We start from the raw sequence: 144,179 nt of genomic DNA, 5'->3' as shown, positions 1-144,179 counted from the left end.
CCTGTACGCCAGTAATTTGTGCATATTTGTGATTGAATGTAGGTCCAGTAAGGGAAGCCATATGGTTTGCCGTTCATGTCTGATGCATTTGCAAAGTAACAGATGCAAAATTGAGCACACCTGGAATTCAGAGGCAGAAGCCCTGACAGAGCAATCTGTTATGTAACACTATATATGCTGGAAGATTTGTGGGGACAAACTCCCTACAGAAACAACCTGCCTGCATATAACCCATGTCTTAATACATAACCTACACTGGGCTGTTGGGCATTTATTTTTCGTAGCTGGCTACATTTATACTCTCATTAGTTTTCTATGACAAATGAATAAATATGGCAGCCCATAGTTTATTTGAGGGAATAAAAGGAATGGGAGGTATAATTTGCAAATGCAGGCATTGCCTTCAGTATATTATTTTGCAATAATGTGGTAATGTTTCTATGGAAATAGAGCACACTTGCATGCGGATGGTAGTATGTCTGAGTTTTGCTGAGTTTTATGTAAATAAACGTGACAGTTCCTTCTGCATTATGCTTTTGCTTTATTGATCCTGAGACTCCCTGTGGCAGAGGCAGGGAGTGTTGCTGGATGTCATGTGGACTGTCTACATGGGTCACTTAAGTCAAACCTGGGTGTATAAAGCTGGACTCTGGGCACAGCTGGGCCTAGGCACAGTATAACTCCAGTATATTTGACAGTTCAAAGTCTTCTCCCGTCTTTATCATGTGATAAAACACTTACCCTGACTGACCGAGAGAGTGCTGGTTTTGCCTCAAAGGAACATAGACATTTTATGATCTAAGGACCTTTGATTTAAGCAGTGTGATGAACATTTCAGCTGCCACCTGAGAATGCACCAACCCATTGTGGGAGATACTGAAATTTATTTATTTATTTTTTTTGTATGTGCGAAACAATAGAACAGAGGAAAAGCAATGATAATTACCAAGGCCAAGAGATTTGTTCCAGTAGCCAGCAATTGTGTTAGTTTAAAGAAGGGCTTCCAGAGATAAAGAAGAGACTACTAGTGTTGGTAGGTAGTACATTAACCTAAGAATTATAATAAAGGAAGTATCATTATTCACACATAGTATGCTTTAATGGCAGTTATAAAACTCAACAGTGGACCTTTTTATTAACGCAGAGATAAAATTTTAGAAACTTCTCCAAAGTGGAGAGATACCAAGGAGGAAATGGGACTCAGGAAGATAAGTTTATTCAGATAAGAATATACATACCTTGGTGAGTGAGAGCAAGGTTAGCCCATGGAAGGAACTACATCACATTAACCCAAGTATGAAGGCAGTCTGAAGCAAAAACAAACAAACAAACAAACAAACAAACAAACAAAACAAAAAAATGCCCTCCCCATATACAGTTCAAGCTCTTGATTCATCTTCCACCCAATTCTGCCTTGGTAATATGAGTAAACTTCGTAACAACAGCATTTATTAGTAATGAAATGATCATGTTTTCAGGGGAGAGTAAATATGTAATGACCTTCGTTTTGAGAAAAAAATCCTGAAGGGAATCCAAAAGAGTTTTCCCCTATACATAATGTGACTAAAGTAACTGCTGGTGCTTTTCCAAGGCAACATGTAAAATGACACTTGTGAAGGGTAGATTATGAAGAGCTGCTGACTCGTGCCTCTTCTTTCTCACTGATTATGACATCCTACATGTTTCTTTCCTTCATCTCTTCAACACCATTACTGCTTCAAGGAGAAGCCAAGAAGCCTTTTCATGGTCTCGTACTATTGGGGAACCTTGAAATATACAGAGAAATGTTGGTATCTACCATTTGAGTTTTCCTCTTGTATAATTGCTATCACAGCTATACAATTCTAAAAGTTCTGTATGACTTTAAACCATATTCTTTCATCTCATAATATTACGCATTTGTGATACAGTTACTGAAACATGAATTTTGTCCTATTTCATAATTAAATCATTAACATTACTGTGTCCCGAGTAACTAAAAAAAATCTTGATCATTTTAAAAACACATTTATTAATTTACTACATTTGTCAAACATTCACATAGCCCCATCTCTGTGCTGAGCACCATTCTTAACCAATATTAAAGTCTCAAAGGTACAATAAGATGTTTTATGGTGGGCTAAGATGAGGTAAGTTTCAATTATTCATATTATTGAAGAATTTGTAATTTATATAGGTATGGAGTAGAGTTTCAACTGAGTAGAGAAATCATACCTGAAACTGAAATTACTCAGCATCCCTTACATGTGATGTTAGCCACGGTTCTCAAAGTTCATGGATGAATTTTCAGAAGTTTCACTTATGAGACTACCTACTTAATGATAGTGACATAAAGATATACAATATTTATATATTTAGCATATATAATTGTATTTATATATTTAATATATTATAAACACACACATATATATGTATATATATATAAAATTAAAATAGAATCATCTCACTGCCTCCTTTTTTCCCTCCAATCTCTCTTACATGCCTCCCCAGTCTCAAATTGATAGCTCTTTCTTTTGATTATTATTCTTAGGTGTGTGTGTGCGTGTGTGTGTGTGTGTGTGTGTGTGTGTGTGTGTGTGTGTACACCAACATATAAATATAACCTTTTGTTTCTTTTTTGTTGTGTTTATATGATTTTAGCTTTGACCACTTTGCATAAGATAACCAATGAGAGGACTCATCCTGAGGCGATGGTAACTCTCTTTTCCCCCCAAGGTCAGTAATTGCCTGTAATTCTTTGTCTAGAAGTAGGAGATAACAAAATCTCCCTTCTTTTCATCTATCGTTCTGTTCTTCTTTATCATTCACTTCTATAAGAGAGTGTTTCACAGCATACTTCCTCAGATTCTAGCTCCTACAATCTTTTGCCCCCCCCCGATGTTCATGAGTCATAGAACTGTTAATATGGATGCATTCATAATGCTTGGCTCCCCATGATCCATTGACCCCTGCCTTGTGGTTTTCAGTGATGGCTTCCGTTTGCTGTTAGGAGAGACTTCTTACCTGTGGGTAAAAGGACAGGATACAGGATGAAGTAAAGAATTATGTTGGTCTAGCAAAGTGGTAGTAGGAGAAGATTCTTTTCTAATGACAATGACTGCAACTATTGTCAGTACAAGGCATGATTTTTTTCTACGTTTGAGTGGGCCTTAAGTCCAATTAGATAGCTGTTGTCAAGTGAATAGCATTTAATGAACAAATTTGTTTTAATAAAGGAAAGACCCCAAACAGCATCTATATTGAGAAGTGGTAGGGGTGGTGCCACACATTGGCTAGTGTTTATCATTTCTTCTTCATTTTAGGTTTGGGTTTTATGAACAAACGTGTGAGAAACTAAAATATTTACTGTGCAAAATGGGTGCAGAAAAAAAATCATTAACGTTTGTATACAAGAATTAGAATTACATTTTGTTCTAAAGATGTATGTAAACATCAATAATAAGAACCAGAGTTGGGCATGGTGCAGCCCACCTGCAGTCCCAGTACGTGGAAGGTAGAGGCAGCTGGTCTCTGTGACTCTGTGAGTACAGCCATGGATACATGCCGAGACCCTATCTCAAGAACAAATAAAATCCGGTGAAAAACTCATGAACAATTATTCACGTACAATGAGAATAGACACTTAGAAAGTGTGAGCTGCTAAGCATACCTCTCTTGATATCAGTTATCTAGTCAAGGACTTAGCTGGGACTCAGCATAGACTTTGTCTAATCTACCACTAAGTTCAGATCTTCTCTAAAATGTCACAGATCTAAATAGAAATTGTGAACAAAACATTCTATCATGAATTCACATGACAATATAGAATGGTCGAATTAAAAATGACCTCTCATGGTCATTTATCAGATCATCTATTTAATGACAGTGATATATATATATATATATATGTATATATATATGTGTGTGTGTATTATATGTGTACGTATAATATTTATATATTTAACATATAATTATATTTATTTATTTAATATGTTAGCATTGTAGAAATAATTAAAATAGAATTACTTTACTTCACTTCTCTCATTTCCTCTTTCCAACCTTACCCCAGCCTACAGTCTCAAAAGGATAGTTTTTTTTCTTTGATTATTCTTGGTGTGTGTGTGTGTGTGTGTGTGTGTACCAATGTATAAATATAACATTCTGAGTTTGTTTTTGTTGTGTTTATATGGTTTTAGTTCTCATCACTTTGCATTAGATAACCAATGAGGGGATTCATCCACACGAGAGGCAATTTTCATGGTTGCTTTCTTCTGTCCTTCTATACTGTTGTGTGATTCATGATAGAAATTTTTGATAGTGAAAAATGCTATGAAGAAATTAAAATATGATGACCACTTAAGGTTTAGGGGTCACTAGAGTTTCTTTAAAAAAGTGACATTGAAGAATTGCTAGATGACAAAAAACGCTGACCTGTCAAATATTTGGTAGCAGAGCATGCCTGGAGAGAAAATAGAAAGTAAAGGAAATATAAGACAAGAATGACTTTCAGAGAATCAAACAGTAAAGGGTGATTTTTATCTAGCCTGAAATAGTATAGAATTTAGATTAAAATATATGTTATGAATCACAGTGTAAATTTTGAATGCTATTACCTTTCAGGAGGAGGAAAATTCTTGAGTTGGACTAATTTCCCCACCTTTTCTAGTAGGACATCAATATGGACTTCTGACATTAACACATATTGCTCAACAGTATACTGATACTGCCTTATGTTAATGTCACTGTTGCTCTGATGAAGCACAATGACAAAGGCAACATGGAAAGGGTTTCTTTGGCTTACTATTCCACATTACTATTCATCACCAAAAGAAGTTAGGACAGACACTCAAGCAGAGCAGGAACGTGGAGTTAGTAACTGGTGCATAGGCTATGGAAGGGTACCGCTTTCTGGCTTTCTCTACATGGCTTCCAAAGCTTGCATTTTTTTCCATATAAAACCCAGAACCACCATCTCAGGGACAGCTTCCCCTACTAATTATCAATTAAGAAAATGTTCTACAAGGTGCCTACATCCCAATCTATGGAGGAAATTACTTATTCATGATTTTATCCTTTCAGGTGACTATAGCTTATGTCAAGTTGTCAGCCAGCACATATACTTAATTAATTAATATTTAAATTATTTATGCCATATAGAGTAAACAAATTTTTGCATGGAATCAACAATGCTTTTTATTTGCCTATTATTTTTACTTCTACTGAAAGTTCAGGGATTCAAAGGAAACTTAATGTATGTGTGCTTAAAACCATGGTGATGTCTCTAGCATTATAAAATTATTTTCTTTTTTCCTTCCCCCATATTTTCTATATGTGAAAACTGAATAATATGTCTAGAATTGTGCTCATCACATGATAGTGCTAGCTATTTTCTTATTTGTCTTATTATTAATTTTGAACAATAAACTACCTGTCATTTGCTAGTTATAGCATTTTGTTTGTTTTACTGTACTTTTTACTTCTTTTTTTTTCTCCATCTTTATTAACTTGGGTATTTCTTATTTACATTTCGATTGGTATTCCCCTTCCGGTTTTCGGGCCAACATCCCCCTAAGCCCTCCCCCTCCCCTTCTATATGAGTGTTCCCCTCCCCAACCTCCCCCCATTACCACCCTCCAACCAACAATCACGTTCACTGGGGGTTCAGTCTTGGCAGGACCAAGGGCTTCCCCTTCCACTGGTGCCCTTACTAGGCTATTCATTGCTACCTATGAGGTCAGAGTCCAGGGTCAGTCCATGTATAGTCTTTGGGTAGTGCTTAGTCCCTGGAAGCTCTGGTTGGTTGGCATTGGTAATTTTTACTTCTTGTAAAATCTTGTAAAGTTCTCTTGTCATAGAAATTGATATTTTGCATGTCTCTCTTTTTCATTTTATTTTTATTATTAGGAATTATGTAAGATATCAAAATCTTTCACCTATACCTTTTAGATTTTGAATTTTTTCAAAGATAGAGTTTCTTCAAGGTAAAGGACACTCTCAACAGGTCAAAATGGCAACCTACAGAATGGGAAAAGATCTTTAATAACCCTACATCTGAGAGAGGGCTAATATCTAATATATACAAAGAACTCAAGAAGTCAGACTCCAGAGAACATGGTTGTCAGGAGGCAGAATGCAAATTGATCCATTCTTATCTCCTTGCACAAAGCTCAAGTCCAAGTGGACCAAGGATCCCCATATAAAACCAGATACACTGAATCTACTAGACGAAAATGTGGAAAGATCCTCAAATACATCAACAAACACAAAAATTTCCTGAACAGAATACCAATGGCTCAGGCTCTTAAGATCAACTACTGACAAATGGGATATCATAAAATTGAAAAGCAAAGTACACTGTCTATAAGAAAAAAATGGCAGTCTACAGATTGGGAAAAGTTCTTTATGAATCTTACGTCTGATAGAGGATTGATATCCAATATATACAAAGAACTCAAGAAGTTAGACTCCAAAAAACCCTATCAAAATTGGGGTACAGAGTTAAACAGAGAATTCTCAACTGAGGAATCTCAAATGGCCAAGAGGCATCTAAAGAAATGATCAACATAATTATCATCAGGGAAATGCAAATCAAAAACATCCCTGAGATTTCACCTTATACCAGTCAGAATGGCTAACATCAAAAACTCAGGTGACAGCAGATCATGACACAGATGTGGAGAAAGAAGAACACTCCTCTTTTTGGTGGGATTACAAGCTGGTTTAACCATTCTGGAAATCAGTCTGGCAGTGCCTCAGAGAATTGGACATAGTAATACCTGAGGATCCAGCTATACCACACCTGGGTATATGCCCAAAAGATACTCCAATTTGTAACAATGATACATGCTACATTATGTTCATAGCAGCCTTATTTATAATAGTCAGAAGCTGGAAAGAACCCATCTTTCCCTCAGCAGAGGAATGGGTATGTGTTTGTGGGTGTTCTGTTGTTTTTGTTGTTATTGAAGACCAGCCTTAGTCCATGGTTATCTGATAGAATGCATGGGATTATTTCAATCTTCTTGTATCTGTTGAGGCCTGCTTTATGATCAATTATATGGTCAGTTTTGGAGAAGGTGCCATGAGGTGCTGAGAAGAAGGTTTATTCTTTTGTTTTAGGATGAAATGTTCTATAGCTATTTGTTGAATCCATTTGGTTCATAACTTCTGTTAGTTTAACTGTGTCTCTGTTTAGTTTCTGTTTCCCTGATCTATCCATTGATGAGAGTGGGGTGTTGAAGTCTTCTACTACTATTATGTGAGGTGCAATGTGTGCTTTGAGCTTTAGTAAAGTTTCTTTTATGAATGTGGGTGCCGTTGCATTTGGAGCTTAGATGTTAGAATTGAAAGTTCATCTTGGTAGACTTTTCCTTTGATGAGTATGAAGTGTCCTTCCTTATTTTTTTTATAACTTTTGAGTGAAAGTTGATTTTATTCAATATTAGAATGTCTACTCTAGCTTGTTTCTTGGGACTATTTGCTTGGAAATTTTTTCCCAGCCTTTTACTCTGAGATAGTGTCTGTCTTTGTCATTGAGTTGTGTTTCCTATATGCAGCAAAATGCTGGGTTTTGTTTATGTGTCTAGTCTGTTTCTTTTTATGGGGGGAATGGAGTCCATTGATGTTAAGAGATATTAGGAAAAAGTGATTGTTGCTTCCTTTTGTTTTTTGTTTTTTTGTTAACGGTGGAATTATGTTTGTGTGGCTATCTTCTTTTGGGTTTGTTGAAAGAAGATTACTTTTTTTTTTGCTTTTCCTTGGGTGTAGTTTCCCTCCTTGTGTTGGAATTTTCCAACTATTTTTTTTTGTAGGGCAGGCTTTGTGGAAAGATATTGTGTGAATTTCATTTTGTTATGGAATATCTTGGTTTCTCCATCTCTGTTAGTTGAGTTTTGTTGGATACAGTAACCTGGGATGGCATTTGTGTTCTCTTACAGTATGTATGACATCTGTCCAGGATCTTTTGGCTTTCATAATCTCTGGTGAGAAATCTGGTATAAATCTGATAGGTCTGCCTTTATGTTACTTGACTTTTTTCTCTTACTGATTTTAATATTCTTTGTTTTTGTACAATGGTGTTTTGATTATTATGTGACAAAAGTTTTTTTTTTCCTGGTGCAGTCAATTTGGAGTTCTGTAGGCTTCTTGTATGGTAATGGGCATCTCTTTCTTTAGGTTAGAGAAGGTTTCTTCTATAATTTTGTTAAAGATATTTACTGGCCCATTAAATTGGAAAACTTCAATCTCTTTATACTTATTATCTTTAGGTTTGATCTTCTCATTGTGTCCTGGATTTCCTAGATGTTTTGAGTTATGAGTTTTTTGCATCTTGCATTTTCTTTGAACGATGCGTCAATGTTTTCTATGGTATCTTCTTGATCTGAGATTCTTCTATTTCTTTTATTCTGTTTGGGATGCTTGCATCTATGACTCCTGATGTCTTTCCTAGGATTTCTATCTCCAGGGTTGTCTCCCTTTGTGATTTCTTTAGTGTATCTATTTCCATTTTTAGGTCTTGAATGATTTTGTTCAACTTTTTTCACCTGTTTCATTGTGTTTTCTTGTAATTCTTTAAGGGGTTTTTGTGTTTCCTTTAAAGGGCCTCTATCTGTCTACCTATGTTGTCCTGTATTTTTTTAAGAGAGTTATTTATGTCATTCTTAAATCCTCTATCATCATCATGAGTTGTAATTTTAAATCCAAATCTTTCTTTTCTAGTCTGATGGGATATCCAGGACATGCTATATTGGGAGAACTGGCTTCTGATGATGCCAAGTAGCCTTGGTTTCTGTTGTTTATATTCTTGTGTTTACCTCTAGTGCTACCTGCCCCTGCTGTCTCTGACTGGATCCTGTCCCTCTTGTGATCCTGGTTCTATTAGAACTCCTCAGAGTCCAGCTGTTCTGTGATCCTGTGATTCTAATATCCTGTGATCCTGAGATCCTGGGTGTGTCAGAGCTCCTTTAGACTCAAGCTGCCTCTGAGATCCTGAAACCCTGGTGTGACCAACCTCCTGAGATCCTGCTGTGTTAGAGCTGTTGGGTTCAAGCATTCTCAGGGTGTTGCATGAGTGAGTGGGGAGCCAGAGTCCTGAGTTTGCTCTGGGCACAGGTGCAAGCTGGAAGGAACCTGTGCCTTTGGCTGGACAGAGTTTTGCATCCCCTGATTTCTGTGGGGGTCCCAGTTATCCTGGGTGTTGGGAATGATGTTGTAACCTCAAGTGTTTCAAAGCTCCAGTGCTCTTGGTTGTGTCTGATCTCCTGGAAATAGAGCTTCCTCTGTGATCCTGTGCTCCTATGTGTTTCAGAGCACCTGGGAGTTTGGCTCCTCTGAGTGTTGTAGGCGTCAGTGTGCAGCCAGTACCCAAGTTTTGCTCAGGATACAGGTTCAGACCAGAAGGAACTCATGGCCCCTGGCTGGGTGTAGTTTCCTGCATCCCTAGATCCTGGGGGACTCAGTTACTCTGGGTGTTGGGGCAGATGTTGTGGCTTCCTCACTTGTGATCCTGGATGTGTTAGAGCACCTTGGAGTTGAGCTTTCTCTGGTGTTGTGGGACTGGGTTCAGAGCTAGCACCCAAGGTCTGTTCAGGGCACAGGTTCAGACAGGAAGCTCAAGTGTTCTTTCTTTATTTTTTCCCTCCCCCCTTTTTATTGGATATTTTAAATTTACATTTCAATTGTCATCCCCTTTCCCTGTTTCCTGTTCGTAAACCCCTATCCCATTCCCCCTCCCCGTGCTTCTATAAGGCTGTTCCCACAACCACCCATCCATCCCTTTCTGCCTCCCAGTCCTGACATTCCCCTATACTGGAGCATTGAGCCTTGGCAGGACCAAGGGCTTCTTCTCTCATTGATGTCCAACAAGGCCATCCTTGTCTACATATATATCTGGAGTCCTGGGTTTGTCCATGTGTACTCTTTGGATGCTGGTTTAGTCCCTGGGAGCTCTGGTTGGTTGGTATTGTTCTTATGGGTTGCAAACCTCTTCAGCTCCTTCACTCCTTTCTCTAACTCCTCCATTGGAGACCCCATTCTCAATTCAATGGTTGGCTGCAAGCATCTTCCTCTGTATTTGTCATGTCATTTGTCTAGCAGAGCCTCTCAGGAGACGGCTATATCAGGCTCCCATCAGCATCCACTTCTTGGCATCTGCAATATTGTCTGGGTTTGGTGGCTATATATTGGCTGGATCCCCAGGTGGGGTACTCTCTTGATGGCCTTTCCCTCAGTCTCCACTCCAAATTTTGTCTCCATATTTCTTCCTGTGAATAGTTTTGTTCCTCCTTCTAAGAAGGACTGAAGCATCCTTACTTTAGTCATCCTTCTTGAGCTTCATGTGGTCTGTGGATTGTATCTCAGGTAATTTGAGCTTTTGGGCTAATATCCACTTGTCAGTGAGTAAATAACATGTGTGTTCTTTTGTGACTGGGTTACCTCACTCAGGATGATATTTTCTAGTTCCATCCATTTCCCTATGAATTTCATGAAGTCATCATTTTTAATAGCTGAGTAATACTCCATTGTGTAAATGTATCACCTTTTCTGTATCTATTCCTCTCTTGAAGGATATCTGTTTTTTTTCCCCAGTTTCTGGCTATTATAAATAAGGCTGCTCTGAACATAGTGGAGCATGTGTCCATGTTACATGTTGGAACATCATTTGGATATATGCCCAGGAGTGGTATAGCTGGGTCCTCAGGTAGTACTGTGTACAATTTTCTGAGGAACCTCCAGACTGATTTCCAGAGCGGTTGTACTAGCTTGTAATCTCACTGACAAAGGAGGAGTATTCCTCTTTCTCCACATCCTCTCCAGCATCTTTTGTCACCTGAGTTTCTTAAAATCAGGATTGGAAATATGAATGCCATAGTAGTTTGGATTATTGTTTTCATTTTTTTACATTCTCAACCTGAATATCAAAAATGTAGTTATTTTATGTATAACTTTGTAGTGTCTGAGATAATATACGTATGTGAAATCTACCTTCTTGCTAGGTTGACTTTAGACTTCCCCACATGAATTGCATGAGCCAACAAAAGGTGAAAGGAAGCATAAGCTGTAAATGTGTTACTACTTGTCATTCCCAGATAGATTTTTGTCTCAAATGATGATTTTCTTATTCCCTGATTACATAAACACAATAAGGTTGAAAGCCAAGGAAGTTTTTCATTCATTTCCCTAACTTGGTCCAGTTATGATTTTGCCAGTTACAACTTTTGATCATTGAATTTTTTTCTTTTTTATGTCAACATGTTTTTTTTTTATTTTTAAAACGTGCAAATTATTGTCTTTAAAGACTGAAGAGTTGGCACTGTACTTAGTAGGTAAATACTTGTGGGGAGCAGGTGTAGCGGCAGTCCCAAGATGGCGCCCGGGACTGCAGCTAAGTCTCATGACTAGCACTGGACTTCCTGACACACCTGAAACTAGCCACATTCATTGTGAGAGCTGCATGTGACATGGACCTATGAACTGAGATTACACAGTCTGGACTGAGGAGGTGGTTGAGGGAGGATATAAGGGAGTGTGCTCAGGACTGGGGGAGGGAGAGAAGTAAAGAAAAGAAAGATTCCTCTTCGCATGTTGTAAGGTTCCTGAATAAACTGCTTTGAGAAGAATGTCGTGGTGTCGCTCCGTTCTGTGGGACAGAGACAGAAGCGACAAATACTCCTGATGAAGATCCAAACTAGACTCCCCATGACCAAAAATAAAAAGTTGGGTGTGCTTACATACATCTTTAATATCACTGTTGGAAGTTATAGGAAGAGAGAAATTGCTGGTGCTGCTGACTGCCAACCTGAGTTCCAAATTCAGTGAGAGACTATCTTAGGGAAGCAAGACAGGAAGTGGTAGAGTAGCACAACTGAAGTCTTCCTCTGCTATGTACATAGTCACCAATATATTCACGCTTAATTCCATACCCATGCACAAAACACACATCTTTGTCATAGGATACACTCTTTTCTATAGCACTAAAATCATGTCCAACAATTTGTAAAAATGTAGATACAAAGACCTATGTAGTAATAACATTTAATATTCACATTGGATTTATTGTATATTTAGCATAATTGTAAAATATATTTTAGACTTCATAATAACTTATTATATTAGATTCATTTTAAAAATTAATGTGTGAATTTTATTGCATAAATAATATTTTTAGGTTGAATGGATGTAAACTTTTGAAATATATTTTATTAAATAACATTGGTCCTATGAGCATAATAAATATCTAGGATGTATTTATAGGGATATATCATAGGATAGCTAGTCACAGAAAGAGTTGTGAAAATACTTATGCATTTGAATTTTTAATTAGACAAAATAATGCCACCTGATATTTCATATCTTATGGAGGACAAGGCTGGGCAGGTGGATAGGATGTCAATGTCATACCTATGTATAATTTTTATCATATTCATATCATAGTACAAGAGGCAAGGTTTCTTCAGGAACTCTGAAGTGTGAGAAAGAGATGGGACTAAGCTTGAGTTCTTCGGGTTCATGTAGGATGAGAGTGAGAGTGAGAGCTGGCCTATGGGAGGGGTGTGATGGATGCCACAGAAAAGGTTTCAGACTTATTGGAAATGAAGTGGGGAGTAAAATGAGCTAAGAATGTACACTATTAGGTTCCGATGTAAAAAATATGACAATACATGGAGAAGAGATTACAGGGGTAAGAGACAGTGAGGATGATGAAGAGAGTTGTTGCAAAATTTAGGTGGGAGGTAACTGGTGATCTTGGTTAGAATGACAGTTATGAAAATAAAAGTAGAACAGAGTTTTAATCAATTATAAAAAACAATAATATTCTTCTTGTAGAAAAAGGAGCCTTCATATTAAATAAAATATGCCAGATTCAGAAAGACAAACACCAAATTTCTTTTACATATAGATTATCTATTGACTATTTAACTATCCTCTGTCTATCATCTATTTATCATATATCTATTACATAAAATTAGAAAAGAGACTCTGAGAAGCTTTGAATGAAGTGTGAAGGGAGGGGAAAAGTAAATGAAATGAAGGAATGGGTGCGGGTGAGCCTGCTGCAGGATGTGTGGGTGCGGGTGAGCCTGCTGCAGGATGTGTGGGTGCGGGTGAGCCTGCTGCAATACATGATGGCAGCATTGGGTGGCCTAACTGGAGCAGCCTTTGAGAGCTTGCCCTGTGTTTGTGAATAAGGGGGAGCCAGCACACTGAGCATTTGGGCTACCACCCAGGCTCAGATCCAGGACTTTGAGTTGGCCCACCCCCAACTCTATATCATTTGTGAACTGCTGGAGTGTGTGAAAGGGACAGACCTGCGGATTCAAAGTGGCAGGATCTCCATTACACAGGGCAACAACAGGATAAGCAGGAGGAGTCCCAGTGAGGATCCAATATTGGTGGTGTGAGAGAAGCCAGAGACCGCAAACCAGACCAACTGCTCATTGAAGTGAACATTTACACGTGAAGATGTGTGGACAGAGGGGTATATTTTAGCCCACGCTGTGACACACTACAGCTTCCACAATGTGATGTTTCCTCTGCTTGTTTGTTGTTATTCTTGCTTTGTTTTTGTGTGTTTTTACATTTTGTGGGGGGAGGTTGCAAGGGCAGAGGGAGAGTACAAGGGGACATGGAGATGAGTGGAACTAGGTGCATACACAAAGAATAATTTAAAAAGTTAATAAAAAAAGGTTATAGGGTGAATGAAATGCAAATTATCGCCCCTTTGTTGTAGGTGGAGGTAGATAGAAATTCACTCTGTCACACATCCCTTCTCTTTCTCTCTCTCTCTCTCTCTCTCTCTCTCTCTCTCTCTCTCTCTCTTTCTCTCGCTCTCTCTCACACACACACACACCCAGACACAGACACACACACACATATATACATACACATGCGCATACACACATACGTACATATGCATACACACACACAGACACACAGACACAGACACACACACGCACACACAGAGAATGATGCAAAGTGGAACTGTTTGTGGGCAGGAGGGAATGGTCCAAAGAAAGGAGATGGAAGGAGGATTGGTGAGGGGGGAGCGGGCAAATACAAGTGAGAACAATGATACACATGAAAGAAAAATGCCATAAGCCTTTCTCTACGCCAAATGAAAAAAAATAAAGAAAGATTAAAAAGATATCTTATCCGAGGCAACAACAAAACTAAGATGTGGTTTGTAAGGGGCATTTAAAGACCACTTCCATGTTTCTGCAAAACGTAGTATCGGTGGTCAAATGATATTGCTGGCAAGTTTTGTACATGCTAAGATGCTGTCTGAAAACATGCCTTGATATAAGGTCAGGAATAACATTGAGGCTTCTTGTCGTGAAAAGCAAAACACAGACACAGCACAGTATCTGGTGAGACCCAGAGAAAATAGTCACAGACAACTAAAGTCTAGATGGGTCATGTTCACAGGTTATTCTTAGGCTGTCGACCTGGTCCCACTACCATGCTGTAAAACAGCACTAAGTGACGGAGTCAGGGTGTGAAGCAGCCTCCAAGGAGACAGAGTGATGAAGTGTAAAGAGGCTTCCAAATCGAGCCCCTGACAGAAACAATTACTGGCTGCAGGCTCTTTTGTGAGTTTCTTGAATTATCTAGTGTCATTTATAAAACGGGATGAAAATATTTACCCTGTGTGTTTGCTTTGGATCTTAATTCTACCAATGTTTACAAAATACCTTGCACATAGTAGATGACAAAAATGAAGGTCTCCTGGCCTCCTGCTGTGCAAATTAATTCATATCAATGAGAGCTCACATTTGCCTAAACGACTAATGAATATTCCTATGCTGATTTTACTCCCTGTCCATTGTCATCTCAAGGCCTAGAGTTTGAAACCATGGACTTAATAACTATGTTATGTTCTAGAAAATATATTATATTTTAAGACAAACTACATTTTATATCATTCTACACAATATAATGTTTTTTACTTTTTATATTTCCCAAGTAATTTTATGGGAGGATTATTTGCTTTCTTTAATAAAGAGCTTTGAAGGATAGAGCAAGGTGTCTTAGTTCCTATTTAGAAAGCCTGAGTTCATGTGTTTGTATTATGTATCTCTCCTCATGCTGCTTCCTCAGACACCAGGGCTTTCTGAAGTTCACCCAGGCCTGAAACAAGCCCTGATTTCCAAAGGAATGAGTTGCTTACAAAAGAACTATATTGTTCTCTGAAGCTTTTTTGTTGGGGAATTATTTGGGAGAATTTATATCCTTTAAAATTTGCTCAATCTGAGTCACTCACTCATGGAATTTGACATACTGCATTTTAGAGACAGTACCGCACAGGGTAAGGATCTGGTATCCTGAGACCATTTAACCCATGACTCTTATGCTAACTTGCGTCACTGGTATTTCAGTATGATTTTTGTATGCTTTTTGGGATATTTATTTATTTCTTTGTTTGTTTTTGACTCTGTGACACAGCCCCTTCCAGAAGCAATAGTAACTTTAATCAGTAATAGGCTAGTCACACATCATATGCCACTCCAATCTCCATTTAGAATGTTATTTGTCATCCCAAGTTCTATTCGATAAAAAAACATCTCTTAATTTCTCTGTCTCAATCTACCCCATGAGCTCTCTCCCAAGGAATGAGTCCCAGACACCCTTGACTCCTCTTGCCCTGTAGTCTGGTAGTCCAGGCTTGACTTTGCTGTGCCCTTTCCTGCTGCTTCCCAACAAGGTCTTGCCTCAACTATTTTAGTACCCTCCAAGCAGTCCTGCTGCCTTTCCTCTGATGCTGTTCTCTTGTTACCGTCCCACAGAGGACATGGTCGATCCACTGACTATGTTGGGTCTACACATCAGCTTCTCTACTTTGTTTGATCTCAATGCTCCCCTATCAGACTCCCTTTTCTCTCCTATCTACTTGGCTGTGACTACAGTGGCCTTTCTTTAGTGCTGTGAAACAGCTTTCAAAACCTCAAGGCGTTTGATAATTCTTATTCTTTGGGAGCAGAATTTTCTACCTCCAGATAAGAAAATTGCTATTTCCACATCTTCTTTATGTCTATGTTGAAATATGACTGCAGCAGAGAGGCTTCTTGGGACCACTCATTATTAAATAGCAAACTATGTTTTTACTCTTTGCCCACTCTTCTGCGCTATTGCTTTTTCTTAGCTTTGTTCCTGCTTGACAAATACATTTTTCATTTCTATCTTGTCATACAATGCTGTTAGATATATTAGATCACTAAAAATAAAGACTTTTGGTCAGTTGTGCTTACGATTACAATAATGCTTGTCTTGAATTGGAAATTCAAAATCATATTTGTTGAATGAATAAAATGGCGATAATATTTGTAGTATAGCCTGTCATTTTATAAATTGGGTAAAAGTGCTTTCGTTTATGAATTTCAATTATTTTTCTTTGATTGCTTTTATGCCTCTGACCTTTGGATATTTTATAATTAACTATGACATTGATAATAAATAGGCTCAATTTGGGCCATAACTTCTACAACAAGCCTTTAACTATGCCAAATGGCTAATGTTACAGACAAGAAATTTCTTGTAAAATATAAGAAAAAATCTCCTTTAAATTTATTTTAATTGCATATAATTTTCACGCAATGCTCAATTTTATTGCATTTATTTTATTTACTTTAAAACTGAATACCTGCTCTACATGGGGGTCTGAACTGGATAAAAAGTAAACCTGGTCTAATGCTGTTAAGACACTGTATCCAACATGTAACAGAATGGATGAGTAGGAATCCTTCTTCCGAATTAATTCCCATTGACCATCTTCTGTACAGCAAAGATGAAAGGCTGCATTTTAACTTGTTGTTAGGCCACACTAAGACTATCTTATTGAATTTAGAAACACGTGCATTTGAAATTGAAACTCCACCGACTGCAAGGAGAACTTGCTGTGGATACATTTTGCCTCCTTCCCTGTGGTGTGCTGCAGCTGATCTCAGCCGAACCACTTGTGATGCTTGTTACTGCTGCAGCGTCAATGAATTTAGAGTGCTAATCAATTAGCAGTAAATAGGTTTCTTTGTCAATTTGGAAGCATCCCAGGAAAGGTAAAAAGAGAGTGAGGTACAGTGATAAATAATTTATACTTGGAAAGAATCCCTAATTCTGTCTACCCACTTGTAGGTTCAAAGTTTTTCATTGTTAAAAGGGAAACATAAGACCATTAACCAGAAAAATCACAGGGTATAAATTAAATACGTTAAAGAAAGAGATAATGTAGATTTAACGGTGTGTTAACTTCTCTCCTTCTCCCTGGACTTCAAAACACACACTAAAATTCCTAAACTACAATTGTCTCTAATTCTCCTGAGCAGTCCTAGCATTTTTCTTTTCTGTTGTCTTGCCTTTTGGCTTGCCTAAATTATTCCTGTGTATATCCTTGATTCTGTGTTTATTCTTCTTTAGTAGGTGTATATGCGCATTTCAGGATCTCACCGTGTCTAAACTTTTCCATTATTACCACATTAATATCTTGGAGAGAGTGATTTGGATAATCAGAGCTCTGAGTGAAGATGCTTTGTAGACTCTTGCCAAAAATGGCTACCATTTACATCTAGTTTATCGAGTTCTGTCAAAGTGTAGATAATAGAGGCCTGTCTTCCCAGTCTAGTATTTGAGACAAGGGAACTCTGGTAGTGCTTCTATATCTGCTTTCCCATCAAAAGCATCTAGAGGTAGTGGACTCATCTGGTCTTGCCATTGTTAGTATGCAACGACAAAGTCAGTTAATTACCAACTAAAGTCTAGCTTCTTGATCTTCTCAACTTGTTAAACTTCACTTCCTAATTTAGGGCTTTATCATACCCACAGCTTCTTTTTTGAGTTTTTTTTTTTATTTATTTATTTTTTATTAACTTGAGTATTTCTTACATACATTTCGAGTGTTATTCCCTTTCCCGGTTTCCGGGCAAACATCCCCCTCCCCCCTCCCCTTCCTTATGCGTGTTCCCCTCCCAACCCTCCCCCCATTGCCGCCCTCCCCCCACCAGTCTAGTTCACTGGGGGTTCAGTCTTAGCAGGACCCAGGGCTTCCCCTTCCACTGGTGCTCTTACTAGGATATTCATTGCTACCTATGGGGTCAGAGTCCAGGGTCAGTCCATGTATAGTCTTTAGGTAGTGGCTTAGTCCCTGGAAGCTCTGGTTGCTTGGCATTGTTGTACTTTTGGGGTCTCGAGCCCCTTCAAGCTCTTCCAGTTCTTTCTCTGATTCCTTCAACAGGGGACCTATTCTCAGTTCAGTGGTTTGCTGCTGGCATTCGCCTCTGTATTTGCTGTATTCTGGCTGTGTCTCTCAGGAGCGATCTACATCCGGCTCCTGTCGGTCTGCACTTCTTTGCTTCATCCATCTTGTCTAATTGGGTGGCTGTATATGTATGGGCCACATGTGGGGCAGGCTCTGAATGGGTGTTCCTTCAGTCTCTGTTTTAATCTTTGCCTCTCCCTTCCCTGCCAAGGGTATTCTTTTTCCTCATTTAAAGAAGGAGTGAAGCATTCACATTTTGATCATCCGTCTTGAGTTTCGTTTGTTCTAGGGATCTAGGGTAATTCAAGCATTTGGGCTAATAGCCACTTATCAATGAGTGCATACCATGTATGTCTTTCTGATACCCACAGCTTCTTATCTGAGCTCTGGGTCCCTCTTACATTTTCCCATCCCTCTAACCTGTCAAATAATAAGTTTGGTTTTTAATTTTTTCTTTACGTTTTTGTATGTTTACATTCCTTTTTTAGAACACCCTGTTGTCTAAAGAAAATTGCTTCCAACTTGCTTATACTCACTCTGTAAATGTATGTCCTTCTGCCTTGAATTAGATGCTTAGGTATGGGTTTTGGCCCATATTGAAGAATAATAGCCTCTCTCACATACATACCCTCGTGGATCCACTGGACTTGCATCTTTCAATATCAGATCATTCTTTAGTTTTTGTTAGCTGAAAGTGTTATGGATTTAAGTGTTGATTTTGGTCTCAGTAGAAGTGCAATGAAAAGAAATAACCACCGACTTTAAACACAAAGATAAACATCTGCAAGGCTTAAGGTATTTTATATGAGATCAGTTAAGACAATTGTGTCTTTTCACTCCAACTTTATTGTATTTCTTCTCATGAGTGGCTGTACTGAAGAGAAATGAGAATTCTTCTTTGATATGATTGAAAGAATGGGAGTGAAATACTTTCAGTTTGGGCTTATTTGAGTGAATACATGTACTTAGCAGTTACTTCTATCAGTAATCTATGACTAGTGGCCCAAACTTGGAAGGACATGGCCCTTTAAGAGAACCAGCTGTTAGAGCTTTAGTGCATCATTCTGAATCTACAGTCTATCTTGACATCTCTAGCCAATGGTGGATCATGGGTCATGGATGGAACTTGGATTCTTACCCACCGCAGGACTCTTGTGATGTGACTCTTTGCTCTGAGATGAAACTTCTTAGAAGTTGTTTGAATGCTTTTAAATGAAATCCTCCTTCCCTTTCTCCTTTTCCTCCCAGGAGTCAGGTCTTTAGCATGGACTGAAACATCTCTACCCATCACCTCACCATTCTGTGTGTTTCTGCTAATATAACTCTTGCACATCAAATTCTGCCCTGGTTTCACTTCTCACATTATGTGACATGATGTTTAAGGGTGTTACAGGCTAGTCTGTGTCTGATGTAGATTTAAACTGAGTCTAATGTTAGTCATTTCTATACCAATTTCATATGCCTAGTGGTCTAGCAACTAACTGTTGGTCCTTTTCACTCACATTTCATATCATGGTGATTTATTCTTCATGTTTGCCTGGACTTGATCATACCCCACTTCCCTCATTCCAGAGGCCTTTCGTAATACTCTTCTCTACCACTGTTATTCCTATGTAGATTTCTTATAATATTTTTCTAAGGCAAAATAAGAAGTCTGACAATGATAATAATAGATCATAGCTCAAAAATATGTCCCAGTGATGACGGCAACCTTGAAAAACTGGTGAATAAGTATTATTAATTTAAAAAGATTTTAAGATTAATCACATGTCCAGAAATGTTAACTGTCTTGAAATGCTTCAGGTCACTGATGAAGTAAATTTAATGGAATCTCAAATTTAAAGGCAAAATAAAATTTGCATAGTATTGTAATACAGGTTTGTGAAGGAATAAAAAATTCTAAATATATTAAAAAATCATTAGGCAGCTATAGTGGAGGTTTTTTTATTATTATTTTCATGTGATATGCTGGGCTTTGGTCTGCTTAAGCTCAAAATTCCAGTGTGGCTCTGTGTGGGCATGGGGCTTGTTCCTCTTAAGTAACTAAGTATAAAGGAGATTGGAGTATAAATGAGCCTCCCAGACAAAAGGTTTGAGGAATCGGAGTCCTTCTAAAAAGAGAAGCAGGGAACTCTTTCTGTTTCTCTATCATTTAAATGTGTAGGAAGTTGATAGAGTCTGTAAGATAGTGGTGGAGTTCCCACGAGAGGCTAGAAAGTTGACCTGAGACATTCTCTAGAACTATGAGAGACAATGGCTGCTGTTTCAGCTGCTCCGTTCACTGTGTTACGGCCTCCAGAGCTGACTAAGGTAGTATCATTGTTACTACCAGAAGAGTTAGTCCCACTTGGTGTTATTTTGCTCCACCTGGTAATGTTTGGAGAGAGTTCTCGTTGTCACACTGTGGGAAATGCTGCCGAGGTCTCACAGGTAAGAGTCACTGATAAAATTCTTATATTTTATTTCATAGCCTCCTCCTTTCTTCACTATCCCCCCAATGGTTGAGATTATCTAAGACTATGAGGTTGTAGAACACAAGGAACCCAGAAAAATGACCTTATGTAACCTTATGAAGGGATATAAAACTATGCTGTTAAAGAAAGTGGTTGAAGAGGCAAATTAAGCAGACATATTTTAATAGGCATACAGTTTTGAATTTTTGGTGATATTTTAATTCTTTTAATAATCTATCATTTTTTTCTTAAGTAAAGACTGACTTTATAGGCAATTTTATATTCTTGCTTTTGAAAGACATCTCTCAAAATTATATAAGCTTCATTCCATAGTTGCGAATTTATTATAATTGTTTAGAAATACAATGAAGGCATACATACTGCTAGTAAATTTGGACGTCATTATGATTTATGGGGCTCAAGATCATAGATTTATTTTCTGGGATAGAGTTATATAACTTAAACATGTCTAATAAAGTTTAGTTAAGCTTAACATTTCTATAAGTGGACCACAACCCATTATTATTATACATGTAGGCAGGAGATTTAGCCTTCTCACCAAACCCTCTTGCCCTATTGGGAAGCTGTTAAATAATAGAGCATTCACAGTATGGCATGGGTCCAGGGGTTTTGCTTTAGCAGTTCATATAGGTGTCATCCATAACTTAGCTGCATTTTAACCTTACCATGATAAATTAATTAGCATGTTATGCAAATTTTATCTTGAAATTCCTCAAGTATTGGCCATCACATCATCGTCTGATTTAAAGCCTTTGCTATCTTTCTACCTGGACCATCTGTTACTGCTTCAGAGTTTATATAGTTTCCAGCATTATCTATATGGATGCTTGAATCAGCTGTTTCACTATGTCAGTGAATGTTGATGTCATTCCATAGTTTTCTCGCTTACATTGGCTAAAATGTATTCTCTAGAAGGAATCTCTGGTAGAGATTGTAAGTGTAATTCCGATACAACTCACTCCCCCTTAGACATCTACAGATAGCTAATCATGCTAAGATTGTAGGTCGAAAATGACATTGTCCCAGGTATAAGCTAAGGGGTAGCTCTGAGGTCTGTTGAGTGTCTATGCACAGCCCATCTGTTAATCCACCCAGTCACCCGGTTTCAACATTTCTTTACCAAACCCTACATCTCAACCTTCATTGTCTTTCTGGGAACAAGAACCACCGTTACCAATGGGCTGAATAAATCTGTAATTTTTCCTCAAATCGCTTCTGACCATATCGTGTGACACTGAGTCAGTATTTAGAATGAGTGTGTAAGAGTTTGTGTTGACATGGGGACTGTTTTATGTATTCTTCTTTTTTATGTATCTAAAGGGATTTCAGTACTATGTTGGGAGTGTTAACCCCTTTACTTTCCATGCAGAGTTAGTTAGGTGTATATTTAAGTGTCTCAACAGAATTCATTGAACCTGATGTTTGAACTTACATCAATAGGTTATTGTCACACTATTTAGCCATACATTATACTCATTGACTTAATGAGATTTTAGATGGAAGGGACCATATCTTATTGACGTATTGACTAACACAAAACCTGGCATTAAGTGGCTTCCCAAGAAGTAGCTAATAAATAAATGACTTGGCAGATGAATAAATAAAAATAATGCCCATTTCCTCCCCTGATTCTCTTGGCTCCCTTTTTATCATTCTAAATCCAACCTCAAGTGATCCATTTGTTTTTATCTTACATTGCATTAGTACATATTTCATAAAATTAGTCAAATGGCTTTGTGGGCATGAAAGCTCTGAATGCAGGACACATGTGTGATGATGTCTCTTTCTTATGGATCTCTGAAGGACCTTCCACACCTTCTGCATCCACTGTCTCATTTTTACAGATGAATCAGTGAGGCCCAGAGCAAAGGAGCAGCAGCAGAAGGGATTGTCCCATAGTTCCCACTCCCATCTGTGTTTCTGGACACATTTCCATACTCCTGTCACAAGATTAATATCTGGTTTTAGTGTTAGAGCTAGGCACAGCAATTGCATTTTAATGCTCTGTAGTTTCTCTCTTGAAATCAGACTCTGAGCTGAAGTTTTGCTTATATAGGAGTATGAAAGAGACCAACAAATGGGTGTTTTGATGAGTGCACAAACAATAACAACTACCAACCAACTAACCAGAACCACCACCACCACCACTACCACCACTACCACGAGTGTCACTACTGCCGCCCCAAACAAGCAGGATAAAAAAATGGGAGGGGGAGAGAGTTGGAAAAATGCTATCACTAGTGGCAGCATAAGTGGCTATTTCCAAAGTAAAGCTTTTTGTGAACAAAGACATATGGTGATTTAATTTAAGGTTCAAGGAACCTTTACTTACTCCCTTAGGAAAACACATGTTACATTCTGAGCGTACTCAATTTAAAGAGAGAGAACAGACACAAGTACCTGTAGGCATGATTTGATATTATGATTTGTCAATTTCCTGTAGGTCCAAGAATCTGAGTGACTCAGTGACCTTGGCAGGCTCCTTGTGAATTTCTCCACAGAGGTTTAGCTAAAACAAACTGAAAACCTTTGGAAGTGCATTCATAGTCTCAAAGGACGGACAGCTTTCCCCTAAGGTGCCTGCCTTGCTTAAGAGTTAACAGAAACAACCTTGGGATGGACAGTGGACGCAGAAGGAAGAGGGACTGGACAGGGGAGAGGTGACTTCAGTAAGGTCCCACTGGACACCTTAGCAGTTGCCAGAGTCAGAATGGTCCTGAAATGGACAGGGCTTGCTGCTGATTCTTGAAACGCTGTCCACATTAGAAAAGGTGAGATGTGGTAAGATTATTTGAGATGGTCCCAGAACATCCAGGCAGTGGTGGTGTCACTACCACAAGTCTTCACTGGTATCTGTTTTCATATGGCTATGAGTGAGGGACTGGTTAGATTCAAAAGCCTCAGCAGCTAGAATGATAGTGACTCTGCCGCCAGCTTTTGAGTCTCAATACCAGTTCAACCCAACACATTGATGTTGAGGAGCAAAGGTAGACTGGAGACCTCCTAATTTTTTCTGTGATCTTCCAGAGAGTTCCAGGCTATGGCAGGTCCTGTTACTCATACTTTTTGTGAAATGAGGGGAAAGATGAGAGCAAGGCTTTGCTATTGTGTAGAAAGTTTTAGCAAGCTCTTTTAGCATTTATGGATATTTTTCAATTATTTCCTTGATTTGTCAACATGTGTAGTAACATAATACACGATATTACTACATTATAAAATGAAATCTTATGACTGGTGAGAATTTATGAAATATAATACAATAGTTTCATAGATTCTTTTACAATTTTTAAATCTAGTTATGTCTTTCTCATATATATATATACATACATATATATGTATATAATACTTCTAAATTTTTCTTTTATCTTTAAAAATGTCTTGGGTATTACTGTTCTTTAAAAATTGTTTAGTACAGTTGTTATAATTTTGAAAAGTAATTTATTAACTTTTGTTCTTTCTATCGTATGCACTTTTAGGTCAGTTTTGTTAATTACATTTTCTTATGGGGAAAACAAGTTTTATAGACACTTTGAAAGTCTTAACATAGACTCTTATGTAGTAGTTCAATCACCTCTGTACATTGGTATTTCTTTCTAAATTGTAAATGCTTGTGCTAGGATTTTAGTTCAAATTATTCTTTAATAGAGAGTAGTCTTTTTAATTTATTACCTTACTTGGAGGGATTAATTCCACTTTAAAATTTTTAAGCTTAAATCATTAACATCTGCTCTAAAACAAAGAATTAGCTTCTTTCTTCTAATTTTCCTAAGTTACTTTTCTGTAGTTCAATTCCTAACTTATAGAATGAAATATTTAAGGTTTTCCTTTCCTCTTAATGCCTACCTCCACATCTTATGATTAAAAAGAAAAGGATTTTAATAGCTAATCAACACTATTTTTTGAAACAGTTTTGGTCATTTTGTCATATCTTTGAAAAACTTTCTATAATTATTATTTTTAAATAGCAAACTATTTTGCGATGAGATGAATGAGTCTTTCAAAAACTTAAAATACTGATTTAACATTTTGATATCATAATTTTAGCATTTGTTTCGAAGCAATCGTGAAACTGTACCCTGAAACTTCTGTAGTGTTTTACATTTGTACTTTTAAAAAATTCCATGAACTGTAAGAAAAGTATATGTTCACTTTATATATGTAACTCAGCATAAATCTTTCAAATTTATCTTTTTTAAATAGTTATACATTGAAAGAACCTACAGTAATGTGATGTGCTTCTCTCGGAACCCCACATTAGGCACAGACCACACCCGAACACCAATTTCCAAACACAAAGCAATTCTTTATTAAGTAAGGCAAAGAGACAAGGTAGCTGAATCTGAATCAGCCAGAAACAGCAGCAAATATCTTTGCAAGGGATAATTTCAACAGTGGGTAAAAGAGAGGTCTGTGTTGGGATGGGCTATGTTCCCATTAATTAGGATAGCTAAATGGAGATTTTTGATTGGTGGACCTTGATATTTTGATAGTTCTAACCTTGATGATCTGCTCCAGGAATGAGTCAGACATAAGCAAGTGGTTAATCGAGGGACTAGAACTTGGTGGGTAGTTTCAGGAATGTAATCTAATGGTTTAGGAAGGGAGAGGGAAAGGAGAAGGACAGGACCTGTGTGAGTCACGTTTGGCATGCTTGGGCCTGCTAGAGCCCTTCAGATATCTTTATATCTAATTTACTTATCCAAGCCATGAGTTTGGACAAATACTAATCTCCTTTTGTCTTCCTAGACCTCTTGCTGTATCTTTGTTTCATATGCTTGAAAATATATTAAGTGGTATAGATATTTATGATTTCAGTACCATTATTATGGGCTGTTTCTTGAAATAAAAATAAAATTACACATACTTTATTTCTTTTTGACTGCTGTGTTTTCGCTAATAGCATGCCTTAACTGTCACTTCTAGTTTGAGTGTGACTAGTACCTACTTGTCCAAACATTTACTTTTGGTTCTCGTCATCTTGTTTTAGAGAGACCTATTGCCGTGAGATATTTCCTGTACCCAAATCTTTAACCTCTCTTCTGGCAGGAGTGTTTATTATTATAACTTTTATTTTCATCCCACTTTCTCATTTTATTGGGAGATCTTTATATTTCACTGTTTGCACATTTTGCTTATTTGAAAATTTCGAACGCTTTTTAAATGTATTTGTTGTTGCTATTTGAGCCGGTCTTTCTCTATGCTGTTCTTGCTGTCCTGGAACTCTCTGTGATATTGGGCTGGTCTCCTCACAGAGATTCACCTGTCTCTACCTCACAAATGCAGAATGAAAAGGCATGTATCACTATGTCCAGCTTTCAACTGTCTTTTTATAATAAGGTATGTATTCATTTTATTTTTAATACTTAGTAACATGAAAGGGAAATAATACTAAAAGAACACTTTAAAAGATGCCTTTAAATTGCCTTTTTATCTTTTTTAAAGCATATCTCATTCTTGCCACTTTAGTGCTCCTTTGACATCATGGCTTTTCTCAGATGACAGTTTGAACTGAAAGGTTGAGATTAAATTATATTTTAACATTAAGTGCTTCCTTTAAAACATTTTTGTACTTACTTTTTGTTTTACAAATTGATTCAGTTGGGATCAATTTCTACCATCCTTTCCTTCCTTTCTCCCTCCCTCCATACTCCCCTTTTTCTTGTCTTTTTTCCTTCCTTCCTTCCTTCCTTCCTTCCTTCCTTCCTTCCTTCCTTCCTTCCTTCCTTCCTGCCTGCCTGCCTGCCTGCCTGCCTGCCTGCCTGCCTGCCTGCCTGCCTGCCTGCCTTCCTGCCTTCCTGCCTTCCTGCCTGCCTGCCTGCCTGCCTGCCTTCCTGCCTTCCTGCCTTCCTGCCTTCCTGCCTTCCTGCCTTCCTGCCTTCCTGCCTTCTGCCTTCCTGCCTTCCTGCCTTCCTGCCTTCCTGCCTTCCTGCCTTCCTGCCTTCCTTCTTTCCTCATTTAATTTGATCATTTTTTGGTTCTTTTAAAATTAGATCTCTCAAACAGTGAACATTTCCACGGACAACACTGGGGGATAACTTTCTGACTTTTTTTTTTGTTGTTGTTCTTACTAAAACTAATTTTCTTTTACCCTATTTATTGAATTATAATTTGGCTAACAAAAGCTTTCCTTGCAACTTTTCCACTTCAAAAGCTTGAAAATTTTTTGTATTATATTCATAATGTTTTCTAGTGGTGTTTAATACTATAGAATAGACTATAAATACTTTTCTCTGAAACTGAGGATCCTGGAGGTCCTGGCTCAGTCCCAGTTGATGTACCAATTGTTCCATTTCTTTTCTCATTCTTTTTATTGAAATTCAAGTCTTCACCAAAATGTGACGAGAAAAGCAAGGCCAAGAAACTTTTTTGGGAAGTTTCCTTGATTTGTTTTTGGATAACTCCAGAAAAAACATGGAATGTTTTTAATCTACTGGGAAAACCCAGGAAAGCTTTGTCTTTTACGAATTCATTGTTCTTCTATCCTGATCATTTTTACTGCATATAATTTCTTTGATTCTGTACTGCCATTAAATCATTTCTCATTTTCTGATATGTGATTGTGACTTTACTTTCTTTCACTTAAATCACCTTAATTACCAACAATACCCCGCTTTTGCCCTTTGTATTCTTGAGTTGTTTTTCAGGCTTCTTGTATAACGATTGTTCATAAAGTCATGTTTTTTAAAAAAAATCTGAGATTTCTTATACCTTCATAATGATATATTAAGTGAATGATTTAATAATCTTAGAACTTTATATCATTTGATTTTTCTTTCTTCTTTATCTGCTGTGGTCAGTTCCCTTTACACTTAATGGATGAGCATTATAGTATTTGCAGAGTCCATGCTACTTGAATTTCATGTGGAATAAAAATCTATTTCAAACAATGAAGAACTTCTTATATCATTTTACATAATATATACTTATTAACATTTTTAATTTTGTTATTAAATATAATACATTATTTTTATTACATAATTTTATTCCCTTTAAAACCCAATATTGATCCTTCCTCTCCTAGATGTTTGAATATTTCTGAGAGGGTAAAACATATTTCTTAAAATATGTTTTTTATTTTTCTCTTAGTACTTAGTTTTTCTTTTAAATTGTGATTTTCATATGTACCTTATCTTTCTTTCTCTTATGTATTTACTCATTTATATTATGTTTTTTTAATTTTTGAATAAGAAGAATGTGTCCCAGTAAGATATTTACCTGTAAACAGAATTGGTATTTTTTTCTAGATTATTCCCGCTTTAGTGTGTTACAAATTTATAGAATCCTCAGATTTTAAACTGGAAGCAAGTGTTAACAGTGGTCAGAGCCGCTGAAATTCACTGTTTTTTGACATCTTTATGTAATGGCTTTCGAAGACCCATTTCCTGATCCAGTGGCATTGTTGTGATCTGGGGAATAAATTTCTAAGTAATTGAAGCAGTCTTTAGTTCTAGCCAGGCCAAAAGCAGCTAATAAACCATCTACAATGTTCTTACCGCTCTTAGATCTCTCAAGCCTGTTCCTTCTCTACAATTGCATGGATGTCCCCTGAGGTTGCACATCGCATTTTGATGAATGGAACCATCCTAGACACATTCATCCTTTCATTTCCTGGTGTATTTACTCTGCAGAAGGTAAAGAGAGGTAATATATTCATATGGGCATTGGTCATAGGAGAATAAACAGGATGCTGGCAGCACACTAGAGCAGAAGGCAAATCACAAACACATACAGGAAATCTCGGTCAGCAATGTCTCCAAGAGGTAGGGATAGAAGTTAAACATTGGCCTGAGCACAGAAGCAAGAACGTGACAACATTAATTCTGTGGCTTCAAAATCACAGAATGCTTTGAAAAAAATCTAAGGAAGGGAGTTTAAGGGACTATAGCCATCAGATTCCTCAGGTATCTTTAAAGTAGTCTAATAGTTTGCTGACAGATGTAACCACACCTTTGCCTCCAATGAGGTCTTCCTCATAAGATGCTTATTTAAATGCAATTGCTGTCTTTGTCTTTGCTCTATGGTTGGGAAGAGAACTCAGGACCAAGGCAACTCTTTTGAAAGAAACATTTAATTGGGGGCTGGCCCTTTCAGAGTCTTAGTCCATTATCATCATCACAGCAGGAAGCATGGTGCCAGTTGGGGTATTTCTGGAGAATTAGCTGAGAGCTATGTCCTGATCTACAGAGGGAGAGAGGGAGAGAGGGAGAGAGAGAAAAGGGAAGAGGGGGAAGGGGAGAGGGGGAGAGAGATGAATTAGAGTCTGGCATGGGCTTATGAAAATCTAAACCCCTCCTCCAAACAGTGTTACTCCCTGCTGACTATGCATTCAAATATTTAAGCCCATGGAGTCCATTCTTACCCAAATTACCCCAGTTATTCACTGAGTAGTGGAGATCACACAGCGGCCTGGTCTAAGTTTCACAAACTTCTTCATTGTAAAATACAACATGTACGCATAAAAATAGTATATAAAATACTCAGAAGAGAATAAATCAATATTCAAGAACTTTCTCTAAATTAACTGAACAATATCTTTGCCTGTATTCTTCAGCCCTCTCCCATAATGTACTTGTGTATCTCATTCTTTCCTGTGTGATCTCTATCCTACAGAAAACACAAATGTGGCCAAAGCAACACTGAGTAGAAACTGTGGATGTGGGACTGAAAATGTGGCCCAGTGGTAGACTCGCCTTTGTGTCCAAGGCCCTGGGTTTGATTGCCAGAACTGGAAAAAAAAAATAAAGGAAAATGGCAGCAGGAGGGATAGAAACTATGGACTTGAACTCTAACACTGGTATTTCATTAGTTATTATTAAACCACTCTCCTAACTTCTCCGAATACAGATTTTCCCAGCAAAATATGTTTTTCTGATTAAATGTTAACAAATAGCAAGAGAAAGCCTTATATGTTTTTGCCTTAAATGCTAAAGCCTTTCTATTCACGCATATTTTGTATTTCCTATGGCAGTCAAACACTTCATAGATTTGATCATAACTTAAAGAACAGCACATTGCATTATAAAACACTTGTCAACTGAGTAAGCACATTTAGAGCTTGCTAGATTTCTTTTAAGTAGCTGGAAATTCTTTTCCCTTTCTTGCCAGTTCTGTCCATTTTTTTTCTTCGTTCTAAGCCTGTGGCCTTAACAAGCACATATCCACAGATACATCCAAAGATTACAATCCTCCCTGGGTACAGGAGAGTAACATAATTCATCCCAGGACATTTAGGAAGTTAAAGAGAATTGCTGTGAATAATTTAACCCTAACAAGAAAAATCTGGGACTGTCCTACCTAAAGTAGAATGATAGTTTTTCCAAAGACTGGAGAATCATATAATGAGCAGGAGGGAAGAAAGAGGGGGAAGTGTCACTCTTTTTCAGAGTGGGCAGGCATTTATTTTACTTTTTTAAATCAAGCATAAACCAGCTAATCATGTTCAGAAGCACCTGGCCCTAAGCGGACTTTTACCCTTACATTTAGAAATAATTATTTTATCCTGCTATGAAAATGAGAACTTAAAAGTTTGAAATTTTGCTCAGCGTTATTATTTTTCAGAGAAAATGCACGCCTGGGCACACATGCTGCTCCTGGACTCCCCACTTTATGCTGTGTCTACCAAGTGAAACAAGGTTACCCCTGACAGCAGCTCTTGAAACAATCCCACCCTGTTTGATTCTTTAATTCTCTGGCACTTGTTGGGCTTAAAATCACTTGTGGCACTTTGGAGGGAGACCCCACCCAAAGCCAGAGCCCAGGGTTGAATGGTTCTCTTCCAGTTTCAGTCAAATGCTTCCTCTCCGTTCCTTCTATCTTCCCTTCTGGCCACACAGACCTTTATCTGGCAGTAGAAAGGAAAACAGGTCTTATGAAAGTGTTGGCAAAGGATTCAGTTCCCCACATCAGAGCTCTGCTTCTCCTGGGACCTCATTATTTCTTTGTGGTACTTGCCCAGCAAATTAGGTCTGTCCTCTTGGTCCTCCCCTCTGTTTTTTTTCCCCCAGTCCTTTACTCCAGAACTGGACTCCTGCAGATGGTTAGAACGTACAGTTTTTCCAGCCCTGGGCATTCTAATTGCATTTCTAATGTTTAAAACAACATGTTAAAAAGCCACATTTTCACAAAATGTGTTTTTATAAAATAGAAGAAAACCCCAGCCATCTCTGAAAACAAGGGAGCCTAGGGCTTCTTACGCCTGGAGAATTCCTTAAGACTGGAAGACCACCAGGTCACACGGGTTTGGGGAAATTTGATTTTCTGTTGAGTTCAAAACAAACAAGGCAGGAGGACAGGAAAAACTGTCCTGACAAATGTCACTAGCAGCCTGAAAGCACAGAACACATTTAAAAACCCGGTCTGCTCAGGTGAAAACTTGACAGGTGGCACCCTGAAGGTGGCTTGGACCAGTTCAGCTTGCCCTGCCCTGTGGCCTCTGATGTTCATAAATTTTCCTCCGGCAGAGGGGTCAGGTGGTGTCTGGACATAGCATGGCCGCCCCTCTCCCCGCTTTCTACAGCCTTCGCACCACCTTGGAGGCAGGCAGGAGGCTCATTCTCAGTGGAGGCTTTTTTTTCCCCTTTCCTTGTTCCTGCTTGTCACTGCTGGTGCAGAACCACCTCTGTTCATCATTCTCTTTTAATCTGGCTCAGCGATGAAAAAGACCTATAGGGGCCTGCCTGGCAGGTGAAGCGTCCAGATGCTAAATCTCCAGCATTAATTTTGCTGGCACTGGCTTCTGGGAGTAAGCTCCTTTCCCCTGCCTTGGCTGGCAGACTGGCTTAACACCTTATTGTCCAAAAGGTTTATTTGATACGACGTTACACTAGCAGTCTTGTTCTCATGGCAGGAAGAGCCACACGGATGATGGTTTTGATAGGAAGAAAATCTACATTTAAACATTGGAGTCGTGAAGTTTGATCAGAGTCTATGTACCTTGAGTGACAAAGAACAGTGCCTGGGGTGATCAGCGACTTGCAATGATTAGTGTCCATGTTCATCAAAGAGAATAAAGGCAGGACCTAGGGGAAAAATATCCCTACCAATGGGAATGATATAAGGATGGAAATATAACTCTAGATAGCAATAATTAGATGAGTTTCCCTCTGTTCTCAATACATGTACATGTGCACACACCCACACTACAGACACACATGCACACACCACACACACACACACACGCACACACACACACACACATAGAGACATACACACACACAGAAATATACACATACACATACATGCACATAGAGACATACACACACACTACACATAGAGACATACACACACACATACACAACACACAGATACATATACATACACACACACAGAGAGACAGAGAGAGACAGAGAGAGAAACAGAGAGACAGAGACAGGGAGAGAGACAGAGACAGAGAACCTCTTTTCACCCTCATGTCGCTGAAATTTGCCTTTTCTTTTTCTTTCTTTCTTTCCTTTTTTTTTTTTTTTTTTGGTAAAACTTGTCCTCAAACGTCAAGAACAAAATTTATAGTCACACTCTGCCTTCATGAAATCTTGCCTCCACTGTGACTTTCTTTCTTTTTTTTTTTTTTTTTGGATGTTGTTGTTGTGGGAAAGTTTACGACTGAGTGTCTGCAAGCAACAGTACTTTTGAAAGGGGCCCTAAATATTAAACTCATTTCAAGTGTGACTTGAGACTCAGGCAGACTGCAGGAGCAGTGACAATTTATTACTCTTCCGAAGCCTTAGAGCAGAGTAAATATAGATTTGCCACTGATAATATGAGAACAACAGATCAATTTGATTTTAAGTAAATCCTTCCCCCCAAAAGCTAGAATTTGATTAATCCATTGAAGCTCACTTCTGGAATCACTTGAAACTAATCGAAACACACATGAGTTCTTCTTCTCTCATTAAGTGCTCCTAGCTCAAGAAGAGACCGTTCTAAACTATCTGTTGGTGCAGAATGTGATATTTTTGTTAAGTAAGTATGTACCCTAAGCTTAGACATTCTGTATTTAGTTTCAAAAAAGTTGGGAGGACTAAGTTAATTTACACAGAAAACAGCAGCAGCATCCAAGTCTCATGAGAGAATTCTGAGGTTCTATATTCAATGTGTGCTGAGATGACAGTTTACAACAGTTCTCAGGAACCCAGAAACCCTCAACCAATTTAATTTGCATGTGTCCTAAGGACAACAAAACCATACAAATTCCAGAGGGATGCCATAATACTTTAGTGTCACCTCACCCTTACTGGCACTTCGAGTTTGCTGGCTGCTTTCTGCGCTGTCTCAGAGCAACATTTTGAAACATTCATGCATTCCAAAAATATTTATAAGTAGTGAAGATCAATTTAGTTTTACAGGAAGGGAAACCTAGAAAAACAGATGATGGGGCATATCCCGCAGTGCCAAGAAATTAACCATCAGGATGTTCTAGAAGTGAAAACTTCATAGAGTCACCCAATACGTGGTACATCTGAGAATTCTAGATCATGGAACTTGGTAAAAATGTATCGGTACTGAACTTTTATGTCTCACTTTTTGTGGGGCACGGTGACATGCAGGCTTTACTTCGCTGCTTGAAGAATTCAACAATATAAGGATGCCCACCTTCAGGCGATGAACCCATGGAATATGAAGTGACCTTCTTATGTCAACAGTACATTTATATGAATTCTGTGTGAGCCTGAGGGTCAGGGTCATTTCAATTATTGTCCAGTATGGGTTTATTACTTTTTTCTTCTAACTTGAGCCCTTGAGTACAGTTGGTGTAGAAAGTTGGAAGGCTCTTTGCATCTCCTTTTAGGAAGTGACTACTGACTATAATAACTTTTTCAGTTAGGAAACTTAAAAAAAAAGACTTTAATTTTATTCCCAGTCATAGACTCTGACAATTTATTATTTTTCCCAAGACACAGCCGTTATTCCATTTATTTTAAGTAATAATGATGGCAATGATATTAAGTCCATTAAGTCAAAGGGTTGAAAAACGCCCATAGAATGACTGACTTCATATTTAGAGCTGATTTTATTCTAGAGAATTAGATAAGCATTCTTTTATAGGGCTATTCTTGGGAGTTAAGTGGGTATTTTCTGAAAGAGCCATGGAGTTCTGATTCTATTCATCTGAAAAAAAAAGAGAAATGATTTATGCACAACTGCATATAAATGATATGTGCACTACACTCCTGTGTGTCCCAGAAGCTCTACTGCTTTTTAATATTGCTTAATAAAATTGAAGATGAAGGGTTTTTTTTTATTAAAAGGTCGTACTTTGCTTTGCAAAATAGTAATAGTCCCAGGTAGTTTTTGTTCTGCTATGAACTTCATTATAACTGGAAATTTTTTTGGAATCATGTTGCCACATACACTTCTATGTGAGATACAGAGTAACAGATTGAATTTTCTTATAATCCTTTCACCACTCGAATTTTCCAGTGAGGAAAGTAATCACAGGCATGGGGATGTGGCACTATGCCTTGACCATTACTAGAAAGGGAGTGTCACTGAAAATGTTGACTAATGATTTTTCCAAGTGAATTATGAGGCCTATAATCAAACCGTATCAGTCGGCTGCTCTATCAGCTCTAGTTAACTAACAATTTTCACCACTATTAATCCTGGATGGAGGTTCAGTGCTTTGGATGGAAGCTCTGACCCATGTAGAAGAATTGAAATACTGAACATTAGTCCGTTTTGAGGAAGATTCTGGCTAAGGTATCGACAAGGCTGGGCCTTCATAGGCCAACAATTCAGAGAGATGTATAGGCACCGAGTTAATTGACAGTCACCTGGGCACTTGGAAGGCTCAACTATCCAAGGCTTGTTAGAAGTATTTAGGTTACATTATGCTGCCTAAGTGAGTGGACAAAACTGGAAAGCTGTTCTGAAACCATCACCTCTCTGTTCCTCTCCTGCTGGGAGGGTACTGATGATGCATATCAGGACAAGGGCAAATCCCATTACCCAGGCCATAGCTTTATCTTGCAAAGAGACAGCACTCATGGGACAGGCAATACTTCTGTCTTGGTGATGTGACTTACAGCCAAGTTCAGGTATGGATTTCTGACCTGTATTTTAAGCCTTCATTTAAATGTATCTGCCCCATATACTGTCTCTGTGTCCTTGATTGTAATTTCCTCATATTTTATGTATCTCTGCTACTACTTACCACGGTGACATTTTATTATTATTTTAGCATTAAATTTTTCTCTTTGTTTTGATTATGTGTGTGTGTGTGGGGGGGGTGGAGGTAGGTCGGTACCATTTGCATGTGTATGTGGAGACCAGAAGAAACCAACCTAGAGTGCTGCTCCTAAAATGCCATTCACTTTGCTTGAGTCAGTCTTTTCTGGGCTTTATCTGAATAATTAGACTGGGGGAGCTTTCGGGCTAGTCATGGATATCTGCTCATCTCTTCCTCTCCAGCACTGGGATTGCCCAGACACATCATGAGGTCTGCCTTTTCCACCTGGGGGACTGGAGATGACACTCAGGTCCCCATGCTTGCATTGCAAGCACTTTGCCAGCTAACCTATCTCACAGCCCAAATGTTTACTTCTTACTTTTAGATTTAAAGTTCGATCTGATAATATTTATTCTGAAACATTAAAACTTGAACTGCCCTTTATAAAGAACACATTCTAAATATATACTTTTTTAGAAAGTCAATGGGTTTCCATGATAAATAGTATCATTAACTATCCTTCAAAACACATAGATATAACATGAAATAATATTAAAATGATCATGTATCAAATGAGATAGATCATATGCTTATGATTTCCACATTGTAATAAATACATATTCGTGAAATTAAACAGGTATCAATGACCAATTTATGCTAAATGTTCTCAGCTTAAAACTGAATATGAATTCTCCTGGAGGCAATTTCTCCCCAAATTAAAATTTATCAATTTATATTGGATTATATTGTATATTACCTCTTTTGTGTCTTGTTTTGGCAAAACTATTACTTTAGCAAAACAAAATTGCACAGGAGTATTTTATTTTATAGAATAAATTTCCAATAAAAGTAACAATGTTAAAATTTAAAACTGTATTCATGACTACATTAAGATCACAGAGCAGGGGTTGGGGATTTAGGTCAGTGGTAGAGCACTTGCCTAGCAAGCACAAGGCCCTGGGTTCGGTCCTCAGCTCTGGAAAAAAAGAATCACAGAGCAATCTGATCCCACAGGGGGGGAAAATCTCAGTTTGTCTGAGGAACCTGAGGTAAAATTATGCTGTTCCCATTGTTTAATTTTCTATAGTCATAACTTAGATTTATAGTCTGTATAAATGTGCCAGGTTAGTGTAAACTATTCCATGTCAGCATCTTATTAAGGTTTCTTCCTGATCCGTTCAAATGTCTGAATACAGTGACTTAAGAAAGGATTTGTTGTGACTTACAGTTTAAGGGAACAGTCCAACACAGCAGAACAGCTTAAAAGTGGTGGTCACACTGCAACTAGTTAGGAAGCAGAGAGCGAGTCATGCCTTTGCATTAATGAGCTCAGAACCCAACCCATGGAGTTGCCATCTACATTGAGTGAGAGAAGCATTTCCCACCTCAATTAACCTAATCAGATAACCCGCCCAGGCACATTCACAGGGATTTACCTCTTCAGTGATATGAGATGTTGTCAAATTGACAACCAGAACTAACTGGTGCAAAATAGTATCTGATAATTTCAGTAACATATGCAAATGGCCCATGTCTGTGATAGATCCATTTTATGACTGTGACCCATCTCTTTCTCACTTGAGCTGACTTAAGAGCCACAATCTCACCATATTCTGACTTTACAAATCAGAAGACAAGATCATCATTTAATATGTAGAACATAAGGTTTATGGTGCTATTAAAGAAAGAAAAAGCTTTGTGGATCAGGTACACTCTTTAAGCAAAGCAGAGTATCAGTCTTTTATAGGGCTGTTATGAAGAGTGCAGTCGCAGGATTTATGGGTTGCTAAGACAGGGTTATGTTGACACCAGCTACAGAGGGTGGTTGCTAGGGGAATACCATCATTGAGTACTTGATATTCAGAGCATGTTCTTGTAAAAGTCCATTCTCTAGTAGGTGGTGTTAAGAAGCAAGAGCTATTACTGATTGGCTGAAGTTCTTGAGCAGTTCCAGTGATTATTATTGGCATGGCTACAGAACTGTCACTGGTGGATTAAATACATTGAAAAGTTCTGCTTAGCTGTGACTACAGATTCTGAACAACCATTTTCTGAGAGTTTCAACTTTTGTCATTTTATTCTCCCATGGCAATAAGAAAAGATGGTAGGACCATGTGGGTGATTTTATAGCTTGGGAGTGACAGGTGCCATTTTCATTCACGTTTTATTGTTTAAAGAAAATAGTAAGATCGAGCTAGGAGCAATGGAAAAGAAAGGAACAGTCAACCCATATCAATGGACCGCAATGTTTTCAACAATCATAGGTCCTTTTACCTTGGTAGGAGTTATGCTAGACGAGAAGTAACGTTTACTTATCTGAAAAGGAAGGGTGTACTATCTGTTTAAAAATACAGCCAATACTATTATTACTTGAAAAAGTCTATTTCTTCCGATCACTTTGTGAGTACATTCATTTGTGGCACAGAAGACTGATCAATACTGAAGAAATCATGTTCATAAATGTCATACTTTCTTTTTGTAATGTGTGTTTTTCTAGAGCAAATTCTAAGGTACAAAAACATAGTCTGTAGATCTTTAGTTTGCTACTTTATTGAATTATAAAGTGAGGAGCATGACGCAAGAAATATAAGTCAGACTTATGAGACCGATCCATTAGACTACCACTTTAATTAAACCTAGAGAGGAATTCTCATTGTCTTTAGACTGGCATTTCTGGTTACACTTATTCTATCTTCATGTTAGGTCTCCTACAATGAGTGTAGTAATAAATTATATTTTTGTTTTTTAGTTTTCAAAAGTTTTAAAGACTTCTTTTTTAACGTTACTCATGTAATAGCATAAAGCCCTTTGCTTTATTGTTTAAATGAGAGGCAATCAAAACAACATAAATATTCAGAGAATATTAAAAATAGTCATTACACACCGGAGATTAGAAATGGAGATTTGTTTTAGATCTATAGCATTTTGCCCTACAATCTGTTGGGCCACACAAATTGACCTGCTTTTACCTTCCCTCATCTCGTCTGCTTTAGTTTGCTGTTAGTCCCATTATTCCCATCTTTATGGTGTGACTCAAATGACCCTCACGTGGGCAGACGAGGCAACGCTGTTCTCTCTCAGCTGATTGGTGACAGGATTTCTCAGTACGGAGCGGCAGTGTCTATTAATGAGCAAATCATTTCTGTAAAATTAGAGTTGGAGAAATTTCCCTGAGTTTCGTCTCATAATATGTTAAAATTAAAAATAAATATGACCTTCCTAAATGTTATGCTTTGGCTAGGGTTATAAAACTCTCATTTAAAGATGATTTTAGTCCCAACTGTGTACCCAAGTGAACGTGCAGGTACCTGTGTGGAATAGTGATGGTGGAATCGGATATGGGTTTTTCCTATTTTCTTCCTTGAACTGTATTTTGCCTGCACCAGCCTTTGCGATGCTTGTCACAACATGCAGCTTAGAGATAAGGTATATAATTGCAATGTGACAGGTACAGCTTGAACATCAATAAACAATAAGCTGGATGTCTGATACTTAAGTTCCAGAACTATTTCTTTTAACCACATAAATATACTCTGGGGTGGTGTGTGTGTGTGTGTGTGTGTGTGTGTGTGTGTGTACGGATCAATATTTCCATGGCATTGTCTACAACTCTGACATACAAACCAGCTTTTAACAACTGGGTAGCAGAATTCTTTAGCTTTATCTGATTTCAACCACTATGATCTTAATGTCAGCTATATTCTTCAGACATAAAGCAACTTCATCCCTTTTGCACATGCCTGTCTCCTGAATGATTTTGGACTGCTTCTGTCTGGTACACAGATTACTGAATAATCTCCTCCTTGCACCGCATGCTGCTAACACACTCAAGACACCACTATGTAAGGTTAAATTATCCAGTGCCAATAAAATACTCACTCTTCATGTCAGACAATGTGTGGAAGAAGTGTGCTTCACTTCTGCTCGTTGGATGACATGATGTATTGACTCTATAAACATAGTATTCTGCACGGAAAAAAGCATGCTTTTCAGGTAAACAGACTATTTTATTAACTTCGTTTTTCTTTCCTGCATATTTTTTCCTTAAGAAGATATAAGATTTGTTTTGTTTTTGCCTCACCTGGTTCTTTCAGGTTGGTTTCCTTTAGAATGAACAGCTTTAAGATTCTCCAGTAGACCAATGAAAGGAACACTGTTAAACTTGCCTTCTGAAATAGCTCAGGTAGATGGGGCACAGTAAGCTGCCCAGTAGAGGTGGTCTTTCGCTAAAGGTCAAATGAAATTGTACTGGAAGCTGTAAGATTACCTTCAAGTGGCTATTTTAGGTGGTGGTAGTAATGGGCAATCCGTGGGAACTGGCAAGCAAACTGTAACTTTCTGAAGCCAGTGGCCCTTTTCCCTCTCATTTTCCTTCTTTATTCTAAAGAAACAGGAAATGCTAGTTTGTATTTGATTCATGTTTTCTCCTTCATTAGACGAAGCAAAAGGTTGGAGTAGGGTATTTTCAGTTGGAAAGTTTGTGAGTCTGAACGAATATACATTGTGAGGTTCACCAGATTGGTATAAGGCCTGTTTTGAGCTAGAGCCACTTCCAAAACAGCAGAGGCCAAAATGCCACCCAAATTTCCCGTGTTCTTTCTAAAACAGGAGATTGAAAGGCCGTGTGAGCAATGATCTTCCAGTACTAGGAGCAAAATTAATTGTTCAACAAGGAGTCGAAACCTACAAAATTCTGCACAAATATTATTTAAATAATTCTTATCTCCCTCTACCTCCCCTCTCCCCCACATCATATAGTTATTTTTCCATAGTTGCATATTCTGTTTAAGGTTATATGAAACACTTGGGCTTTGGCAACCCCATTTCTTCATGAGAGATCTGATGCCATGTTAAAATGTAGGCTTTGCTCATATTTCTTATGTTAGCTCATGTTTTCCTCTTGTCAGTTTAATTTTCAAGCCATAATGACCTATAAGAACTTAAAATTGTTCCATATTCTAAAATTCAGGGGAGGGGCATGAAAGGTACATAGTAAGATGCTTTAGTGACTCATCCCAATCTGGTTGCTTAGGACAAGGGAAAATATTGTCTGACCATTCTGGAGGACAGATGTTTAAACTGTGCCCCTATCCAAAGGCTCTAGAAAACGATGCCCTCTTGATTCTTACAGGCTTCTAATGATTGGTGGGAATATTTGGTGTATGGAGGCATATAGCTTTACTACTGTGACCTCTGCCTCTACAGCCACAGAATTCTTTCCTGTGAGTTTCTCTGAGTCCCAATTTATTTCCTACATGGGCATAGGTCTCCCTATTAGTACAGATACACCCAGTATGATTTTTTCTTTTATTAACTTGACACCTGTAATGATATAATATCCAAACATTGTCAGATTCTCAGGTGCCACGAACAGTATCATTTGTAAGGAATGTAACACTTCTTACGTCATAAGGCGAGACTACACTGTGATGGAGGCACTGGGCTCGGATCAAAGGAATCACCAACAATTGAAACAGTGAGAGCTAGCTTTCTCCACTGTCCTCGTAAGACCCTATGCCCATTATTATTTTTTCAAGATATATTTTTATTGATTATTTGAGGATTTCATGCAATACCCCTTGATAACACTCATTTCCTATTCCTTCTAGGTTCATCCTACCACCCTTGTGCCCCCCGCCCAAATATGCAAAACTGTCTGTTGCCTATAGACTCATCGGAACATGGTCAAACTCCCAGGGACTAGTCACTTAAACTGCGAAGTGCATTGCTTCACCACGACTATCATCTATCACAATTTTCTTTAATGGCTTCCTTTCTAGACTTTTTTTTTTTATGGGGAAGGAGAGTTGTCACAGAAGTCTTCAATGTCTCTTATTCTCACTTGTGAGTCTGCACTCATGGATAGTACTGCAGAAAATAAAATAAAGTAAAATAAAATAAAATAAAATAAAATGAAAACTTCCTTACACACAACAGTCAGCAGCAGCAGGGATCATGGACTTCCTCTTGGTGTTCAGCAGCGGCAAGGGTGCCCTCTTGTCCACGATTAGGGCTGACATAGGAGGCCATGATGATGGCCAAGGTTCATGCTGCATCCCAGGGTCATGATTAGGTATATGATATATGTTCTCTGCTGCCACGGGAAACTAGGTGGATGCTTATTATTTTAATATAGAAAATTACCATTTCTTTTTTGAAGTACATTTAAAGAAGTCTGTTAGTTTATCTTCCCTAGCATACTGTCAGTGCTGAACTCTTTTATTTTGATTTTTAAAATTATTTTATTTATTTACATTCTAGCCATTGCCTCCCTGTCCTGGTCCTGGTCTCACCTCCCACAGTTCTTCACGCCATTTCTTCTCCCCCTTGCCTCCAAAAGGGTGCACCCACCACTCCAGTCTTTCCTCTTCCCTGCAGCCTTAAGTCTGAACTCTTAAATGTGAAATTATGGAACTATTGACAAGTGATTTGAAGACTCCAGAACTTTAGCTGTGTTCTCTTAGGCTATTGTTTAGTCTGTCTGATAAGGATGCTACCAACTAATCTACCCTATCAAACTAAATAACATAGAACACTATAACAATAGAAGGTAGGGTAGAAATACCTTCTTAATCCGAGAATTAGCAGTTCTATTCCACAGTGTCAAAATATACGATTAAAACTTAGTCACTGCCTAAATGAAGCCTGATAAAAGGGGACTTATTGTGTAACTGGGGGGTGAAGCAAAAGGATTGCCAGTTCAATGGTGGCTTGGACTATGTAATAAGATCCCGACTTACCAAAAATAATCAACTAACTGGACCACCCAGAGCTCCCAGGAATTAAACCACCAACCAAATAGTACACATGGAGGGAGCCAGGACTCCAGATACATATGTAGCAGAGGATGGCATTGTCTGAGGGGAGTGAGGCTTAATGCCCCAGCATAGGGGAATACTAGAGAGGTGAGTTGGGAGTGGATAAATGAATGGAGGGGCACCCTCATAGGGGCAAAGGGGGGGTATGAGGGGGGATTGGATGGGGAGTTAGTGGACGAGTAACCGGGAAGAGGGATATCATTTAAAATGTAAATGAATAAAATAATGAATGAAAAAGATAAAAAAGTCTAGCAATTGCAAAGCAAAAATAGACTAATTGAAAACTATTGTGTATCAGTTTTATACATAGATACAGTGATTTTTATCTGTTTTTTGCCCCATTACCAACCTCCTACCCCCTTCCTTTTTTTTATTTTATTTTATTTTTTTTATTATTAACTTGAGTATTTCTTATATACATTTTGAGTGTTATTCCCTTTCCCAGTTTCCGGGCAAACATCCCCCTCCCCCCTCCCCTTTCTTATCGGTGTTCCCCTCCCCACCCTCCCCTCATTGTCCCCCTCCCCTCAACAGTCTAGTTCACTGGGGGTTCAGTCTTAGCAGGATCCAGGGCTTCCCCTTCCACTGGTGCTCTTACTAGGATATTCATTGCTACCTATGAGGTCAGAGTCCAGGGTCAGTCCATGTATAGTCTTTAGGTAGTGGCTTAGTCCCTGGAAGCTCTGGTTGCTTGGCATTGTTGTACATATGGGGTCTCGAGCCCCTTCAAGCTCTTCCAGTTCTTTCTCTGATTCCTTCAACGGGGGTCCTATTCTCAGTTCAGTGGTTTGCTGCTGGTATTCGCCTCTGTATTTGCTGTATTCTGGCTGTGTCTCTCAGGAGCGATCTACATCCGGCTCCTGTCGGTCTGCACTTCTTTGCTTCATCCATCTTGTCTAATTGGATGGCTGTATATGCATGGGCCACATGTGGGGCAGACTCTGAATGGGTGTTCCTTCAGTCTCTGTTTTAATCTTTGCCTCTCTCTTCCCTGCCAAGGGTATTCTTGTTCCCCTTTTAAAGAAGGAGTGAACCATTCACATTTTGATCATCTGTCTTGAGTTTCATTTGTTCTAGGCATTTAGGGTAATTCAAGCATTTGGGCTAATAGCCACTTATCAGTGAGTGCATACCATGTATGTCTTTCTGTGTTTGGGTTAGCTCACTCAGGATGATATTTTCCAGTTCCAGCCATTTGCCTACGAATTTCATAAAGTCGTTGTTTTTGATAGCTGAATAATATTCCATTGTGTAGATGTACCACATTTTCTGTATCCATTCCTCTGTTGAAGGGCATCTGGGTTCTTTCCAGCTTCTGGCTATTATAAATAAGGCTGCAATGAACATAGTGGAGCACGTGTCTTTTTTATATGTTGGGGCATCTTTTGGGTATATGCCCAAGAGAGGTATAGCTGGATCCTCAGGCAGTTCAATGTCCAATTTTCTGAGGATCCTCCAGACTGATTTCCAGAATGGTTGTACCAGTTTGCAATCCCACCAACAATGGAGGAGTGTTCCTCTTTCTCCACATCCTCGCCAGCATCTGTTGTCCCCTGAGTTTTTGATCTTAGCCATTCTCACGGGTGTGAGGTGAAATCTCAGGGTTGTTTTGATTTGCATTTCCCTTATGACTAAAGATGTTGAACATTTCTTTAGGTGTTTCTCCGCCATTCGGCATTCCTCAGCTGTGAATTCTTTGTTTAGCTCTGAGCCCCATTTTTTAATAGGGTTATTTGTTTCCCTGTGGTCTAACTTCTTGAGTTCTTTGTATATTTTGGATATAAGGCCTCTATCTGTTGTAGGATTGGTAAAGATCTTTTCCCAATCTGTTGGTTGCCATTTTGTCCTAACCACAGTGTCCTTTGCCTTACAGAAGCTTTGCAGTTTTATGAGATCCCATTTGTCAATTCTTGATCTTAGAGCGTAAGCCATTGGTGTTTTGTTCAGGAAATTTTTTCCAGTGCCCATGTGTTCCAGATGCTTCCCTAGTTTTTCTTCTATTAGTTTGAGTGTGTCTGGTTTGATGTGGAGGTCCTTGATCCACTTGGACTTAAGCTTTGTACAGGGTGATAAGCATGGATCGATCTGCATTCTTCTACATGTTGACCTCCAGTTGAACCAGCACCATTTGCTGAAAATGCTATCTTTTTTCCATTGGATGGTTTTGGCTCCTTTGTCAAAAATCAAGTGACCATATGTGTGTGGGTTCATTTCTGGGTCTTCAATTCTATTCCATTGGTCTATCTGTCTGTCTCTGTACCAATACCATGCAGTTTTTATCACTATTGCTCTGTAATACTGCTTGAGTTCCTACCCCCTTCCTATCTCACTGAAATCCCTTGACTCCAAGAGGTCCTCCTACTTTTATGTCATTATGTGTGAGTGTCTCAATGTATTGACACAGATTGCTTGTATAAGCATGAGTAGGAAGTCATTGAATCACACATGGGCTGCTTTTTACCTCTAAAATATCAGGATAAATCACTGAAGAGAGCAACAGCCCCGCCACTAGTAAGCATTATTTGCTAAGACCTTCACTCAGGGAGAATGAAAGCATGAAACTTTGAACTACTTTCTATGAGTTTTGAATCCATGCAGCTATTTCCAATTACTACACCATAGATCCTCATAAACTCTCACACATAATCCTTCCAAGAGATGTAAGCAGGGTACTGTGGAGGAGAATGGGATCAGAGAACAGTCTGAGTGCTGCATCTTCGCCTGGGAATGTTTCTGTTTTGATGTGTTCTACAACCAACAAGGACATTGTAGAGTAACCAGAATCTTTACCTCACCCTTGTGTGTCTACATCCTTGGCAACATGGTGTTCTAGTCTTAACAGGTGGACCTTTTCCATATTTTCTGTATGGATTAGATTCCTGGTTTGCATTGGGCAAGAGAATATGGCAGGGATGAGTCTTGAGTCTAGGTCTGATATACGAAGAAAGTGTTGTGTATTTTCACTCTTCCTCTACCATCCAGCCACCATGATTAGAACAAGTCCAAGTGAGATTTCCTATGGGGAAAAGAAGAATCTTGAGTTGTTTTTGATGTACCTCTACTGGACCAGCCAGTTCCCGTGTTACTCACAGCTTCCTGCTGATCTATGAGTATGTTCAGACATGTTCAGATGAGCATCGACTAGATTGTCTGAAATGCCATGCCAACCATAAACTTGTGGAAGTAAAATATACTTGTTTTTAAAATTGTATTATTAATTTAAAAATTACCTCGATGTGTGTGTGTGTGTGTGTGTGTTTCTGTGCACGCACGCATGCGCTCCTGCACAGGCACTGATGTGTGTATAGATGTATATCACAGTGTATATATGGAGATCAAAAGACAACTTTCAGATATTGGGTCTCTAATACTAGTTCATGGTTGCCTGAGATCGAACTAAGGTCATTAGGTTTTGCAGCAAATGCTTTTTACCCAGTGAGCCATCTTGTAGTCCATGATTACTGGTTTAAATCACTATATTTTGGAGAACTTGGTTGTACAATATTTAAATAGCACAGAAAAAGAACTTCTGGGGTTATAACCAATCTCTAAGTACATTGAATTGAATCCTTAGGAAAATAAAATTTGAAGTAATTATGACCTTTATTGTGTTGGAGAAAAATGTGTTGAAATTGTGGCCTGGGATCATTTAGAAACTAGAAACTGCTCTTTATGTGTGTTTGGACTCCGTCAAGATGGTTTCCATGCCAATATTTAAAACAGTGACATCTGGTTGCTCTCAGCTGCGTATGATAAGAAACCTAAAGAACGAGAGAAGTTAAAGAAAGAACTAGCTGCATGCAGAATTCGGAGGTGTTACAGAAAGCCTTCTTTGTTGGAAAATAAAACTGTTTCTCAGCTTCCGTCCTGTTGCCAAGATCAAGTTCTCAAAGTAATATAAGACTGGAAGACAAATTAGAGTTAGCCTGTGAGAGCCTTTGCTAAGATTTTAAAAAGAACTAAGGCCATGTTTCGTAGACCTTGTCAGCTGGATTAAAGGGCTGTTAGTAAGCTCATATAGGCCGGGTGGCACTGAAGTCTCATTCCAAAGTACCTGTGATTACATCTAGAAAGTGAGACTGAAAAAAAGGTTTTTTTTTTTTTCAGGTGACTTTTCTACCACAAAGTAGATAATGATCAGGTTCCTAGAAAGCCCACACAGTTTTTAATTGACTTCTATTGACTGAAGAGCTTCAATATTGAACTAAAAGGGACGGGCGTCTTTCAAATTGCAAAAGTAACTACGTTCCCTTAATTTTGCTTGAACAGAAATCATGTCGAGAAATCTACACAGCTGCAAACACGGGACCTTTCTTCAGAAATAAGATCTGACAGAAAAAGGACATTTCCGTTCTAAGGAGATAAGTACTTTGCAGAAGCATCCAGAAGGAACGTAGGACAAGTGAGTCACTCCCAGGTAGTAGAATCAGCATTGGATAAAGGAACACTGCTTGAACCCAATATCTTAAGTCTGGCATCAATTTACTAAACAAAAGTCTTAGAATTACTACCAAACACTGGTTATTCTGTGACGCCCAGTCTGAGTTTTTAATAGGAGTGAAATTTTGCAACATTGGCAGTATCTGTCTCGGACCATTATTGTATTTGAAGAATAGAAGCCTTGTCTTTTTAGTCGAAAACATCTGTGCATCACAAGGAGGGAGAGATGACTTGATGTAAGACTTAATGACACAGTGTGGCAGAGACTATAGATCTTGAAAGGTGGTGGCTGTATTTCGTATATGAGATAGACGTAATTAATTGAGACTGCAGGGTCTTTATAGTCATTCAGTTGTAAACGTCATCCTGAGTTCCCAATCTTTCATTTTTCTTGTCCCTCTATACAGTGTGAAGGTGTCATTTGTACTATCAGCCTGCATCACCTATTTCCTTCCTTTGTGAATATCAAATGGCCCTGTGAGGTTTTGTTAATAAAGCCGATGTGATGGAATTCCAGTTCTATGACGATGCTGTGCGAAGCTTCGCATTAGCCTTTTCCTGCTCCTGGGATCTTACCAGGTTCATGTGTGCACGTCCAGTTTAGCCTTTCAGATGAGAGATATCTGGGGGTGGGGATGGAGGAGTCTCCAAACTGCTTCCTAGCTGGTTCAACAAAAGAATGCACAGGCCCAGAGTAGCTGCTTTTTTAATCCGTGTGTTAGTGACCCACCACTTCTGAGAAATTATAATTACTTGTGGTTTAAAGAGTGCTATATCTTATAATTTCTCATGCAGCAATACGAACAAGTAGAATATATTAGTCTGTACTGCTGTGGCAAAATACCTAAGAGCAATATATAAGTAGTAACTGTTCATTTTTCATGTAGTTCCCTAGGCTGCCAAGTTTACAATCAAGCCAATATATATGTTTATGCGTTGTCTGTTGAGGCTTGATCTCTGTCTCCATGATAATGCCTCACTGCTGGGCTCCCCAGAGGAACTGTGTGCAGTTTTCACAACTAAGAAGGATGGGAAAGAAACAACCTTGCCCTTCAAGTTATTTTATGAGCCCTAATCCCACCCACCAGACTTCACCCTTGTCACTTAGTTACCTTTTGTGTACCTCTTTCTTTAAAAATCCTTTCGTACTGACTAACAGTCAACGCACACATTCTGGAGTGTGTTTAGACCACAGCTCTGCTTAAATCTAAAGCTAAACAGGAGAAGGGAGAACTCATCAAAACACATGTGCAGAACTTGAGACTCCGAAAGCACATGTTCCATCACTGGGGCTCTGTTTGTGAATGAGTTTGACCCATGTCCCATTTGTGTCATGGTCACTTGAGAGAAGTTGAGGGAGCTAAAAAATTTACAGTGATAGCTATATTAATATTACTTTTGGGAAGTACACAGTAAATAATTTTTGATGAAAGTTCACAGTAGAAATAGGTGTTGGGGGCAACAGGACAGTGATAGTGGGGAACAGTGACAGACAGTGTCACATTCTAGCCTAGTGGTACTTCTTTTTAACCTAGGAGGTGCTGAAATCTGAAATTATATTAGAATACACCAAGAGCACACCAACATCACTTCTAACTTCAAGACCTCTCATGGGTATGCAGTGGTGGAGGAAGTAAAATATAAAATTGGTCTTTATAGAAATCATGTGACGAGGATTAGAGTAAAGGAAAACTGCTTCAATTCTGAAAGCTAAAATTATTTTTCAAATTGCATATAAATAGCTATAAACACCATTTATTTGCATTTGTGGTTTACAGTTTATGAAAAAGATTTGCAAACATGATTTTATATATAATAAATTATATATGCATGTGCATGTATATAAATATCTATATATGTATAAAAATATATAGATACATATATACATATCTATATGAATATACATATATACTAACATATTTGTATAACACGTTAATATGAATAATTCCTTTCTCTTTTTATATATGCTTATATGTATGAATAAAAATACAAAATGTTAAGTGTCTTCTAAACTGTAGTTCTCAAAATAATAGGTTGTGTCAATTATAGTTTCAAATATCTGTTACCATATGTAATGTTATTTTCAAAGTGAAGAAGTTAAATATTTACAAACTTCCATTTGTTCCAAAACTGAATGATGCTTTTCTTTTTATGTTGTCCTTCTATGCCTAATTACAAAAATGGTTGCAAATCGTTCTTATCACCATGATTAGACATAAAATCACTGTGAAAAATCACGATTCATGTGACTTTGAAAGACTTAGCGAGGGAAAGAAGCCCAGCTTAGAATGTGATGGGCACCAGCATTCTCCTCAGCTTCCGCACACATATGCAATGTGACCAGCCACCTTGTTTTTAGGCATGTGCCCTTGCTGACCTGATGGCCTGTATCCTCTCAAGTTGTAAGCCAAAGCAAATGCCTTGCCAGATGTATGGTCACAGAACCAAAATATGTAATTAATGTAGCAAGCTTTAAAACTAAAATTGTTTGACTTCTGATTTTATGCTACTCTTGCAAGGTACATATCCAAACCTTACAGTCAAATTCAACTAGAAAAATTTTAGTTCTGTAAATAAGAGAGAAATACTAAATATGTCTATATCATATACTTTATTGAATTTAATGTTTCCACATTGCATGCTCTATGTTGATTCTGCAATGGGACAGTATGTGTTTTGCTCTTCATGCTAGTAGAAGAAAAATGATAGCATGTGTATGTATGTGTGTGTATGTGTGTGTGGGGGGGGAGGTGGAGAAGGCCATTTGCTGGTGCTTATTTCTGAGTGGTCCCTCTTTTATCTTACTAAAACCTTGGAGTAAAGGAATGGTGTTCATTCTTGAAATTAAAACTTATTTCACTGATTAGAATGTGAATTTCATTTAAAAATACCCTTATGGAAAAATTGAAAGTAAATATTGAACAAATATCTGGACCCTGATCCAGTGAGGTCTAATTTTACAATTACATTACATGTGTGCGTGTGTGCGTGTGTGCATGTGTGTGTGTGTGTGTGTGTGTGTATGTGTATGTGTGTGCATGTGTGTACATGCATGCGTGAGTGTCTGTGCCTTCTTATAAAAGCTTTTGGTGTTTCTTTCACTATGCCTTTTCTTAATGAGCTAAGGATCCAGCCATATTTTTGCATTGATTTTAGGGGGGTTTGACAAAATATTGATTTCCTCCTACTGTTACCCTTTTATTTGTGTTCCTTTACTGTTCATATTGTCCATTGAATTGATAAAAGTTATGTTTCCATTTACTGTGTTAGCTATGATATTGAGTTTGATAATTTAAATACAAATAACAGATTTTTTTTTATAATTCTCTACCACTATCTACATTCACTTATGTATATTCAACAGAGGCTAAAGAGCTGACCAAGATCTGCTCATCTCTGAGACAATGTCACAGTCGTGCATCCAGCTGCCTAAATATGTCTCATCTCTTTGTCTCAATGTTATACTGTGGTGCTGCATCTTGATTGATCGTAACCCCAAGCTCTTGACTTACAATGCTGTATCTATCAACTCTTATCAGCTTTCCACTCGTGATGCTTTTACTCTTCTGTTTTTGTTGCCTTCCTGAGTATGACATACTAGAACACAGTAGCCCTCTCTCATCCCCCACCCCCGCCTGTGCTTTCTTCCTTTGCAATCTGGTACCCTGTTTCCTGGCAGCCCCTATCTCTATGTCTTGAGCAGATATGGCTGTGAACACTGCTGAACTGAATTATAATCGAGAATTTCCCAACCACTGGGCTATAGTCATCGATCTCAATCCAAGGGCTATACTTGCTTATTAGAGAAAAATTTATTCTACCTTACAGTAGAATACGGAGTTTATGGGGTGTTACACTTTTCCTCCACAAAATAAATTAACACCTATTTTGTGAAAAAGCTGAACCATCCTTCAGTCCTTTCCATGCTGGAATTCCTTTACCCCACTGTGCTCATGTCTTGTAACTCCCGAACATCAATGATCAACTCCAACCCAGCTAGGTTTACTCCTCTCCTCCAGAAAATTTGCCCGTGGCACCTTTCAAGCCTTTTATTAGAATCAGTATTCATTCGTGGTGCATCTTGTTTCCTTTATCTTGCACCCAGGTTCTAGCAGACTTCCAAGATCAGATGCTCCCTGACCTCTGTGTTCCCACCTTGTCAATTTGAACTACTGATCACTGTTCAAAACAGAACACCTTAGTCATCTGCAGATCCACATCGCTAAGGAGAGCCGACATCTAGCAACTCATTATTTATAACCTATCTGTTCTTCGAGAAGGACTTGGAGACACTCGCTATGTGTACAGTTTTCCATTTTGAAATGCACTCTGACACATATTCTCACATTTAATCCTCAGGACAAGCTTGCCAGGACGCAATGGAGATTTCATCTGGTTTGAATGAGAACAGTCAGTCTCAGAGAGATCAGGACCCACAGACTTTACAAAACAGCCTCAGGTCAGGAGACTGATAATGACAAGGTTTAGAGAACAGGTTTCTGACGGCTTTTACTGTGGTCAGACTGTCCGCTACCGTATAGTGAAAGCGCAGGACTATCTTATAAATCGAAAAGACACATTTAAAAGTTTGTTTTCTGATATCACAATTTTAGAACATTTTAAGAACTTCTGCGCACTTATCAAAGCCATACTTATTCTACTTTGAGAGTTCAACCAGCCATTCATAATTAAATAATAGGGCAGATTTTTGCTAATAATACATCTGGGCTGTGCTTAAGTGTTCAGCTGCCACCACCAACAATCTGATAAGGGCATAATGAGGCCTATGTATCTGAAATACAAAGATAACCACAGTACGATTAGCTGGGTGGTGAAGCTCACCTGCGAAATTACATATTAAGACTCTATACTCTGTCAAATATTTAAGTAACAAATCAAGCAAAAGAGTCTTTGTCAGCCTCTTATTTGGAGCCAGATGTACTTTAGACTTTTGTCCCATCTGTATATTTAATCTTAGATATGAAAACATCATATTAATTAGAACTGCCCCACTAATTACAGCAGATTGTTTAGGGCGTGAGTTGGTAAGTGTATCTTTAGTACAGCTGGAAGGATTCTTAGAAATATCATATTCATGGCAGGCTGGACAATTTATTTTTAATTCACCTTGATAAAATCTATTTCATCGAGAAACTATATAGATACTTCAATCTTGAAGAAAAAAGAAAAGAAAACACCATAGTCCCTTTGTTGCAGTAATTTTTCTTTTTGTAATAAAATTTTTTCTTATGAAAGAAAAATGACTTTACCATAATTGGTTTCTAGTAGACTTTATTCTTTTGTGCATACACCTGTCTTCTTATCTGCGTGTCTTTAAGATTTAAAGCTGCAGGATTGGCTCTAGCTCATGGTGGTATTTGTGATGCACTATGGATTGAATTGAAATCCTTTGAACTCATCCAGGCTGTGACATTTATGGCAGATTAATTAAAATGATTCGTAGTTACTTTAGCCTCAGTGGGAGAAGTGAACGGGTTTCTCATGTAAAATTCTCTCCTGGTCCTCTCCACTCCCTGCCTGCTCACTCTAGCATTCTCTGCATCTGTTTCTGTTAAAGGTTATTTAATAAAGATCGTTGAGTTGAATACATAGGTAATTTTGTTTGTGGCCCAAGACAAAGCCTTTACAGTAACACATGTTTGTATTACAACAAATATTTTTCAATCCAGGCCACCTTCACTGCCTGGAAACAGAGCATTAGAAATTCAGCAGGCTTTTTTTTTTTTTTTTTTTTTGCCACGTTTGTTCCAGAAATTAAAAAAAAAAAATTAGAGACTGCTGTATGACATGGCACCAAATTGGTAAGAAACTGATTCTGGAAAAAAAAAAGCGATTTTTTTTGTTGTTGTTGTTTTAAGATTGTTCAAATCCTTAGTAAGTAACGTGGAAGTCTTCAAGTACATACTCTTCCTGAGACTGGGTTATTCCTTCACTAAATGTCTGAATCAAAAATAATGATCAGTACCTGTGCTATTCACTAGGGACATTTTAGCACCACGGCTGTAATCATTTTCAAAGGGTTGTCTGTTTTCCACAAGCTAATCAGCATGTAAAATAGGTCTAGTAAGAATATTATGTTGAAGATGAGCAGGAAGTTAGCTCTTGATTGCTTCTTCAGCTGACATTTTAGTTGTTTTGTTGTTTTAAATTTTTTCTCTCCTATTTCTCCTCTGTTTAAATTTCCCTTCTTTGGTTATTTTGCTATGAACGAGCTCTGGCAAAAAAATGAAATTAGTGCTCCTCCCTGCTGCGATTTGTAGTGAAAGGAAGGTTGAAAATGAAGCAAAAGTCATAAAGCTGAAGAACAGTTCAGAAAACATGCAGTTCAATACCCTTATTTCTATGTCTGTCCGATTTTAGATTTAGCTGTTGGATAAAAATATTATGAAAAAGATCAACTTGGAGAAACACTTAATGGATAATAAATAGGCTTGATAAAATATGGACTTTTATGGTATCTTTACCAAAAATGAAGAATTACACAACATATTTTAGATATATCATATGGGTACAGGTAACATTAGCACATTTATTTATTCCATATAAATAGCTCATATTTTACGATTACCATATTAATGACACAGGACTGCTGATTATGTGGACATACCAATGAATCAAACAGTTCTAAAGTGCTTTTGTGAATACTAGAATTAATGCCTTTTGATCCCAATCAGAAGACTTCCTTTATACCTTGCTACATTTAAGATAATTGAAGAAAATAACAAGAACTAGGAGCATGCACTTAGATTTATACTTGTGTAAATGTTGCCTGGTGCTTATGCTCCCATTTTTAAAATGAGCAGAGATACATCACTGGGGACTGGACCGTGAAGTTTCACTAACCTACACCTAAACCTATCTGAACAAAGCAACAGTAGACAAGCTAAGGTGGACGGAGGAACCTCTGGAGACCTCAGCCCCACACAAAGAACTACAGATTATTAAGTAATACAGAAACAGTCTTCCCCAGTGAAGAGCAAATAAATTGGTTATCCAATATCAAATGGTTAATACTGAGAACATACACACACACACACATCATAAAGACTGAGAAAGTTGTATTTATGTACCCAGGAACATATATATATATTATATATCTTTTTATATTTACATCTATATAATAATGTAAAATATATATATATATGTGTGTGTGTGTGTGTGTGTGTGTGTGTACAATATTAATTTGAGAAAAATGGAGGGACTGGAAGACAGAAAGTGAAATAATATATACATTTTAATTTTAAAAAATTAAAAACTACAGAACATAGACTTTTGTAAGAAGCTACTTTTATATCAGACTTAAAACCACTGATACTCCACATCTTTATCACCTCAGATAAATATTAATTATACACTAAAACTCTTTAAAACCTCCTTGGGTCAGTTGAATTTAGACAATGCTATACAAACCCTATTTTAGCATCCTCTGTCTAAGGGATAGAGTATGGGTTTTATAACCATGAACAGCTGTCACTACCTGTCAGCTACACACTACCTACAGCTGTAAGAAGAGAGTGTGGCCACTGGTTTTCTCTAGGTTGCTGGTATTCAGATGATCATGACATTCATTTGGTACTTCTTCACTGCCTTCCACTTTTAGTCTCAGATGTCTTGGTCCTGGTTTGATATACTCTTTTTCTCTTTTTTTCCAAGGAATAAAATTATTTGAACAAAGAACAATAAACTGAGAAACTCTTCAAAACTGGAAAACAAATATGTTCAGAAGTCTCTGCCCCAGCAGTGTGTGGTCGGACTGAACTTCTACGGGTTAAAAATGGAAGTGCAGAAAGAAATTCATATTGGACCCAGTTGCTTCAGTTGGATTTGGTCAAATGAGTGGTCCTAAATGAAAACAAAACATAAATTAAAAAACTGGGTTAGTCAGCTGAAGTGAACTGAAGTCTTTGGAAATTCAATTGTGTTTTTCTGGAAACTGTCTTATGAGAGAATATTTTTTGCTGAAGCAGACATGTGGGAGAATGTTTTACTGAGAACAGACACATGATATCTTTCTGGAAGCTGCCTGGAAAGGGGGCTTGCGATGTTTTGTTAGAGCAGACACTTGAAAGAACATATGATGTTTGGAAAGGATATAAATATAACCCAACATTACAGTGAACAAGGCTGTGTGGCATTGGTCCACCTTGCCATTCTTTGCTGGTTTTCATTGGGATTTGGTGACTTTGGTCTTTGCTGGTGATGCTTTGGTTTGCTTGCCTTCTTTGTCGATCATCATTTGTGTTGACTTCCTAGACAGAAATAAACCAAAGAACTTCTGATTGTGTTCCAGTGGTTTCTTGTAGCCTCTGCAGGCTCACGCTGATTGGCAGAGCCTTGAGGTTCCTTCTGGATCAATCTGTCATTGCTGATACATGAATGGTGTGTGTGAGTAGATCGAGCTACCACTGATGATTATGTGAACTGAACGGCTGATACCTTAACAACACTGATTGGATTCACCCCCAAAGAACTATTTCTAAAATGGTCCACATCTTCTTTTTCCCTATTAACCTTTTATTTCCACTACCTCTTGTGGGTAGTGGGCCAGAAGGGAGATTAAATCATTTAAGTACACTTATTAAAGTAGGCTTTAAAAAAAATAAAACTACAGTGAGCTGTGATTGGCAAAAGCTCAGGCCAAAATTTATCGAAGCAGGAAAGCAGGTAAGTGAAGAGACAACCCAGGGAGGAGAGGACAATATCGCCAAGCTTTCCACACGATCAGGAATTAATATCCAGAGTAAAGAAATTTTAACTCAATAACAACGACGATGACAACAACAAAAACCCCAAATAGCATGCTTAAAAATAAGCAAAATACCTAAATCGATGTTTCCTAAGGAAATCATAGAAATGATTGACAGGATAATTCTTAAAAGTATGTTGATCAAAAGACTGGAAATTCAAAACACAAGGGAGTACCACTTCATACTGAATGACTATGATCACAAAGGTAGAAGTGAGTTCGTCTTTGTGAGGACGCACAGAAAGTGGAACACGGCACGCGGTCATTATCAATGTAAGCTGATACAGTTATTCCCCCCGAATAGTGTGATGCTCCCTCAAAAATGAAACTAGTATTTAATAATCCGTCACCCATATCCCTAGGTATACATACAAAGAAAATTTAAAAGGCACTTAGAAGTGCTTTTTATACCCTTTGTCTCATAGTTAATATACCTAAGCTATGAAACAATACTCAGCGTCCGTCAGTGAATATATGAATAGAGAAAATGTGATTCCAGCATATGCGGAATACAATAATTCTCTGCCAGAATAAAAGAAATCATGGCATTTGCGACAGTGTACATGACCCTGGAGGACATTAACTGAAAATGTGTAAGACAGAAACACTACAGGGTCTTATACGCAGGTGGAGTTAGAAAAAAAGTTGGACCTCATAATTGAGAATAAAATGGTGATGGCCAGGGTCTGGAGCGGAGTGGTAGGACAGTCAGGATGGACTGGGGAGAGCTAGTTAGGAGGATGTCAGCTAAGAGCTGCAAAACTTCAGTTGCGTGGTAGGAATAAGCTTAGGAGGTGAAGTGGACAGCATGATGACAGTAGTCAATGTTACTGTAGTGTATCTTAAAAATCTCTAAGAAAGTAATCCTACATCTCAATATAAAAATAAGAGTGTTGTCGTGAAAGTTAACTCAGTTGAGTCATTTATAAACATGTATCCAAATAATATTTCCTGTGTGATAAGTACATATGATTTTTATTTATTGATTTAAAAATGAGCCCCTCTCAAGGAATGCCCCTAAGTTTAGTTTTGCTTTGGGATATAGAAACAAAACAATAGTTTTTGTTTGTTTGTTTGTTGTTTTTTGCTTTTGCTTTGTGTTCTCTAGGCTTATCCAATGCCGGCAGGTGAGTGGAGAGTTAGCTAAGGGTCCTAATTGCCTAACATTGTCTTTACTCCCATGACTCTTGCTTGCTGAGTTCAAGGAATAGAAATTCTTTCTATGCAAGTTGTCTCTCAGTTCCACACACCGTCTTGTTCTAAACTACCGTGGTGTCTTCCCCAGCCACATCAGGTGTATTTGTTATCCAATCATTTCACCATTCTCAGAGCAACGAGTCTCCTTTTACTTGGTGACAAAATGGGTAGCATTTCGGTGAAACAAACAAACAAACAAACAAATCCTCAAAATTTCCCATCCCTCTAACTTATTCGCAATGGGGACATGGATAGACAATTACTGCCTCATGATTAAGACTTTCTCAAGATGATAACTCTCCCTTCCTGGCAGGAAAATTTCTTTGTGGAGACTTCTGTTAACTGTGAAATTCTAGGACCACGAATCAAGCTTCATTTGAATATGACTATGAAGAATTTAACACTTAAAAAAAAACCTGTGAGCTATTTCAATAGGTAAGCCTGTATCAGTGATCAAGCCCTTGGGGATTTTAAAATGATCACATCTGGTGCTTTATTTACTAAATACAATCTGTTTAGATCAATAGAAAAATTGATAGCTCTGTATTAAATGAACCTCAGATTATATGTTATAATCATTATTTTAATAATCACACAATCACTGGGATAATTGTATGATAGATAAAGGACATTTGGTGACAGACACTTAAAACTTAGTCATGAATGTATGAATTGCCAAACTCTGCTGTAGGCCTGCCCTCTAAAAGCCCCTTAATAAAATCAATGCCAAATTTTCATTTGTTAAAAAAAACCAGAAGATTCTTGGATTGTACTGCCTCTGAATCAGAGGGGAAGAAGCATTTTCTGAAACCTGTCTTTCAGACAAATATCAAGTGTGACTTTTATAAAGATAAAGCATGAGAGTCACTGATGTTGGCACTGTGAGCTATTTATGAATTTTGAATCAAAGCACAGTAGGACAAAGACAAAGCAGTCCTTTTCTATACCACCTTGGTACCGAGGGTGGACCAGAGAAGAGAGAGCTGGAAGGCTGATGCAAGACACCAGGTAGGGAACCTTGGATAAAATCCAAGTGAACGGATACATTTGTTGGCACCAGGATGCAAAGAAATAGAAAGCTGAGACTAGGAAACAGGATGAATTACGATTTGATCACAGTGTAGAGGGAAGGAGTCTGGTGATTGCAAGCTTCTAGGATGATGGGAACATGCCACCCTTCTCAGGGAACAAACTGCAGAGGAGGACAGTAGCAGCTGCTGCCTGTGAATCCATGCTGATCTGTAGGAGGCTTCCTATCCCACACATGTGAGTCATGCTGTGTTTGCAAGTACGTGTACCCAGAACAAAACCCATGCTAGCTCTGTGGCTGGTGCGGCATCTCCCCACCTGACCCATGAGTAAGAAGTCTTTAGAGAAGTGGGTGAAGCCCAGAGATTTAATGATACCGTACACAACTACAGGGTTAAAGGCTTGTCTAGCTTTTAGGTAATTTTATTCATTTCAATTTAAAACCAAGCATCATATAATAGCAGTCCTTACATTTATATATGTACAACACAGTTCATAGGAGTAATTCCATGTATTCTTGCAAGCAGTGTTCTGTGCTAGACTGCACAAGTCATTTTTCTCATATCGGTGGGGAGAGATTTGCTCATTTGCTGCCTCTCCATGTGAGATACATCGGTATCTACAGTCTTCCTTATCTTGTCTTTAGAGACCAACCTAAATGTCACCCCTTCGAAAGTTTATCCGATCCCCCTTCACAACCTCGTCCTTCCTCCCATTGCCTGACTGTTTTACACATGATGCGTTATTCCTGCCATTTCCCTGTATTTAATGATTTACTCATCTTGGTCTCTATCTCTGACCACGGTGTGGGTCAAAGTAAACCCCGTAGACCAAAGCTGAGGTAATGTTTGCATCTAAGATCAGGAGTGTCAGAGACGATAAAGCATCAATAGACCTGTCAGTCAAGCTCTGACTCAAGATCCAAGACATTCAATGGATGTGAGAGGGTTTCTGTCACATCATACTAAGTCTTAAAGTCAGGATCAGGGAAAAAAAACTGACACTTCAAATTGTGGATGAATGCCCTTAAAGAAAGCCAAGCCAGAGCACAGCTCAAGTCAGTCCTGAGGGATTCACCTTCCTTGAGTTTTTTTTTTTGTTCAGATCTCGAGTCATCACAGAGGTGGCACCTAACATCCTTGTCCTTTCTGTATCCATTGTGGTTTTGAAGCTGCCTAATTGTGTCCTATGAAACGTGCTATTCAACAAGCATGAATACAATTCCGATATTCGTTCCCCGTTTGATCAGTTTGGGAACTGCAGAGAGTCAGCTTTATTAACTCCAGCATCCCACAACAGCCTGCGTTGTCATTATCGATGACATTTTACCTTCTTTTTTTGTCAGATCCTTTTAGAAAGCATTCATGGCTGAATCAGTTTTATCTACAGTTGAATTGAAAATGTGCTGGGTACGCGTTAAACACATTGTGATAGTGCAAATAGGCAACATTTACCTGATTCCCTCCGTCCTTTAATTTTGTCAGTCTGGTGAAAAGAGCTATTGATTGTGTCGGGGAATGACTTGCTCTTTTGTAAAACTAGGCTGCTTGTTGTTCAGGACTCCACCATCCTCTAGGTTTTGATAAATTCATCTCATGGGGCAAGTTTTATTTTTTTTTTCCACTGTTGATTTTTAGCTCTACCTGGCCATTATGTTCAACTTTATTTCTTGAAATGTTTGGTAAAATGTGTACTTGTCTCCATATACGTCAGGATCCTCCCGTCTATCATACAGTGAATCTTACCATAACCGAAGGTACATTATTTTAGCTATACACAGTAAAGGCAGGTCTTGCAAGAGAGCTTTTTAAAATGTAAATCTGGTAGAAAGCGCCATGGGTCGTTTTTACATTTTGGTGCCAAGTTGATCTTAATCATACTGCTTTATGCTGAAATAGCATCAGGAATATCTGAAGGGCCAGAAAGAAAGGCGGCATTGATATGAGAAAGGCTACAAGGGAAAATGAATAAGTGACGTTGGTCTTCTAAGGAAGAAACGGCAATCACATCTGCTTGGCCACCTTCAACACCCACAAACACACCTATAATAATGTTAGAACAAAATTGTAATTTATATACAATTTTAGAAGGGAAATATTTAATTACAAATCAACTTTAGACGAAGGGACAAAGGGAATACATTTTTAAATGCTCTCTGTTTACTAGGAAAATGTATGTATCCTCTGTACTGACAGTAAGTACTGACCTCTTAATGGATGCCAGCTGCAGATGCTCTTGTCGCAGTTTACCTGCAAGGCACAGGTGCTAAAGGTTTGCCTTGTAAAGCCAACAACAGGTAGGGAGGCTGGGACTCAAATACAGGCAGGGCAGTGTGAAATGTTCAGTTTAACAGGTTGTCTTCTCTTTGGGTATTCCTTTTCTGCTATACCCTTTGAAGGAATCAGGGTCTGGACTTTTTTTTTCTTTAGTAACTTGGGTATTTCTTATTTACATTTCGATTGCTATTACCTTTCCCGGTTTCTGGTTTCAGGCCAACATTCCCCTCCCCCCTCCCCCCCTTCTCTATGGGTGTTCCCCTTCCCATCCTACCCCCATTACCGCCCTCCCTCCAAGAATCCTGTTCACTGGGAGTCCAGCCTTGGCAGGACCAAGGGCTTCCCCTTCCACTGGTGCTCTTACTAGGTTATTCATTGTTACCTATGAGGTTGGAGCCCAGGGTCAGTCCATGTATAGTCTTTGGGTAGTGGCTTAGTCCCTGGAAGCTCTGGTTGGTTGGCATTGTTGTTCATAAGGGGTCTCGAGCCTCTTCGAGCTCTTTCAGTCCTTTCTAAGATTCCTTCAACGGGGGTCCCGTTCTCAGTTCATTGGTTTAATGATGGCATTCGCCTATGTATTTGCTGTATTCTTTCTGTGTCTCTCAGGACTTGGTTCCTGTCGGCCTGCACTTCTTTGCTTCATCCATCTTATCTAGTTTGTATATGTATGGGCCACATGTGGGGCAGGCTCTGAATGGGCGTTCCTTCTACCTCTGCTCTAAACTTTGCCTCCCTATTCCCTCCCAAGGGTATTCTTGTTCCCCTTTTAACTAATACTTTCTGTTCTATTTGGTTTCATTTCTTTGTCATTGATTGTTAAACAGAGACTTTCAGACTATAAAATGTAAAGTTGACTTCACCATGGAAGTGATATTTATGAAAGCCACTACAACAAGAAATTAAAATTCACACATGGAGGAAGTATTCTTAATGTAAATAAATTTTAAAAATGATCCTTTTACTGACTTAAAATTAAACTGAAAATTGAACTCAAACGCTTTATGGTACTTTGGGAGGCGATGGAAATGTTAGGAATGTCACCTCAATATAAAACAAATTCTTCTTCAGTGTCTATTTGGGAAACACTGTGAAGATGAAGAAGAAAAAGTAATAACGTTCGTTCTCTATGGCAGAATGTCAGACATTCTACATTTTCATTTAGTCATTCATTCATTTGATAATATTCCCAAGAATCTTCTGAGTGCCCTAAAGTAAGAACAAGAAAACAGTACACTTATCTCCGGGAAGTACATTGATAAGTAAAGAAATGTAAACATTCTATGGCCAGCGTCTCATCTCTTATAAGTTCTATTCTTTTCCTGTTTTTTAAATGTAAATATTTATCATTATTAAGTTTTTAAGTATTTCGTTTTTACTTTGAATTATGTGTAAATTGTTTGTGGATAAATACGTGCACCTGAGTGCAGGCGCTCATGGAGGCCAGAGGGTGTTGGCTTCTCTAAAGTTGAAACTCAATCAGGATGCTGGAAACGAAACTTAGGTCATCTGTAAGAGCAGTGTGTGCTCCTAACCATTGATCCAATGTGCATCCCTCAAGGTGTTCTTCTTTCTTACCAACCCTACAGCTCTCTTATTTGGACATATGTGTCACCTTGTGAAGAGTCTTACAAATCAGTCAGGGTTGAGAAATTTAATGTTTACTTATTGATGAAACTTCCAAACATTGGCTATTGATGGGGATGGTTGAATCAATAAAATGGTAAAGATTATTTCTTTTAAGGCTGTAGTATCACTTTCCCAATGCAAACATCTGGCTTAAAAAATTAGGGTCACCATATAAATATATTGGAATTTATTGCCACAGATGAAAGGATGGGGGATTTAATACCTTCTGAGCGATAAATAGCTGACAAAATAACAACCTTTGCTTTGAAATAATATATCTACCTTCAGTTAGTCACATGTAATAAGAAATTTTATTAAGTTGTAGGAGCTTCTTTAAAATATTTGACAGTATTATTATGTCTGTCTGTACTCTAATAATGCAGTCTAAGGGTGACTTAGAGTACTTAGGAAACGTTCAGAATTATATAATTACTTATTAATTTGATTAATTAAAGTTTGCCTAAAACCTTAGTTAGGAGTAGAAATATAATTTTCTAACACATGAGCTTTTAGAGTTCTGTTGTTGTTTAGTTTTGTGTGCCTTCTCCACAGGAGTCGCCGAAACCCATTGATTTAATTACACTGGCAAAGATAGTAAATTATTTTCATGGCTTTTATCATTCTTCCTTATTTTGTTTCCATGAATAAACTTATTAAGACATTTAATTTGTGAGTACAAAGACTCCCATAAGCCACTCTTTGGAGCCTCCACCTCTTAGTTCCTTTGTGAAAGTGTAAAGTCCTCACAGCTGCTTTGGAGATGTAGAAAGCTCTGATTTGTTTGAAAAAGCTTCAGTGTGCATGGACGATGTTTAAGGAGGCTTTGGCAAAGTAAAAACTAAAAGCTTTAAAGCAGCCATAGAGATTCTGTTAACCGAGGTGTGGATCCAAGATGGCGATGCGCATTGGAAAACCACTCAGTGTGATTCAATGGTCCCTTTATGAAATGTGGCTGACAGCTGAGGTGGTCTTGTTATTACCTACAGGGTCCTTATTGACCAAAGATTAAATTCAGCCATTGCCATCAGGGTCTTCCAAAATGCTTCTGAGATTAATTACTGCAATATCCCAGTTTAAGGGGAAAAAGCTGCAATTGCTCAGCTGTGTGTATTTGATCATTATATTAAAAATTGATTTTGAAGTGATGGGAAAGTCTTTATAAATGTGACAGAGACTTAAAAGTATACAGCCACATTTTGTTTTACATTTAGTGTATTTTCTATTTTTAGGTAGAAATAAGAGTTTAAGTCTTATTTCTTTTTTCTCTGGGAGAATTGTATTATGTGTCAAGGATATTTAATTAAGGACAAGCAAATCAGTGTGAGTTTCCTTGTTCTATTTAGCTGAATATCAAGTTATGATTTTCACTATACCCTGAAAAACATAAAAACCAAAAATCAAGAGACTAAGTCCTTGCCTCCAAAGATCATATGCTCTCATTGAAAGCAAAAAAATGAATGTATATATGAATAATTAAAGAGCAATTGGATGAACTGTAACAATGAGATCTTTGTGATAGAAAATGCAGATAACTACATATTAAAATGATTTACATAGATGCAGCAATCTTATATTATCACAGTGGGAAAAGAAAGTGCTAAAAAGAACATCGGACTTCAAAGAATCAGGATTTAGTGTCTAACACTGCTACAGGACGATTTGACTTACTTTGATTTCCCTGAGATAATACCTACATTTCAGGGTTCCTTTTGCCACTGAGAAAGTAGTCAAATGTCAGGCTTAATAAATTTGGCACTGCCACTTCTTTTCAATATGAGACAAATTCTTCCCAAGTGCATTAGGATGTGGAGGGGTGTTAATATCTACCCTGTAGTTAGGCACTTAGCATAAGTCATATTCTTTTCTTAGAAGTAATATGTTTAATTTCAATTACTCATGAAAATGAGGAGGAGGGCCGTGGAGACTTATGCAGTTTTATAAGCCATTCTTTACCCATCTTGCTGTGTTAGTCACACTTCTGTCACTCCTCCCCCTCCTCCCAAAAATCAACTTAAGAGAAGAAAGGTAAGCTTTTGTGTTTGTGCTCCTAGTTTCAGAATTTTATTCTGTTGGCTTTAGGCTCATTGCCTTCACCTTTAGGAAGACATTAAAATTCTCTCAGGGAGCACATGATAGAGTGGAGATGCTCACTTGTCAATGTTCAGGAAGTGGGGCTATACTTTGAATCATAATCCCAATGATTCTCCATCACAGTCTGCGTGAAATAATGGCCAACATTTAGGCTTTACCTTTGAATCAGTTGGCAGATCAGATTGGGTCACATTCCTTGTTCTGAAACTTAGACAGAGGCTGAGAATCCAGTGCTTAGAAATGTCTATAGTAATTTGATAGGACATTCACCATCTGTTGAATTAATCATAAAATCAGAAGATTGAATGTTTTCATGTCTGTGGGTTTATTTTCTTCTAAAATTTATTTTTATTGATTTTACAGTTTTATTCCTTTGTAATTAGATCTTCATTTCAAGCAATTTGAGAAGTTGCTTTGTAGTAGATAATTACACTATTCGTAAGTTGATATGTAAGGCAATTTTAAACAATCAACTGTGTTTGATTCTGTGTTTTGGACTAGGGTGGACCTAGTATGCCTTTGTCAAGATGCAGTTAGGACTGCGAGGATTACATCGGGCATAGGGCATGTCTGCAACTGCTTATCTACAAGCTTTCAAAAGGCATGGAGAAGATGTTCTAATGTCTACCTCAGTCCTTTTGTATGTATGTGCACATGCCTGGCAGTGCCAATGAAGGGAGTCAGAACTCCCGAAGTTGGTATTACAGGAGGCCGTAAGCTACTGGATATGAATGTTGTGAACCAAATTCAGGTCCTCTGCAGGAACAGCAAAGAGCTCTTAACCACAGAGCCATCTCCTTAGCCCCTGAGAAAAGATTTTTTTTCACAAATGATTTAGTTGAGAGGAAAACTTGTAAACAAATCAGCAAAGGTTTACTCATGCAGAACCTCACATGAGCAAGAAAATAGCAGTTGTCAAACAAAAAACACAGAAGCAAGTGGCAAGCCCCCTTCGTCCATACAGGATCCCCAGACAGGTTAATTCAGACTGGCCCATGCCACTCAGGTAAATAGCAGCCATCAGCATTTCCTTCCCAGGTGACTCATGTGCCCCATTCCTGAATTGTGGTAAATAACTGGAGAGGAGTGAAGTCCCCAGAAGAGACTTCTGGCATTGTGAGTAAACTGAGGTAGAAGGACATCAATGCAATCTACAAATACGATGTGTGCATCCTGCTTGAATTGCCTCAACTTCCTGCTGTTTTCTCTGATTTATTCAGACAAGTATGTATAACTACATGTGTAATAAGTTTCAAAGTATATCTGAGATTAAATATTTGGAGTTCAAGGTGATTTATTTTTGGAATTAGTGTCATCTCTCTGGTTTGAAGGAAGGAAGGAAGGAAGGGAGGAAGGAAGGGAGGAAAACAAGAAGGAAGGAAGGAAGGAAGGAAGGAAGGAAGGAAGGAAGGAAGGAAGGATGTCCACCCTGTGGACTAGTATTAATGGTATTGGAAGGCAATGTCTGGGACAGTGTGTACAGGAAGGACTAACTTATTAGGGAGAACTTCTCCAATATATGTTGCCTCTTCCAAACAACCCCTCCCCCCCAAATGTCTCACTTGGCTACCTGCTTGTCTTTGCGTATGTGTACTTTTATTGCTGCTACATCCAACATGTGCTGACTCCACCTTCATTGGCTTTCTAGTGGCTCTTCAGGGAGCTACAATATACTAATGACTAATGGAATTGATCATGTGCTTATAAACATAATTCTGCTTGGGATGAAATTACTACACATGAGAACAGCCAGGTGTTGGTAGCTTAGACATCCTGCCCTCCTTATAGACTGTGAAGAACAGAGCTGATATGGGGATTAGATTTTTGATCCTAAGATTTTTTTTTTACTTCTTCTATTCTCTATACTCTATACTCTCTAATTCAGTGCCATTAAAATTTTATGCCTAATTGATTTTGTTTGTTCAATATGTAATTTCAAGTGTTTATACATTTCTAAATATGTAAGTAAATAATGAAAAGGGGGCATAAAAACATGTGACATATACATGATAAAATACTTGGTTAAAGCCATTGTTTATTATTTGCAAATGCCAATTTAACAGCATTAGTCCAGGAGTAACTTAATCATGTGAAAAGAGCTGCCGGTAGTCTCTCATCAGTTCAGTCGTTGTGTTAAAGGCCTGGGTGCAATGGGAAGTATGAGGGGGAAGTGGAGACGAGGAGAGGAGGAAAAGCACAGAACTCAAGTTGGTGCATTTATTGTCTCCTATAAATTGGCTCTTTCTTGTGTCTCCTGTCTCTACTAAGTGATGAATCCTGTTTGGGAAAAGGGATTTCTCAGCATCTGGATATTAGCTTCCCTCTGGACCTAATTTTACCTCTGTACCGAATATTGCAGCTGGAAGTACTAGAGGGAATTTCAATTCCTAGTTAAGAGTAGTAATATATGACAACAAGTCCAGAGCTCTCTTCTTCCCTCGTGAAATGGTACTCAGGGGGTTTTGCTGCAGGTGACCAAAACCTTAAAGCAGCTGAACATTGATGGGAATATTGCTGAGACACTATAGGAACCAGAGGTTTATCCCTTTCTGAAGAAAACACAATTTTTTCTTTGGGCTTGTCTTAGTCTATTTAAAAAATATACAGTAAATCTTTTAAACTGGGTGAGTTATAAACAAGAGGAAATTAGTGAGAGGTGGTGACACAGGCTTGGAATCCTAACTAATTTGGAGACGGAGGAAGGAAGATTGCAAATATAAAGTCTGCCTAGACTAAAGATCAAGATTATGGCTTCGTTTGGGAAACTTAGTAAATAATTTTCTTATTCAAAATATCAAGTAATAAGTGAGATGGCCATAGCACTTACCTTGCATGCATAAGGTCCTGTGTTCAATGCAAAAATTAGAGGATTTTTTTTCTCACAGTTCTGAATTCTAGGATGATCAAGGTGCCCACAGACATAATATCTAATGAATGCTTGCTCCTTGGTTTAAGATGACATATTTTTCTGTTTCCCTGCATGGTGGCCAGGTCAAAAAGCTCTTTGAAGTCCCCCTTTAAAGAAACATCAATTCTATTCACTTTTCATCTCTCACAGGCTCAGGATCTTATAAGAAGATCAGGGTTTAGAAACCAGCACATAAATTTGACAGGTATCCAAACACGCAGCCCCTTAAAATGTAGTTCCAAACCAAAAAGGCTAAGTCAAATATGCAGGCTAGACTTGAACTAAACTTGAAAAGACTGTGGGGATACCTCCAGTTATGGTATGGGAAATATAAGGTCATAGAACAGGGAGGAAGGTACAGCTTGTCTTTCTACACTTCTGATACTGAAGTCAGTTACAACGGCCCCAGTTAGGTATTGGGTTGCTAATTGAAACACGCTCACTCCTTTTTCTTTCTTTTAAGTAGTTACTGATGTGGATCCAAGAGACTCTGTGCATGATAGCCAAATACTTTAGAACTAATCTATGTCCCCAGGCCCCTTTTAAGTCTTCAAATCTTGAGCCAGCGTTCAAGTTTCCAAGGCTAAACTTGAACTTGTAATCCTTCCTCAGCTTGGAAAATAGCTGAGGTTAAAATCTTAAGCTACAGGCTTAACTCAACAACTGCTTTCCAATAAGAGTTATAGAAAGACTAAAAGGTACAGTTCTGTGCGAAGTGAACACAATGAGGTCCTGGCCCTTTATCACTGTGGGCTCGTTTTATCACTCAGAGTTCTCACTTGTGGGAAGCAAACAGTGTTGGATGGCTTTTCAACATTTAAATTGTACTGATTTTATTCTATGAAACAGTTAACATTTCCATATTTCTTTGCAACATCACAATTCATTAGTAATACTATTGTTATTTAAATTGAGTCACTTAAATTGCAAATTGCTTATTTAATCGTTATTTGAATAGACATCAACATCTAAAAGGATTGCACACACACCCATAGACATGTAAAACTCTCATGTAAGAAAAAATATAAAGTGTAATTTTGGCTAGTGTACCCCGGGCAGTTTTAACTATTTGAATTTCTTAAGTCTTAAGGAAATATATGATGTCCTGTTTCGCTGTGACTCCTATATTCAGATTGCAACTGTGAAAGCCAGGGTGCAGACTGGAAGTGTAGAAGTGATGCTGTGTGGCTGAATGATGTTAAACAAGGTGAAATCCAGTTGTTTAATAGCATGCTGTCCAAAGGCAGGGGAGAGAAAAAGGACAAAGTGAGATCAGAACATACAAGAAGTTCTTGCAGGCCCTCTTTTGTTCTTGTTTATATTTTTTTATTGGATATTTTCTGTATTTACATTTCATATGTTATCCATTTTCCCGGTTTCTCCCCCAGAACCCCTTATTGCTTCCCCACTCTCCCTGCTTCTATAAGGGTGCTCTGCCTTCGACCCACCCACTCCCTCTTCAACACCCTGGCATTCCTCTATATTGGGGAATTGAGATTTCATGGACCAAGGTCCTTTCCTCTAATTGATGCCAGATAATGCCATCCTCTGCTACATATGCGGCCCCACGTGTTCTTTTGGTTGGTGGCTCCCTGGTAGATCTGAGGGTGTGTGTCTGGTTGGTTGATATTGTTGTTCTTCCTATGGGGTTGAAAACCCCTTCAGCTCCTCCAGTCCTTTCTCTACCTCTTCTAGTGGATTCCCTGTGCTCAGTCCAGTGCTTGGCTGTGAGCATCCACCTCTGTGTTTGTTAGGCTCTGGCAGAGCCTCTCAGGGGACAGCTATAAGAGGATTCTGTCAGCAAGTACTTCTTGGCATCCACAATAGTGTCTGGGTTGGTGTCTGCTTATGGGATAGATCCTTGGGTGGAGCAGTCTCTAAATGGCCTTTCCTTCAGTCTCTGCTCCACACTTTGTCCCTGTATTTCCTTTAGACAGTAGCCCTTCTGGGTTAAGAATTTGGAGATGAGTGGGTGGTCCCATCCCCCAACAGGAGGCCTTGCCTAACCTCTGTGTATAGTCTCTACAGATTCTTCTGCGCCTTTGTTGGGCATTTCCGCTAATCTCACCCCTGTTGGGTCCTAGGAGCCTCTTACTTTCCTGGCATCTGGGATTTTCTGGCGGCTACCCTCAGTTCCCCATCCCCCATTGCAATACATCTCTCTTCAAATTCCTGACCCCATATGCTCCCATACCTGATCCTGCCCCTCTTACACCTTCCCCTTCTCTCTTCCTCTCAAGTCCCTCCTACCCACTACCTCCAGTGAGTATTTTGTTCCCCCTTCTAAGAAGGACTGAAGCATCCACATTTTGGTCTTCCTTCTTCTTGAGCTTCACATGGTCTTTGATATTATGACTTTGGGGCTAATATCCACTTATCAGTGAGTGTATATCATGTGTTTCTTCTGTGATTGGGTTACCTCAGTCAGGATGATATTTTCCAGTTCCATCCATTTGCCTAAGAATTTCATGAAGTCATTGTTTTTAATAGCTGTTTTAATACACTCCATTGTGTAAATGTACCATATTTTCTGTATCCATTCCACTGTTGAAGGACATCTGGGTTCTTGCCAGCTTCTGGCTATTATAAATAAGGCTGCTATGAGCATAGTTGAATATGTCCTTGTTATATGTTGGAACATCTTTTGGATATATATCCATTAGTTGTATAGCTGGATCCTCAGGTAGTACTGTCCAATATTCTGAGGAATCTCTAGACTGATTTCCAGAGTGGTTGTACCAGCTTGCAATTCTATCAACAGAGGAGTATTCCTCTTTCTTGACATCCTGGCCAGCATGTGCCATTCTGAGTGGTGTGAGATGGAATCTCAGGGTCGTTTTGATTTGCATTTCCCTGATGACTAAGGATGTCGAACATTTATTTAGGTGCTTCTCACCCATTCAATATTTCTTTCTTGAGAATTCTTTGTTTAGCTCTGTATCCCATTTCTTAATAGGATTTTTTTTTTTGGTTCTCTGGAGTCTAACTTCTTGAGTTCTCTGTATATATTCAATATTAGCCTTCTAAAGGATGTAGGATTGGTAAAAATCTTTTCCCAATCTGTTGGTTGCTATTTTGTCCTATTGACAGTGTTCTTTTCCTTACAGAAGCTTTGCAATTTCTTGAGGTCCCATTTGTCGATTGCTGATCTTGGAGCATAAACCATTGGTGTTCTGTTCAGGAAAATTTCCCCAGTGCCCATGTGTTCAAGGCTCTTTCCCCACTTTCTCTTCTATTAGTTTCACTGTATCTGGTTTTATGTGGAGGTCCTTGATCCACTTGGACTTGAGCTTTGTACAAAGAGATAAGAATGGGTTGAAGATTCCCTTAAAGTGAAGTCTATTCTTGAGGAAAGCAGTAAACACGTTGTTCATTGCACTTCTACTATTCATACCTAGAGATGAGCTCCTATGAGTTAGCTGAAGGAGGGAGATGGAGAAAGATTGGCTGAAGGATTAACAGATGAGAGAAGACCATCCACTGAGCTTGCAGCATCTTCTGGTGAGCAGCTCTAGAAGGGAAGTAGGGAGGTCAGAGGGAAAACCAGGGCTGCTTTTGCCTGCTCAGCTTCATCCCTTGCTGATAAGTCCACCTACTCTGTTACTACTACTGTTCCTGCCATCCCTCTCCAACATTACTACACTGTATTTTAAACCTTCCTATATGCTCTGCCAAGCCATTGAAGGTAAAACTACTCCAGGTTTTTTACCAGTTTAGGACAGCTGAGGCATCCAGCATCATGGACTGCAGAGCTGGCTACTAGGTCCTTAGCCTCTCTGAGAGTGAAGATGACTATTCTTGTGCTATTTGTCCCTAATAAATCCACTTTGCAGCATCTAGCTACTTTGTCAACTCTATTCCTATAGATATCCCTGACAGAGGAAAGACATGGACAAGTGCCCCTGATCAGAAAGCAAGGTGTCATTTTTCTCCTGTTCTAGGCTTTCCAGAACTTGGCCGCTCATCCATAGATTCTTGGCTTGAGGAAAATTGTCCTAGGAGACACCTATAAGAGTCTCTGCTGTCATCCTATCTATCATTTGTTATTAATTACCAGTGAGGCAAGTAACTTTATGGTAGAATTACTCTTGGGAAAAATTCATTGTCTAACTAAAAGAAACAATTCCATATGAATCAGAATAAAAATAATAATCTTCAACATGGGCCTTTTTTTTTCAGTGCTAAATTCACCTCAGTGGATTTTCAATGTCTAACTTAACAGTGTCTTTTGTTCTCGTTAAAAGAAACACTTTGACAAGCTTTTGTTTCCAGATGCTTTACATTGTTAATTTCAGTCAAAAAAGAGAAAAATTTCTCATAGGTTGTCATTTTCCCCCAAATGTTAACATATCTCTCTCCTTTTTTCTTCCCTTAAATACTGAGTAGATATACTGGTAAGCTTCAGTGAGTAAATTAGAAGAGTAAATTTTGACAAGAGTACTCATGTCTGATTATCTCATGGGTAATCATTGCATTACTTAGATGACCAAGGCAATTCATGCATACTGAGATGGGATATATAGAAACATTTCATAGTAAATCACAATACAATGACATATACTGGTGTAATATTTACTCTACATGAATTGTCCATTTATGAAAAAGGCCTATAGCTGTGTTAAAGGGGTAGAAACCCCTTATGTTTTATACCCTATTCTTATTTTTAATCTTTTTATTACAAGTGAGGAAATGATTTCAAAGAACTTAAGGACTCAGATTGACCCATATTGGGGTTAGTATAGGTTCAAGAAGACTCTAGAACTTTTAACTCTTCAAACTGTTTCCCTTCTATACATATATTCCGTTTTTAATCATTCAAACACACCTCACAATACTGAGCATCTTGAATGTGTTGAAATTCTCTACAGGATTCATTGCTTTGTGACAGCTTGTTAAAATTGAAGTGTGTCACAGTTCACTAAGATGGGGCCTTAAAATAGTAGCCCTCCATCCTATCAATAACTTCAACTACTTGACCATTTCAAGAACGTGAAAAGATGAAGAAAATGAAGAAACCTGACCTGTGGCTGCTGTTACCCAATTTCCCAGGAGGAAAACATGCTGCTAATGTCCTTTCTTCCAGCCAGAAGGAAGGAGCAACCAGAGGCCCACCAAGAACATCACAGGAAATTTCACCCCTTAGACTCAAGCCCGGGAACAGGGAAGGAAGAGAACTTCACTTTTGATACTATAAGCATACATTTCTCAAGAGTGACATGGGGACAGCACAGTGGAGAAAAGCTGACTGACTAAAGGAACCTGAAAGGTCCACTCCAGAGCATCGGGACGCATCAACTATGTGCGTAACCTAGGCATGATGTTATCACAATAATCCAGTGAGAATGATATCGAGAAGTAAAGACAGAGAAGGAGAGAGAAGCAAAATCTTCCTTTCTTTTCAGTACCCTAGTTCCAGCCTCAGCTAAGGTAGGAGGAAGAAAGACAAGGAGGGTGATTCTCTATTCATATGATCTGACACTGAAGTGCAAAGAACAACTGGATATAATCAATGGGGTATTTTAATTACTAATATTTTTTAAAAATTAGATTTCTGTTTTAAAGAAAGCTACCAGGGTTTCATTTCATGTGCGCACCCATAAGGGAGTCATCATCTTTGGTGGATGATCTGCCAGTGTGGAGGCTCTAAGTCACCCACTTTCCTGCCCATTACTCAACACCCATCACCCATTCCCTCGAGTCGCTTCTGCATATATTGCTGCTCCTGCTGCAGCTTCAGGACCCTCAGTCTGTATGGGAGCCTGGAATGTTCCATGCCTATGAAAACATATGCCCAGCTCCTGTCAGTTGGGCCAGTGCACAGAAGCTAGAGAGGTTCTAAAGACAGTGGTCTCTAACGTTGCAGTTAAGCCTGTCTGGAGGAGTCCTTGATGTGTTCCAAGGTCAGAATCCTGGCATGAGAAAATCTCTGTTCTACGATGTCCCAGAGTGTGGGGCATCCTCTCTGTCTCCTGTAAAAACTGATAAAGACTGCAACTGGGAAAAGCTACCATGCTCCTCCTCCTTTTCCACTCGCCTCATGCCATCCCTAGGCTGGATCAAGACCATGAGAGAGAAATACAATGAGTTGATTCCTTTTAAAATAAACTCAAGCAAATGAAAACCTTCCTCAAACTTGAGAGCACAGTTCAGTGTCCTGGGAGAGGTTTTGTATCGGCTTCCATATAGAACCGAACGACACCCCAGATTGCAGTTTTATGGCTGCATTTAAAGCCAGACAAAATAAAAAATGTAAAAGAAAACAAAACAAAAGACAAAATGAAACAACAACAAAAAAAGAGAAGACTCTGGTCTCTTTTCTGGCTAACAATTATTTAATTTAATCCCGTTTACATAGTAACTAAAAATCTACACTTTCTGGGGAGTAGAGCAATTGACCTGGGTCTTTATCCTAAACAGGAAAATTGAGAGCTACAAACAAACAAACAAACAAACAAACAAACAGTCACTAGGCTAATGATATGGTGTGTTCCTACATTTACCTTTTATTATTACATACCTCACGTTATTTTCTTCTGATATAACTATCCTTGTATTTTCGTGCTGCGGTGCATTACCATCTGAATGGCAGCCTTGAATTCTCCATTTGTTGCTACTTGTTTCCTCAAGTTCCTCATTTCTGTTCTGCTGTATATACAAACAGATAAACCAAATTATATAAAAATTATATAAAATTTATATAATTTCAAATTGAATTTAAAAATTAAATAAAATTTTATATTTTAAAAGTTTTTTCTTTGTTTAGGATTTGAGGTTATGATCATAAACTTTCTTGGCAACTTATATAAATTATTACAAATATAAATTTCTCTTTTAATAATATCAATTTCTGTTATAGAAGATGGATGGTAGAAAATTTCTATTTTAGCCAAGCTAATTTTAAAATAATTTTTTATTAATCTGTTGATATAATGGCTTAAAACTCCTCGCTGTGCTGTTCACTTAGATTTCTCTGATCACTAGTGACTTGGCTCTTTCCTCTTTTATTTTACCATTAGAATAATTTCATACATTGTTGACATATTCAAAATTGTTTATCTGGCATGTAAAAATTATAAAAGTATTGATATCCTATCAGAAGTGAGTAGTAAAATTACTGCAGTTAAGTGAACATGTAGTTATCCATTAACATTAGAACACATTAATATTAGAACACAGAACTACACATGTGTGCCTAATCTTTATCATTTGATTAACACTTTCATATTTCAAGTTTTTTGTTTTTGTAGTGTTGATTTTAGGATTTGATCCTCCTTCCTTTTTGCATACTTGTTTTAGTAATAGAAGATAAACCTCACTCTACAAATTGGATAAACTTCCAAATTTTCTCTGCTTTTATTTATAAATATTCATTCATTCATTCATTCATTCGACAGGATTTCTCTCTGTATCTTTGAGTGCTCTGAAACTTGCTTTGGGACCATAGATGTGCATACCTCACCCGTCCAAGTACTGGAATTAAAGGTGTACTTAGCACCATTGCCTGGATAATACTTATTTTTTAAAATATTTCTCAGTAATTCCTTATATTGTATGGAATCATGACAATGTAGACAAAGCACTCCATCCTTTTCTCCCATCACTCCCTCTGCTGAGCCTACACATCCCTTTCTCTGTGGAGCCTACTTATTCCATGACCATTTCATTATGCTGGTTTCCTCTGCATCTATTTTCATACCAGCAATGAAATCTCTTAAAAGGTACCTTCCTCACTTGTAGTATTCAAGGTTCACCTGAAGATAGGACTGCAGAGTTTTAATTCTCATAACTCATACAGCTTGTTTTGGAAGTATGTTTTGGCTAGTTATTCTCTTCTGAAAAAATATCAACAAAGATTTCTTCTGATTATTCTTACAGATGAAATTTAATAATCTCTGTGTTCATAATTTCAAAGTAGATCTTCATTTTGTAAATTACTTTGGTAGATTTAAAAAATACTAGTTCTGAAGCAGAAATCTTGTTTTTCTAAAAGTTAGTTTGAAATAAACACTGAAATATCTTTTCTTTTTTAGAGGATTTTTAAAATATAACTGGGTGTAGTATTTTAACAAATGCTGTCTCATTGAAATGATAATACGTTTTTCTTCTTCACATTTTTATGTGACCTATAATATTAATCAACTTTATAAATATAATTACTTTTCATTGATCACATGAATATTCTTAGTCATAGTAAATTACTAACTTTTGTTCTTGTTGTACAAAGCAATCATGGACAACACCAGTAGCAAAGCATTGAAGATTTGATACAGGTTTTCTGGGAGAAAATTTACTAGCAGAAAAAAGTAGAGCAAAACAGATTGCTTACAATCTTATCACGCCATAATTTAGGGATTAGAAATAGTTTATGGTGTACAGTGACTCCTGTGTCACAGGGATCCCTGGTTCTGGTGGTACCCAAGTGTTTATGCAGAGGACCAAGAGGTATCTGAATAGTTATACAAGCAAAGATCCCTGGGCTAGAAAGCAGGCACTTTTGAATGAGGGCATTCCTGGGACCTATTGTTGATCTTGACATTTTTTCCCATGACCTTTTTTGAGGTAATTGAATAGTTTGAAACCAGTTCTGATAAATTGTCAGAAGGGAGAGGACTTGAGCTTCTATGCTCATGGAGAGATCTCTGTTCTCTTACCTCACTTCACACTCTGTATTGATCTAGATGATTGAATTTTACTATTGTAGTATCCTAAATTGTGTTTTATGTGTTCCAGCTACTTTAAGATATATCTCCTCTGAAAACATAGATATCACCAGGTGTGGAGGGATGGGGTATTCTCATTTGACCCATATAGCTAGTTTTGAATCTATGGTTATTTCTTACCTGTTTTGTGTTCTGCTACGCAGAAGAAACCCTTAACAATCTCATTTTATGAAGTAACTTAGAAGACGAGGAAATTTATTTTAATTCTATAAATGACAAAATCAATATACCTCAAAGATACGTTAAATTTGTGTGTGTGATGCTCTTATGAAAAAGAGGAATCTTTGAACTTAATTTTATAGAAAAATAAGCATAGTCTATGAACTTTTTTCCCTTACCAACACAATAGATTTTTCCTTAATTTAATCAGAGGTCACAAAGCCTGTTATTTTTTAAAAAGACGTGCTCATTTTTTGTCCCATGAAGCATATTTTATCATTTGTATCCTATGTTAGTTACCATAGTTACACCAATTAGTTAGACTTACAAGCATCAATCTTTCTTTCAATAATGCTCAGTGGTTTCTGAATATTTCCTTTCTTATTTCTGTATTTTGTTGATTCTTTCATATCATGAGTTTCCAGTGATAGACATTTTAAATTTAATTCACTTTTTCTTTTTCTTTGGTGAGGTTAATATTCTTAATATGCTCTTCTTGCAGTATTTGAGCATTACCCACTAAATCTTTAAGTTCATTGGCTGTTATCTTGTCCTCAAACATAAATACTAACTGAAATGGTGACCATATATTCATGTCATTGCCTTTTCCCATTTCTACTGGCATTACCAACAGCAATAGCGATGACAATAACAACAAGAAATTGGAGAGTAGCAAAGCAGCAACAACAACAACAAAATCCACACAGACATTTTTATGTCTTGTTTTCAATAGAGTGGAGAATTCAAACGTTAACTCTAATTATGGTCAAATTCTTGGAGGATACTGTCTTCTAGTTTAGTTTTCCAAATCCCTTTTTGAATTTTGTTGTTCTTCAAAAACTAAAAACTGAACAGGAGAAACATGGCCTGTCACATCTGCCAGAAGCCTAGTGAAGCATCTTTGATTTCACTCGTGTCTGCTCGTCCATTCTGGGAGACCATTTCTGTAACGTAACTGGCTATTGATATATTTGTGTGGGAATATCATTATTTGTAAGTTGGTTGGGTCATTTATCCTCAGTCCTGACAATCTTTGCTTGCCTTTATATCTCTCAAGTCTGAATTGTGAGATTTCATCTTTAAATTCTATTATTGTTTTCAATATGTGTGTCAGTTAGCAGGGGATAGAGAGGGAGAAGAGACCATAAGGATAGCTACAGTTGCATGGATTCTATATTAGAAGGACATGTCAAAGGTAAATTAGAAAAATAAACCATTTTTTTCTGCTGTAACAAGTTGGGTATTCCCTGCTATCAAGGCAGATTTTATTTCAATTTGTAAAATTTAAAACATTAGGTTCAAACAATTGTTTGCTTGCCTGCTATAAGTATGCTTTTACATTTCATTGATGCCAGGAGCCAGAAAAAAAATTTTTTCTTGTTTCATGAGGTACACTTGTTTCTGTGAAAGGAACATAAAATTGCATAAGATATATCTGTTTTATAAACAAATCGTATGAAGAATTTGAGCAAGGGCAGCATCTTCTGCAATTAGCTCCAGGATTTCAAGGCTTAGTTAGCACAAAATTAGAACATTTCGAAAATGTTAGAACTCTCGGGACACTGCAGCAAAGTTTTAAGTTAAGCATTGGGCCCACCTGTTCATGCATCCCTGTTCAATGGCTGGCTTAGAAAGATGCTGTAGGGAGTGAAGAGAACTATGCATGTACAACCTGTTTGTAGAGTAAGCCCGAGCATGTGGTGTGAGCTAAACACAACTTGGGTTTCTCCTTTCCCTTTGCCAGGCACTAGAGTCCTCAGCTCCTGGATAGAAACTGAAGCTGGCCCAAATTACAAATCTGTGTTGATGGGTAGGACACAATGTTATAGGACATTAAACATACATGTGACACAGTTAGATAATCCAAAGGCATTATACCGAATAATATGCAGCTCCTAAATTTTCTCATTGCTCTGTCCACATATTTATTAAAAGGGTGATGGGTCCTCCATCCCAATCTACTCAATGACTTTCCCATTGCCCATCCATAAATAGGAAGTAAGGAGTGAGAGGAAAAGATAACATTGCCTGTGTCTGTGATCTACATCTTTCGCTCTCAAAGACTTTTAAGATTCCTTTTATTTTCTTGCTATGTCTTTGGTGTGTCTGTCCATTCTAAACTCTTGTTTGGATTTCTTCAAAGGATGCATCTCTGCCATGCAGTTGCTCTGGTTCTTGCTAGATACTTCATAGCTATAGATACCTAGGAGGATCTGCTTGCTAGGAGATAAAATTTTTAAAGAAAGCCATCTATGTGGTGTATGGAGTTTTGCTATGGGTCCTTTGAAAAGGTTGTTAACATCATGCCTTCAAAGCTCTTTTGTTTGTTTTGTTTTTCTGTTTCTGATAATACCCTCCAGAGAAATTACAAGAATCCAGCTCAAATCACGGACATCTCATTCCACACCTTTTAGAAGTACATGCTGGTCCTTCACCTTGGGGAATTCCTGTCTTCATTTTTTTCCAAAATACATACAGTGCATGAAGAAACTGGAATTTGGATTTAGACTGTAATTGTCAGACACATGCCTGCCCTCTGCTTACATGTGACGGTTTAGGTTTTCTCATATGAATATGTTTAAGTTTTCCCCCAAAGCTCCTCGCTTTATTTACTTGGAGAAACTGGGCGTTGGGAATTATGTCTAGTATTCTCCTTCCCTGCTTCAAGAAATAAATGTTCATCGTTTCTTTCTCTCAGTTGTGCTCATCCTTTTGGATACCAAGAAGTGAGCAACCATTGTGCTAGGATAGGCCTATTGTTACGTTGGCTTACTGTAGTCTTCTTGGACTTCCAAGGAGCAATGTTGGAAAGGCAAAATTATTGTTTGGGTTTTTTCTTTCTATTTCTTGATAATTTACATATTTATATAAAATGCTTTGATCAAAATTAAGCCTCTATTCATTCCCCTTCAATTCCCTCACCTATCTCATTATTTTTCTATCTCCACTTCATTTGGATTTAAACACCCATTGAATTCACTTAGTTCTCTCTGTTTGTACATGGGTGAAGGATCTCCTACTAGAAGCATGGGAAATTTCTCATGGGCTTCACCCCCAAAGATAACAATCTCCCTCCTTCAGCAGTCATTAATTGCCAACAACTCCCAAGATAGTTCATAACTATCTCTCTCCTCCATGCTGGGATTTTGTCTGACTTAATTTCTCATTCTGCATGTTGTTATAACCACTGTGGGTTAATGTATGCACCTGCCCTGTTGTGTTCTGAAAACACTGGTTTGTGGTAGTAAGTTTGAACCCATATTATGCCCCAGCCCCACCATTTTGTGCTCCATATTTAGTCCCTAAAGGATGATAGGGATCTCTTGGCCTGATCAGTTCACAGTAAGAATGCTTGTTCATGTTCTTTCTTCTGTGCCATCAGTAAGGTAGGTTATCTTTTCCAGCCTTCTGTGAAGACCTGTCATGGGCCACCCTCAGTCTTCTATATAAGTCAGGAGCATTTGACCTCTATTGAAAATTCGCAAAAACATGTTTAAGTCTCCTGAAGACCACCTGGTCTTCCTCAGACTATCACTCTTCCCAACAGACTTTATGTAAGAAAGGATTCTGTAAACAAATAAACAAACAAACAGAAGCTATCTTCAAAGATAGTTAATTATTCACCATGACATACAAATTCTGCCTTAAAATTCAAGTCCTAGGGCTTTGGATTTAGACATCATTAAAGAATCATTTTTTTTAGTATCATTTAATAAAAGGCAAGTGAACATTCTGGAAGAGGTGAGGCATTTATGCTTGCTCAGCTTGGTTAATTACAAAGTTCCAGGGTAAACAGAGAGAAGGAAACTTCTAGTATGAGACTTTGTGTTGATCTTGAAGGCAAAAAGCATATGTGGCCTGAGGTAGGCGAGTTTGTCCTCTGAGAGCTGAGACTCTAAACCACTAACCAAAGAGTACACGTGGACAGACCCATGGATCCAGCTGCATATGTAGCAGAGGATGGTCATGTTGGGCACCAATGGGAGGATAATCCCTTGGTCACTTCAAGGCTGAACCCTCAGTGTAGGGGAATGTCAGGGTAGGGAGGTGGGAAGGGGTGGGTGTTTGGTAGTGGGAACACCCTCATAGGAGAAGGGTATGGGATAGGGGTTTATGGATGGGAAACCGGGAACGGGGATAACATTTAAAATGTAAATTTAAAAAAATCCAATAAAAAATTCAACTGCAAAAAAACCCAAAAACAAACAAACAAACAAAAAACAAACAAACAAACAAACAAAAAACCCCAAACAACTAGTTTACTTGCCTAGCTGGTAGTGAAGTTAGGAGAGCAGTTGAAAAGGGAGCTGCCTCTCAAAACTATATTATTGATGAAATATAAAGAAAATGGCATCAAAACCTGAAGCTGCACATTTTCTTGAGCTTTTAACTTTCTACTTTTACTTTTTGTCTTCTGAGTGCATAGAAATCATTTCAAAATAATTTCATGTGTATTTTAATTAAAGCATTTCGAAAGATATTTTCAAAAATATCTCTCCCAGTATTCTCATGCAACAGAAGTTGTTATTAAAACAGAGGGAACATTAAGTTTGTGTTGTTAACTTTAATATCAACATTCAGTCATCAGTTTAATATAACATTTACTTACTGAATAAATAGCTCTGAGCTTGTATCCTGTCAGACACTGTCAGTGCTAGACATGGAAGAGTGAACAAAACCAGATATATCCTTGTTCTCACAGAATTTACCTTCTGGGTTGGATATGGGGGATCAAGAATAAATATATTGTTGTGGAGATAAGAAAGATTCTATTTACCTCTAAATTTAAGAGGGAAACTAAATCATGGTCAAGGGATGACATGCTCTTCTAGTTTCATTTCTGTTGTGATAAAATACCTTGGGGTAGAAAGCATCTATAAGGGAGAAAGGGTTTATTCAGCACGCAATTTCAAACCACAGTCCATCAGGGTGGGAAAATCATGGAAGGGGCTTGGCTAGGTGCATCCACAGACAAGAGCAGGAAAAGGAGGAATGCATGCTTGCGTCTCAGTTTTCTAGTCCTATATAGTCCAGCATCCAAACTTAAGGAATAGTGATGCCAACAGTGACCTGTGTCTTTTCACATTATTCATTAACATAATCAAGACACTCCACAGAGACAGGACCAAAGGCCAACCTGATCAAGGTAGTCCTGCACTAAGACTTTCTTCCCAGGTGACTCTAAATTGTAGCAGGAAGACAATTAAAATCAACATCATAAGAGATGAATAATGAGGAATGGAAAGACAGCAGTTAGTTAAGTTTGTCAAAGAAGAGATGTAGTTAAAACAATCTCATGATTAATTTTAATAATTAAAAAGCGCAGCAACTATAACGATACTAATAGCACTAGGTAAAATCTGTTAAATGCACGTTAAGCTTTTATTCATTATATAACATAGCTAATGCGTGTTTTATCTTCATGCTAGAAGAACTTGTCTGATGCCCTTAAAGATTTTATGTTCTTTTAGGCACAGGACTATTCAGTTACTCATTTTAATATATTATATTGAAAATATATAGTTTTGGATCCATGTGCAGTTAGAGCAAGGTCGTTTATGAATTTCACTTGCTTTCTTCCAAGAGTAATGCCCTGCATATGTGGTGTGCTGGGCAAGCCAGGATATTGACAGTTATATTTTCCACTGATATTTGACTTTTGCAAGTTTTTATTTCACTTGTTTGCATTTCATGCATTTCATTTTATGCACTTTATCACAGCTGGAAATATGTGAGTACTACCACAGCCATGGCAGTGCAGAAAAGAATCCTCATGCTGCCAATGCAGCCACTGTCGCCCTGTTTACAGACTTGAATCTGTGTACACTAGTATGTTTTCCGGCTCTATAATTCTGTGATTTCAATGTCATATGAATAAAACTTTACAGACTCTTATTATTTTACAATTGCTTTATTCTCTTATTATAATTCTTTAACATTTAATCACATTGTTGAACTCATCAATGACTCCCCTTTTCCATTCCTTCCTCCTTTTCTTCTACCCTTTTTGCTTTCCTTTCGAGACAGGGACTCTCACTATGCATGCCAGGATGTCCTGGAACTCTCTATATAATCCAGGCTGGTCTTGAACTCCCACCCTGCCTCTGCCTCCTAAGTGTTGGACTGAAAGTTGTTCACCATCACTGCAATGCCTGATTTCTTTCCTTATTGCTGAATAATAGACCACAGAGAGTATGGAGATGCGACTTACTGAGGTTCACCTGTGTTGTTTCTAGCTTTGGGTATTGAAACGTTTAATGGTTACTCTTGATTGTCAACTTGAATGGATTAAGCAACATCTAGAAGATCAGTAAAGCAAATCTCTAGATACGTCTGTGAGGGCTTTTCCAAGGCTAAGTCGATCATGAGTGCTGTGACCTAATGATTGGATAAATCACTTGATGGAATAATTGCATTATGGCATATTAAGGGATGTAAGAAAGTAGGAGGTGGACAGGTAGGTAAAAAAAATAACAGTTGGAGGAAACAGTTCACTGGAGTGTGTTCTGACCGTTTCTGTAAATATCTGAATATTGTGACCTCTTTGTTGGAGATTGGTTCTAATGCCTTGGTTCAATCAAGAATCTTCTTGTGCAGACGCTGAAGGTCCCCCATTGATTTTTGATTGATAAAATGCCAATGGCCAATGACTGGACAAGGGCGGGACACTTAGAGTTGCTTGGGGAAGATGCAAAGGGGAACAGAGGAGGAGAAACCCCATGACTTGGGAGACGCAGGAGAGACGGGAGGTGAAGCCAACCAGCCATATGAGATTTTGAGTAAGTGACCACTGGCCACTTGCCAGTTAGGCCTGGGAAAGCAGGGGAAGGTTTAGGAGTGCCCAGCCTTTGAGGTGGCTAAGGCAATTTAAAAATAAGCTAATGTGTGTGTGTGTGTGTGTGTGTGTGTGTGTGTGTGTGTGTGTGTGTCTTTCATTCGAGGATCCAAAGACAGCTCCTGTGCAGGTGCAGCCATGCCGTCTGCCAGGGGCACAAAGTGGTGGAGCACAATCTCACCTCAACACCTCTTAGTGTCTCCTGGGTGCCAAGATGCAGACTCATCTTACCCCGCGCCTTCTCTGCCATGAGGAACTGACACTGTAGATATAGTAAACGGCAATAAATTTGTCCTCTGCTGCTTTGATCAGTTGTTACTCCGAGTGCTGAGGAAGTCTGACTAACAGAAAAGCACACCCCTGTGAGCATTTGTGTGTAAGGTTTTGTTTTTGTTTTTATTGTTGTTGTTTGGTTTAATGCCCTAGGGGAGAAGTTCTGGGCCATCTGGTAAGTCATGTTTAGTTTTATACAAAAGTTTTCCAAACTCTTCTCCGGATTGGCTGTCCCATTTTCTATTTCCTAAAAATCGATGGAGGGAGAGTTTAGTTTCTCCTCCACCTTTACCACAAATGGTGTTATCCCTGTTTTTATTTTTTCTATTCTAATAAGTTTGATCTTATTTTCCTAAAATCCATGCTATTACCATATGCATATGCCCTTTGAAGGCCTACTCTGTGAGAATCTTAAGAGCAGCTCATGTGACTTTTTCTATTCATGTGCCAAGGAAATGGGAGTAGTCATTTTGATAATGACTGCCTTCTACACATTTTAGTGATCACTTTTTGACATTTTATACTTATTTGTTTACATGTACGTTTTGTTCTCATGTATGTACTACCCTGGATGCATGCCTACCTGGTATCCTTGGAGTTCAGAGGAGAGGGGCAGTTCTCCTAAGACTGGAGTTACAGATGGTTGTGAACTCTCACATGGATGCTAAGAAATGAACCAACATCCTCTGTAAGAGTGGCAAGTGCTCTTAACCCCCCAAGATGTTTCTTTATCCATCATTTTTCAACATTTTAAATATTTATTCACAAAATAAAATTAATTTCCTTTGGAAGCATTACAATTGTTTGAGAAACATATAAAATGTTTAAAGGACATGAAAATCCAGGCTTGGGCTATGAATATAAAATAGTGGTATACATGTATCTGCCAAGCATGTGGCCTTGGGGTCCATGTTTAGCCCTGCAAAACAAATAAGTGAACCATCACCTTCAACCTACAAAGTGAACATCTTAAATAAAGGAAAGGTTATAAAATAACATAACATAACAGCCTTGGAATTGTAATTTTAATCAAACCTTATAAAATGTACATAGTTGAAACAAAGTCAGCTTTCTGACAAATTAGCAAAAACAGATAAAAAATACAGTGTTTTTAAAGAATTGGTGGGGGACAAATAGACATCAGTAGTCCAAAGACTTATCTATGCTCTTAACCTCCCACATTTTATAAACATTAATGCAAAATAGATTCTAATGATATAAATGAAATGGATAGAGCTTTGAAACTTTTAGGATATATTGTAATAGAAAAGTCTATTTACCACAGGTGACTGTGGTAAGTGAAGTCTCAATTAGCTTTAATTATCAGCATGACAAAGTTTAGAGTCACCTGAGAGAAAAGTCTCAGCTGAAGACCTGTGTGGTTCAGACTGGTTTGTGAGCAAGTCTGTGGGGGCTTGTCTTTATCATCAATTGAGCTCTCAGTCTGCCTCTGCCTCCCTCCTAAGTGTTGGACTTAAAGCTGTAGACCATCACCCCAAACCTGAGTTCCCTCCTTCCTTCCTTCCCTCCTTCCTTCCTTCCTTTCTCTCTTTCCTTCCTTCCATCCTTTCTTCCTGCTGAGTAACATAAAATAAATAAATAATACAGAGCTACAACTTGCTGAGGTTCTCTTGTGCTTTTAAAGTTTAGTAGTTATTCTTGATTGTTAACTTGAACAGATACAGAAATATCTAGAAACATCATAGCTCAGTGTTAGAAATACTATCTTTAAGAAAGTGGGTTTTTTGGAGGGGGGCGGATTAAAAACAAAAGAACTTCGTCCTAGATTATAAATGAAAGCACCTATGAACCATCTAGAGGAAGCCAGCAAGCAGCATCCCTATACGATTCCTCTCTCTTGGGTCTTGCCTGGATACTGCTCTGACTTAACTCTATGATGGATGGTGAGTCGGAAGTATAAAAAGCAACAAATCCCTTCATCTCTGGGTTGCTTTTGGTCAAGGGGTTTATTTCAGAAACAGAAGCAATCTAGAACAGGTAAGAAGTCGAAATGTGGGGCTGGGGATTTAGCTCAGTGGTAGAGCGCTTACCTAGGAAGCACAAGGCCCTGGGTTCGGTCCCCAGCTCCGGAAAAAAAGAACCCCCCCAAAAAAGAAGTCGAAATGTTATTAATTACTCAAAGAACCACAAAGGATGCAGAAGATAACCACATGTCTAGGGCAGGCCATGCGCACAGTGATCAGGCTACCAGAAGGTGAGGAAATAGCAGGTGCTTGTCAGGAGAATCCAGGAGTTTTTCCTGAAGAAGTTTTCATTGGCTGAGTATCAAACAATTTAAATTTCAAAGTGGATTATGATGACAGTGCCCTGTAACATATTGAATAAAGGCGAAACTAAAAATTACAACTCCACAGAACAAATTTCTTTAAAACAAAGGGGTCAAAAGAGATCAAAATCAGATTTGTTTTTTACAGAGTCTCCTTTAAAACAAATGAAAAACAAAAAACAGAAAACAAAACAAAACAACAACAATAACAACAACAACAAGCCAAACCAAAACTGATAAAATTTGAAATTTGAATTTCACATGAAATTAATCTTCTCAGTAATGTTCTTTAACAGACATTAAAATGTCAGGAAGAAATAAAGAAAGAAATTAAAAACTTTTTAGAATTTAATGAAAATGAAGATACAACATACCCAAACTTATGGGACACAATGAAAGCTGTGCTAAGAGGAAAACTCATAGCGCTGAGTGCCTGCAGAAAGAAACAGGAAAGAGCATATGTCAGCAGCTCGACAGCACACCTAAAAGCTCTAGAACAAAAAGAAGCAAATACACCCAGGAGGAGTAGAAGGCAGGAAATAATCAAACTCAGAGCTGAAATCAACCAAGTAGAAACAAAAAGGACCGTAGAAAGAATCAACAGAACCAAAAGTTGGTTCTTTGAGAAAATCAACAAGATAGATAAACCCTTAGCCAGACTAACGAGAGGACACAGAGAGTGCGTCCAAATTAACAAAATCAGAAATGAAAAGGGAGACATAACTACAGATTCAGAGGAAATTCAAAAAATCATCAGATCTTACTATAAAAACCTATATTCAACAAAACTTGAAAATCTTCAGGAAATGGACAATTTCCTAGACAAATATCAGGTACCGAAGTTAAATCAGGAACAGATAAACCAGTTAAACAACCCCATAACTCCTAAGGAAATAGAAGCAGTCATTAAAGGTCTCCCAACCAAAAAGAGCCCAGGTCCAGACGGGTTTAGTGCAGAATTCTATCAAACCTTCATAGAAGACCTCATACCAATATTATCCAAACTATTCCACAAAATTGAAACAGATGGAGCCCTACCGAATTCCTTCTACGAAGCCACAATTACTCTTATACCTAAACCACACAAAGACACAACAAAGAAAGAGAACTTCAGACCAATTTCCCTTATGAATATCGACGCAAAAATACTCAATAAAATTCTGGCAAACCGAATTCAAGAGCACATCAAAACAATCATCCACCATGATCAAGTAGGCTTCATCCCAGGCATGCAGGGATGGTTTAATATACGGAAAACCATCAACGTGATCCATCATATAAACAAACTGAAAGAACAAAACCACATGATCATTTCATTAGATGCTGAGAAAGCATTTGACAAAATTCAACACCCCTTCATGATAAAAGTCCTGGAAAGAATAGGAATTCAAGGCCCATACCTAAACATAGTAAAAGCCATATACTGCAAACCAGTTGCTAACATTAAACTAAATGGAGAGAAACTTGAAGCAATCCCACTAAAATCAGGGACTAGACAAGGCTGCCCACTCTCTCCCTACTTATTCAATATAGTTCTTGAAGTTCTAGCCAGAGCAATCAGACAACAAAAGGAGATCAAGGGGATACAGATCGGAAAAGAAGAGGTCAAAATATCACTATTTGCAGATGACATGATAGTATATTTAAGTGATCCCAAAAGTTCCACCAGAGAACTACTAAAGCTGATAAACAACTTCAGCAAAGTGGCTGGGTATAAAATTAACTCAAATAATTCAGTTGCCTTCCTCTATACAAAAGAGAAACAAGCCAAGAAAGAAATTAGGGAAACGACACCCTTCATAATAGACCCAAATAATATAAAGTACCTCGGTGTGACTTTAACCAAGCAAGTAAAAGATCTGTACAATAAGAACTTCAAGACACTGAGGAAAGAAATTGAAGAAGACCTCAGAAGATGGAAAGATCTCCCATGCTCATGGATTGGCAGGATTAATATAGTAAAAATGGCCATTTTACCAAAAGCAATCTACAGATTCAATGCAATCCCCATCAAAATACCAATCCAATTCTTCAAAGAGTTAGACAGAACAATTTGCAAATTCATCTGGAATAACAAAAAACCCAGGATAGCTAAAGCTATCCTCAACAATAAAAGGACTTCAGGGGGAATCACTATCCCTGAACTCAAGCAGTATTACAGAGCAATAGTGATAAAAACTGCATGGTATTGGTACAGAGACAGACAGATAGACCAATGGAATAGAATTGAAGACCCAGAAATGAACCCACACACCTATGGTCACTTGATTTTAGACAAAGGAGCCAAAACTATCCAATGGAAAAAAGATAGCATTTTCAGCAAATGGTGCTGGTTCAACTGGAGGGCAACATGTAGAAGAATGCAGATCGATCCATGCTTATCACCCTGTACAAAGCTTAAGTCCAAGTGGATCAAGGACCTCCACATCAAACCAGACACACTCAAACTAATAGAAGAAAAACTAGGGAAACATCTGGAACACAAGGACACTGGAAAAAATTTCCTGAACAAAACACCAATGGCTTATGCTCTAAGATCAAGAATCGACAAATGGGATCTCATAAAACTGCAAAGCTTCTGTAAGGCAAAGCATTAACCAGCTTCTGTGGTTAGGACAAAACGGCAACCAACAGATTGGGAAAAGATCTTTACCAATCCTACAACAGATAGAGGCCTTATATCAAAATATACAAAGAACTCAAGAAGTTAGACCGCAGGGAAACAAATAACCCTATTAAAAATGGGGTTCAGAGCTAAACAAAGAATTCACAGCGGAGGAATGCCGAATGGCTGAGAAACACCTAAAGAAATGTTCAACATCTTTAGTCATAAGGGAAATGCAAATCAAAACAACCCTGAGATTTCACCTCACACCAGTGCGATTGGCTAAGATAAAAAACTCAGGTGACAGCAGATGCTGGCGAGGATGTGGAGAAAGAGGAACACTCCTCCATTGTAGGTGGGATTGCAGACTGGTACAACCATTCTGGAAATCAGTCTGGAGGTTCCTCAGAAAATTGGACATTGAACTGCCTGAGGATCCAGCTATACCTCTCTTGGGCATATACCCAAAAGATGCCTCAACATATAAAAGAGACACGTGCTCCACTATGTTCATCGCAGCCTTATTTATAATAGCCAGAAAATGGAAAGAACCCAGATGCCCTTCAACAGAGGAATGGATACAGAAAATGTGGTACATCTACACAATGGAATATTACTCAGCTATCAAAAACAACGAGTTTATGAAATTCGTAGGCAAATGGTTGGAACTGGAAAATATCATCCTGAGTGAGCTAACCCAATCACAGAAAGACATACATGGTATGCACTCATTGATAAGTGGCTATTAGCCCAAATGCTTGAATTACCCTAGATCCCTAGAACAAACGAAACTCAAGACGGATGATCAAAATGTGAATGCTTCACTCCTTCTTTAAATGAGGAAAAAGAATACCCTTGCCAGGGAAGGGAGAGGCAAAGATTAAAACAGAGACTGAAGGAACACCCATTCAGAGCCTGCCCCACATGTGGCCCATACATATACAGCCACCCAATTAGACAAGATGGATGAAGCAAAGAAGTGCAGACCGACAGGAGCCGGATGTAGATCGCTCCTGAGAGTCACAGCCAGAATACAGCAAATACAGAGGCGAATGCCAGCAGCAAACCACTGAACTGAGAATAGGTCCCCTATTGAAGGAATCAGAGAAAGAACTGGAAGAGCTTGAAGGTGCTCGAGACCCCAAAAGTACAACAATGCCAAGCAACCAGAGCTTCCAGGGACTAAGCCACTACCTAAAGACTATACATGGACTGACCCTGGACTCTAACCCCATAGGTAGCAATGAATATCCTAGTAAGAGCACCAGTGGAAGGGGAAGCCCTGGGTCCTGCTAAGACTGAACCCCCAGTGAACTAGTCTATGGGGGGAGGGCGGCAATGGGGGGAGGGTTGGGAGGGGAACACCCATAAGGAAGGGGATGGGGGAGGGGGATGTTTGCCCGGAAACCGGGAAAGGGAATAACACTCGAAATGTATATAAGAAATACTCAAGTTAATAAAAAAAATAAAGGAATAAAACACACAAAAAAAATGTCAGGTAAAATGCATGATCAGGCATAAGATATTCATATGTCAATATATTAAATTTTTATGAATTAAAAATAGCTACATGCATAATGGGAATAGGACATACATGTCATTGATAATAATTTCTATGTTATAAACAGGCAGCATTTGCCTCTATGTTTTGAAGCAAAAAAAGACATGAGTCACCTGTTGTAGCATTCTGACCCAGAGCCATCAAGGTAAAATTAATTATAAAGATGAAGTAATACTTTCCCCAATCATCTCATGAGGCCCTGTACAAATTCATCTGTGTTCCTCCAAAAGGCCAAGAGAAGGGGGCACTTTCATAGATTGAAATAGAGTAAAGAGGTATGATTTGTGGGGCAGAGCAACAATATAACTGACAAGTGTGCTGATAACTTTTTATTGTCAACTTGGCACAAACCTAGAGTCCCTGGGAAGAGGGAACCTCAGCTGACGAATTGCTGGAATCAAATTGTCTTGTGTCCTAAGAAATATTTTCTTGACCGTTAACTGACCAGAGGGGCCCAGGCTACCAAGTATTATACCATCCCTAGCTAGGTGGGACTAGGCTACCTAAGAAACGTGGTTGAACCTGAGCCTAAACAGGCCTTCGTGGTTTTTGCTTAAGATCTTACCTTGAGTTCCTACTTCAGTTTTCCTTGATGATGAATTGGTATAACTATTAAGCTAAAAGAGTTCTCCCGATTTGATTTTGTAAAAATCAATTAAAAATTGAAATATGTAAAACAAATATTTATAAAATATATTTACAAGTACCTCGGACATAAGCATTGGTTCTTCCCTAATTAGAACATAATATCCTATTTCTTTCTTTCTTTTTTTTTTAGTTATTACCCTTTTATATAGTTTTCCAAGTAAATCAATTTTTACTTTTTTTTTAAATTTATTTAATACTTAATAATAATTCTTTGGTTTCCGGTCAAACATCCCCCTCCCCCATCCCCTTCCTTATGGGTGTTCCCCTCCCAACCCTCCCCCCATTGCCGCCCTCCCCCCACCAGTCTAGTTCACTGGGGGTTCAGTCTTAGCAGGACCCAGGGCTTCCCCTTCCACTGGTGCTCTTACTAGGATATTCATTGCTACCTATGAGGTCAGAGTCCAGGGTCAGTCCATGCACAGTCTTTAGGTAGTGGCTTAGTCCCTGGAAGCTCTGGTTGCTTGGCATTGTTGTACTTTTGGGGTCTCGAGCACCTTCAAGCTCTTCCAGTTCTTTCTCTGATTCCTTCAACGGGGGTCCTATTCTCAGTTCAGTGGTTTGCTGCTGGCATTCGCCTCTGTATTTGCTGTATTCTGGCTGTGTCTCTCAGGAGCGATCTACATCCGGCTCCTGTCGGTCTGCACTTCTTTGCTTCATCGATCTTGTCCAATTGGGTGGCTGTATATGTATGGGCCACATGTGGGGCAGGCTCTGAATGGTGTTCCTTCTGTGTCTGTTTTAATCTTTGCCTCTCCCTTCCCTGCCAAGGGTATTCTTTTTCCTCATTTAAAGAAGGAGTGAAGCATTCACATTTTGATCATCCGTCTTGAGTTTCGTTTGTTCTAGGGATCTTTCTCGGCTTGTTTCTCTTTTGTGTAGAGGAAGGCTACTGATTTATTTGAGTTAATTTTATACCCAGCCACTTTGCTGAAGTTGTTTATCAGCTTTAGTAGTTCTCTGGTGGAACTTTTGGGATCACTTAAATAAACTATCATATCATCTGCAAATAGTGATATTTTGACTTCTTCTTTTCCAATCTGTATCCCCTTGACCTCCTTTTGTTGTCTGATTGCTCTGGCTAGAACTTCAAGAACTATACTGAATAAGTAGGGAGAGAGTGGGCACCCTTGTCTAGTCCCTGATTTTAGTGGGATTGCTTCAAGTTTCTCTCCATTTAGTTTAATGTTAGCAACTGGCTTGCTGTATATGGCTTTTACTATGTTTAGGTATGGGCCTTGAATTCCTATTGTTTCCAGGACTTTTATCATGAAGGGGTGTTGAATTTTGTCAAGTGCTTTCTCAGCATCTAATGAAATGGTCATGTGGTTTTGTTCTTTCAGTTTGTTTATATAATGGATCACGTTGATGGTTTTCCGTATATTAAACCATCCCTGCATGCCTGGGATGAAGCCTACTTGATCATGGTGGATGATTATTTTGATGTGCTCTTGGATTCGGTTTGCCAGAATTTTATTGAGTATTTTTGCGTCGATATTCATAAGGGAAATTGGTCTGAAGTTCTCTTTCTTTGTTGGATCTTTGTGTGGTTTAGGTATAAGGGTAATTGTGGCTTCATAGAAGGAATTCGGGAGTGATCCATCTGTTTCAATTTTGTGGAATAGTTTGGATAATATTGGTATGAGGTCTTCTATGAAGGTTTGATAGAATTCTGCACTAAACCCATCTGGACCTGAGCTCTTTTTGGTTGGGAGACCTTTAATGACTGCTTCTATTTCCTTAGGAGTTATGGGGTTGTTTAACTGGTTTATCTGTTCCTGATTTAACTTCGGTACCTGATATTTGTCTAGGAAATTGTCCATTTCCTGTAGATTTTCAAGTTTTGTTGAATATAGGCTTTTATAGTAAGATCTGATGATTTTTTGAATTTCCTCTGAATCTGTAGTTATGTCTCCCTTTTCATTTCTGATTTTGTTAATTTGGACCCACTCTCTGTGTCCTCTCGTTAGTCTGGCTAAGGGTTTATCTATCTTGTTGATTTTCTCAAAGAACCAACTTTTGGTTCTGTTGATTCTTTCTATGGTCCTTTTTGTTTCTACTTGGTTGATTTCAGCTCTGAGTTTGATTATTTCCTGCCTTCTACTCCTCCTGGGTGTATTTGCTTCTTTTTGCTCTAGAGCTTTTAGGTGTGCTGTCTAGCTGCTGACATATGCTCTTTCCTGTTTCTTTCTGCAGGCACACAGCGCTATGAGTTTTCCTTTTAGTACAGCTTTCATTGTGTCCCATAAGTTTGGGTATGTTGTACCTTCATTTTCATTAAATTCTAAAAAGTTTTTAATTTCTTTCTTTATTTCTTCCTTGACTAGGTTATCATTGCGTAGAGCATTGTTCAATTTCCACGCATATGTGGGCATTCTTCCCTTATTTTTATTGAAGACCTGTTTTAGGCCGTGGTGGTCTGATAGCACGCATGGGATTATTTCTATCTTTCTGTACCTGTTGAGGCCCATTTTTTGACCAACTATATGGTCAATTTTGGAGAAAGTACCACGAGGAGCTGAGAAGAAGGTATATCCTTTTGCTTTAGGATAGAATGTTCTATAAATATCTGTTAAGTCCATTTGGCTCATGACTTCTCTTAGTCTGTCTACGTCTCTGTGTAATTTCTGTTTCCATGCTCTGTCCATTGATGAGAGTGGGGTGTTGAAATCTCCCACTATTATTGTGTGAGGTGCAATGTGTGTTTTGAGCTTTAGTAAGGTTTCTTTTACGTATGTAGGTGCCCTCGTATTTGGGGCATAGATATTTAGGATTGAGAGTTCATCTTGGTGGATTTTTCCTTTGATGAATATGAAGTGTTCTTCCTTATCTTTTTTGATGACTTTTAATTGGAAATTGATTTTATTTGATATTAGAATGGCTACTCCAGCTTGCTTCTTCTGACCATTTGCTTGGAGAGTTGTTTTCCAGCCTTTCACTCTGAGGTAGTGTCTGTCTTTGTCTCTGAGGTGTGTTTCCTGTAGGCAGCAGAATGCAGGGTCCTCGTTGCGTATCCAGTTTGTTAATCTGTGTCTTTTTATTGGGGAGTTGAGGCCATTGATGTTGAGAGATATTAAGGAATAGTGATTATTGCTTCCTGTTATATTCATATTTGGATGTGAGGTTATGTTTGTGTGCTTTTCTTCTCTTTGTTTTGTTGCCAAGACGATTAGTTTCTTGCTTCTTCTAGGGTATAGCTTGCCTCCTTATGTTGGGCTTTACCCTTTATTATCCTTTGTAGTGCTGGATTTGTAGAAAGATATTGTGTAAATTTGGTTTTGTCATGGAATATCTTGGTTTCTCCATCTATGTTAATTGAGAGTTTTGCAGGATACAGTAACCTGGGCTTGCACTTGTGTTCTCTTAGGGTCTGTATGACATCTGTCCAGGATCTTCTGGCTTTCATAGTTTCTGGCAAAAAGTCTGGTGTGATTCTGGTAGGTCTGCCTTTATATGTTACTTGACCTTTTTCCCTTACTGCTTTTAATATTCTTTCTTTATTTTGTGCGTTTGGTGTTTTGACTATTATGTGACGGGAGGTATTTCTTTTCTGGTCCAATCTATTTGGAGTTCTGTAGACTTCTTGTATGCCTATGGGTATCTCTTTTTTTAGGTTAGGGAAGTTTTCTTCTATGATTTTGTTGAAGATATTTACTGGTCCTTTGAGCTGGGAGTCTTCACTCTCTTCTATACCTATTATCTTTAGGTTTGATCTTCTCATTGAGTCCTGGATTTCCTGTATGTTTTGGACCAGTAGCTTTTTCTGCTTTACATTATCTTTGACAGTTGAGTCAATGATTTCTAGGGAATCTTCTGCTCCCGAGATTCTCTCTTCCATCTCTTGTATTCTGTTGGTGAGGCTTCTATCTACAGCTCTTGTCTCTTCTTTTGATTTTCTATATCCAGGGTTGTTTCCATGTGTTCTTTCTTGATTGCTTCTATTTCCATTTTCAATTCCTTCAACTGTTTGATTGTGTTTTCCTGGAAGTCTTTCAGGCATTTTCGCGATTCCTCTCTGTAGGCTTCTACTTGTTCTCTAATGAGTTCTTCACGTCTTTCTTGAAGTCCTCCAGCATCATGATCAAATATGATTTTGAAACTAGATCTTGCTTTTCTGGTGTGTTTGGATATTCCATGTTTATTTTGGTGGGAGAATTGGGCTCCGATGATGCCATGTAGTCTTGTTTTCTGTTGCTTGGGTTCCTGTGCTTGCCTCCCGCCATCAGATTATCTCTAGTGTTACTTTGTTCTGCTATTTCTGACAGTGGCTAGACTGTCCTATAAGCCTGTGTGTCAGGAGTGCTGTAGACCTGTTTTCCTGTTTTCTTTCAGCCAGTTATGGGGACAGAGTGTTCTGCTTTCGGGCGTGTAGTTTTTCCTCTCTACAGGTTCAGCTGTTCCTGTGGGCCTGTGTCTTGAGTTCACCAGGCAGGTCACTTGCAGGGGAAAAGTTGGTCCTACCTGAGGTTCCGAGGCTCAAGTGTGCTCGTGGGGTACTGCCTAAGTCCTCTCCGTGGCGGCAGCAACAGAGGAGATCTGCGCCGCTCTTTCCGGGAGTCTCTGTGCACCAGGGTTCCAGATGGCGTTTGGTGTTTTCCTCTGGCGTCTGGATGTGCGCAGAGTGCAGTCTCTTCTGGTTTCCCAGGCGTGTCTGCCTCTCTGTAGGTTTAGCTCTCCCTCCCACGGGATTTGGCTGCCATCCTATTCATTTCTAATCTGCCAAGTGAGTGGTTACCTCTGCTCAGCTAACATGCTTCTGATATCCTCCATGTTCTCTGGCCAACCCTCATGCTTGACTTTCTTTTAGAATTCAGTCTCCCTACCAGATGTCCCACCTTCTATTTCCTGCCTAAGCTTATAGTCCAATCAGCATTTTATTGACAGGTACTGCCTCCATACATTACACAAGAGATTTTCTCTACAGGTAACTGTGTTTTGTCACAGCAACAAAAAAAATTAGGATTCACTTTTTTTATTGAATACTTTATGTATTTGTATTTCAAATGTTATCCCCTTTCTCCATTCCCCCCTCCTACCTCACCCTACCTCTATGAGGATGCTCCCCTTCCCACTCACCCACTCCCACATCAATACCCTGGCATTCCCCTACATAGGAGAAACGAGCCTTCACAAGCCCAAAGGCTTCTCCTCCTATTGATGTCAGACAATACCATTCTCTGCTACATATGCAGTTGGAGCCATGGGTTCCCCCATGTGTACTCTTTGGTTGGTGGTTTAGTCCTTGGGAGCTCTGGTGAGTCTGGTTGGTATTGTTGTTCTTCCTGTGGGGTTGCAACCTCTTCAGCTCCTTCAGTCCTTCCTTTAACTTCTCCACTGGGGTCCCTGTGCTTAGTCTGATGGTTACCTGCAAACATCTCCATCCGTATCAGTAAGGCTCTGGCAGATCATCTCAGGAGACATCCATATCAGGCTTCTGTCAGCAAAGCACTTCTCAGCATCAGCAACAGTGACTGGGTTTGGTGGCTGCATATGGGACAGCTCCCAAGGTGGGGCAGTCTCTGGATCTTTGAATGGCCTTTCCTTCAGTCTCTCCTCCACTCTGTCTCTGTATTTCCTCCCATGAAAATTTTGTTCCCCCTTCTAAGAAAGAGCTGAAGCATTCACTTTCTGTTCTTCCTTCTTCTTGAGCTTCATATAGTCTTTGAATTATATCTTGGGTATTCTGAGCTTTTGGGCTAATATCCACTTATCAGTGAGTGCATACCATGTGTGATCTTTTGTGACTAGGATACCTCACTCAGGATGATGTTTTCTTGTTTCATCCATTTGCCTATGAATTTCATGAAGTCATTGTTTTTAATAGCTGAGTAGTACTCCATTGTGTAAATGTTCCACATTTTCTGTATCCATTCCTCTGCTGAAGGACATTTGGGTTCTTTCCAGCTTCTGGCTATTACAAATAACCAGAACTGCTATGAACATAGAGGAGCATATGTCCTTGTTATATGTTAGAGCATCTTTTGGGTATATGCCCAGGAGTGGTATAACTGGGTCCTCAGGTAGAACTATGTCCAATTTTCAGAGGAACCAACAGACTGATTTTCAGAGTGGTTGTACCAGCTTGCAATCCCACCATTAATGGAGGAGTGTTCCTCTTTCTTCCTATTCTTACCAGCACCTGATGTTACCTGAATTTTTGATCTTAGCCATTCTGACTGTGTGTGAGGTGGAGTTTCAGGGTTGTTTTGATTTGACTAAGGATGTTAAACATTTTTTTTAGTTGCCTCTCAGCCATTCAATATTTCTCAAATGAGAATTCTTTGTTTAGCTCTGTACACTATTTTTAATAGGTTTATTTGGCTCTCTGGAGCCTTACTTCTTGAGTTCTTTGTATATATTAGATATTAGCCCTCTATCAATTGTAGGATTGGTAAAGATCTTTCCCCAAACTGTTGGTTGCCATTTTGTCCTATTGACAGTGTACTTTACCTTACAGAAGGCTTTTTAATTTTATCAGGTTCCATTTTCAACAATAAATAAAATATTTAAAAAAGCATGTCCTATCAGACTAATAATCTCAGTATTTTATTCAACGGTTGTGAGAACAAATTTCAACTATGAATGAGGTATGATGCTGTTGGATGGCAGGAGTCTGGAGAACAGAAGTTATTTTTAACTGCTTTGTCTTTGACATAAGTTGCTGTTAGATCTAGAGTTCCTTGACTTGATTTTAATCATTTTTATAAGTTACTGTATTCTCTTTTACTTTGTATCATTTTTACATAGTTTGTTCATAGCTTATTTACAAAGTAAGTTAGAGTGATTCCTTGTCACAGATAAGGAATAGAATATGAATGATTATTTCTGTATCCAGATTAGAGATATTTACAAAGGAAGGATTGAAAGGTAAAGTCTTTACCTTTAACAAACATCACAAAACATCATATTGAAAAAAAATCACCACTTGATTTTTTTAAGGCAAACGTCAATAATATTCTTGATTTTATTTCATTTCTCATTGTGATAGTTAAAAAGTAAAACTGAAGCCCAAATGTTGATTTTATCGTTTAGAGCATTCAACCATATGCCATATGAGATAAGTGTTCAACTACACAGATAAAGTTTTTGTCCTCTGAGTGTTATATGGCATAGCAAATTGGACATGTATCTTAAGAAGCATACTAAATGTATGTGGTAAAAGAAAGAGTTTGGTTGAAGGATAAAAATTAGTGAGGAGGGTCTAATAGCCCCAGATTTATAGTTGTATTAAATGAGATTATTTTATTTTCACTTTTTAAAAGAATCTTATATAATATATTCTGATCACAGTTCCTTTTTCCTAATCCTCCCTTCTCTTCATGTTTTCTGAGAGCCTCTTCACCTCTCACCCTTCCAATTCCACACTTTAGTTTCTCTCTAAAGAAAGCAAGCAGATAATAAAGCAAATAAACCAGAACAAAACAGAACAGAAAAAAAAGAAAAAAAATGCATGATGAACACACACACACACACACACACACAGAATATGGTGAATAAAACTCCAAATAAGCAGTATGGGACAAAAATCCTTCAAAAATACCTTTAAATTAGTTTTGTGTTGTTCACCTATGTCTGGACATGAGACCTGACCTTAAGTGTGGTTTGGAGAAGACTGAGTTTTTGTTTGTTAGTTGTTGACACCTGGAGGTACTTTCTGGGTTAAGGATAGGGCTTGTGTTTCCTCTCAGGGCTAGGACCTCACCTGGCTGGAACATGTCCAGGCCCTATCCATGCTGCCATATTCTCTATGAGTTCATATGCCTTTCAGAAACTTTCATATCAGTTAGTGTCTTCCATGCTCTTGGGATCATATGATTTTTTTTCTGCCTCTTCTTCTGCAGATCTCCCAGAGCTCTGCCTGAAGGGATTTGATGAAGACACCCCCATTAGAATTGGATATTCCAACGTCACTCACTCTCTTTACATTGTCCATTTGTGTCTCTCTGTATTAGTTCCCATCTCCTGTACATGGAAGCCTCGTTGATGGTGGCTTCATGATATACTGATCCAGCATGATGTATTAGATTATATAGCAGAAATATCATTAGAAGTCATTTTAGTGCTATATCTTTTTAGCAGAACAATAGTATTTGGCTTTCCTCTAGTTCCAAGGCCTTTGTAGTCACAGATTCCTGGCCATCAGAGCATTTTCAACCATGGGTTCCATATCATGGAATGTGTCTTAAACCCTATCAGATAGTAGTTGGCTACTCTTAAAACTTTTGTGTCCCTATCGCATGACTATATCACGTAGGCAGGTCACCAAATTGAGATTATTTTTAAGAGTTAGGAACACTTATGGAAGAAATAGAGATACCTTTCTCAATGACTATAGTGGTTTTTAATTGATTTATATTTGTGTCAAATTTCCAATATTGGAACTTTGTGTGTACAAATAAAGGCATTATACATGCAAAAGGCAAAATGAAACAGCCCTAATTGCTGTAATGTTTCCCATCAAGTATTATGCTAGTCAGCCTTCTATTGATGAAACAAAATGCCAAAGAAAATCAACTGAAAGAAGGAAAGGTTATTATGGGTTACAGACTCAGTAGTTTTGGTTTAAAGTCACTTTGGCAAGTACTTTGGCCCCATGCTTGCCAAATACATCATAGTGGCAAAGCATACAACAAAGGAAGTTTACTTGCAAGAAAGGAAGAATGCTAACTTAATGGTTATGGCAGAAAGTAAGCTGCTAGTGGGGAAGGAGAAGAGAGAAGATGAGAAGGAGAAATAACAACAACAACAACAACAATAATAATAATAATATGGTGATGATGAAGAAGAAGAAGAGGAAGAAGAGTTAGGAGGAGGAAGAGGAGGAGGGAAAGAAGGAGGAGGAGGAGAAGAAGAATGAGAAGAAGAAGTAGAAGGAGGAGGAGGAAAGGGAAAAGGAGAAGGAGGAGAAGGAAGGGAGAAAAGGAGAAGAAGAAGAAGAAGAAGAAGAAGAAGAAGAAGAAGAAGAAGAAGAAGAAGAAGAAGAAGAAGAAGAAGAAGAAGAAGAAGTCGCAACTCCAATAACACCTTCAAGGGCATATACCTAATATCTTAGCTTCCTTCTAATAGACCCTAGCTTTTAAAGACCCCATCACTTTTCAGTATAGGCTGACAAGCAATCTTTTAACACACAAGCCTTTGGCGGCCATTCCACATCCAACCTTTAACAAGTTACATGCTGTCCTTATGTTTATAAAGGCAATTAGTTCCATCTCCTCAGTATGGTGTTGCTATTTAGGAAGACCAGTACTTCTTGTTGATAAGGCTGTCTTGTTTCTCATTTGATCTGCGAAGCTTGTGTTCATTCTTAATGTCAGGTTGATATTGGTCTGGACTCTTCACATCTTATTCACAGTGAATAAATTCACACATTGCATATTCATCTCAACAACTATTTGTGCAGATCAGATTAATGTGTTTTAGGTTCTCTTTAAAAATTGAAAATGTGAAACAGAGCTTTACACAGAAAATGATACATTGAAGTGGTTATTCATATATTTTATAGGAGTGCTAAGCATAGATTCTCACATACTATGCACTTTGAGAAATTAACGAATAAATAGTAGGCTGTTTTAGAGGGTGCAATCATCTCTTGAGTAGGAATGAAAGCTCATATGTCAACCAGAAAGTATGTATCAATTTGAAAGCCAAAAAAGTTTGAAAGAATTTATTGATCAGTATTATTATAATTATGACTTGTTACTTCTATAATGCAGACATGTAAAAAGCAATTCCAAGTATTATTGATCAATGACACACACAGATGATTTAGTAAAAGTAATTTGTAATGGCTTCTTGCTTTCTCTTTTCATTTTAGTCCTCCATATTTTTTTGTACTCTGGAACTTTTTGCATTCATACTTTGTGAAACACAAATGTCTTTTGATATATCTATGGAAGCATATTGAGCCCATTGTTTTCATTTTCCTCTTTTACCTTCCTTTCTTTCTTTCTTCCCTTCTTTCTTCCTTTCTTTCTTTCTTCCTTCCTTCCTTTCTTTCTTTCTTTCTTTCTTTCTTTCTTTCTTTCTTTCTTTCCTCTCTCTCTCTCTCTCTCTCTCTCTCTCTCTTCTTTCTTTCTTTCTAAAGCAAGTCTATATTTCCGACATGTCATTTTTATTCAGTTGCTGCTATTTTATTTTATATTATTTGTGTCTGCTGTTTTGTGTACAATATCTGCCAACATTTTCACTGTGGTTTTATGACTAACTAAACTCATAGAATGTTATAAAAAGAAATTTGAAAGCATGTCATTAAAACATGCATGCTTATACTCAGACATTTGCTGATTTGTGGAAGAAACAATTAATTAGGAAACTAATTATTCACAAACACAGAAAGAATTTATGCCTGCTGCTTTAAAATATTAAAATTTCTTTTTCCTTGTCCAATGGTGATTAATTGCATCTGTATTTTTCTTAAGAGTCACTTCTTGGCAACAGCTGTTCATCCTGATATCAAGTTATGTCAAAATGGTTGCTGACTTAAAAGGTCTTTACAGCATACTTTATTATATCCCTAATGAAAAGTGACACGTTACTACTGAGAAGTAGAGCTCTGCATTTGAGCATCTTCGGATTTGTGCTTGGATAGGTCTGTTGAGCTAATATTGCCTTACTGTGAACCACGGGCCTGGCATTTTCCTGAATATAGAGCTACCATGCAAACCCAGATACGTTTTCACCCATAAATCATGGTGTAACAATACAAACAAGCTTCTAAAGGGAAATTTTAAAGTAATCACAGGGATAACCAATTGTTCAAGATGGTCCTTTATCATTATTTTCAGTGTTGTCTTCCCAGTGGTCTGGATCTATGTGTGAGATGAATTTGGGGCTGATACTATAAAAGATCTCCACATTTGTTTTCCTCTTATTTGAGGCAGCTATCCTCATGAGGGCAGTCAGTTTAGTCCAGAAGAGTAAGTTTTGTTTTGTTTTACTGTGTTTTCATTTTATGTAAAGCCCACAGTATTTAACCAACCATGATATGTCTGGTCTGACAGGTTGACTAAATGATTTCAGAGTACGTTGGCATGGTCTGACTAAATTCTTCCTGAAAGCGTTAATAAAACGAATCCAAAACCCAGATTATCTGAACGTGAGCTAGAGAAGGTTAAAATCAAATGTGGGAGAAACCCTCCTACATTGTCACACTCCACTGCCTCTGAGGAGTTTTGGATGGATCTGGATTCACTGTAAGAGCCAAAATGCTGTTACCACAGCCGTGAAGCTCTGTTGCAGGCCACAGAGAAGGTGGAACACTGACATCACTTCCCCTGATGACTATGAAGAGAGCCAAAGAGATTCTTCATGAGAGCCTTGTGGCTGGAAGTAGCGCCTTTCCCCAAAACGTGTGAGGCAGGCAGAAAATCAGATATGCCAATAATCTTAGAGTGAGAAAAATAATAATCTTTTGGTCAATTTAATACTGGTATTAAGTGATGTTTCTGTTTCACTGGTGTCAATGGGCAATTTGCATAAAACCTTGTACTCATTCCATGTGTAATCACATTCTGTGCAGAAGAATAAAATGTTTCATCTGTTTTTAAGTGAACAATAGTGTAGATTAGAGAAAAGGCAATTGATTTGTTGAGAATATAGAATGTATTCAGCTCATCGCAAATGCAGAGGAAGGGGACACAAGGTCCATTGAGCCATCAATGGTAGGTAGTCCTTTGTTTCAATAATTATTAACGAATAATGGAAATGTAATGAGACCAATCTTGATATCTTTTATATGAATGTTACAGAATTGGGCATGCATAATTGCTCATCTATTCTGTGAGGTGAAGGAGACTGTTCTCCAACCCTGAGCAGAAAAGTCATATTCAGCATGTACCTGTATGAGCAGCAGTTTGTGGGGAAGGGAGGGGTTGGCACTCACCAGTGTTTAGTCTATCATTCAATAGGCAAAAGTAAAACATTTTAAATGGCTGAAACAAATTACATAGAGTCAATTATTTTCAATACCATTAGAAAATATTTGAGCATATACTCTATTTTAGATAGACAATTTTGATTTGAATTTGATATTGTATCCTCTTCTACCCTTATACCTTCTTTGACTTTTGCATCATTTATTACTTGCTGGTCTATAGCTCTAGTTTTTCTCATGGGTCTCCACCCAATGGGCTGTCCTCCCCCTTTCCAGGAAATTCAAGCAGGAGACATCCCACCAAGCTTCTAGGAGGGGTGCATTGCTTTAAATTTTCTCCATTAGATTTACCTTTCTTAAATATTGCCCACCATGGTTTCTTTATCCATCATGAAACATTTGTGGGTACAGCTTTGCTTTTTCTCTAAATAAAACATACCATAAAAGACATTTGTGTGAAGTGTGGTATTTATTAAATAATTTGTAAAAGGAATTGAGAAAAAAGTGCATGCTACACATACCACAGACACTTAATTTCCAAGTATCTACTAGATAAATCCTTTCTGTTGTGAGATTGTGTCTCTCTCAGCTTCAAACCTTCCCCTGCCTCCTAGCATATCTGCATTTCCTCCAAACTTCTTTGGATGACAAGTAGACTCCAGTTATTGGCTTTGCAAAGCACACCTGTTAGGCCAGAACCCAGGCAAATCTATCAAAACACTTTCTGAACAAATGGTAGGCTCTCTTCAGGATAATATTTATCTCAAATTCCAAGAAAATGAGGTCTTGTGGAATATATGTGTCAGAGAACAGAAAGTGATGGTGTGTCTATTTGACTAGATTCTCTGCTCTAAATGGTAGAAAGGTGTAGCATTTATCTTGGTAACCCAACCTCTAGTTCCTGTGTCCTGTGTTCATAAAGAACAATGGCGTACAGTATATGTCTCCTTTTCTGATTTTGGTAACAAAATAATCCAAACCTCAAAGAATGACTTTGGAATTATGCATTTTTTTCAGTTTTTTATAGTTGGAGGAACATTCATATTATATCATATTATTCTTAACTGATTCCTTTCAATATATGAGCAAGTGCAGTGGATTTTTTCCAAAAAATACATATTAAAATGAATGAAAGACCTCTGTGGACTATATGAACACTTGACAATAGTTAGGTTCTTTCCCTCTATGCACAACAGTTTAGATAAAATAATTTTTATATTTCCTTCTGTCAACATTATTTTTCTATTACTTTGTAATCTGGTGAACTTTATTTTGCTATATCCAATATATTATTGAGTGCTTGTCTTACTATATATCTTTCTTAGATATTTACTCCTCATGCTCACTCCTTTCTTATTTTAAACACTTCTTTTCCAGAGACTCCTTTATTTAAATTAAGTCCAAATCTGTGTTATTCTCTTATATAATCAAATATTTCTACCAAACATGAAAAATGTCTTGTCTGAGTTCTCCTCTTTTTAAATATGATCTTTGCCTGATTATTCCACATATATTAAAACATTCATTTTGTTTCTCTCTTACAGTTTTTAGCTGAAAAGATAGCTCATTGGTTAAAAGCAATTACTGTCCTTGTAAGGGCCTGGGTTCTCAGAACACACATGGTGGCTCACAACCATTTGTAACTCTAGCCCTATGTGATACAACACTTTCTTTTGGTCTCCACTGGCACCAGAACACACACACACACACACACACACACACACACACACACACACACACACACACCCATATGTGTTATTTATTTCCTCTCAAAGCAATCTTTTTGTATCTTTGAAAAAATGAGAACATACAATTCAAAATAAAGAGATGCTTAACCTTGGGAGTGCTTACCGAAGAAGTACATTCGATTTCACTATATTGGACATCAAAGAGTGAATATAGTCTAATGACTAGCATATCAATTCAGTGTTATTTTGTAAGATGTTGTCTACCTTCTTTTCATTTAGCAAATGTGTAAAGAAAAAAGTACTTTAGTTTTGATTACTCATGTAATAAAGTGCTTTCCTATCTTGGTCATTTTTTGCTTTTTTGTTTGTTATAACAAAGTGATGTCATATGTCATACATAGATGTCTTTATTTATCTTTTAATATAGTTGCACATATAATACAAGTTATATGCACATTTATTATTATAGTATTGCTATTAGAGTAACATTTACATTTGCTTTCTGAAACTACAAAAGTATAATAAGCCCATTTGAGTACCTGCAGCAGATCATGTAGTATAAGTGACAGGTTGAAAGTGGCTGCTGAGTATAGGGTTGCAGATAGACATTCTAATCTCTCTGCATTATATTATAGAATATATTATAATATTCTATCTATCACCTATCTATCTATCTTTCATCTATCTATCTATCTATCTATCTATCTATCTATCTATCTATCTATCACCTATGTTTCTGTCTGTCTGTCTGTCTATCTATCTATCTATCTATCTATCTATCTATCTATCTATCTATCTATCTTCAGTCTATCTCCAGTTAGGATAACAGTAACCAAAGGCAGCCAACAGAGTCAGGAACAGTCCCTCCTCCAGTTGTTGGATGACACACATGAAGAAAGGACAAGCTATACATCTGTTAAATAACATCACATTTTAGATAATGTTTATAAGATTGCATCATAATATATAATAATTATTGCTTCTAAGAATTGGAAATAAAATAGATGGAGAAAAATAATCACCAGTGTGGTAGGTAGTTTGACAACTTGTCACAACTGGACTCATTTTATAAGACGGAACCTCCACTGAGAAAATATCCCCAACAGATTGTCCTGTTGGCAAGCCTGTGGTAAATCGCCCTGATTGATGATTAAGGTGGAAGGGTCCAGCACCTTGTGAGATGTGCTACATCCAAGCTGATGGTCATGGGTATTGTAAGATATATGCATGAACATGCATATATGTAATAATAGTTACTGAAAACAGAGGCTATACATTAGAATAAGAACAAGGAAGAGTAGGTGGGAGATTTTGGAGGGAAAAAAGGAAGGGCAAAATGATGTAATTATATTATAACCTCAAAAAATAAAAGAAAGAATTTTGAAAAGGGAAGCAGGCTAAACTATCCAAGAGGAGAGAGCTAGTAATGGGTGTGCTTCTCCATTCTGCCTCCAGGTTGTATCATGAGTTCCTGCCCCCTTTCCCTTCGTCATGGACTGTTAGCTGGAAGCATAAGATGAAATAAATCTCTTCCTCTGCAAGTTGCTGTTGTGTGTGGTGTTTTAATCACAATAGAAATCCTGGATACTAGCAGACTTGATATTGTATTCCTTCAAGAAGAACAGATCAAGTTGTAACTCTTCAAATAGTTCATGGATGAACTCCCCTCATTACACACTTGTCAGCATTGAATGTTTCAGCATTCACATATTCATTGTGACTTATTCTTGCCTTTTATTTTGTCTTAAAATTGCCATTATTTTGCTAAAATTTTCTTACTGTATCAACATTTAATGTATTTATTTGCATACATTATTACATTTTTCACTCTCGGTTATATTAATTATGATAATTTATTTTATATTCATATCTTAATTGTAATGTCCTTTTATTTTGTAAATATTAGTTTATTCACTTAATTATGAGCTATTTTTGTTAATTTTTATTGGAACAATTATATTATTCTGAGCTTTCTAATTTATCATATATTTTGTATGACAGGCAAGATTTTACTTTCTAAGATTCCAGTCTGATAAAATGTTTCTAATGGTTTCTTGGGCCTGTGCCCAAGTCAACAAAGTATATCCCATAGCTTATATAATCTATCAGCTCTTTCAATCTCCAAGTGTCACCAAAATCAGTTCAGAAGGCAAAATTCATTTTCTGAAATGGTTCCAACAAAGTCCACCTCTGTTAATACTCTCGTGATTTTTGTCATCTTTATTGAAAAATGATGATGTGGTCTTCATTGCTGTGCCTAGACTTCAATGTCTTGCTTCTCTTCTGCATTCTGTATTATCCCTTCTTTCACACTTGGTTTGTGTCTTCCCTGTCTCCATCGGTATATTAAATTATCGCACATGAATTTTTGGGTATTTTATTATCTGAGCATCCTTTTGAAATAGCTAAATTATTAGTTTTATCTTGTTTTGTTTGCATGATAGAGCTGGAACCTACGGTCTTGAGCATGTGGTTGACCACAGCTGTGCTTCCTTACGGCGTGAGTTGCTCCACTTAATACTAAGATTTTCCTACAACTAATACTGGCAAGCCATTTTATTCTTGTTGATTTTCAGTATTAACTTTGCAAAAACAATTGGTGGGACGTTTTAACTTGCCTATATGTCAAATAAGGAACAAACAGTTTTGGACTCTATATCGTAAAGGATTGTTTGTTTTAGAAAAATGAGTACTTCTGAGTCTCAGTTCACCAAAGACTATACTTCTCAGTCACTGACATGAGACTAATGACTATTTTTTTATTCTTTCTTGAATGAAACAGATGTTAATTTATAACATAACACTGAGACAGCCCCGCTGAATGTTGTTTTACCACTAGAGCCCCCCCTGAAGTCTATTTTATAACTAATCATTATCTTTCATACAAATTTTATTGTATTACAGAGAAAACCATATTCAAATTGTTGTTTATTTTTGAGTCTCTAAATCTCTCCTTCCCCTTCTCTCTCCTTCCTTCCCTTCCCCTTTTCCCTTCGCTTCTCTCCTCCCTCCTTCTGTCTCTGTCTGTCTGTCTATCTGTCTCTGTCTCCATTTCTGTCTCTCTCTCTGAGTGTGTGTGTGTGTGTGTGTGTGTGTGTGTGTGTAGGTTAGAGGCCCATATGAGGTCATTTCCAGTTCACCTTAGTTTTGGAGATGATGTCTTGCATAGAACTAGGAGCTTATCATTTTAGGTAGACTAACAGCTCTGCAATTTCCTAGATCAACGGTGTTCATGCACCAAGCGTACATTAACAGGACTGGGAAAATGGACACCGAGGATCCAAACGCAGGGCTTATGGTTGTACAGAAAAGAACTTTACTGACTGAACCATCTTCCCCGCCCCTCTGCTTGGAGTTTTGATTGAGCTACAAATGCCACAAAGCAGCAAGACTCGAATTGCCTGCTCTTCAATAAGTTAGTACTCAAAAACCAAGCCTTTCACAAACATTCCCGTGAACCCTCTGTGCATAAAGCACACATTTTAAAGGGGAGGGATTTACATTGCTATTCTCAAATGAAGTGATTGCATTATGCTTGCCACACTAAATGCACACATTCTGAAGTGTTTGCATAAAAGCTTTGGCTTTAAACGTAACTGGTCGTGTGGAAGCGATTCTGATATTTAAAAGTCAGCAAAGGTGTATAGCACATGCCAATTTACCATTGTAACATATTTAAAATACTTTCTCTGCTAGCTAAGGGGACCAAAGCAGCCATGGCTAAGAGCTCAAACAATTTTCCTGGATCATTTTGGAGAAAACAATTTATGGCTCTGGGAGACTACTCAACATGTTTCTAAGTGCTCTTAGGGCTAAATTAAATCTCTGCAGCCTGGGTACAGCTGCCTCTGTGCAACTTATTTGTCGCCTCTCTGATTGGCAGACATTATTGTTTTTTTTTTCACCTTCTTTATTTTTCTAATCCCTAGTTGAGCTTGAGGATCATGTAGACAGCAACCTTATCTAACCTGTCACAACTGTTCCCAGTCACCCTCAAACAAATGGTAAAGCTGAAAGCCGAACAAAGATAAGTGATGGCCTTCTAAAATGACTTGAAGGAGACTGGCCAAGAAGACTTGCCAAATCTCATACAGCTTAACCTTCTGCTCAATGTTCAACGGAACCATCCTGTGAATGGTTTGACCTTGTAAGCTGCCTCCAATGTTCCTATTCATCTTTAAATAAAGGCATATGGGAGAGACAAATCATTTCCTAGAAACCAACAATATTGTTTAGAGGACTTCTTGTGTTGTTCCACTGCAACTGTAAATCTGCTAAAACCTGTCCTCAAGGAGGTTAGAACAGGATCCTGCCCCTTGACGAGTGGGAGCACTAGGAGCTAGGCTACCTTTAGTCTAGAAAAACTGAAGGGAGCCCAAGTGCCAGAGCTGATTATCTACAAAAACAACTCATTTATGAGTGACTAGAAATTGTATGGAAGTTTTGAGAGCATCTGGTGTTCTCTTTTGTAAATACCTGCTGAGGCTGTACCATTACAGAATGTGAAGAAGCAGAAATCCTTTTCAAACATAGGAGGGTTGGAATGACATCACCCATTGTCTCCTAATGGCTCTTTAGAATAGAGAAGAAAGAGTTTTATATCTGTGTCTTCTCTCATTAGATGAATACGATTTTAGGTAACAGAGAAAGGGCATCTTGCTTGCCTGGGGTCATTGTGATCCAGTATGCTCTGTTTCTTTTGTTTTGTTTTGTCTCTACATTTAATTTGAGTTATCTTTTATAGGCTTTATGAATATTTCACAGATCTAGCTTTGGCTTAACCATGGGTAATATTTCAAAACAAAAATAGTCTTTCTGAAGACCTTTCATTACTTCTGTAGCTGTTCCCAACCTTATAGGAGGATGTAAAGAACTCAGTCATACCAGCAATAGAGATCCAGCACAGCTTCTCTGTTTCCAATGTTAGCTGACACTGCTGTGGAATCAATTTCCCCCTATTTCTTATCCCTTGTTTTGTTTCCCTCTGTGCTTATTTAAGAGGATCAAAAGTTATATTTTTCTATTGGTATCTGAATATAAGGTTTAAACTGATCCACCTTGCTGAGTCTGCCTTTAGTGATAGAAAGCTAGAGCAGGAAAGAAGTTAAGCCACTGTGAGCACTCAGTATCATCCTTAAGTCACATGGTTTCTCATCCTCATCATTTCCTTTCTAAGGTTTTTCCTAAATTCTGGTGGAAAGACAGTGGGAAAAAAATCACAAAGCTAGCAAACAGAAGTAACTCGGTAGAGTTTGCTGGCTCTCTGGGCTTGATTGTAACTGTGAAAACTTGCATGTACATGCACAAAGATAGAAGAGACAGGGTGTATGGTAGGGGGAAACTATTGTACATTTATCTGCATCATGCAAAATGCTATATTACCTTCTAACTCCTACATGACTTTAGATATGAATCATACTGCTGTTTCTTTGTGTGTTGTGTGGAATAAGAAAGAGTGGGAGAAACGCAAATGGAATTGTGCAAAGGGAGGCATTGGCAGTGGGATTAGGTACAGGGATGACATTTTCCTATCAAGACAGAGTACAAACCTAGCAAGAACTCAGTGAGCTTTCCCTTTCTGCTTAAAGATTGGAGTTGGAGAGAAGAATGATCTGTCCATGATTTATGGAAAGCAGCAATGTACACAACACATAGTTATGTATTTAAGGATCGCAAAAAATGGAATTATATGACTAGGGAAGTCATAGGTTCTAGCAGAGAATTGATTAATGCTGTTTTTCTAAATGACAAGTTGTTGAACATCTTCCTGTTTACATTTGTAGATTTATGTACTGTGGATTTGCAGTGCACCTAATATTCACCACTGGAGTTTCTTATGGTGGTGAGTAGTGGTTAATGCAGAGAGCCATTGCTATTCAACACGCTGAAAAGAAATGGCTTTTGGGGCTAGGGTGATAGTCCAGAGTTAAGAGCACTGGTTGGTCTTCTGTAGAATCTGCGTCCTATCTCCAGCCCCCTATGGCAGCTCACATCTGTCTGTAACTTCAGTACTAGGGAGATCCCATATCCTCTTCTGGCCTGGAGGATACTGGATGCATGTGGGACACAGATAAAACATTCAGACAAAACACCTACAGCATATAAAGTAATAAAAACAAGGAAGTGACTGTTGGTGCTCACTCATGGCTAGGCCATGTATATCCCTGCATTCCCTTAGGATGACAACACACTCCTGCAATGTGGACAGCATTAACTCCACTCAATGGCTTAATAAACAGACAATCAAACACTTTTGGAAAGTAGGATACAAAGTCGGGAAGATGGTTGGATGGGAGGGTGGTATGTGGGAACTTGGCAGCAGTACTGATATGATCATGCAAACTTCTATACACACATGGGATTTTCTAAGAAATAAAAATATTTAAAATTGTGGGAAAAGATTTTTATCATAATGAAAAGGATAACCATAGACACCTTTTCTAACTATAGTTGGAAACTTACTAGGATTTCCTATATCTTTTTACTACATGGCTGGAAACAGTAGTCAAGAAGGAAGAAGCTGTGACATCAAAATGCAGTGTCTTCTGGAGATGGTCCTCTGCCTGGTAGGTAGGGCCAGGCTGCTTTTTGTGCAAGCAACATTTGGTGAATTTTGATTGGAGAAGGTCATGCATAATGAGAAAGCTCAGCACAGCTTTTGGCCTTCTGTCCAGAGGGATCCTGTCCTAACCTGGTATCTCTTTGATTGGTGCCATAAATTAATCAAGTTATTTTGATGTTTTTTAGGTCTGTGGAAGGCAACAAAATAGAAAGTCATCCTGAAGTTACAGTACAGCCATGCTTTCTTAGCAATACACTTATTCTTGCTTTACTGGTATTGAACTCAATAATAGTTTGTATTGAAAAGTAGAGATTGCCCTGGAAAAGCATATATAATTTTGTTTGAACAGACTTTTGTTGAGGAGGGTAAGATAACTCAGTCTGTAAAGTGCTTACCATGCAAGCATGAGGTCATGAGTTTGATCTTTAGAACACATTTACAAAGCTGGGCAGGGTGAAATGTACTTGTAGTTCTGTTACCAAAGTCATGAACTTGCTATGACAGCCCTAACAAGCTAGGTTTGGCCTCTTCCCTTAGGAAGCCAATTTTAAAAAAGAGCAAAGTTGGTAGTCCAAAGTAGAAAAGGGGATTTATTTAGTTGGACACAATGGAAAGAGGGACAAGATCTAGAAACCCCTAAGTCCCTCTTTGTTGTCCTGGAACAATATGCACATCTAAATAAAGGATCAAGATGTACACAGCTAAGCAGTCTTGTTCAAGGTGTGGTCAAGCCATCACTGCCCCATTGTTGTCTTGGCTCAAATCTCCTCTGCAAGATTTTCTAACAAATTGTAAATCACTTTCTGAAAATGAGTCTTCCTGGCCCGAGTGTAAGCTTTTTTCTTACTTCCCCCAGCATGCAGTTCCTAGGAGGTATTTTAACTTGTTATGCTCCATTTTTCAAATGTCTTATAGTAAATATGAAAGTCTCATTTCTGTCAGGTTGGGTACAATACTAGCACTCTAGTGATGGACAGATCTCTTGCGTCTTACCAGATGGCCAGCATATACTATTTGATAAGTTCCATATCATTGAGCTATCATGTCTCAAAACAATGAATGTCGATTAAGTTTGAAGAATAACACCTAAAGTTGTTCTCTGGCCTCCATGTGTAATGTATATTTGTACCTGCACATTCATCCATCCATTCATCCATTCATTTGTTCTCTCTCTCTCTCTCTCTCTCTCTCTCTCCTTCTCTCTCTCATGCACACACACACACACACACACACACACACACACACACACAAACAGACATCTCTCTCACACACACAGAACTTGTTTCAACTCTCTGTGTTTCTATGTTTGCATGTGTATGTGTTAATATAGGAGATGTGTGATACTCCATATGTCAGCAACCACTGTATAATTGAATCGAAAGCTCAGTCAAAATAGGGAAATAATGCCTAGTAATGAGAATCTCCTTGGCTACTGAGCTCATGGGAATTGAAAAGAACCCAACATCACTAATTTGCTTGACCAGCATAATTCCTTACTAGAGTCTAAATTTTATTCTTATACTCAATGGTTAGTGCAGCTATCATGCCTTATTAAAGATCATACCTTGTGTTTCTTTTTTTTTTAATTTTTTCTTCTTTTTTTTTTTGGAGCTGGGGAATGAACCCAAGGCCTTGCGCTTGCTAGGCAAGCGCTCTACCACTGAGCTATATCCCCAACCCCATACCTTATGTTTCTTTACAGCAAGGGGATACCATCACAGAAAATCATAACTAGACACAACACATAGAAAAATGGATTGTGGGGATATATCTATATCATAGCCCCTTTATCTATTGTTCAGGGAACAACATAGAAGAGGGGGAAATGAGAGACAGAATATTAGGAACTCATTTGTGAGACAGTTTCTCCCAGAGATGCTACATAAGAAGACCAGAACAATGGCAGCATCAATGCAATACTAACATGGATCAGGGTGAATTTTGTAAGGTCCTGCTCCTAGAGAAAAAAACACAGGCAAGTATTGACTTCTGAAAAGATGAAAATTAATGTCCAAAGATGAGACCCCCATATTACCCATATTGGTTGTCCAATTCAGAATGTTCACCCCTGAAACCATATATATGGTTGAAATCCTGTCATGGTGGTGAATAAAGAATTGCTCCATTGTTCCTGCCTGAAAGAACTGCAGGGATGGAAAGGGAGAACAGCCTGAAGAAAAGAAGGTCCAGGGACAGGCCCAAAGTGGACTCCAGCTCAAGGGTAGGCCCCAAGGGTAGACACTTACTGAGGCTGTGGAGAACTCACAAAAAGGGATCTATCATGACTGCCCTCCGAAACACTCATCAAGCAGCTGAAAGAGTCAGATGCAGATAGTTGCACCCAACCAATAAACAGAAACTTCTGAACCCTGTGGATCAATTAGGCAAAAACTGGAGGAAGCTGAAGAGGAGGGTGACCCTGTAGGAGGACCAGCAGTCTCAATTAACCAGAATCCTGGAGATCTCTCTGACACTGAATCACCAACCAGGCAGCATACACCAGCTGATATGAGGCCCCCAACACATATACAGCAGGGAACTACTGGTCTGGGTTCAGTCAGAGAAGATGCATCTAACCCTCAAGAGACTGGAGGCCCCACAGAGTTTAGAGGTCTGGTAGGGTGGGTGGGGTAGCGACATCCTCTTAGAGACTAGGGTGGGGAGATTGGAAGCAGGGGTGTTGGAGAGGGGGAGGAGAAGGAGGAGGTATAGGATGTGGAACAGTTGGAGGGTGGACCAGGAGGGGAACAAAATCTGGAGTGTAAAAATAAATAAATAAATAAATAAATAAATAAATAAATAAATAAATAAATTGCTCCAAGACAGAAGATCAGATCAACATTTGCTTTCTCAGTTTTGATTCTTTTTCTGTGTTTTGCCAAAGGAGGAAGAAGATGGCAGCTTTGGTTTTGTTTTATTACATGAATAACAAGACTGTGAATATTCCCTGTATAGATTTTTTTTTTAAAAAACTCTACATCCAGAGCACAAAGACTTGGTACTGATTTTGTATCTTGCTAATAAAATTCTTGGTAGCCAGAGCCCAATATATTTTCATTGTACTTTACTTTTTACTTTTCTGTCAGTCACTGAGGTCGAATCAGCAGGCTGTTAGTTTACCCAATGTGTAATCTCGAGTCCACAGAACAAGGGCTCACAGCTACTAGACTGTGGAATTTACTTTTCATTTTTATTCATAGAGCACCATCAGCTGTGCCTTTAATACTAAAGTGAGAACATAACTGCCTGGTGATGAATTTGAAATCTCGTCAGGAGAACACACTTTAACGCATCCTGCTAGCGTTGGAAAAAATATATATATCACAGTACCCTGAAAATGTACCAACTTCTTATATATATTAGGTGATGTTTATGATATTTACAGTAGTGGTCATTATACTCTTTATCTAGTTGGAGTTATTAGGGTTTATTTTAATATTTTACATTTGCTTTCATAGAAAAAAAAGACACTTTGTCTTCAGAAGTGGGGAATGAATGATCAGCAGGAAGAAAAAAATGATTATCAGCAGGGCAAGCAAGCCTCTGTCTGTTTCCTTTAAAGATACAGCGGGGAAGCTATTCCTTTGTCACCATTGAAATATTTCTTAAATGGAGTTTTTGTATGCTAATGGCAGTAAATCTAGTCACTGTTCCTTAATTGAGTCTCCACCAGGCAAAATGTACACTTAGAGGACACAGGTGGGTTTATATGCTCTTGGAGGAGTGCATTAGTAAAGGTAAAATTGACTATATTTATGTTCATGTATATATAGATATGCTCACTCTTAATGAACTCTGTGTATAATTCTAACACATAACATAAGCACCAAAAGATATTGGCTAAAAGCACAAACCTAACATCTACTACGCCTAAGGAAATTCTATATTATATGCTGAAGTGCTCAGTAGAGAAAAACATAGTCCCTTACCAAGTCACACACTGTCCAGTGTTTTTTTTTTTTCTTTCTTGCCCCAGTTAGATATATTCTCTAAATAAAAGTCATCCATCTTTCTGTGCTTGCCAATTTCCTATGTGGACATCCACAGCATACTGTAGACAAGCTGGTCATGTGGTCAGGAAAGATGTTTGGTCAGAGTTGAAAATGTATCGATCTAAATTTCATTCCAGATCAATGACTTAACTGATGGCTTTAATAAAAATATCTTTATGTGCAAGCATGTGCTTTCAGCCTTTGAATTTGGCTATAATAAACACAATAATAACTATTATTATGATTTTTATTACTAGGAGCCTAGGAGTAAAAGACAATAATAAACAGCCTATCTCCCCTCTACAGATCTAGATTTAATTGTATGAATACAGTGTATTTATTTCTGTAGCACTTTTCATTTCATCAGTTAATACATTAAAGTATTAATCTTAGTCACATGCAAAGAACTTGAAGCACAGTTCTTAATCTCCTGAAAACAATCAAATGTTATACTTGGTAAGTTTTCCATAAGTTCTGCAGCAAACAAAGAAACCCCAATTAACTTCACAATTCCCTCTACTTGTATTAGATTAGGCAACCACTAAGAGCTTTCAAGCATGATTGTCTAATATTTTATTCAGGTCTTGCTTATAAACACCCTGAAATCATTACCTGACTTTTAAGAAACAGGAGCTGCTTTTCCAATTAAAAATAAACCCACCGGCACACCCTACCTCTTATTTCTTTTGCCTAGAACTGTTCATTTGACTTTCAAATTAAGGCATAAAGGATATCAGCCAGAGAAAAGTGATGCTCCTGGTGGTGACATTTTTCAAAGTTTGCTGGGGCAATACGTAGCCACCAAATTAACCTTTTTGTTTTCCTAGAATGGTCAGCAAAACCATCAGAGTTTGTATTTTCCAAGGATCATTAATTTTCTCTGGGACAGCAAGAAACAGAATACTGAAAACGAGAATCTTATAAAACATATCATGTTACAATGAAAGTTCACAGATGTTACCTGTGGAAATTTTACCTTAACAGGATTTGATACACACTCTCCAGTTTCTTCTCAAGTGAACCATGTGATCTTTAGATCTGTATGGTTTGTGGACAAGCTGCACCTCAGCGTGTCAATCAGACCTTTGAAATCAGAAGACAGTGTAGGCAAACTTCAGTTTTGAAGTATTAAAAGACAAAGCCAAAAGGGGGAATTGACTTACTCTCTGGCATATATTTGATACAGGAAGAATCCCCAACCTTGTCTTCATCAACAAATTGTAGACGGTTCTTATCATCAATGCTATCTGATCTTGAGCATGACGTGGCCCTGCTTTGTTTAACTGAATGCTTTTGTGGTAGATGGAAAGAACCAAAGAACACGCAAGGCAAGTTGCTATGTCTATGGCTTTGTCAAAACTGGGAATTGATACTGAGGAGTTTGAAGGTGATGTTTGATTTGAAGCAATTCTTTCCTTTAGGTGTGACTCCATCATCTGAGAAGATGGAAAAAGTGCTTGACTATAAGGCTGCTTTGGAGTTCAGGACTGAGCTCGGCTCTAGCCCACAGAGTCCTCCAAAAGATCAGTAACCGCATCATAGGATCCTTGATGGAGATGCATTGCAACTCTGTCAAGTTGTACTTAATTTACTAGCAATTAAACAGTCTTAAGTTTAGTTAAATATTTTGTAATTTCAGAATAGTACAATGTGGTATTACAAGCATATAAGAAATTATAAATAACCCCATCAGATACTGTCCATATTTCAATGGTCATTTCAAAAAAATACCAAAATAAAATTTATAACCAGGGTAATGCAGTGAATTTTGTTTCAAACTTCTGATTATTTTGAGTCAAAATAAAATGGAAGATATGTGAAAACACATAAATACATGGGTACAAGTTGCATGAGTCAAGTTGCTGGATAAAGTTAAGCCCTGAAGAGGTTGTTGGGCACATATTTATGTCTAATGTTATAATACTTTTATACATTTTAAAATATACATCTTTCCCGACACATAGCTCCAAATGCATATGTAGCAGAGGAAGGCCTTGTTGGGCACCAGTGGAAGGAGAAGCCTTTGGTCCTGCCAAGGTTGGACTCCTAGTGCAAGGGAATGTCAAGGTGGGGAGGTAAGCAGGGGTGTCTGAGAAGGGGAACACCCTTATAGAAGAAGGGGAAGGGGAGAGGATAGGGGGCTTATAGACAGGAAACCGGGAAAGGGAATAATATTTGAAATGTGAATAAAGAAGTATCCAATAAAAAATGCATCTTTCCTTATAGGTTTCTTCATTGATATTTTAAAGGTATTCTATTGATCTACTGTTATAAAATATCATGATTCCTGATTGTGGCTATTATTATAGTAGTTCCCATTTTTGTCTCTTTTATCTATTACTAATATCATTTATAAAGAATTTTGGCACAAAAATTTGTTTTACTTATAATAGCACTTCTATATTTTGCAATATAACACTCATCCTATCTTACTTTCCTTTTGCTTTAAAGACAGATTGTCCTGGATCACAGATTGGCAATGACTATCTGTAAGGACAATGCTGAATTTCTCATCCACCTGGCTTCCCCTCCAGAAATGTTGATCTTTCAGTTGCACACCACTACACCCGAGAATGCATTTATTTATATAACTATTTATTTGTTTGTTTAATATGTGTAGAAGTGTGTTTGTGTGGGTGTTGCATGGATATGCATGTGCAATGTACACGCCGAAGTGTATTTGTACAGAGGCAATAGAAGACATTGAATGTTCAGCAGAAGGTTGAGCAAGGCTGGCAGCCAGGAAGGAAGCACTAGACATCTTCTTGGCACTTTCCCAAAATGCTAACATTATAGGTACATGTGGCCATATCCAGCTACAGGATTGGAGTATTAAACACAAGGGCCATAGTTATATTACAACAGCTAATACCATCTGAGCCATATTCTCCTCCCCTCACATCTAGTTCTTATTGATGTGATACTGGGGTTGTAAAACCCAGGGCTTTATGTGTAATAGGCAACTTCAGTAACTGAGTGACATTCCTAGTCTTTGCCCTACACTTTTTTTGTACTTTAAAATCAACAAAATTATGATAATCAGTAGTAAAAGCATAAGGGGAAAGCAATATTATTGTATTTACCAACTTTCCCACACTTTGAACAGTTTCATTATTGACTAATGCAGTTTACAAATCTGTAAGAATGTAAAAATAACTGTCATATTACTGTGTCTTAGAATGTGTATTGTTTTATATTCTAGTAGGAAAACTAAATAACATCAATTCAGGGAAAGGAAAGGGTTTGGTTGTTTATGGGAAGAAGTCTCTGTGTCAGATATATTTGAGCAGAAGCTTGGTTTGTTAATGAGATTTCTATTTCTGTGACAATATTTGAGTGCAGTGGGAAAAATATTTTCTCTCAGGGTTTCAGAGGTTTTAATCTGTTATGGTAGAAGTGTGAAATTTTCAGAAAGACAGGGGTAGGGATTAATTGTGTTTCTGCTAATTGGATTTTCCCTTTTATTCCATTTACGTTGAAAGGTGGATGTCATCCACATTCAGGGAATGTCATCTCTCCCTAGTTAAGCTTCTTTGGAAATATCCTCAAACATACTAAAAATGTGCTTCTCAATCCTGGCCATTTGACAGTTACAAGTTGCCCTTGACTTGGTGATTTCCCAGTGGTATTTCAGTAGACCAGAGCACTAGTGGCATATAAAAGAGGATATTTCCTAAGCCTTTTTATTTTGGAATTTCTACTACACTTTAATTTTCCACAGTTCATTTCATGATAATTGTATCTCCTACTGATGTTTTATCCAGAAAGCTAATGATTGACAAAGAAAGGAAACAGGATGCTTGGGAAAAACCACTCAGGTCAGTGTGGGCTTCTTCATGGAGCCTTGGTTTGTTTGGATGCTTTTATATGCAAGTAATAAACACCATAGCCAAAGAGCACTTAAGATAAAGAAGATTTATTGTGTAACACAGGAAGCAGTTTAGAGAAAGTTTTGTCTAATTTGTTTAGGCTACCACAGTATCACCAAGATCTAGGACATTTCATTTTCATCCACAGTGCATCACAGCTCTTCCTGCCTGCTCCGAAGGCTGCAACAACCCCAGATATCAGTGATCACGCTACTGTGTCAAAGCCAGAAAGAAGGGATAGAGACGAGGGTGATATGGAAGGAGAAAAAAGTTCTACTGTGTCAGATTTTCTTTTATCCAGGAGAAAACCATTTCTGGATGCCCTCCAATGCACCATCAATACTAGGTTCCAGGAATAGTAGATTATTAAAATTTTCACATCTAACTTTTATAGCTTTAAGGCTTTGGCACTTAGGAAGAAAGGTCTTGAAATAGCTACTGAGTAGAGGACAAAGATGCTTTTGACAAATTACAAGACAACTGCTGCTCTCACCAAAAGAATTCTCAGCATGCTTCCAAATCAGAAACTGTTCCCATCAATGGAGTTGAAAAATTCAGCCTTCTTTATCATTGCCAAAGATACAGATACAAACTAACAGCATGGAACTTCCAGAAGCAACTGTCAGGAGGAGCAAACCCACCATCTTGGAGTAATTGGTGACATAATAGTTTTTGTTTATGTAGTTCCTAGCTAAGTAGTGTGTCCTTCAAAGTCATTCTTCTATCTGCCCTGATAACTGCAACATTCATTTGTATACCCATTAGGCAACACATAAAGTGTCCACGTCTCCTCTGAACATTAATTGCTCTCATGGTTCTTCAAGTGTCTGTTTCTCCTCTGCACTCTCATCCTTTATTGCATGGGTCAGCCCAAAATCAATACTATAAAATGTTTAGCCTGAGGTCAGTGGAGAGAAGAAGAATCAAGGAAGGATGCTTTCCACTTTCTTTCTCCCAGGAACATATGACCACTGTCTAATCTGCATGCAATACAGGAGAAAGCTAGAACCACAGGTTACATGGGGACTGACAGACCAGATGATGACTTATCAACTGAGGCAACAGCAAAAGGAAAAAAGAAAGAGAGCAAGGAAACTGGACTGCAGTGACTGACAACTCCAGGTCCAGGCTTATTGGCCAGCAGACATCAGACCCTCAGATCATGCCTGGTGTAAAGGAACTGGTAGGCTCAGAGCAGAAAGGGAGAGGTGGCATGAGATCAGGTTAAATAGGTGTAAACTAGCACCCCACTGCCTGGGCTACTGTTGTCCTGATTTTTCAAAACGTTTCTGGAGTGTTTAGACATTTTAGCTGTCAACCTTACCATCGTCATAGTGTTTGCTCTCATTTTATTTGACAAAAGCCCCAGAAATGTCCTCATTGACTTCCTTGAGATAGAGCATACAGATTATGAGCACTCCCTTTTCTGGCTCCTAGATTAGTTTGTCTACAAAACCCTTTTACCCTACACTAAGTTATTTTTACACACAACCCAACTCCCAGACGTTAGAGAGAAATAGCCAATTATGAGAGAATGGAGCACCTTGTAGGCTGCCTGATTGGGGGAAATGTATTTAGTGGCTCTGGTACAATAACCCTCAGTGATCAACTTATAAGGCAGAAAGTTTTATTTCTGCCTCACAGATTAGGATGTTTCTCTCTGTAGTCCCATGGATTTTTGCTTTGAGTCTTTGTTAGCACAGGATGTTCTCTTGTGATAGTGTGAAACTATGGGGCTGGTCACTTCACGGGAAGTAAAAGAGAGAGGAGGGTGGCCCAGGTCAGTGCCCTGAGTATTCCCTGAATAGGTACTTCCTTGTGATCTAACTTCATTCCACAAGGCTTTCCTGCCTCAAGTTTCAACCCAGGTGGCCACTTTAAAACATGTTATTACCTTTGCAGTGATGAAGAATACATTTCTGTATTTCTTCAATTTTACATTTTTCAAAATAATGGGCTCTTATCCTTCTAAGGTACTAAACAGAGTTAGTTTGAGGGCAATCTTTCCATCCACTAGCAGCTGAAGCTTTCTGGACTTTGTAGACCCTCGTTGAAAAGCAGCCAGGTACTGTCTATATTAGATCCTTGTCTGACTTGATGGTTCAGATTCATCTAACACTAACATCTTTTTCCTGAAAACTCTTAAGGAGTAATAAACCTGACATTGTCTCATGGTTTACACTTCAAATCGTACAATTTGTGTAAGCATAAGCCAATGTTTGGCTTTGGAAAGACTTTGTATAAACAAGCCAATGTTTGGTCTGGAAACTCAATTTCATAAGCACAAGCCATCCTCACAGATCATATCCTTAGTCAAAATTATTTAGAACCTCAGGAAAGGAGTGAGGGATGCTAGACGGAATGAATAGATTCTTGAGCCAAGATGGAAAAAAATGCGGGGGGTTGGGGGGGAGAGGACTCTGCTGCTTTCTTGCAGTGGGGATTTCAAGAACTTATTTAAACACCCCCAGCTTTACAGTTTTAATTCTTTCTTTTAAAAAAATATTTTTCAACACAAAAGGTCAGGAGGTATGATAGGTAGATCAGAGACCAAAGGCAAAAATAGATACCAATTCATTTGGGGTTAAGGCTACAGGGCAAAGAAGGAAGAATTTTAGTCTCTCATTTCAAAATGAAGTTAGCATCAGGGTTCTAAGAGTACATGAAAGGTTAGGAGATCGTCATGGCACCCCCTTTCCTCGTTTACCCAGGAATGTTAGTTAAATGAGTGCACTTATTTATACCTGAAAGTCTGTAGCTCTGTGACTCATGGGGACTTTGAACAGATGAAGGGCTTCCTCATTCCTGATCTTCTTTTCAAGGTGCGGTGTCTGCTGCTCTTCAACTCATTTTGCACTCTATTCTTTTCTTCCTTTGAAGCTTTCTTAGTAAAAGGGCTTTTAGAATTTTAGCTCATCCCCACACTAACATGATTCAGTTGTATTTTGTCCTCTGTCCAGGGGGCTTTCTACACTATCTGAAACCATTGCTGCTCCCTGTACCACTATCCTTTAGACACAGTGACCAAGTTAGGAGGCAAGGAAACATTTCTACCCGCATAGTCTTCGTATTTGCACAGAGATCATCATGCTTGAGTAGTAGAAATAAAACTGAGTAAGAATGTATGTTTTCACTAGACCATGATAGAGTCATAGTAAGACATTAATGAGAATGGATTATCACCTAAGCAGAAACAGGGCTGCTTGGCCCCTATATATGCTTGACAAAAGCAGGAAAACAGAAATGACTGCTATTTTGGGGACACTGGTGTGTGTGAGAGTAAGTATCGGAATGTAGGGGGTTGGAATTGGGCTGGCAGTGAAATAGCTTCTGCTCAGTGGGTAAAAGCTTGGGAGAGTCCTAGCTTAAATTATAAAAGGTCAAGATAGTCTGTCTAGATATATCAATATCTATGTATTAAATGTTCTATCAAGAGAGGCAATAAGCTGAAATCAAATGTCATCTATAGCTTAGGCCAGATCTCATTTCTGAAAACCAAATCACATATTTAACTTTAACTGAATACATGAAATCATTTTGGCTCTTTTAAAATATGAATGGACATTTTTAAACATGCTTATGTCATATGTGAAAAATTTACTTAGGCAACAGACAAAATGGACAAGAAATTTGATATATATTGTCACCAATCAAACTAAAAGGTTAGTATCATGAAATCTGACTGTGTTTTTAAAATTAGACTGACCAGTCAGCCAGCCAAACAGTCAACCAACCAACCAACTAACCAACCAACCAAATAACCAACCAACCAAATAACAACCAACCAAATAACCAGTCATCCAACAGAGCAAAATTTCAAACCTTTGAGTGGTCAAAAATGTTTTCACTTTCATTGACTAACCAATGAATATCAACATTTTATGTTATGAGTATGCATTCACACTCATGAACAACAGATGTTAGGGCATTCAACTGTAGCCAGGACAGAGTTAAGAAGGACATTGAAACAGCCACCAAGCCATCAAAACGAGTACAACACAAGCAACAACTGTTTCAGACTTTCTATATGAAGCAATTGCATTTGTGATGTCAGCATTCATGGAAACACATGATATGATACCCAGGATTAAGAAAATTTCTTTCTATAGACAGTTTCCAGAGTGCAGAGCAAGAAAGTCAAGCCTGAGGACAGTTTGCTGTACTTGGTAGTCAGAAGCTAGATTTGAATGCTGGTTGGTGGCTGGCATTTGGGAGACCAGTAACTACAGAGTAAAAGAAAGTACAAGAAAAGTAATCTGCCTAGGAATCAATTGTTTTCAAGGTTGTGGCTAAACATTAACCTCTGAGTTAAAGGAAAAGTTCAGTGAACTGAGAGGAGAAATAAGGTAGAACTTTGCTAAACGTTGTAGACATTGCATAGATGTCACTGAAAGTCTGAACACTGAGAATAGTCTAGACTTAAGAAATATGATAGAATAACATAGATTTCAACTTAAAATCAGCATGCAAAATGATTTGCTATTAATTTTCAGACAAAAATTAGACTCTACCCTCCATAAGTATAACTAAACAAAAAGTCTGACTCTACATAGTATGGCATCCATAATACTTAGCATAAGTATGGGTATAGAAGAAAGATATCATGGGACTCCTAGCTAGGGAGAGTAAGCAGTAATGTAAGGCTGACAGAGAGCTACTAGAGAAACTGGAATTGAAAATAATTTATTTATTTATTTTCAACAATTTATTTATTCACTTTACATTCAATCATAGCCTCCCTCCCTTATCTCCTCCAAGTCCCACCTTACAAATCCCTTCTCACCTTACCTCCTTCCCAAGTAGAGATGAAGTCTATTTGATCTTAGATTCAGTGGAGAGTATTTTATTGAGTCAATATTTTCACATGGGGTCATGGGAGGTCATTAAACCTCACCCTTATCTAAGAGTTATTGACAGCTCATTGCTTCTAGGACTGGAAGAGTCACTCTTTTTCAGGTGTCTGACCTTTCACTGGTTCTCCATGCTATAATGGATGGCTTGCATATGGGCAACTTTAGTTGAGTGCACTGGCTATAAAGTAAAGAAGAAAAGCATATGTATCTGAAAGAGGTATGTCAGGATGGAGTCTGGAATTATTTGGACAGGGATAAGAATGGCTATGATCAAAATACATGTTTGTGCTGCTCATAAACTCATGGGTATAAATGGGTATGGAGTTCTTCAGAGTAGTGTGATCTGCTTCGCAGAAGCTCCAACAGTGGGTGTATGCAGAGTTGTGAGCCCCCATGGGATTGTTGGGGATCATATCCAGGTACTCTGTTAAAGCTTCTGGTGGTCTTAACTGATGAATCATCTTATCATCTTTGGAATCACTGTAACTAAACAATATAGCGTGAGGAAGGAGAAAAGTATTGCTAAGAACAAAGATTAAAATGGTCCATTAAAGGGGAGAAATTGAATAAGAAGTCCAAGTTGTCATTATAAACCAAGATGGTCCTCTTATCCTACCCCATCATGACATAGTAAATGATATCATGCATCTCTACACCATCATGGGAAAAGCACCTTTGTCCACTCTTTAGTTTACAATTGTTTCCTTTAGAGCTCCTTATTTTTAGGAGTTAAAAGCCAGGCTCTAATAACTTGCTCCAGGCTGACAGTAGGTTTCACTCAGAAAGAACATGAACAGTAATAGATATATTTCAGATTCTTTTAATGTATGTGCATTCATATAATCTAAAAACATTTGCTGTTATAAAAATTACATTTGATAACATACTGATATCTAATATGATACAATAAGCTGTATTTGCCTACACCTAGTAATAGCAAGGAATAGTCACGGCGCTGAAAAATGTCTTTTTGAAGATGAAATGTGTTAATTCATACCCCTATTCCATTAAGCTCTGGTACCTAGTGGGTGTTTAGTAAGTGTTCCGACTAGAACAGAAACAACAATTCTATTTATTACACATGCCATTGTCTTCACAAGTCTTTTATAAACGTGCTTCTGTAAATGTGATTTATTCTAAAAAGGAATAAGTTAAAATAACTGTAATAGTCTAAACAAGGTTTATGGAACCCCAAGCACCGTGGGAATGTTAAGCCTGGGAAATCAAATTTCATAAGCTTCATGGAATTAAGGTTTTTTTTAAAGATCTGCCTTTTTTCCCGAAGACAAGACTTGCTTTTCTGTCTTTTAAAGGTATTTTATTAAGTACCAGTTACTTCGGGAGCTGGACAATACCAACAGTAGACTTTATAGTTAGATGCTGATCCTATGTGAGAGTGTGTTATAGTGAACTGTTTTTCCTGATGAGTTAGAGATAGGTGTGGAACTTAGGGATATGGGAAGGGTGCTGTTGGTGCAGAACAAGAATCTCAGCAAATCAGAAGAACCTGTTGTAGTCCACATTCCATTGCTCATGCTGTTAGAATAATGCTATTCTTAAATGCAATAAAAATATTCAGTGTAAGTTTAATTTTAATATTTGCCTTTGATCACAGATTGATATTGACTCAGTAGGTATTTGATCCTGGGCAAGTTATTTATATGTTTGGGATTGAACTTTCTCTTATTTTATTTGAGAAAATGTAGTCCACCTACTCAGCACTGCAGGGAATGGTAGTGTTCTTTGCCCTCCTGTTTCCTCTCCCTTGCTGAAGATTAAGCAACACCAAAATTGTTCTTCTGCATACCCCATCCCTGTTTATTCATACTCAGGTTTCTTAAATTTTCCTACCTTTCCAGAGTAGAGTACTTTAAAACCTTCTTTAGTTTGCTATGCTTTTTTTTTGTTTACTGATATTCTAGGCCTTGTCGTCTAATATTTGGCCCTTTCCTGTAAAGCTTTTTCCACACAGGGTTTCTAGCATTTTCCTTGTCCTTCATGATCTTTTCTTAAGTCCTTCATACATTTACCTCACTTACATTCTTGGAATTCTTTTCTATACCATTTGTATTTATCTCAGGTCCTTTCTACTGATGTGATATCTGGATGTGCTGTTATTACTATATTGTTGACCTTTGCTAACCTTGTTTGACTTATTCTTTTAATAATGTTAATGTATTAGAAGAATATAATTCCATTGCAATGAATGAACTATAGATGGATAAGCTTTTTTTTCCATAAGTGAAACTAAATTATATAAGGAAAAAATGTTGTGTAATTATAATTCATATCATCTAGCCTAAGCTGCATTTTCAGCACAATAACCTTGTTAATCTCTTATCTCTCCTCTCCTTTTCCTTCCCTATACTTCCCCCACTTATCAATCTTCTCCACATCTCTGTTTTCTTAGAAAAATCTTGCTTAACCATTTCTTCCTTAGATTAATTCAGTTGATCTACGACACATTAAAGTAAATTCTCATCATTCTCAGAAGAACTTATCAGTGAAATTATCATTAAAGGTGAGTTATCATTAACATTGAAGTGAGTTGTTTAATATTTGTGTTTGTTGGCATTTAGTCTAGGCTACTCCCCACAGTTACCTGGCAACAACCAGGTGAGCCTGACTCACTATAAAAGGGGCTGCTTGCCCATCCTCTCTTGTTCTCTTCTCTTCTCTTGCACTTGTTCCCTTACCCTCTTTCCCCATCTTCTCTCTCCAGGTGCTCCTGGTCAGTCTCTACTCCTATTCTCTTTCTCTCTCTCTGCCTTTCTCTTTCTCTACTCCATCAATTCCCCTCCCCGTACCCTAAATAAACTCTATTCTATACTATACCATCCTATGGGTGGTACCTCAGGGAGAAGGGATGCCTTAGCATTGTCCTGCAGAGGCATCCCCTTACCCACACCATACTGCTCTTCCACCAAACATATCCCTGCCTTCTTCTCTACCTTTTTATAAAACACAACAGTGTGCCAGTAGAGATTTAGCTTAACAAGGGCCTATCAAATATCATAGCTATCTTAGAGCTGTGGTGAGTATCCTGCCTACTAGACTCTAAATTCTTTTGTATTGAAAGATTAAAAATACATTAAGTCGAATATCAAAATCACACTTAATGAGCTACCATATGCGAAGAGCTGAGGCTACAAATCTACATAAGATGTGATGTTGAAGTTGCGTTGGCCTGCAGGCTTAGATAGAAAGTAACAATTATGGTATAATATCATGAGCACTATAATTTAGGTATGACTAGTAATACCCTGTGGTGGCCTGAAGTTAGACTGATCTACCTTGCCAGAGAGGAAGTAGCTCATATAGGAACCAGAGTCATGGCTTAAAGCTGAGCATTGTCCTGGGCACAGATATAGTAAAATGGGAATTCTAGGCAAAGCAAGAGAGAATCAGGAAGTTTCTCTAGAGACTCACATATCTGGATCAACACATGCCCAAAGCAGGATAGCAAGAAGTAAGTTTAGATGGTATGATGCAGTCTGACTCTCATAGGTGTGGTTTCTCCAGCTATCAGGATTATAGTGGAATCTCTTGGGAAACAGTAAAATATTCAAACACATAAGAAGCAGGAGGTGACACAGATAGGCATAATACCTGAAAATAATTTAGCCTTAGAGAGAATTGATTAAAAGAGAAGAGCTGAGAAATGAGAGGAAAAGCGTGGTCTGGTTCTGTCTCTGAATGGGGATCTACGGCCCTTTCTGTGTGTTCTGTGCTTTGTTGCTTTGTGTGTGGGGTGGGGAGATGAAAATGTAGTACAATTAAAATGCTCAACTTGCAAGAAATTGCATGAGGACTTGAACCCACATAGAAAGCCAGGCTTCCTAACCAATCAGTTCTAAACAAATATACACATGAGCAACACTAAAATAGAAACAGGTATATAGATACACATATGTGCACTCAAGCCAATATTTGTACAAAAATACTGAAAGGAGATGAAGCTAGAATTTGAGAGAGAGTTGGGTGAAACATGTGAGAACTATAATGAGGAAGAGAGAGCAATGGAAGAGTTGTAAATATATTACTTAAATATAAAATTCTCAAAATAATAGTTAAAAATGCCAGACATGATGGTGTGAACACACACACACACACACACACACACACACACACACACACACACACATATACTTGCAAACAATTCACAAAGCATATAATGAAGAAATGATAGATAGATACATAGATACATAGATATATTCATACATAGATAGATAGACAGACAGACAGACAGACAGATAGATAGACCAACAGACTAGATAGACTACAGATAGAAAAAGGAATACCTACTATGGCATTTGGAAAAGGGAAATGACATATATTCAGGAGGGGTTACAGTACTTACTGCACATCCTTCTTTGCTTCCTTTAGAGTTTGGAGGATCCAGTTTTTTTGTAAAATGTCTACAAATATTTAGATATTATACTTCTACACTTTCAAACATACTTTTTGCTTTATAATTGAAAGTGGGGGGAGCAGAGAATGCATTTTTATGATTTTTCCTGTGGAACAATGTGCAGCTATTATCGTTGGAAGGTACTGGGCTACCTTGGATACTATGGACAATGGCTAGGTGTAACTTTACCAAGGCAAAATGCTTGCTTTATGGAATAAACTGTCCTGGTAATGCATATATTCAGTTGCTAATCACCATTTTGACTGTATTTACAGACAGGGCTATACGGATATGAATTAAATGAATTCTTAAGCATAAGGCTTTAGCTCAATCTAACCAGAGTTTGAATGAGAAAAAAAGAAACACCAAAAGATGTGTGCTGTCAGGCAGCACAAAAGACGCACTTATAAGTCAAGGAGAGACATCCTTAGAGAAGCCAAACCTGTTGATTGATCTTGGACATCAGCTTCTAGAAAGAGAAAATAAAATTGTTTTTGTAATGCCACTTTATAATAGTTTATTATGTAAATGTTGATAATGCAACTAGTTTAGGGCTTTGCCACAGGTTGATGAACGCAAGCAAAAGTAAGTACATACACACCCACACCCACCCACACACCCACACACATACACACACATACACACACACACACACACACACACACATACACACACACACACATACATCACACACAACCCATGGGCCACCGAGGGCTCAAAATATTGCTTCCACATATTCAGATATCCCAACACAGGAAACTTGGAAGAAAATAGAGACTAAGTCTTTACAACTTTACTTAAATTGATAACTCAGCTGACAGCTGTTTTTGCTGAAGCAAGACTTTTTTTCAGGCAGTTGCTAACATGTCTGAAATATTCTCTTTATAGTATTAATTAAGAACTTGAAGCCACATTTCTTAAAAACATTTTATACAACCTAGAAGTCGACCAGTAAAATTCAATTCATTATTCATTTCACCTTGAGTTCTCTTTTAACATGTCCAAAAACTTAGAGACAAAAACAAGCCCACTTCCCCATGAAAAACCAAACCCAACTAAAGTCAAGCAAAGAAAATAACACTGGAAATTCCATGAAATTAGTAATTGGTTATTATCCATGTATATTTTTGATGAAAGAATGACTATTCATTCTTTTATAAAAATATGTAAAATATATTTGACTTGGAAAAATCTATTGTAGAGAGCTTTACCATGGATGTGAGGCCCCTTTGGCCCAGGTTCTTATTTGTAAGAGAAGGCTCTGATAGATATAGATAGACCCCTAGCAAGAATTGTTTAGAAAAAGAAGTGTTTCCAAAGGAAGATGGATGATTGAGAGGAATGTTGGAAACCTCAGGGAAACTGTATAGGAGGACCTTCTTCCCTTTTCCCTCTCTCCCTCCCTCCATTCCTCCCTTAATTTACTTACTTCTGCATACAGATGATCAATTAGGCAGAGTTTAAGGTACAGCTGAACACGGAGGCAGGCTTAGCTCATCTTAGAAAAAGCAGTCTCTGTAGGGGAGTGGTCTTCAGGCCATAAACATCTAGGGGAAGAAAGCTATAGTGGACATTTTCTATGTTCACCAGAAACTTTTGCCCTGAGCTCAGCAGAAGGCTTCACCACCACTCTGAGCCTCAAGTTGGGTCAGTGCCAAGGCTTTGCCAATGGCTTTTCCTATGGGTATGAGGTGTTGGTCCTTGACATGGCCAGCTCATGCCAGCAACAAACATTAACTCAGAACTTCACACACGCAGAGACCCTACTCATCCCACAGCATCTTAATATAGCTTATTACAACTCCATTTTTACAAAACAATTTGTAATATCTTCTCTGAAAGTCTATCCCTCTCTCCCTTTTTGAAAATTTTTGGGGTTTTTTTTGATCCCTAGCATTTCTTGTCTCTTAATTAATCAATGTTATTTTCAATAGTCATACAATACTCATATATATATTGTGGTATACAATGTGTTGTTCAGATCATGTATAAAACATTCAATGCTTAAATCAAGCTAATTAACATTTCTGTTATGTCATTTACCACTTTTTTGTTGTGAGTCATTTATTCTGAGCAACATTGAACATACAATACATTATTATTAACTATAGATGTCCTGCAGTGTGACTAATTTGATAAATAGCTTGCTAAGACACACAGTGAAATACACATACACAAATACATAGTTGGATTTTCATTTTTTAGAACATGTGACGTTTTCAGTATTGAGCCTTCTAATTCATGGAATTTATGTTACTTCTTATATCTAGACATATTTTAACCTAAGGACATCATTTTATAATTGGTCACTAGAGAACTTGCATATATTACATTTATATATATAAACATCCAGAGTTTTAATAATTGCACAAGCAGTGACTTTAAACATTTACTGCATTCTTTTTCTTTTTAATGGAAACATATAACTGCAATTGATTTTTCTTAAAGCCTTGATAATATTTTATCGGTGCCTTTATTCTGTCTCTAATTCTCTCTCCCTACCCCCTCCCTCCCTCTTTCACTGTCTCCCTTCCCCCCCCCCCTCTCTCTCTCTCTCTCTCTCTCTGTTATATGTATAGGCTTGTGAGTATAAGGTTGTATGCATTCACACATATGTGTATGTATCCATGTATTTGTAGGTATATGTGTATGTTCAACACTGGATATGTTCCTATATCTTATTTTATTTATGTTTTTTTGAGACAAGGTATCTTGCTATACTTGGAGCTCACTAGAATAGCTGGCCAGAGAGCTCCAACAATCCTTTTCACTTTACTTCCCAAGTTCTAGGATTAAGACACAGGCTGCTATACTGTGTATGTAAGTAATGGGGAATCAAACTTAGATCTTTGGCTTGCCCAGCAAGGACTTTACTGACTGACCCAACTCTTTAGTGCTGTTGTTGTTTGTTTCTTTCTTCTGTTTTTGTTCTTCTTGTTGTTTTTCCAGATGAAGTCTCTCTCTATACAGCCCTAGACTGTACTCATTTTGTTGAGCTGACTTGCTTTGAACTGACAGAAATATGCCTTTGCCTCCTGAGTTGATTACAAGACGTGAGTCACCATGTTAAGTTGGAATTCTTAATAGTTTTGCTTTATATCATTAATACTCACTCAGAGATATGAACAAGTCGTAATTCTTTTTGCTCTTCATTTCATTTGGTGTGTGTGTGTGTGTGTGTGTGTGTGTGTGTGTGTGTTTGTGTGTGTGTGTGTGTGTGTGTGTGTGCATTTGTGTGTCCATGAAAGCATATGTGGAGAGGTCAATACTAAGTGTCTTTCTTTGTCATTCTCATTATTTTTGGGGACAAGGTATCTCACTGAACACAGTGAATTTGCTTACTGTCTCTACTGACACCTACCTGTCTCAGTTCCTAGAACTGCTGGAATTACAGAAGAATGACATTGGATTTAGTTTTCCAAAATCAGGAACTCATGCTGTGCAAGCAATTTACCCACACAGCCATTTCTTCAGCCCCTCGTTTTGCATTTTAACTTCTCTCTGTGCTTGTATGTGGTACTATTTTCTTTCATTATGCATAAATTTATTACTGACTCATATTTAGACACTTCCTTCATTGGAAGGAAGTCCTTTGTGATAACCAGAGGCTGCCAATACTTTTTCATATTTTAAGAGTCAGCCTAAATAAAACTAAATGTACAAGCTGTGCAGACTCACTGAGTGCCCATTACGGATTCAGTGCCATGGCAGAGGTTAGAAATGGAGTATTGAACAATGAATCAATGAACTTTTAAATAGCAGGTGATGAGCCAAGACAATGGAAATGGACGTGTAAGCAACATAATTGTAATAACTGCAATGGAAGATACAATAAACTACAAAAATGAGTAAAGTGGAAGGTCTGGTTAGGAAAGATATTTCAGGAGACTTGACACTAAGTTCAGCCTAGACAGGAGCTCTGCTGCCCCAAAGAAGACAATGAGAAATTAGATGCAGAGGGCAGAGCTTAGCTTCTGGCTGTTTTCAGTGTAGCTTATTGTGACAAAGTATATAAAAATGGTGATTGCAATGTGGTGTGCAAAGGCAGTGTACCTTTAGCTTGCTGAGGTGAGAGACCAGGAAGGACCTCATAGGCTTCCACAACGACTTTGGCGTTTATCTGCATTATCTTAAAGGCTGTTAGAGCTTTAAAATGACAGTAAGTTCATTTTATTTTTTAAAGATCGCTGTAACTCTTTCACAGAGAAAAACCTAATAGAGCAAAGAGAGATTGAAATTATAGAATAAATTACAAGTTAATTATGAGGTAATGATGGTGTCTTTGAATAGGTAGATGATAATAGAAATGGAGATAATTGAGACAATTTTAAATGTACTTTGGAGCTATGGACAGATTCTATGACATTAGAGGTACAATATTTTGCTTATGTTTTGGCTAGAGTCTACAGGAGTAAAACATGGTGCTGATTGTTATTTGAGCCATATTTTGGGAAAGATTTATAGTTTCAGAGAATTTGGGGGACAGTTCAGCAGTCTACTTTGAGATGCTTAAGATTGAGGTAGATGTGAGATGTTTAAATCAAGTGAACTAAACCACCAACCAAAGAGTACACATAGAGGGACCCATGGCTCTAGCTGCATATGTAGCCGAGGATGGCATTGTCTGGCATCATAGGAGAAGAAGCCCTTGGTCCTGTGAAGGCTTGATTCCCCAGTGTAGAGGAAAGTCAGTGGGGAGGTGGGGGGAGTGGGTAGGTGGGGAAGCACCCTTATAGAAGCATGGAGAGGAAGATGTGATAGGGGCTTTCAAGAGTGGAAGCTGGGAAAGGGATAACATTTGAAATGTAAATATGTAAAATATTCAATAAATGAAAAGAAAAAAATCAAAGAAAAAATCTTAAAAAAAATTAAGATAGTTAAGTTGGTTTGAATGAGAAGAATTCCCATAGCGTAGGCATTTGCATACTTGTATACCATCCCTAAGTGAGTGGTACTGTTTGGAGGAGGTTTAGGGCCTTGCCGGAAGCAGTACTTAACAGGAAATGGGCTCTGAGTTTAAAGCTTCCACCACTTCCGCTTTGTTCCCTCTGCCTTGTGCTTTCTTATGTGAAGATGTGAGTGGTCAACCTCCGGCTCGGCCTACTGTTTGCCGCCATGCCTCCCAGCTTTGATCAACATTTCCCTCCCTGTAACTGTAGACCAAAACAAGTTCTTCCTTAAGTTGCTAAAAAAAAGAAAAAAAGAAAGAAAAGAATTTGTATGTCAGTGCAGGATGCTGTACTTAGATTTCCAGGTTTCATGGGCGTTAGGAGTTCTTAGAGCTCTAACAAAGGATTAGATCATCTCAAAAGAAAACATGCAGGAGAACAAAAAGTCCTGAGAAACTTAATATCTAAATGATGGGTGTGGGAGGTAGACTCCTCAGGGAGAGGGAAAATTAACATGTTATGAAATCAAAGACTCTAAAATTTCTAAAGAGTCAAAATTTCTCTAGTGCTAGCATGGCAATCACCACAGTCTTTACAAACTCTAAGAGGGATCCTCAGATTTGTTAATCCGTTTAGTCTTAATTCTCCCATTTAGTTAACAAAGCTTACCACCATCTTGGCTTTCTCAAACACAAGTTTGAATGATCTAGTTATTAGCCCTGCAGAACTAATTCAGATCATTAAGCTATTTTGAAGATGAAAAAGATTACTTTCCAACTCTACTACAGGGTAAGTCAGTCATGATAGTCTGAACTCAGTGGTAACCTAGTAAAGCAATGTTCACCCTACAACTCTTTGGAGAAATAAGAAAAAATGCTTCCAGTTGTACTCCATTGAAGTCGGCACGGCCATCACTCTGGATTACATGATGACAAAAGGAAAAGTTCATTTGTTTCAGATTTGTCCCTGCTATTGTTGACCATGATCAAATTAATTTTCTGATGATTATCTTTAGCAGACACACACACACTGCTGGAAGGCAGATTACAGGGATGTCGTGAACATCTCCTAGTAGGCTTCTTATAGAACCTCACCAGTGGTGAGCTGTGCCAAAGCTCCAGGGCAAAGATGTTCACTGTCAGTTAGAGCTCTAATTACAAACTATACTTTGTTTTTCAATCCACTTTTGGAAAGAATACAGGAGAAAAAGCAAGATGTAAATTTTACAATGCCTTGGCAATGTATCCAGTTCTCAACTAAACAAAGCAGCTTAAATGGAGAAAATCTTGTCGGAGTAAACCATGTAAGACAAATAAAAATGCTTAATTCCAGTCGTCTGCACTACAACTGGGGCTGCTGATAAGACCTACTCAGTAATGAAGCATAAAGTCAAACTGTAAAGGTGCAGCCCTCACAAGTACGGACAAACGCCATCTCTGTGAGGAAAATGATTGCAAGTGTGAAATTATGATCTTCTGAGCCATTTTCAAAGGTATTTTCGTAAGTATGGCAAGATGCCAAGGGTTGTTTTTTCCCAATACGAGAGAACAAAAACAAGGAATGTAACTCATACGGTCATAAGGTATTTGTCCATGTCGTATCATATTAATGCATCCTGTTGATTCATGACATTGGTGGGGGTTTTAATGTGTGCCAAAGTAATTTGCAGTACTATAGCTCATTTTGGATAATTACAATGTCCCTAAAGAATGTATTTATGTATTACAAAGGAAAGGATGGTTACTGGAGAAAACTCTTTGGGGCTGGTGGCATTCTACAAAGAGCAGAGGCTGGTCCTGCCTGAGCCTAGCTTGGAAGTGAAGGAGAACATTAATGAGGAGAGATTCTATGAAATGGGGAGGAAAAAGGAAAGAAACAAAGAAAGAAATGAAGAAAATCATAGTTGTTTCAATTGCGTGGCTAACCTTATTCAGTCAAATTTCATGTAGATGACTTACTGTAACTACAGAAATAACTTAAGAAATGATTAGTTAAGATTATGCTGGCAGTAAAGATACTAATATTTTACCGCACATTGAGCTCCAGTGTACATTTTATGCAGAGGTAAATTAGACTGCAATGATGTTTATTCTTGTTTTATGGAAAGCTATTTTCATCACGGTCTTAAAGGTTGTTATTAGTTTCCCTCCTGCTTTCTATTTTATTAGAATAAGGTGATTTTTAGCTTTCTTATTTTCAGTGAAAACCATAGGACACAGTAAACTTTAAACACAATGAGTTAACAAGGGGAATTAAACAATTGTGCCCTGGGCTTTGGAAGGTCATATTCCAATAAGATTAAAGTCTCCCCCCTTCAGGTATTGTTCATCTGTATACAAGTCTGGCTTGGGTTCGTACTGAACATTCTCCTGATTAGATTAATTTCCTATGAAATGCAAATACCTTTTCCTTTCCGACAAGCGAGTCAGATTCTGCCAGTTTGATGATTGTACAAGAAAAATGCAGCAAGGAGGGAAACAATTCTGTAGCAAAGTGCAAGAAGCATAAAATGAGATTTGGCTGAGACCGGGGAATCTGTACTGTCATTTTAAAGGGAATTTAAGAGCTACTGAGTGAGAGTTGTGGTTAGGTGTAAACCATCAGCAGCAAACAGCTGGATGGACAGAAATAAGGGTCCATCCGTCCATCCATCGGTCTGTCTGTCCATCCATCCGTCTGACCACTAGTTGCTGCCCTGGCCTACCCATTCTTTCATGACCCCTCTGCCCAGGCTGTGCTGCCGTCCAGTGGGTGGTTTGCCTTCTAGAGTCCTGCTCCTCAGTGCACCTAACATGCAGTCTTAGGTAAAGTGACCAAATTTCCTAGCAGGTAGTGCTTCTTGGAAACAGTGCTTGTTTATGTTGCCTGCCTGGAAATGTTCTTTCCCTTTCAACAATATTCTTTCCTCAGGGGGAAAAATTAATCAACACTATCTGCCAAAAACCATTTCCATCCTTGCCAGGTAATATTTCCCGACTTTCTGACAGGATGAATCTTGGGATGTCTGGTCTAATCCAGATGTAATAACAGATATTTTGCTTTTCCCACTTCTTACCTCATTCAAATTCAGTTTACTTAGAGTCGTTTCAGAGCTCTTGATGTTATGGGATGTGCAGATCTCATTTTGCAACTCATCCTCGCCCACTCATTTTATAAGAGTGAATATCAAGAGTGCTCATTTTCTTAAGGGAAGATGCCCGAGGTCTGAGCCCTCACACACTTCATCCCATTTCTCTTCACATTCAGATATGATACCCTTTTCCTTTAAAGTGGTTTCAAATGTCAACATGGGGTAGTTAAATGTTGAGAACTGAACTTTCATGTTTCATTAGTGTGTAGATGAATGCCAGCAAACCCAGTTGGAAAAATAGTCCTTTAAAAGCAAATCAGATTTCCTCGCTGGTTATCATTAGAAATGGAATTTACATTTCCTTTGGAAAATAAAGAGAATTTGAAACAACATTGAAATGTTGAAGGAGATAGAGGATTTCTATATTATAATCTGGGCTTTGCACCTGCATGATATAATATCTTAAAATATTTAATTATTATTATTGATAACCCGAGTAACACCAATTAGTAAAGCTCTGCTCTTAGAAACAAATTTTAACTTAGCAACATTTAGTGCACTTAGTTGAGTGTCTGATCTGATAAGACTTTCTTCATTTATTTTGTACTATTTTAAATATTTTTAGTTTTCATTTTATCCCATGGATACATGTATACATTGAAATATTGCTCTTCATTTCTAAACTCTCTTGTCTCCCAAGTACAGTGTCGACTGAGTGACTATTCTCCTCGAAGGGACAATTTATAGAGTAAAACTTGTTCTAAGCCTGCAAGATAGCCTTTCATAATAGTAAAAAATCTCTTCCTATATTGTTCTTTGCTTTAACATTCCCTGCCCTCACATTTGCTTCTTAAACGGTTGCAACAACGCATTCTTCTTTAGAAACATCACTGACATCATCCTTTAAGAAGGGACTCTGTATGGCCAAGGTCACTGCAAACAGCCAGGAAAAAATAGTATGATCTGCAAGGAACTAACCTTTAACCCCTTCTACAGATATGGGAAGGTTAAACCATCAGTAAGAAGTGGGCTGGAGAGATTGCTTAGTTGCCAGAGTGCATGTTGTCCAAGCATGAGGACCAAATATGGACCCAGCACGCAAGTAAAAACCAGGTTGTAGTGAAACATGACTACTAAAGCAGTGCAGGCAGGGTAGATACAGGCAGATCTCAGGGGCTTGCTGGGCAGCCAGTCTATTCAACTCTAGGTTCAGCAAAAGACTTTATCTCAAAAGGTGAAAAGCAAAGTAAGAAGGAAAGAAAGAAAAGGTGAAGTAATGGATGAAGACACTTTATATCTATCTACTATGTAGGACCTCGACCATCATCTATGTATGTAGTGTGTGGGTACATACACACAGGAATGCCGCACAGTCATGTGTCTCACACACACACACACACACACACACACACACACACACACACACACACACACAGTTAGAGACCTTGTTAGTAGAAAGCAGGAATAATTTTATATGATGAATTCTCTGCAATTTCCATGTACAGCCATTCACTAGAAATTAATGGGAAGTAACCACAGACATGTGGCAAAGTTGAAGCTTTGGAGTTGAGAGTCAAACGAGGAGGGATGGCAGCCATGATACTGAATTTCATAAGTAATATGCTGGAATCTGAACAATGTGAATATCTTAGAAATGTTTCTGTTGAGTTCTTCCACACACAGAACTTTATTCTTAGGACAGCAGAAGATCAACTTGAGGTCATATGCTACTGTGCTAGACAAAACAGTGTTAGTTTCAAAATTCTCTTTTGCTTGAAGTTTAAACTGATTCCAGGAATCAATTTTCATGTAGAAGTTATCTGTGGGGAATGGAGACATGTCTCACAGATATTGGGTCTGTGTCTAAGCAGAATTTTCCACTTAAGACACCATCTTTTAAAAATTTAATTACTTAAATATTTTGTGATTATGGTATAATTACAATATTATGCCTTCTCTTTCCTGAGTGTAAATTCTGCTTTTCTGAGCGTAAATTCTACTTTTTTTTAAATTCATGACCTCCTCTTTTGATTAATTGTTATTATTCTCTCTCTCTCTCTCTCTCTCTCTCTCTCTCTCTCTCTCTCTCAAGTCTGTATAACATCTACTTAGTCTGTGTAATGTTAGTTTTACATATATTTTCAGAACTGACCACTTGATATTGGGTTGTTATTGGGTAATCACTTGGTGTGCTCTTATATGAACACCTGCATTTGTCCTGCTCTCAGCATTCCTTGGTTTCCTCTAGTTCTTTGTGTAGGTTTCAACCATCCGCATTAAAGTGTTCATTGTTTTTGTCCTTGCTTAGCAGTCATGTTGATGAAATATTATGGGTTCAGCTTCTTAAATTCCCAGGAAACACGATCTCTCAACAATGTCTCTACTGTACTGGTTCTCACAATCTTTTGCTTCCACTTCTACAATGATCCTTGAACCTCAGGTATGGGAATTGTATTATAGTTGTATCTATTGGGATTGAACTCCATAATCCTGCATTCTGAACGGTTATGGTTTTCTGTTATAGTCTCAACCCATTGTGAAGAAAAGTTTCTTTGACATGGGGTTAGCGTGATACTAATCTGTCCATACCAAGACAAATGTTTATGTTGTTGTTAGGGACTACAAACTAAATCATGAGACTTGCAGATAAGTGGATAAGGTTAGGAGACATCATGCTGAATGAGATAACCCAGATTCCAAAGGAGAGATGACTCATGAATTCTCTCAATAGAGGCTCTGAGCTCCAAATGTCCAGATGTTTTTGCATATTTTGTGGTAACTGCAGAAATTAGGTAACATGGCCACGGTGGGCACTGGAGAGGAGAACACAAGCATTCAAGTGAACTGATGGAGCAAGTGGGAAAGATGGGAAAAATGGGAAAGATGGGAGGAGGCTCTATTAGGGAGGGTGGAAGATAAATATAGAAGCAGGACTGGGGAGGAGGGAGAGTAACAGTGAGGATGTCTGAAGTCACTAGGACTCTTACTAGCAACTCTCTACCAAAATACATAGAATGCTTGCAAAATTAAATGAAAATTTCTTAAGATGCCTTCTCTTATGGTATTCATCAGACAGAAAATCCCAAACATTACAGGCTATTCTTATTACTCTTGGTGGCCTTCTAGAATTGGAAGGTAAGGCCCTATTGCTCAAGACATCATGTACTATGAACACAGTTCCTGAGGTCCTTGACCTGGAACTGATCAGAAAGCACCCAACCAGAGAACTAACATTCATAGATCAGAAGATGGCATGCAAATATCCAAAAGAAAAAAAAAAGCAACCAATAATTTTACCCATCTATAATGCCTATGACCCAGAACAACAAACAGCCTGGTACAATTGTCCTAAGGGTACAGTAGTGATACCTAAACCATTGTGGTAACTAACAGCTCTCTAATTGGTTCTAAGATTGGTTCAAAAGGGAGATTAGTCCTGGTATCAGAAACATAGTTAGAAACCCAGGGCATGTGAATTCATAGACTCGGATGTGAACCTTCAAATCCCACTTTAGAGCACTGTTAATTATATGGGTGAACTAGTTCATGAATAATTACAGACAGGTCCTTTCTTTATGATAACTATGTAGAAACACTCTTGGTGGTCAGCCTACATCACTAGAATCTCTTTACTGTCCAGTACCTATTCTTCATGCACCTTTTCTTCTCTTTGAGATTACTTTTAGACACTGGAGTCACCTCCCGGACAGCAGGGCAAACATCATTGCATAACATGTGCTTCAGAGAGCTATTTGTGTGCAGAATAAGACTTGGTACCTTTGAAATTCATGCTTCATTGGAACTTACTCTATTGACTTAGTGTTTGTCCAGGAAGAAATTCCTTAAGCTCTCTTCATGGTTCTATCCTCATGCTCTCCTGATTCTTTCCCTTCTGTTTATTTTATTCCTAATAGAACTGAAGTAAAAGAATTCATTGTTGTGAGAATCCTCTTTGAGAGATGTGAGCAAGTGCTTGTTTGCCCCCAGATGCCACCTTACAACTGACCAAAGAGACAAGTGCTCAGGAGCTCAGCTCTGTGGACTACTGAGCTCATTCTGGCGGCTTATGGGAACATGAATGACTCAAAGGAGGCTGCACCCTGAAAATCTTATCCAATGTGGTTGATAACTTACTAAAGCTGCAGTTGCCTTCAATGTGCACAACTTATTGGGAAGTCTCTCTCCTCTTCTCACTATATGTTGATATAACCTTTCGGAGAAGCTTTATGAATCTTCCTCAATTCAAGAGCTTCCTGTTCCTTGTGGGTTTTCTCTACTTCCTGAGCCTTACTTTCTCTTCTCTCCAAGAGTGACTACTACATTTCAGAAGAAGTATCTATATAACCATCCTAACAATGCTGAAAAAGAATATTCTTAATAGGAGCATAAATTCTATGTCCTGGAAAACTTTGTCAGGTTTGGCAATATGATAATGTATACCTGCATCAACTGCTTTAGTTTCAATTATGCAGTTATTCAACATGATCTTTCTCACTCTTTTTTACGTAGATGACCAGGATTGTACTTCAGTCTGATTGCTTTTTATTGCTTAAAATTGATATTTCACCTCATGTTTAGAGATGTACACCAAGTGGCTTAGAAATAAAGCTGCCCCTTAATGTTTAAAATTAAAACAGAACCAAGAGACATCAGAGGCCTTGCCATTGTGGGCTTACCTTTGTATTTAGTAATCCTTCCACATTACAACAGTGTTGTTCTTTGCTTATTACTGCAAATTTAATAGTATTTAATTAAAACCCGGAAATGAGCTTTCAGTCCATTCCCCAGAAAAGTGAGAGGAAGAAAGGCGCGTCGTACCCTTTGCATTATACTGGAGACTCTTAAACACTTAATCTCTCACACAGCGGTTCCCTGCTTTTAAGAGGATTACATTATTAATTGTTTAATTATTCATTATGCTGCATTTTGCAGTTCAGTACAAAAGCTTTTTCTCAAAATTAATTTAATGTTTTATCCTTCTTAGCCGTCATTCTTTGTAGCAGGCTCTCTGTTCATCCATGATAGGATGTCTCACAAAGAATCAAGAGGATGCCTGTTGAAAGCTAAGGCTGGAGCTCCAGCAAACAGATCTTTTGACAGAGCCATGACTAAACACACCCCAAGACAACTGAGCCTTTCTGTACTCCAGAGACCATGGCTAGCAATATGTCACAGTGGGAGCAACATTAATCATAATTGTAGGAGTGACAGTCAGTTTCTTGACCGCACCGAGATAGGCAGGGAGGTCAGCACTTCAAGCAGCTCATCTTTCAGAGCAGCAAAACTATTGGGAAGATTTCCTGTCTGTTTTCACTGGCACTTTTATTTAATCCCATCATTTCTCCTGCAGTCTGGGCAGAAGTACAAAAGCTTCAGGCAGGCACAGTCTGCCCTTTTTCTTTTTTCTCCGTGCCAAAGTAACCTTGGCAATTGATTGCGTGCTGAAAAGCTACCACGTCCCATTTCCCCCACTTTCTTTCCTTCCTTCTTTCTTCACAGCTTTTTGTTGTTTTCTCTTTCTCCGCATCTCTCTTGGAGTTTCTTCTGAACGCGTTGCTATTAGGAAGCCTGATGTTAACAGATCTCCCTACTTCTGTGCTGATTATAGGGGACGATCCGGGTGCAGCCTTCCCAGGATGGCAATGCACATGTTCGTCCAACAGTGGTCAGCCTGGAGCTGCTGGTGGACAACTGCCGCTGTTAAGAAAGCCTGCATAGTCTAGGCATTTTGTTTCAGGCATCCCAGAAGAATCTATGTAAGGAAAAATAGCCAAGATAAAAAGAATTCGAGAACTTGGCCTTGTACATGCAAACGCACACTAAGAATTCTTAAAAGATATTCAGTTTCTTAGAGAAAATTCTAATGAACGCGTGCGTGCGTGCGTGCGTGTGTGCGTGCGTGCGATTTTCTGAAAGAAGACTTCAGTCATCCAGTGTGATACTATAGCGTCAGGCACACAGTAGGGTCCACTGAACAAGATTCAGTAAATGCCACGATTCTGTTTTTGTTGTTTACACATTTCTGGGAGGTGCAAGATAGATAAGCAAAGAAGTAAAACAAAATAAGGGTAAAGGAGTGACAGGGAGAGTGACACAAGCAAAAGTGAGGAGGAAGAAGGCAGTGTTATCTTGACTACTTTGGACTTAGTAAGATGAACACACAGGAAGATGTCCTGCACGATGCTTGTGTTTATGTGGAGTTAATGGAAATTCTAACATGATTGTGTGTACTCTAATTGGTCAGCAAAATTAAGAATCACATATTTATTTACCATTATTCAAAGGACATGCATTGTATGAATTTTATCAAAAATGCTTAAGATTAAATCTTAGAATTTTCTTTCTTCAGAAAAGGGCAGGAAGCAAAAGTAGATCTCAGACTAGAACTGCTCTTCAATGAATGGGTAGGGCATCTTTTCTTGCAGATTCATTAATCTGTGTACATAATTTTCTTAAGAGTGATTTAGACTCCTGTGTAACGTCATGTTCTTTATTCGAGTTCCAAGAATATGTGTGTGCTTAGGGGTGATGATATCAGTGCCATTAAACAAGAGCATCTGGTCACTTTAGTTGACACTTTCTTTTCTCATTCTACAAAATCATTTTATTTTAAAATTCAGGAAAAAAAGCCATGCTCTTCAAAAGAGATTATTATCCAATTAAGCTCTCTTCCTTCTTACCCTCTCTGCCTGCCCCCCTTCGCTTTCTGAAGGATAATACCAATGGGTTACAAGATTAATTTTAGAACATTAACTCTTATGATTCTGTATAGCATAGAAACTTCGGGGCTCAATTACCAATATTGTTACATAGACCTAAAATCTTAATGTGAACTTTGCATGTGAATATATTGAAAAATACTGCATGTATTTACAATTACAGTGCCCTGGCATAAAAAGGGTTATCTCTTATGTCGTCTATTGCTGGGATGTAATCTAAGAATATTTTTACCAATTTATTGTTAATGAATGAAACACTATTGTACAAATTGTTGATAGAAAGATTCCATATTTAATTATATGTGCTCTGGTTTTAATCTTGATGTCAGATTTGTCTACCTTGCCTTCCAGGGCTTGCTCAAATGATTATGGCTGTAGCTGAGAAGTTCAGATCTGAGTATTTTTCAGTAAAACTCCCTCTTCTCTCCATATCATGTCATAGAGACCATTGAAAGAACACCTCAAAAGGATTTCATTATTAACCAGAAAATAGGTTAGGAGGCTCTTTTAATAAGTGGAGAAGTTTCAGCAGAGAATATAATAGTCCAAAAGATAGGGATGCTGGGAACATTTGGAGGGAGTTTTACCTAAACCCCATTCACTGCACTTCTCTTAAAAGATACCATTGTAAGAACTTCAGCGTATTCTCTGTTATCATTTTATTTTTCAAATGGTTTAGCGTTATATCTGAAAGCAGAGGCATGAACATGTAATGATTGGAAATTAATTTCCTTATTGCTCCCCATGCTTTTTCTTCCTGAAGGATGATAAAGATTTTTCCAAAGAAAAAACTGATTCCTTTCCTCTTTTTTCTATTCTTTTCTTTTCTTTTTCCTGCCCTCCCTCTCCCTCCTCTCTCTCCCCCTCTCCCTCTCTGTCTCCTCATTCATGCAAATGTGCCACATTGTGCATGTGGCTTTTCAGTTTTAAACCCCAGCTGTCAGGCTTGATAGCAAGCCCTCTTGCTCGAGTGTCCTCATTTCCAAGGGTCATTAGAGAACAAACTTAGTTATGTGATTCATAACATCAGTGCAGTCTTGTTTCCTGAGAAGGGCCAGAGTATTCCAGAAGAATAGTGGAGGGAGGAGGGCATGATGAAGGAAGAGGAAGAATCATGAGACGGCTGCCAGAAAGCAACAAGTAACTGAACTTTAGCCTCGTTTTCCTTATGATAATTACAATGTAATTCGTAGAGAATTTTAATGAAGTCTTACTGTCTTGCTCTTGTCTAGCTGTGACATTTGTGTGCATTGGAGTCTTTACTATGTAGACTCCTTTCTCTTAATTTCTTTTTAAGAAAATCTTTATTAAATTATTTCATTTATTTTCATTCCAAAAGTTGCTCCCATTCTGGATCCGTCCCGCTAGTTCTTCACTCAATAACCTGTACCCCCAACTCTGAGAGGGTGCTTCCCCACCTGCCCACCCATTCCTATCTCACTCATGCCCCACCCCATCTCTAATTCTCTGGGACATCAAGTTTCCACAGGATTAAACACATCCTCTTCCACTGAGCCCATATAAAGCGGTCCTCTGCTGCACGTATGGTGGGGGCCACAGATCAGCCCATGTATGTCCCTTGGTTTTTGTTCTGGGAACTCTTAGAGGTCTGGGTTAGTTGACACTGTTGTTCTTTCTATGGGGTTGCAATCCCCTTCCGTTCCTTCACTTCTTCCTTTAACGTTTAAAAACATTTTATGCAACAAAATTGCTCCAGTAAAAGTTTCATTTAAAAACTTGTGCTTTCCCCCTAACTAATAAGCAAAAATAGCTTGCCATCCTTTATAATATCAATGGAAGGAAAGTAAATAAAAATATGAAGACTATGAGAAGTATCCCATGCCTATTTACTAGGAAATACACATTTAAACAATTTTTTTTGCACTTAAAAATTTATCACTTAAAATTGCTGGTGAAAGTAAGCCACGAGGGAAGGTTCCGAGTACTTGAGTCCTCTCTACGTTTGCTTGTCAGCCATATTGTGAGAAAGAATTAACAAATGTTTCTTCCTGTATGACAAGAGCAGAGCAAAGCAGCTCCTTTCACTGTATCTTCCTGGTAATGGACTGATGATGCTTTAAATCTGAGCCTAAATAAGTTCTTCCTTTCTCAACTTGCTTCTTTCAGATAATTTGTCATGGCCACAGAAAAGGAATTCAAACCCTTTTGCTTGGTTGAGAAGAGAAGGCTTGAATCTCAGCAGTAACATCAGTAGTGCATGAGACCAATTATGTAACATTGTATGTTCACGAAGGAATTAGCAACTTTACTAACTAGTTAGATAATTCTGACAGGGTAAAGCCAATACCCAATAGTAAGTGATACTGTGTTCCATGCCCCATAGAAGAATATAAGAGAATTGGCATAGTTTAGAACCAAAAGTAGTGGATTCAACTTTGATTGGTCAAGTTGGAATATCCAGAAAACAAAGATGGGGATGTGTGGTAGGCAATTAGATTAGGCTATCCCAGAATTTTTAAAAGAAGTTGAAGCAACATATGGACTGCCTATATCAGCTATCTATTACTACTGAATTAAATTTCGGTAGGGGAAGGCAAAAAATATTTATACAGAGCCTTTGTACTTAAAACACATTTGAAATATGTTACTGTTTTTGAAGGCTTTAACAGTGTAAAAGGACATGCTATCTTTACCTTTCTTATTTTATACTCAGGACTAATGAACAAATAGCTAAAATTCCTCCATAAATACTAAGGAATGGATTTCAAAATCCATGATTTCTAGATCCACATTGGGTTTTCATTTCATTATATCAGAACTACACTGTGACAAAAACTAATACATTTCAACTACTCTTCTATGCAGTATTAAAAAACCTGTTCTCCTGTGCCTTCATTTAGAACTAAGCAGAACCACTCCAAAGTCACTATTATAATAGGAAAGAAACAGTGACTGACTTAGAGTACAGATGGAAACATTGCTTCAGGGAATTGTGAGTTAGAATTTTTGATTAATGGTGTCAGGGCACATCTATTTTTATATTTAAGATGGTAGGAAATGGAGTATTGACCATACTTTGGACTATTTGGTAAAAGATCCAGCTTCGTTTAGGCCCCATTATTTGGTGTAGGTTGGACATTTAAAAAAGTATTTAGCCAAAGAGAAAATGCAAATTTAAATACTCCATTTGAC

This window comes from Rattus norvegicus, chromosome 15 (assembly GCF_036323735.1).
Source record: "Rattus norvegicus strain BN/NHsdMcwi chromosome 15, GRCr8, whole genome shotgun sequence".
NCBI lineage: Eukaryota > Metazoa > Chordata > Mammalia > Rodentia > Muridae > Rattus > Rattus norvegicus.
The sequence above is the reverse complement of the archived record's forward strand: the minus strand, read 5'-3'. Positions refer to the sequence as shown.